General features: G+C 41.7%; 24 non-coding genes and 8 pseudogenes across 24 annotated transcripts; all 32 read right to left on the bottom strand.

The window, feature by feature from the left end:
- Positions 1–12,843: 12,843 nt before the first annotated feature.
- On the bottom strand, positions 12,844–13,058 carry LOC130120168 (small nucleolar RNA U3). The gene has a single exon (XR_008810891.1). It is a non-coding gene; the product is annotated as a small nucleolar RNA U3 (small nucleolar RNA).
- Positions 13,059–18,157: 5,099 nt separating this feature from the next.
- On the bottom strand, positions 18,158–18,334 carry LOC130120203 (small nucleolar RNA U3; annotated as a pseudogene).
- Positions 18,335–19,783: 1,449 nt separating this feature from the next.
- Positions 19,784–20,002, bottom strand: LOC130120185 (small nucleolar RNA U3). Its single transcript, XR_008810908.1, has one exon. It is a non-coding gene; the product is annotated as a small nucleolar RNA U3 (small nucleolar RNA).
- A 2,659-nt stretch (positions 20,003–22,661) lies between these two features.
- On the bottom strand, positions 22,662–22,879 carry LOC130120178 (small nucleolar RNA U3). Its single transcript, XR_008810900.1, has one exon. It is a non-coding gene; the product is annotated as a small nucleolar RNA U3 (small nucleolar RNA).
- Positions 22,880–26,868: 3,989 nt separating this feature from the next.
- LOC130120217 (small nucleolar RNA U3) lies at positions 26,869–27,080 on the bottom strand. Its single transcript, XR_008810932.1, has one exon. It is a non-coding gene; the product is annotated as a small nucleolar RNA U3 (small nucleolar RNA).
- Positions 27,081–29,424: 2,344 nt separating this feature from the next.
- Positions 29,425–29,600, bottom strand: LOC130120213 (small nucleolar RNA U3; annotated as a pseudogene).
- A 1,021-nt stretch (positions 29,601–30,621) lies between these two features.
- Positions 30,622–30,837, bottom strand: LOC130120216 (small nucleolar RNA U3). The gene has a single exon (XR_008810931.1). It is a non-coding gene; the product is annotated as a small nucleolar RNA U3 (small nucleolar RNA).
- Positions 30,838–33,529: 2,692 nt separating this feature from the next.
- On the bottom strand, positions 33,530–33,747 carry LOC130120177 (small nucleolar RNA U3). Its single transcript, XR_008810899.1, has one exon. It is a non-coding gene; the product is annotated as a small nucleolar RNA U3 (small nucleolar RNA).
- Positions 33,748–36,404: 2,657 nt separating this feature from the next.
- On the bottom strand, positions 36,405–36,622 carry LOC130120180 (small nucleolar RNA U3). Its single transcript, XR_008810902.1, has one exon. It is a non-coding gene; the product is annotated as a small nucleolar RNA U3 (small nucleolar RNA).
- Positions 36,623–40,611: 3,989 nt separating this feature from the next.
- Positions 40,612–40,823, bottom strand: LOC130120206 (small nucleolar RNA U3). Its single transcript, XR_008810926.1, has one exon. It is a non-coding gene; the product is annotated as a small nucleolar RNA U3 (small nucleolar RNA).
- A 2,344-nt stretch (positions 40,824–43,167) lies between these two features.
- On the bottom strand, positions 43,168–43,343 carry LOC130120212 (small nucleolar RNA U3; annotated as a pseudogene).
- Positions 43,344–44,364: 1,021 nt separating this feature from the next.
- Positions 44,365–44,580, bottom strand: LOC130120215 (small nucleolar RNA U3). The gene has a single exon (XR_008810930.1). It is a non-coding gene; the product is annotated as a small nucleolar RNA U3 (small nucleolar RNA).
- Positions 44,581–47,272: 2,692 nt separating this feature from the next.
- On the bottom strand, positions 47,273–47,490 carry LOC130120176 (small nucleolar RNA U3). The gene has a single exon (XR_008810898.1). It is a non-coding gene; the product is annotated as a small nucleolar RNA U3 (small nucleolar RNA).
- A 2,657-nt stretch (positions 47,491–50,147) lies between these two features.
- On the bottom strand, positions 50,148–50,365 carry LOC130120179 (small nucleolar RNA U3). Its single transcript, XR_008810901.1, has one exon. It is a non-coding gene; the product is annotated as a small nucleolar RNA U3 (small nucleolar RNA).
- Positions 50,366–54,354: 3,989 nt separating this feature from the next.
- On the bottom strand, positions 54,355–54,566 carry LOC130120202 (small nucleolar RNA U3). Its single transcript, XR_008810924.1, has one exon. It is a non-coding gene; the product is annotated as a small nucleolar RNA U3 (small nucleolar RNA).
- A 2,344-nt stretch (positions 54,567–56,910) lies between these two features.
- Positions 56,911–57,086, bottom strand: LOC130120210 (small nucleolar RNA U3; annotated as a pseudogene).
- Positions 57,087–58,108: 1,022 nt separating this feature from the next.
- Positions 58,109–58,324, bottom strand: LOC130120214 (small nucleolar RNA U3). Its single transcript, XR_008810929.1, has one exon. It is a non-coding gene; the product is annotated as a small nucleolar RNA U3 (small nucleolar RNA).
- A 2,692-nt stretch (positions 58,325–61,016) lies between these two features.
- LOC130120175 (small nucleolar RNA U3) lies at positions 61,017–61,234 on the bottom strand. The gene has a single exon (XR_008810897.1). It is a non-coding gene; the product is annotated as a small nucleolar RNA U3 (small nucleolar RNA).
- Positions 61,235–63,747: 2,513 nt separating this feature from the next.
- Positions 63,748–63,965, bottom strand: LOC130120174 (small nucleolar RNA U3). Its single transcript, XR_008810896.1, has one exon. It is a non-coding gene; the product is annotated as a small nucleolar RNA U3 (small nucleolar RNA).
- A 5,723-nt stretch (positions 63,966–69,688) lies between these two features.
- On the bottom strand, positions 69,689–69,864 carry LOC130120209 (small nucleolar RNA U3; annotated as a pseudogene).
- A 1,022-nt stretch (positions 69,865–70,886) lies between these two features.
- Positions 70,887–71,102, bottom strand: LOC130120200 (small nucleolar RNA U3). The gene has a single exon (XR_008810922.1). It is a non-coding gene; the product is annotated as a small nucleolar RNA U3 (small nucleolar RNA).
- A 4,175-nt stretch (positions 71,103–75,277) lies between these two features.
- On the bottom strand, positions 75,278–75,453 carry LOC130120196 (small nucleolar RNA U3; annotated as a pseudogene).
- Positions 75,454–76,390: 937 nt separating this feature from the next.
- Positions 76,391–76,609, bottom strand: LOC130120187 (small nucleolar RNA U3). The gene has a single exon (XR_008810910.1). It is a non-coding gene; the product is annotated as a small nucleolar RNA U3 (small nucleolar RNA).
- A 1,976-nt stretch (positions 76,610–78,585) lies between these two features.
- On the bottom strand, positions 78,586–78,803 carry LOC130120173 (small nucleolar RNA U3). Its single transcript, XR_008810895.1, has one exon. It is a non-coding gene; the product is annotated as a small nucleolar RNA U3 (small nucleolar RNA).
- A 1,450-nt stretch (positions 78,804–80,253) lies between these two features.
- On the bottom strand, positions 80,254–80,464 carry LOC130120207 (small nucleolar RNA U3). Its single transcript, XR_008810927.1, has one exon. It is a non-coding gene; the product is annotated as a small nucleolar RNA U3 (small nucleolar RNA).
- Positions 80,465–86,650: 6,186 nt separating this feature from the next.
- Positions 86,651–86,862, bottom strand: LOC130120184 (small nucleolar RNA U3). The gene has a single exon (XR_008810907.1). It is a non-coding gene; the product is annotated as a small nucleolar RNA U3 (small nucleolar RNA).
- Positions 86,863–89,673: 2,811 nt separating this feature from the next.
- Positions 89,674–89,799, bottom strand: LOC130120226 (small nucleolar RNA U3; annotated as a pseudogene).
- A 1,000-nt stretch (positions 89,800–90,799) lies between these two features.
- LOC130120194 (small nucleolar RNA U3) lies at positions 90,800–91,015 on the bottom strand. The gene has a single exon (XR_008810918.1). It is a non-coding gene; the product is annotated as a small nucleolar RNA U3 (small nucleolar RNA).
- A 2,526-nt stretch (positions 91,016–93,541) lies between these two features.
- On the bottom strand, positions 93,542–93,715 carry LOC130120222 (small nucleolar RNA U3; annotated as a pseudogene).
- Positions 93,716–94,738: 1,023 nt separating this feature from the next.
- Positions 94,739–94,961, bottom strand: LOC130120192 (small nucleolar RNA U3). Its single transcript, XR_008810916.1, has one exon. It is a non-coding gene; the product is annotated as a small nucleolar RNA U3 (small nucleolar RNA).
- A 3,066-nt stretch (positions 94,962–98,027) lies between these two features.
- LOC130120198 (small nucleolar RNA U3) lies at positions 98,028–98,236 on the bottom strand. Its single transcript, XR_008810920.1, has one exon. It is a non-coding gene; the product is annotated as a small nucleolar RNA U3 (small nucleolar RNA).
- A 4,108-nt stretch (positions 98,237–102,344) lies between these two features.
- Positions 102,345–102,556, bottom strand: LOC130120183 (small nucleolar RNA U3). Its single transcript, XR_008810905.1, has one exon. It is a non-coding gene; the product is annotated as a small nucleolar RNA U3 (small nucleolar RNA).
- Positions 102,557–124,713: the final 22,157 nt, after the last annotated feature.

Below are 124,713 nucleotides of genomic sequence, written 5' to 3'. Positions count from 1 at the left end.
TTCAAGATCTTCCCACACAGCGCTTGTTGGTGAATTATGCAATGATAAAGAATCACTTTGCTTGCACAATTCCACGAACCCATTAGTACAGCCTAACATAGCAGGTGCGCCATCAGTTGCAAGGGAGAGGAGTTTAAAAAAGGGGAAGTATAGTCTGGTTAACGAATTCCATGAATGCTTGAAAAATATATTCGCCTCTAGTCTGCCCTTTAAGCGGCAAAATGGGGAGTAGATCTTTTGCGCTCATGTCTTCAAAGAACATTCTAGTGAAAATGCATAACTGTGCCACAACTACCATATCGGTTAACTCGTCAAACTATTAGGAAAAACACTCGCATGCATCCATGTCATACAATTGCTCGTTAGCATTCTCGGCCATTTCCTCACAGCGCCGTGTAACAGTATTCCGGGATAGTTGAAGGTCTTTCATGGCAGTCAGTGTCCGTTTTATTCTTGAAATCACCTTAGAGTGCATCAGCAGCCACAACAAACGTCTTTTACAATTTCACCATCTTGAACGATTGTATGCTTAACAAGAACGTGGCTGATTGCGATACGATATCATCATTGCAACCTTACGCTTGGAGTTGTCTCATAAAAATTACTTGCGCTAATTGAGACTTCAATTCCTGCTATTTTCTGGTTCTTAGAGCCGTTTTCACTGGGAAATCTGTATCATTACTTTTGTGCACCATCTTAAAATGCCGCTCCAAATTACTCTTCGTCGGCACTAGTATTGCAGATCAGACATATGGATTTTGCGTTGGAATAAAAAATAAAAATCTTCCTCCCATTCATTGTGAATGATGTTTTTGATCTTTTGGCTTCTGCCGTTTTTGTTGTCGGTCATCTCCCAACACTCAGAAAATTAAAGACAAGCCAATCTTATTAACATTAGGCACAGCTCTCGTCTCCTCTTCTCCACTTACTCACCGACAGTGAATGTAAGGTTACGCCTTCATTCGTCAGAGCTTGCGAGGGAGATAATTCGCCAATAATATATTGACATTGAATCTGACTAATACAGAACTGATGCAGACCTTGCCACTTAATGGTTAGTCAAACCCATTCTTTCACAAATGTTTGTAAATGCAGGCTGCATGGCTAGCTGCTTAATTTTATACACCTATGGCAATGAATCTGAATGAAACACCTGAATTCAATGATTAGGTGGTGTGTCCCAGTACTTTTGTACATAGCGTATATTCGTTCCAAGGAATCTTCACTGGGATCGAAAAGACAACACTAATTTATCCCAGGAAGAAATTGAAGCTCTTAAGCAACTTCAAAACAACACACACATTGTTATTGAACCCGCAGATAAAAGGTAGTGGGGACGTTATTTTGGATAGGGAATAATGTGTCGCAGACAGAATTCAGTAACACCAGACATTACACCAAACTTAGTAGCCCCATTTTCCCATACCAGTAGTACACAAAATATTGGAGGTTTGATTAATACTAAAAACAACATATATACACACACATCTATATATATATATATACATATACATATATATATATATACACACACACACATATATTATATATACATACACACATATATATATATATACATACATACATATATATTTGAAGGGTAGTGACAATCCCCCCCCCCCCTAAAAGATTTTATTTATTACCAAGATCCAAAATCCTGGAGTACACCCTATGAAATTCCTCCCGGTTACACAATTGTTTGACTGCAACAGTGATACTTAACAGCAGAATTTACTGAATGTTATCTTAATCCCATGTCTAAAACATCCTAGCTACATCCAAGATACATAAGATTTCTTGGACAAAATGAAAAATCTTTCAATCCCGACATGCCAACCTGCTTTTCAAAGCCTTGAGGGACTATAAAAATAGATTAACAGAAGATAGGAGAGGAACGTTACATCAATGACGGATTTTTTTCCCCACGTAGCTACTTCAATTTGTTTTTACCATAAAACGTCATATAGGCCGGCCTGAATGTCTCAAAAACCGAAACGTCGCAACATTCAGCCTGTCTAAGCAGAAAACAAGCCGATAGACGGCGCTCTGGTTTCTGGGCAAAATACCCCCCCTCTCTTATTTAGAAAAAGTTAAAAAAATGTTTTGGTTTTTTTTTTTTAAGACAGAGCAACATCTCAATGGCCTGTCTAAACAGAAACCAAGCCAATTGACAACGCTTTGGTTTCTGGACAAAATACTTAAAAACCCCGAATTTATTTATTTTTTACCTTTTATCCGGACGAGTCAATCCACAGCATTATGGCGACCTAGGACAGAAGAAAAAAAAACACTAAGTGGATAAACATCAACTATCGACACGGGCGTCGACAGCAGCAACGACTACGGCTCGCCAGACCAAGACTTCGACGGCCGCGTTGGAAGGGAGTACCAACCACGCAACTACCAACACCGCCTTCACCAATTTAGCTACTTAAATCAGTGACGGAACACGTTTTCCTCAACGACAAACCAACACGGGACCCCCTTACAGACGAGACGCGACTAACCGAAATGAAGGAGCCACCTACACGTATGACAGACCACGTCTTTTCCACCACCGGCAAACCTACACGGAAGCCACCGAGTGGACGACAGTCAACTACCGGCACGGGCGCCCACACCAGCGCAACGGCTATGGCTCACCAGACCGAGACTCCGACGGACTTGTGCTTCGGGGACCAGAGACGGACGCGTTGGAAAGCAAGACCAACCACAAAGCTACCAACACCGCTCCCGCCAACGGAGCCACTTACGCCAACAACGGAACACGTTTTCTTTGTCGACGGACCAACGCAGGACCCAGGAGCAGACGGGATAGAGCTAGCATAAAGAAGGTGTAGGTGAGAGTATGTGGTCCAGGTGCGACAGCCGTCACCAATGTGTGTTGATCAAACAGAGGAGACAGAACTTCCCTTTACCCGTTTATTGGCAGGTATCAGAGTGGGTCGTCTACAGGAAACAAACGCATGCAAGCGCCATGGAGAATCAGGTTACATGTTAGAAGCATGAAATGTCACCCAAATAACAGTACTAACTTCACATTACCTGCATTCAATGACATACTCTTAACACCAAAGTATTCACTCATTTGATCCACGCAAACATGTAATCCAAGAGGAATTAACTGCCAATTTAACTAGTAAACTTAGCTTCACTTCCCGAGTTTTTCTTCACAAATTAGTTATGGTGCTATATGGTACTACCTACGAGACAAAGGCACATTGCAAATTTGGCAAAAGCGGCATTAGGGCTCATTTAAAAGACTTAAGATCACGGTGCAACCAGCAAACACAAGGTTCGTTGCCTGTCTAGTGTGAAACCCTTTACTGTGCCCATGACGAGCAACCAGAACATCAAAGACGACCAGAAACGCCACGAGCTCAGCATAGCAACGTCTATCGCTCGCCACACTTCTATTAACGCTGTGAACGACTTATCAGATATACTGCAAGATGAGACCGGAGAATTTAAAACGCACAGAACCAAGTGTACGACTGTAATCAAATCAGTACTGGCACCGCATTTCAGACAAGAGTTTAGAGAGGACATCGGTGAGTCCCCTTACTTTATCTGAATGAAACCACCAACATTTCTGTAAACAAACTGCTTTGCATTTACGTGAAATGTCGCTCCAAGAAACAACTTTGTCAGCAATTACCTCGGCCTGGCTGAACTTTCACGTTCAGATGCCAAAAGGGATTGTGGAAGCTATCATTAGGTTTTTGGAAGATAGCAGTCTAAAAATTAACAACATGGTGGGAATTGCTCCTGACGGAGCCAGGGTCATAGTTGATAAACAACAGTTTACACTACTCATAAAACAAGAACCCGGTTTACAGCTAATTAGCTGTGTGTGCGCCATTTCCTTGACATCGTTGCTCAAGGCGATGCAGCATCTCCCTAACAATCTGGATTACATACGAGTCCTACAACTGGTTCGCTCATTCAGCCAAGCACCAGTCGAGCTATCTACAAGACCATTAACAATGGGGAATGTCCGCTGAAAATGTTTTCACCAAGTGCTACCCGTTGGTTAGTGACAGCTGACTGCATCGATAGAATACTTGAGCAAGAAAATAAGCTCAAGTTACACTTCACTCAGGCAACAAATGATGAGCACTGCTATGCTGTGCAACTCCTGAGTGAGATGTATAATGACTCGACAAAGTCTTTTCATGCATTTTCTACATCCAATTCTTCAGGAGATCAAAGTTGTGATCAAGTACTTTCAGCTGGAAACAGGAGACAGCTTAGGCGTTTTCAGGGACCTTAACAGGCTGTTCATGTCAACACAGACGAATAATCAAGCAGATCATACGTCGCATGAACACTGATCAACAGATCAGGTAACTGGACCTACAACACCCAAACATTCATTTCACCTCTTTGGAAATGCTGTGGAAACTGGAGCTACTGTGCCCGGCTTTTTTTCCATGCTCACTTGAGACCCAGTGGAGAAATATGGCATCAACAAATTTCTCCCATGATCAGCCCATCGATGCCTTTCGGCTGAAGGTGGAAGCCTTTAAAGATGTCGGAGGAAACCAGTGCTTCCAGGATTTAGCACTAGGTGCAATAACATTTCTGACCCTGCCCATCTCAACTGCGCATGTGGAAAGAACATTTCCCAAGTAACACAAGGACGATACCAGAAATTGCATGGAATTACTGCTCCTTTCTGCTCTGATGGATGTGCGCACAGGTCTAACACAGATGTACCTCAGCCATGTTCCAACCTCCCCCACAGCTGTTGGGGAAGTTTGACTCATCCATGTACTACACAACTGTGTCAAACTGTACATAGTTCTACAAAGTTAACATGTGTTTTTCACCAGTGTGTTCAAGTTGCAACCGACAGCCTTTTCTGCATCTAAAGGCCAGATATCACTCACTCTCACACACACACACACACACACACACACACACACACACACACACACACACACACACACACACACACACACACACACACACACGTCTGGAGTAAAAGCTAATATTGATTACTGTGTATGTTCACAGATAAACTCTTTATTTAAATCTACCCTGTAAAAGTGCAATGCCTGTGTGCGCTTGAGCACACTGACCGCGCTCTGTGCCTCTTTGTGCTTTTGCAAAGAGGGACATAGATTTGATCGCAACATATTGTTGCTGCATTGACATGAAAACGATAATTGTTTGGTTCAGCTCTGTCTGGCTTCCCGAGGAGTAGAGAGATGCGCAGCACCATGGCGAACCCATTTGATGACTCTCATACAGTATTTATATGTTGTCCAGAGGGTGGCAGTAGCACCCAAGATCGATATGCTGTGGTTTGCGGTGCTGTAATTTCTCATTATAAGAGTTGGGCTATTTTGTGCGTGCTTCGGCTGTTAGTGTACATTGTTTTTATGCTGGATAGTATGGCAATTAAATAACATTACTGAACTATATATTGATTTTACATTTTGGGCAGTTTTATGTGCATCCTGGCGGTTTTTGGACAGCTTTTGGGCTGGAAGCTATCAGCTGTATCTGGCAACCACACATTCTCCACCGCCAAACCTAAGCACAGCCCGGCTACAAACGAGATAAGAATACATGTGCTGAACAGAGAAATGTTAAAAGACAATACAAAAATCAAAGTAAACCAATTTTACCTTCAGTTGCCCTTTCCACTTTTCAGTTTCAGCGTTGTGAAGATTTCTCCCAAGTGGCTGAATCAACTGGGTCGCAAAAAAACGTATCATCCAAAGCACTGTCTGGTTGTGTGGTCAGTTCGTTCTCACTATCGGGCTGTCTTTTTTAGTAATGACTGGGGGGCTTTGGCGCTAACTATGGGCAATGCTGGTGTGGATCTGCAGCATTTAACAGAATGATTGAGTTTGCCACAATTATTGCATTGTTTATTGAATGCATAACATTTACTACGGTCAGGAGCGTGTGTTGTCCATTGCAGTTGCCACAGCGAGTTTTCTGAATAGCGTACATATCCGCTTCTTTCTTTAACTCCTTGAAGCTCTTTTCTGACTGTACATGAAGCACACAGGTGCTTATCGCCAATTCCAGGGTGACATTCTTTTCACGGAGTAGCTGCTTACAGACAAAGTCCCTTTCTATGCCACTGTGGTGATACACATTTGAGGGTAGATTCACCAGGGGCTGCTGCTCCTTTAAGGCCCTCTACAACAACAAATAGAGCTAAATGAAATTAAAGACAACGGTCTGATGACAGACTTCGGCTTAAAGACGGCGAATTTTCATAAACCGCTCACAGCAAACCATCACTCGAAAACTGCATCGGCCTCACAGCAGCCCCCAACCAACCAGTTAGTCTGGCCAACAATTTGACTACCACCATTAAACCAGCAGTCCTGAACGAAGACACGGAGAAAGATTGAGGACATTGCAAAAAAACTGGGCTGCCACAACTATGAGAATAGTACAGCAACACTACAAAAACTTGATAAAAGGAGAAATGGATAAATTCACCAACCTATCCACACGGGACTAGGATGGCCCGTTCCAGGTAGCCTCATCCTCAGCAAGGAAAGGCCTGGGCTGCCACTTGCAGGAGGAGACGATTGACGACAGACAATATTCATCTCCAAATTGACAGACTTCGAGGCTGAGGACAGCCAATCGAAGCCACCAAACGCCCAAGTCAGTCACCAATGGCGGGGCCATCTGGTACAACGAAGCTTGTGGTCACCCAAGTCCATGTGCCGCCGAATCGCATCACGGGGGCAGAAAACAGCAAACAACCTCCCCCACGCAAACAATGAGTGATCGCCCACAGCCGTCTACGGCCCCACAGCTGCAACTGAGGACCAGCGAGGCCGCGGAGATCAGGGGAGACTGGTCAGCTGAAAAGCAGGACTATACTCCCCCACACCACCACTGCAGGCACCATCCCCAAAAGAACAGAGACAGGGAAGGAACCACACTGGAATACCCACCCAACAGACTGATCCATATGGGAATCCAGACCAAATAAACACTCCTACAGGACGAGGCGGGACCGTCCCAACAACAACAACAACAACAACTCACCAAGCCTGACTGGTCTGACCCTCACACCAAATCACACAACAGCTAAACAGAGCTGTCTGGAAGTGGACGCCGGACGAAAAATAAACCTGACCACTATACCCCAGACTATCTGGCAAACAAACAAAACAAATGCCAAGACTAGAGGTTTAACATAAGCACAAGCAAAACTATACTGATAATGGGAGACTCAAATGCTGCCAAATTCCCACCTTTCGACTTGACTAACCTACAAATTGACAGTTATCCGGGAGCCACATTCAGACATGCGGAGAGCACAACCAACAAAGCCACCCACTCCAACACAATAAAAGAGGTGATTGTGTCCTTTAGGCGAAGTAATAGATCACAAAAACTGAAAAAGACCACCATCAAGCAGCTTCAGGGGGCATCAGAGCAGCAAAAAGCAAATTCCTACGGGCCAATGTGCAGATACCCATGATTAACTACTCCATAAGCCTCCTGCTGGGGGAACAAACAAACCTACAAAAACTGAATGAATACATCAAAGGCAACTCCAACCATGCCACCACTAAATAGGACTCTCTTCGAGACTTATAGAAGGACAACGTGCACTGGACTCCACAGACGGCAATATAATTACTGACAATACTGGTCGAAGTATTTAAAAGTCCCCACAAGCCTGCCGATACAGGACGGGAATGAAAATGTAGTACTAGCGAAAAACTTTCTCCTAACTTCCCCACAATTAACCCTACTGAACAGAGGAATAAAATTCATTCCAACTAAGTAACAAAAAGCATCATGGAACAGATCAGAAGGGACATTCAACAATGCCACAGAAGACTGAAACTAGCAGTGTATTACAAGGACAGCACAGATGCGGAGCCCCTGCCATTCACTCCCAAGTCGGAATAGACTCCTAACAGCACGCTGCTGGCGGAACTCGCGACCCTCAGTGGCCAATTTGAATTATTTCGACAAATTCTTCCGCATACAGCATGTAGTAAAACCTAATAGTACAAAAGACAGAGCCTTATCAGAACTCCTCGATAACAGACGGATCATTAAACCGGCCGACAAGGAGTGCAATTGTCATGGCCAGAGAACAGTATCTGTGGAAAGCATAAAGACGACAATTACTACCTAAAACTGAGGAAACCCCATCTATCTGGACACAGTCCCATTAGTTTGAAGCAAGCAAAATTTTATTTACATCATTTGATTTATATCACTGTTAAACACCGTTACAAAGTGCTTTACATTACATACACAAAATGCGAACAAATACATAAAGTGAATGAAATCTTTTTTAATATATATATATATATATATATATATATATATATATATATATATATATATAGAACCGGTAGTAACAGACCAAGCTAAAAAAAACAAAACAGAAGTCAAACGTGGGAATCCATTAAAAAGTCATATTTTGTTTTGCAGTTGGAATAAGCAATAGATAAAAGACTGATGCCATCATGTTTAAATAATTTGTAATATTCGTCTACCTTTTCCAAGACCAATGTTGTGATTGAGAGTTCATTTGAACTGCATGTTATGTATATATCATTTCATTTATTACAAGTAATAGTACTATAATTTTGAAGTCTCAGCTTAAGGTTATGTACACATACGTATACATCAGGAAGACTTAAGCAGTACCGGCAAGCAATTATTGTATTACATGCAACTATGATTTGTATTGAGACTTATTTCGACAGCCGATTTTAATGTTGAGGGGCAAATCCTGTTGGGTTTCTTTCACATAAGTTAGATGAAGGGAAGATCTCCGCAAGCAAGCAACTAACAAGACTTCATGTGTAATGAAAGTTTGTCGTATATAGCGAACTTTGAGAAGTTAATATTTACAAACAAGATTTGACGACTTCCCTGTCGTAGCATGCAGCCAACGAGGTGTAACCCCCCTGATTTTAGCTGCCCTAGAAAGAGTTAATGCATGTCCATGCAGTCCCCTGTGGAGGGCGCTAGCAGCCTGTCCAAATGGAAAATTACCAGGCCTTGTCAGATCAGAACGAAAGTAAAAGATTGACTGCAGACCTTTCTTGAGCTGCAGACGAATGAACCAAAGTCCAACTCGCAGAAGCTGGAACAGAGATATAAAATGTATGCCTTTGTTACCCTTACTCATTTAAGTTTACCAGTTTAAATTAATTAATCCCGTTTGGATTGCAGAGGAATGCTTGCTTGGAAACCGGTTCTTTATTTGCCCGGATTCTTCAGTGAGTTTCTACACTAGCTAACCATGTGCTAGTTTAGCCATGTTTGTCTTTTTTCTATCCATGCACTGTAGTAGCATAGTAGTGGTCTTATAATGTGTAGGCCTGTTAGGCCTAGAACTGAAGAGAACCTAGAACATTTCATTACAAGAACCAATCAGAGGATTTTCAGATAGCCCATATCCTATAGCTTAATATGAATGTGAAATTTATACAATTCCGCTGTGATTTGTACTTGTTAGCTGCAAGGACCTTCACTACCTTCGTTTTGTTTCCTAATTCCATTATTTGGGAATGTGAAAGATTGATTCAAATATTCTAGAACTGGTGCTTTAGAGAGCAGACACTTATTTTCTACCCTGCGGTATGCAGGTTGGTTTTTTTGTGTACTGGATTCCTTCCCCAAGAGAAGGGAGCAGCAAGCCCTGTGACCCACGAGGCGTAGACAGCACGTGGAAGAGTGGCGTCTTGCTTCTCCATTGAGGACGACCAGGAGAGACAGACAAGACCGTTTTGGAGATCTCCATTTTTGTGAATGAACACTACACACACTACCCAGGTAGCTTCAGACTTTTATCTTTTCATATTTTCTCTTTTTGACCAGAGCTCTGAGTCTACACACTGAAAAGACATTACAGACAAACCAAAAGGGGTTTGACCCTTATTCTTTTCCTTATTGACCATTCAAAGTGCACTTATGTTGTTATTAATATGTTTAATAAATGCCGGCCGTTTCTCTTTTATAATATTGTTGGTCTGAATAATATTCTTTTCCAATGCCTCCTTAGCCAAACCTATTTTAGATTTAGCCCAGTTTGCCTTCTAACCCATTTTCTGGGTCATAGGCATTTTCTTTGTCTGTATGTTACTTCAATATATGTTACGCAACATGGAGCGTATACCATTTTTTCCATGTGAAGCTATTATGGTCTTCATGGGTCATTAATACTGTCAGTTTTCATGGTGGATTTGGAGGCGAATACAACTTTCAAATAAACCAGTAGCGAGAAAGCCACTTGTGTCTGTGCTTTGAGGGAAATATAACTGAGGTTTGAGGATCAGAGTGGTCTGAAAGTGAAATGAGAAGATCGCAAATATAACTGGGGGCAAGATCATGCAGTGCTTTAAATGTAATCAATAAACTCAAGATTATTCTGAACTTCACAGGAGGCCAATAAAGAGATGCAAGAATAGGGGTAATATGGGACCTACAACTAGTTCTAGTTAGTTTAGCAACTGCATTTTGAACCAACTGTAGATGATTTAAAGTAGCATAGTTGAGGCCAGAGTAGAGAAAGTTACATTAATCTAGAAGGGAGAAAGTGTGAATTAATTTTTCGATGTCTTTAAAAGGGATTTTTGCAATATTTTGTAGCTGAAGGAAACAGGATTGGACAACCTTAGTAACATGGTGATCAAAAGACACTGGTCAAAGATGACACCAAATTTTAGCGGTAGGTTTCATGTTTGAATGAAGTGGACCAATAAACTGACTTATATATGTCTGTATAACATTTTGATTGTAAAATTTCAATAAATAACATTTGTGAAAAAAGTACCGGATCAAACATCTACTGCTCGTCATTTTACTCAGCCATTACCCGAGTCCATCATAACATCTTCTATTACAGTATTACCGTATGGTACAGCAGCACAGACAGTCAAACACGAAAAAACTGCAGCGGATTATCAACAAGGCATCCAAAATCATAGGCAACCCATTCCCCTCAGTTGAATCTCTACATACTAACTGGACTGTAAAGCGAGCAAAGATCACCTGCGACCCCTCACATCCTGCTCATCACTTCTTCCAGCTCCTTCTCTCAGGGAAGTGCTACAGGTCACTGTCAACTAAGACTACACGCTTTGCAAACAGTTTTTTTCTCCCTATCCATCAAGACTCTGAATTCCTCCCTATAGTCCCATCCTCACACACCATTGGCATAAATACCACCATTCACCTGTTATACCGGATACGTTTATTTCTGCTATTGTGTAACTGTATTGTTCATGATTTGTGGAGTGTCTGTTGTTGTACATGTATATATTGTGCTGCAGAATCAAACAGTAGCAAAAAATAATTCCACCGGTTTTGCTCGTGTGGCTAATAAAATTATTTACCAAAAAGCATATCATCAAATCAACTTCTCTCTGCCATGTTCTCTGCTCTATACTATTATATCCATCGATTATATCTAACTATACTATGTCCTATACTCTATGTTCTCTGCTCTATACTATCTAACGATTATATTACATCTATACTATGTTCTATACTCTATGTTCTCTGCTCTATACTCTATTTATTATATCTATCAAATACCATGTTGCGCGCGCACACACACACACACACACACACACACACACACACACACACACACACACACACACACACACACACACACACACACACACACCCCCAATACAAGTTCCTCTCACAGCTGGGGAACACAGTTATTAAATAAAGAAGGGGGCACATCTTTGTTAGGACCTTGGTTTGGTATGGACCCAAGTACAGAAAAAAAATAAATCAGACAGAAACCAGGCTTCAAACAATAATCCAGTCTTTCACTTGACAAACTCACCAGGAACAAACAATAAACCAGTATTTATGACTTGACAAACTAAATCAGGGGAAAAAAATAATCCAGCCTTTATGACTTGACAAAACTAAATCAGGAGCAAATAACCCAGTCTTCATGACTTGAGACCCTAACTCAGGAACATGTGCTTGCACATTGTTTTTAATGACAATAAAACTGAAAATAATCCAGTCTTTATGACCTGACAAACTAAACCAAGTACAAACAATAATCCAGTCTTTATGACTTGAGAAACTAAATCAGGAACAAATAATAATCCAGTCTTTATGACTTGACAAACTAAACCAGGAACAAACAAACCAGTCTTTATGACGAGACAAACTAAATCAGGGACAAAATGTCCCCCCAAAGTATTTTTGTTAAAATTTGTTTGGGCACTATTTGGGTATGTGTAGTGAGGGGAGCTTGTTGCTGGTGGGTATACTGTAAAATATCACAACAACAAAGACGAACTCTTAAGCTAACCATGGCAATGACATTTCTGATGGGAAGTACCAAGCTTCTCGGAGTGACAGTTTTGGATAAAGTGTACAGATGGCTCTTTCTATATGTTGCGGTTGAGGTATGTTTTGGGTTATAGTGGAGCGGATAAAAGCCAAACTCGAGTGGAATTGTGCAAATTATGATACAAGCGTGAAATTTGGTGAATTTCTTCTCCACAGGCTTCCAATCAAATCTGTCCGATTGGCCACTTGAAAATCCAAGATGGCCATTTTTCAAGATGGCTGTCAAATTAGCCTCCAAAAATGGCTTTTTTTTTAATATATATATTTTGTGTCGTTTTTTGGCTTGATTGATCTTGGTGTCAATTCCTATGTTTTCAAGCCTGTTGGGTTGGATTTTGGGATTTTTATATAGCAACACATTTTATATACAAAATTAATGAGTGGGTGTGTTTTTTTTTGTTTTTTTTAATTGTACTTTTCTGCAATTTAATGTTTTTAGGGTTAGGACTAAGGTTTAGATTTGGATAAAATTGACGAATTCTTGCATTTTTTTCCCTTTTTACCACTCAGAACATGCTCCTTCCCTTGATGCTCCCATAAAAGGAACACTGAACGGTCACCAAAAGCACAGAGCTTGTGATTAAACCACTTCTCTGTACCTGCTTCGCACTCAGGAAGAAGCACCCCAGCTCATCATCGTGGGTGGCGGGACTCACACTTTAGAAAAACATTTCTCAATATGAAAACTAAAGAAATTATCCCCGAAATTAGGATGAGGTGTAGATAAACGTAACGGGTGGCTCTATATCTTTCAGTTAGCGTTGGGATAAGGGTTCTATCTGCTCTGGCAGACAATCCTACAGAGCCACAGCAATACAGACTAACTCGTCGCGATAGCCAAGCTATCCATGGCAATGGCATTTCTAAAGCAAAGAACCGAGCTTTTCAGAGTAAAAGTTTTGCATAAAATTAACAGACAGCGCTTTCTACATGTTTCACTTGAGGTAGGTTTGAGTTAGGAATTATCTGCTCAGTCAGACAATCCCACAAAAAAAATACAACAGAGAATAACTCTTGACAGTAGCCAAGCTATCCATGACAAAGTCATTTCTGAGGGAAAGTACTGACCTTTTCTGAGTGAAACGTTTGGATAAAATTAAAAGATGGCTCACAGTCATGTTTTTTCTTCCTTTGTTTGTTTTTTCCTCTTTTTTTTTTTCTTCTTTCATTATTTCAGGATGTCTCTCCTATCTTTTATTTATTTTCGGTCTGGTTGTGCTTGTTTCGTTCGTATTCTGATTTAATGTCCATGTTATTTCAAACTGAAATACTTGTTTATATGTTTTATTATTGTGAAAAAAAAACTCTTAATCATAAAAAAGAAAAAAAAGATGGCTCTTTCTACATCTTTCGGTTAGGGATGAGTTAGGCTAAGAGTTTTATCTGCTCAGGCAGACAATACCTCAGCAACATCGACTAACTCTTCACAGTTGCCAAACTAACCATGGCAAAGACATTTCTGATGGAAAGTACAGAGCTTCATGGAGTGATAGTTTTGGATAAAATTAACAGATGGCTCTTTCTACACGTTTCGGTTGGGTTAGGGTAAGTGTTTTATCGGTTCAGGCAGACCATCCCACAGAGAATACCACAGCAACAGAGATCAACTCTTTGCGAAAGCCAAACCAACCACAACAATGGCATTTCTGACAGAAAGTACTGAGCTTCACGGAGTGAAAAGAGAATAAAATTAACGGATGGCTCTTTCGACATGTTTTGCTTAGGGTAGGGGTTTATCAGCTCAGGCAGACAATCGCACAGAACACCACAGAGACCAACTAAGCAGTAGCCAGGCTATGCACAGCAATGTCATTTCTGATGAAAAGTGCCAAGCTTCTAGGAGTGATAGTTTCTGATAACAATAACGTATGCTCTCTCTACGCATTTCAGTTTGGTTAGGGTGAGGGTTTTACTTACTCAGGCAGAAAATCCCACAGAGAATACCACAGCAAAAGAGACTAACTCTTCATAGTAGCAAAGCTAACCACGGCAATGGCATTTCTGACGGAAGGTACCGAGCTTCTCAGAGCGATAGTTTCGGATAAAATTAACATATGCTCTTTGTACATGTTTGGGTTGGGGTAGGGTACGGGTTTTACCTGTTCAGGCAGAAAATCCTACAGAGAATACCAATGCAAGAGAGAATACCTTCGCATACATAAGCCAACCATGGCAGTGGCATTTCAGAGGAAAAGTACAGCGCTTCTCAGAGTAAAACTTTTGGATAAAATTAAGGGTTGGCTCTTTCTACATCTTTTGGTTAGGTTTGGGATAGGGTTAAGGTAAGGGTTTTATCAGCTCAGGCAAATCGATCCCACAGAAAATACCACAGCAACAGACACCAACTCTTCGTGGTAGCCAAGCTAACCACGGCAATGGCATTTCTGATGAAAAGTACCAAGCTTCTCGGAGTGATAGTTTCAGTTAAAATTAACGGACAACTCTTTCTACAGGTTTCACTTAAGAGTAATGGGATTTATCTGCTCAGGCCAAAAATCCTACAGAGAATACCACCGCAACAGAGAATAACTTCGCTAGACAAGCTAACCACGTAAATGGCATTTCAGATGGAAAGTACCGAGCTTCTCGGAGGAACAGTTTCAGATAAAATTAACGGACGGCTTTTTCTACATGTTTGTCTTAGTTGTAAGGGTTTTATCTGCTCTAGCAGACGATCCTACAAAGAACAATACAGCAATAGAGACAAACTCTTCGCAGTAGCCAAGCTAACCACGGCAATTGCATTTCTGAAGGAAAGAACCAGCTTTTCAAAGTAAAAGGTTTGCATAAAATTAACGAACAGCGCTTTCTACATGTTTTGCTTGAGGTAGGGTTTGGGCTCATCTACTCAGTCACACCATCTCACAACAAATACCACAACAACAGAAAACAACTCTTAGCAGTAGCCAGGCTATCTATGGCAAAGTCATTTCTGAAAGAAAGAACCAAGCTTCTTAGAGTGAAAGTTTTGGATAAAATTAATGGAGGACTCTTTCTACATCTTTCGGTTAGGGATGAGTTAGGCTAAGATTTTTGTCTGCTCGGGCAAACAATCCAACACACAATACCACAGCAACAGAGAATAATTCTTCGCAGTAGCATTTCTGAACATGGAACGATAGTTTCAGATAAAACTAATGGATTGCTCTTTCTACATGTTTCGGTTGGGATAGGGTAAGGGTTTTACCTGCTCAGGCAGACAATCTCACAGCTACAGAGGCTAACTCTTCGCAGTAGCAAAGCTCACCATGGCCATGACATTTCTGATGGAAAGTACCAAGCTTCTCGGAGTGACAGTTTTTCTTTCTTATTAATGTATGCACTTTCTACAATGTTTCGGTTTGGTTGACGCAAGGGATTTACCTGCTCAGGCAAACAATCCCACAGCAACAGAGAATTACTTCATCGTAGACAAGCTAACCACAGCAATGGCACTGCTCTTCTCAAGTACCAAGCTTCTGAGTGATACTTTCGGGGCAAAAAATTGACAGAGGCCGTTTCTACATGTTTCACTTAGGGTAAGGGTTTTATCAGCTCAGGCACACAATCGCACAGAGACTACCACAGCAACAGAGACTAACTCTTCGCAGTAGCCAAGCTCATTACGGCAATGGCATTTCTGATGAAAAGTACCAAGCTTCTCGGAGTGAAAGTTTTGGATAACATTAATGGACGGCACTGTCTACATGTTTCACTTATGGTAAGGGTTTCATCTGTTCAGTCGGACAATCCCGCAAAAATACAACAGCAACAGAGAGACTCTTCATGGTAGCCAAGCTAACTACGGCAATGGCATTCCTGATGGAATGTACCAAGCTTCTCGGAGTTAAAGTTTTGGAAAAAATTGCTGGACAGCTCTTTCTACATATTTCGCTTAGTGTAAGGGTTTTATCAGGCAGACAATCGCACAGAAAATACCACAGCAACAGAGACCAACTATTCATAGTAGCCAAGCTAACTACAGCAATGGCATTCCTGATGGGAAGTATCAAGTTTCTTGCAGTGAAAGTTTTGGATAAAATTAATGGACAGCTATTCTACATATTTCACTTATAGTAAGGGTTTTATCTGTTCAGTCAGACAATCCCGCAGAAATACAATAGCAACAGAGACTAACTCTTCGTGGTAGCCAAGCAAACCAGGGCAATGTCATTACTGAGGGTAAGTACCAAGATTCTCGGAGTGAAAGTTTTGGATAAAATTAATGGACGGCTCTTTCTACATGTTTCGCTTAGATCTAAGGGTTTTATCGGCTCAGACAGACAATCGCACAGAGAATACCACAGCAACAGAGACGAACTCTTCGCAGTAGCCAAGCTAACTACGGCAACGGCATTTCTAATGGAAAGTACCAAGCTTCTCGGAGTGCAAGTTTTGGATAAAATTACTGGACAGCCATTTCTACATATTTCGCTTAGTGTAACGATTTTATCAGCTCAGGCAGACAATCACACAGAACATCACAGCAACAGAGTCTAACTCTTCGTAGTAGCCAAGCTAACTACGGCAATGGTATTACTGATTGAAAGTACGAAGCTTCTCAAAGTGAAAGTTTTGGATAAAATTAATGGACGGCTCTTTGTACATGTTTCACTTAGCGTTTTATCAGCTCAGGCAGTCAATCGCACAGAGAACACCACAGCAACAAAGACTAACTCTTCATTGTAGCCAAGCCAACTACGAAAATGGAATTTCTGATGGAAAGTACCAAGCTACTCGTAAAAGTTTTGGATAAAATCACTGGACGGCTTTTGCTATATATTTAGCTTAGTTGTAAGGGCATTATCTGCTCATGCAGACAAATCGCACAGAGAATACCACAGCAACAGAGACTAACTCTTCGCAGTAGCGAAGCTAACAACGGCAATGGCATTTCTGAAGGAAAGAACTGAGCTTCTCGGACTGAAAATGTTGGATGAAATTAACGGAGTGCTTTCTAAATGTTTCACTTAGAGTAAGGGGTTTATCTGTTTAGGCGGACAATCTCTCAGAAATACAACAGCGACAGAGACTAACTCTTCGTGGTAGCCAAGGTAACCACGGCAATGGCATTTTTGAAGGAAAAACCGAGCATCTTGAAGTGAAAGTTTTGGACAAAATTAACAGATGGCTCTTCTTACATGTTTTGGTATGGTTAGGGTAAGTGTGTTACCTGTTTAAGCAGATAATCGCACAGAGAATACCATAGCAACAGAGACTAACTTCATTGTAGCCAAACTAACCACGCTAATGGCATTTATGATGGAAAGTAGAGGTACTCGTAGTAAACATTTTGAATAAAATTACCGAACGGCTCTTTCAACATATTTCACTTAGTATAAGGGTTTTATCAGCTCAGGCAGTCAATCGCACAGAGAATATCACAGCAACAGAGACTAAGTCTTCGCAGTAGCCAAGCTAACCACGCCAATTGCATTCCTGAAGGAAAGAACCAAGCTTCTCGTAGTAAACGTTTTAGATAAAAATCAACGGATGGTCCTTGCTACATGTTTTGGTTGACGTAGTGTTTGAGTTTAGGGTCAAGTTTTTCTGCTCAGGCGGACAGTGCCCAACCGCTGGCTTAGCGATACCCCAATATGAGAGTTATGGAGAGCTTGATGGGTTCAATTTGGATGTTTTTTTCTTCTTTACAACTGATCTGCCACTGTCCTGTATCTTGATTAGTTTATCCCGTGTTAAACTTGCAAAATTGCTGGTGAGGTTTGGAGCATTATAAGTGATTTTTTTTTTTAGTTGAAGTTCACTGCTATTGGTTTGTTTTTAGGGTTAGGTTTAAAATAAAAGTAATTGATGGCTTTCTCAATTTTTTTCTTTTACCACTCAGAGCACGCTCTCTGCCTCAAAAAGGACAGAGCTTGTAATCAAATCACTTCTCTGTACCTGCTTCATGCTCAGGAAGAAGCACCGTAGCTCATCATCGTGGGTGGTGGACTCACACTTAAACATTTTTCAAACCAAGAACGACAGAAATGACCGCTGAAAGTGTAGTCTTCTGAATCTTTTGGATAAAATTAATGGCCGTCTCTTCCTACATCTTTTGGCCAGGGTTGGCGTAGGGTTACAATGAGGGTTTTTCCTACTCAAAAGTAGTTCCACAGAGAATACCACAGCAGCAGACACTGTCTGCCTGAGCAGATAAAACTCTTATACTAAACCTATCCCAACCCTTACAGAAAGATGTAGAAAGAGCCATCCGTTAATTATATCCAAACCTTAAGCTCCGTGACATTATTTTCCATCAAATACCATTGTCGTGGTTAGCTTGACTTCTGCTAAGAATTAATCCCACAAAGAATACCATAGCAACAGAGACTGTCTTGGCAGTTGCCAAGCTAACCATTGCAATGGCATTTCTGATGGAAAGTACAGAGCTTCTCGGTGTGAAAGGTTTGGATAAAAATCAACATACGGCTCTTTCAACACGTAAGGGTAGGGTTTGTGTTAAGGTAAAGGTTTTACCTGCTCGGGCAGAAAATCCCACAGCAACAGATTTTAACTCTTCATGTTAGCCACGCCAACCATGGCAATGGCATTTTTGATGGGAGATACTAGGCTTCTCCGAGTGAAAGGTAAGGGTTAGAATTGAATGCCAGAGCCAACACATGTCAACCAGGCGCCTCAACAATGCCCAAATACTGGCTTACAGATACCCCCAGGTTTAGGGTTACGAATTTGGAGAGAGTTTGATGGATTGGGTATAGGATCTATTTGGAGGTTGTTTATTCTTTACACTTGATCCCCCATTGTCTTCCCTCTTGATTAGTTTATCCCGTTTTAAACTTGAAAAGTTGTTGGTGGGGTTTGCAGTAGTACAAGTGGGTTTCTTTTATTGGATTGCACTTCTACAATCGTCATGTTTTTAGGGTTTGGACTAAGTTTTAGGGGTAGGTTTAAATAAAATTGATGAATTTCTACATTTTTACCCCTCCTTTTTACCACACCGAACAGGCTCCTTCCTCTTGATAACTCCATAAAAGCAACACTGAACGGTCACCAAAAGCACAGAGTGAGTGATTAAACCACTTCTCTGTACCTGCATTTCACACTGAACATACTAGGTTAACTTTATGGTTAGGGTTGAATGCCAGAGCCAACACATGTCAACTGAGCACCTCCGCCAATGCCCAAGTGCTGGATTAGAAATACCCCCAGGATTCGGGTTAGGGATATGGATAGAGTTTGATTGGTTAAGTCTGGGGGCAATTTGGGTGTTTATTCATTACAACTGACCTCCCAGTCTTATATCTTGATTTCTTTATCCCGTTTTAAACTTGAAAAGTTGTTGGTGGGGTTTGGAACAATACAAGTGTTTGTCGTTTGTTTGTTTTGTTTCTTTTTCCAAATTGAACTTTTCTGCAATTACAATTTAATGTTTTAAGAGTTAAGAGTAAGGTTTAGGGTTAGATCAAATTGATGAATTTCTGCACTTTTTTTCCTTTTTACCACTCAGAACATGCCCCTTCTCTTGATGCTCCCATAAAAGGAACATTGAATGTCATCTAAAGCACAGAGCTTGTGATTAAACAACTTCTCTGTACCCGCTTAGCGCTCAGGAAGAAGCACCCCAGCTCATCATGGTGGGTGGCGGGACTCGCACTTTAGAAAAACATTTCTCAAGATAAAAACTAAAGAAATTATCTCTGAAATTAGTATTAGGCTTTGATAAACGCAATGGATGGCTCTATATCTTTCGGTTACGGTTGGGGTAAGAGTTTTATCTGCTCTGGCAGACAATACCACAGCAATAGAGACCAACTCGTCGCAGTAGCCAAGCTAACCACGGCAATGGTATTTCTGATGGAAAGTAGAGAGCTTCTCAGAGTAAAAGCTTTGCATAAAATTAACGGACAGCACTTTCTATATATTTCGCTTGAGGTAGGATTTGGGTTAGGGTAAGGGTTTTATCTGCTTAGCCACACAATCCCAAAGAAAACACTACAGTAACAGAGACAAACTGTTCATAGTAGCCAAACTAACCACAGCAAAGTCATTTCTGATGTTAAGTACCGAGCTTCTCGGAGTGATAGTTCCGGATGAAATTAACAAACGACTCTTTCTACATGTTTCACGTAAGAGTAAGGGTTTTATCTGCTCAGCCAGATAACCCCAAAAAATACCACAGCAACAGACAGTCTTGGTGGTAGCCAATGGCATTTCTGATGGAGAGTAGCAAGCTTCTCACAGCGATAGCTTTGGCTAAAATAAACGGATGGCTCTTTCTACATGTTTCAGTTGGTTTAGTGTAAGTGCTTTACCTGCTCAGGCAGACAATCCCACACAAAATAGCACAGCAACAGAGACTAACACTTCACGGTAGCCAAGCTAAACACAGCAAGGAAAATTCAGAAATTAAGTACCGACTTATTCGTACTCGAAATTTTAGATCAAACTAACTGACTTTCTTCATGTTTTGGTTGAGGGTTTTATCAGCTCAGGAAAACTCACAGCAACAGAGACTAACCCTTCGTAGTAGCAAAGCTCGCCACGGCAATGGCATTTCTGATGGAAAGTACCCAGCTTCTCGGAGTGACAGTTTTGGATCTTACTGACGTAAGCTCTTTCTACAACGTTTCGTTTTAGTTAGCATAAGTGTTTTACCCGCTCAGGCAGACAATCCCACAGCAACAGAGACTAACTTCATCGTAACCAAGCTAAATACAGCAATGGCACTGCTCTTCTCAAGTACCGACTTTCTGAGTGACAGTTTCGGAAAAAAAATGTCACGGAGGCTGTTTCTACATGTTTCACTTAGCGTAAGGGTTTTATCAGCTCAGGCAAACAATCGCACAGAGAATACCACAGCAACAGAGACTAACTCTTCGTAGTAGCCAAGCTAACTACAGCAAATGGCATTACTGATGGAAATTACCAAGCTTCTCGGAGTGAAAGTTTTGGATAACATTAATGGACGGCTCTTTCTAAATGTTTCATTTATAGTAAGGATTTTATCTGTTCAGGCGGACAATCCCGCAGATATTACAACAGCAACAGAGACCAACTCTTCGTGGTAGCCAAGCTAACCACGGCAATGGCATTTCTGATGGAAAGTACCAAACCTCTCAGAGTATACGTTTTAGATAAAATTAATGGACGGCTCTTTCTACATTTTTCGCTTAGTTGTAAGGGTTTTATCAGCCAAACAATCACACAGAGAATACCAGAGCAACAAAGTCAAACTCTTCGCAGTAGCCATGGAGTAATAGTTTTGGATGAAATTAATGGACGACTCCGTCTACATATTTCGCTTAATTGTAAGGGTTTTATCAGCTCAGGCAGTCAATTGCACAGAACATACCACAGCAACAGAGAAAAACTCTTTGTAGTAGCCAAGCTAACTACGGCAATGGCATTCCTGATGGAAAGTACCAAGCTTCTCGGAGTGAAAGTTTTGGTTAACATTAATGGACGCGTCTTTCTACATGTTTCACTTATGGTAAGGGTTTTATCTGTTCAGGCGGACAATCCCGCAGAAATACAACAGCAACAGAGTGTCTGCCTAAGCAGATAAAACCCTTATACTAAACCTATCCCAACCCTTACAAAAACATGTAGAAAGAGCCAGCCGCCAATTATATCCGAACCACAAGCTCCGAAACACTCCGTATCTTCCACCAGAAATACCATTGCCGTGGTTAGCTTGGCTCCTGCTAAGAATTAATCCCACAAATAATACCATAGCAACAGAGACCGTCTTGGCGGTTGCCAAACTAATCACTGCAGTGGCATTTCTGATGCGAAGTACAGAGCTTCTCGGTATGCAAAATTTGGATACAATTAACAGACGGCTCTTTCAACACGTTTGGGTTGGGGTTTGTATTAGGGTAGAGGTTCTACCTGCTCAGGCAGCAAATCCCACAGAAAACCCCACAGCAAGAGACCAACTCTTCGCGGTAGCCAAGCTAACCACGGCTCCGGCATTTCACACTGAACATACTAGGTTAACTTTATGGTTAGGATTGAATGCCAGAGCCAACACATGTCAACTGAGCACCTCCGCCAATGCCCAAGTGCTGGATTAGAAATACCCCCAGGATTCGGGTTAGGGATATGGATAGAGTTTGATTGGTTAAGTCTGGGGGCAATTTGGGTGTTTATTCATTACAACTGATCTCCCAGTCTTATATCTTGATTACTTTATCCCGTTTTAAACTTGAAAGGTTGTTGGTGGGGTTTGGAACAATACAAGTGTTTGTCGTTTGTTTGTTTTGTTTTTTTTTCAAATTGAACTTTTCTGCAATTACAATTTAATGTTTTAAGAGTTAAGAGTAAGGTTTAGGGTTAGATCAAATTGATGAATTTCTGCACTTTTTTTCCTTTTTACCACTCAGAACATGCCCCTTCTCTTGATGCTCCCATAAAAGGAACATTGAACGTCATCTAAAGCACAGAGCTTGTGATTAAACAACTTCTCTGTACCCGCTTAGCGCTCAGGAAGAAGCACCCCAGCTCATCATGGTGGGTGGCGGGACTCGCACTTTAGAAAAACATTTCTCAAGATAAAAACTAAAGAAATTATCCCCGAACTTAGTATTAGATTTTGATAAACTCAATGGATGGCTCCATATCTTTCGGTTACGGTTGGGGTAAGAGTTTTATCTGCTCTGGCAGACAATACCACAGCAATAGAGACCAACTCGTCGCAGTAGCCAAGCCAACCACAGCAATGGTATTTCTGATGGAAAGTAGAGAGCTTCTCAGAGTAAAAGCTTTGCATAAAATTAACGGACAGTGCTTTCTACATGTTTCGCTTGAGGTAGGATTTGGGTTAGGTTAAGGGTTTTATCTGCTCAGCCACACAATCCCAAAGAAAATACCACACCAACAGAGACAAACTCTTCATAGTAGCCAAACTAACCACAGCAAAGTCATGTCTGATGGAAAGTACCGAGCTTCTCGGAGTGATAGTTCCGGATGAAATTAACAGACGACTCTTTCTACATGTTTCACGTAAGAGTAAGGGTTTTATCTGCTCAGCCAGATAATCCCAAAGAAATACCACAGCAACAGACAGTCTTGCTGGTAGCCAAGTCAACCATGGCAATGGCATTTCTGATGGAGAGTAGCAAGCTTCTCGCAGCAATAGTTTTGGGTAAAATAAACGGATGGCTCTTTCTACATGTTTCGCTTAGCGTTTTATCAGCTCAGGCAGTCAATCACACAGAGAACACCACAGCAACAGAGACTAACTCTTCGTAGTAGCCAAGCTAACTACGGCAATGGCATTCCTGATGGAACGTACCAAGTTTCTTGCAGTGAAAGTTTTGGATACAATTAATGAAAGGCTATTCTACATATTTCACTTATAGTAAGGGTTTTATCTATTCAGTCGGACAATCCCGCAGAAACACAATAGAAACAGAGACTAACTCTTCATGGTAGCGAAGCAAACCAAGGCAATGTCATTACTGAGGGAAGGTACCAAGATTCTCGGAGTGAAAGTTTTGGATAAAATTACTGGACAGTTCTTTCCACATATTTCGCTTAGTGTAAGGGTTATATCAGCTTAGGCAGACAATTACACAGAGAACACCACAGCAACAGAGACTAACTCTTCGTAGTTGCCAAGCTCAACACAGCAATGGCATTACTGATGGAAAGTACCAAGCTTCTCAGAGTCTAAGTTTTGGATAAAATTAATGAACGCCTCTTTCTACATGTTTCGCTTAGCGTAAGGGTTTCATCAGCTCAGGCAGTCAATCGCACAGAGAATACCATAGCAACAGACACCAACTCTTCGCAGTAGCCAAGCTAACCATAGGAATGGCATTTCGGATGGAAAGTACCAAGCTTCTCGGAGTGAAAGTTTTGGATAACGTCAATGGACAGCTCTTTGTACATGTTTCGCTTAGCATTCGTGTTTTATCAGCTCAGGCAGTCAATCGCACAGAGAACACCACAGCAACAGAGACTAAATCTTCGTAGTAGCCAGGCTTACTACGGAAATGGCATTCCTGATGGGAAGTACCAAGCTTCTCGAAGTGAAAGTTTTGGATAACATTATTGGACGGCTCTTTCTTCATGTTTCACTTATGGTAAGGGTTTTATCTGTTCAGTCGGACAATCGCGCAGAAATACAACAGCAACAGAGACTAACTCTTTGTGGTAGCCAAGCAATCCAGGACAATGGCATTACTGAAGAAAAGTACCAAGATTCTCGGAGTGAAAGCTTTGGATAAAATTACTGGACAGCTCTTTCTACATGTGTCGCATAGTATAAGGGTTTTTATCAGCTCAGGCAGACAATCGCACAGAGAACACCACAGCAACAGAGACTAACTCTTCGTAGTAGCCAAGCTAACTACAGCAATGGCATTCCTGATGGAAAGTACCAAGCTTCTCGGAGTGAAAGTTTTGTATAACATTAATGGACGGCTCTTTCTACATGTTTCACTTACGGTAAGGGTTTTATCTGTTCAGGCGGACAAACCCACAGAAATACAACAACAACAACAGAGACTAACTCTCTTCGTGGTAGCCAAGCTAACCACAGCAATGGCATTTCTGATGGAAAGTACCAAGCTTTTTGGAGGGAAAGATTTGGGTAAAATTAATGCCCGGCGTTTTTACATATTTCGCTTAGTGTAAGCGTTTTATCCATTTAGGCGGACAATCCCTCAGAAATACAACAGCAACAGAGACCAACTCTTCGTGGTAGCCAAGCTAACCACGGCAATGGAATTTCTGAAGCAAAGAACCGAGCTTCTTGGGCTGAATGTTTTGCATAAAATTAACGGACGGCTCTTCCTACATGTTTTGGTTGGGTTAGGTCAAGTATGTTACCTGTGTAAGCAGACAATCGCAGAAATACAACAGCAACAGAGACTAACTCTTCATTGTAGCCAAGCTAACTACGAAAATGGAATTTCTGATGGAAAGTACCAAGCTACTCGTAGTAAAAGTTTTGGATAAAATTACTGGACGGCTTTTTCTATATATTTCGCTTAGTTGTAAGGGCATTATCTGCTCAGGCAGACAATCGCACAGAGAATACCACAGCAACAGAGACCAACTCTTTGCAGTAGCGAAGCTAACCACCGCAATGGCATTTCTTAAGGAAAGAACCGACCTTCGACTGAAAATTTTGGATGAAATAAACGGAGTGCTTTCTATATGTTTCGCTTAGAGTAATGGGTTTATCTGTTTAGGCGGACAATCCCTCAGAAATAGAACAGCGACAGAGACTTAACTCTTCGTGGTAGCCAAGGTAACCATGGCAATGGCATTTTTGAAGGAAAAACCGAGCATCTTGGAGTGAGAGTTTTGGACAAAATTAACGGATGGCTCTTAGATGTTTTGGTTGGGTTAGGGCAAGTGTGTTACCTGTTTAAGCAGATAATCGCACAGAGAATACCATAGCAACAGAGACTAACTCTTCATTGTAGCCAAGCTAACCACAGCAATGGCATTTATGATGGAAATTAGAGGTACTCGTAGTAAAAATTTTGAATAAAATTACTGAACGGCTCTCTCAACATATTTCAGTTAGTATAAGGGTTTTATCAGCTCAGGCAGTCAATCACACAGAGAACACCACAGCAACAGAGACTAACTCTTTGTCGTACCCAAGCTAACTACGGCAATGGCATTCCTGATGGAAAGTACCAAGCTTCTCGGAGTGACAGTTTTGGATAACATTAATGGACGGCTCTTTCTAAATGTTTCACTTATGGTAAGGGTTTTATCTGTTCAGGCAGACAATCCCGCAGAAATACAACAGCAATAGAGACTGTCTGCCTAAGCAGATAAAACCCTTATACTAAACCTATCCCAACCCTTACAAAAACATGTAGAAAGAGCCAGCCGCTAATTATATCTGAACCAAACGCTCCGAAACACTCAGAATATTCCACCAGAAATACCATTGCCGTGGTTAGCTTGGCTCCTGCTAAGAATTAATCCCACAAATAATACCATAGCAACAGAGACTGTCTTGGAGGTTGCCAAGCCAACAATAGCATTTCTGATGGAAAGTACAGAGCTTCTCGGTATGCAAGATTTGGATAAAACTAACAGACGGCTCTTTCAACACGTTTGAGTTGGGTTTGTATTAGGGTAAAGGTTTTATCTGCTCAGGCAGCAAATCCCACAGAAAACCCCTCAGCAACAGAGACCAACTCTTGGCAGTAGCCAAGCTAACCACAGCAACAGCATTTCAGATTGAAAATACTAGGTTAACTTTATGGTTAGGATTGAATGCCAGAGCCAACACATGTCAACTGAGCACCTCTGCCAATGCCCAAGTGCTGGATTAGAAATACACCCAGGATTAGGGATATGGATAGATTGGTTAAGTCTAGGAGCAAATTGGGTGTTTATTCGTTATAACTGATCTCCCTTTGTCTTATATCTTGATTACTTTATCCCGTTTTAAACTTGAAAAGTTGTTGGTGGGGTTTGAAACAATGCAAGTGTTTTTTGTTTGTTTTTTTTTTTAATTGAACTTTTCTGCAATTGCAATTTAATGTTTTAAGAGTTAAGACTAAGGTTTAGATCAAATTGATGATTTTCTGCACTTTTTTCCGTTTTACCATTCAGAACATGCCCCTTCTCTTGATGCTCCCATGAAAGGAACATTGAACATCATCTAAAGCATAGAGCTTGTGACTAAACCACGTCTCTGTACCCGCTTAGCGCTCAGGAAGAAGTACCCCAGCTCATCGTCGTGGGTGGCAGGACTCACTTTAGAAAAACATTTCTCACGATAAAACTAAAGAACCTATCCCTGATAATAGGATTAGGTTTGGCTAAACGTAACGCATGGCTCTATATCTTTGGGTTAGGGTAAGGGTTTCATCTGCTCTGGCACACAATCCTACAGAGAATACCACAGGAAGACACCAACTCGTCGCAGTAGCCAAGCTAACCATGGCAATGGCATTTCTGATGGAAAGTACTGAGCTTTTCAGAGTAAAAGATTTGCATAAAATGAACAAAGAGAGCTTTCTACATGTTTCACTTGAGATAAGGTTTGGGTTAGGGCTTATCTGCTCAGTCAGACAATCCCACAAAAAAATACGACAACAGAGAATAACTCTTAGCAGTAGCCAAGCTATCCATGACAGTCATTTCTGATGGAAATACTGAGATTTTCCAACTGAAAGGTTTGGATAAAATTAACAGATTGCCCTTTCTACATCTTTCGTTTAGGGATGAGTTAGGCTAAGAGTATTGTCTGCTCAGGCAAACAATACAACAGACAATACCACATCAACAGCGACTACCTCTTCGCAGTAACATTTCTGAACATGGAGTGATAGTTTCAGATAAAATTAATGGATTGCTCTTTCTAGATGTTTCGGTTGGGATAGGGTTAGGGTTTCACCTGCTAAAGCAGAAAATCTTACAGAGAATACCACTGCAACAGAGAATAACTTCGATAGACAAGCTAACCACGGTAATGGTATTTCAGATGGAATGTACCAAGCTGCTCAGAATAAAATCTTGTAATAAAATTAATGGACGGCTCCTTCTACATGTTTCGCTTAGGGTAAGTGTTTTATCAGCTCAGGTAGACAATCAAACAGAGAACACCACAGCAACAGAGTCTAACTCTTCATAGTAGCCAAACTAACCACAACAATGTCATTTCTGATGTAAAGTACCGAGCTTCTCGGAGTGATAGTTCCGGATGAAATTAACAGATGACTCTTTCTACATGTTTCACTTAAGAGAAAGGGTTTTATCTGCTCAGCCGGATAATCCCATAGAAGTACCACAGTACCAGACAGTGTTCGTGGTAGCCAAGCCAACCACGGCAATGGCATTTCTGACGGAGAGCAGTGAGCTTGTCGCTGCGATAGTTTTGGGTAAAATAAACGGATGGTTCTTTCTACATACATGTTTGGGTTGGGTTAGGGTCAGTGTTTTACCTGCTCAGGCAGACAATCCCACAGCGACAGAGACTACCACTTCGCGGTAGCCAAGCTAAACACAGAAATGACAATTTTGAAATAAAGTACCGAATTCTCGTAGTCAATTTTGGATCAAATTAACTGATGACTTTCTTCATGTTTTGGTTGACGTAGGGTTTGGGATTGGTTAAGGGTTTTATCTACTCAGGCAAACAATCTCAGAGCAACAGAGACTAACTCTTCGCAGTAGCCAGGCTAACCACGGCAATCGGATTTCTGATGGAAAGTACCAAGCTTCTCGGAGTGAAAGTCTTGGATAAAATTAACGGACGGCTCCTTCCATGTTTCGCTTAGTTTAAGGGTTTTATCAGCTCAGGCAGACAATCGCACAGAGAATACCACAGCAACAGAGACCAAATCTTCGCAGTAGCCAAACTAACCACAGCAATGGCATTTCTGATGGAAAGTACCAAGCTTCTCGGAGTGAAAGTTTTGGATAAAATTAATGGAAGGCTCTTTCTACATGTTTCACTTATGGTAAGAGTTTTATCAGCTCAGGCAGACAATCGCACAGAGAATACCACAGCAATAGAGACCAACTCGTCGCAGTAGCCAAGCTAACCACGCCAATTGCATTCCTGAAGGAAAGAACCAAGCTTCTCGTAGTAAAAGTTTTGGAAATAAATCAACGGATGGTCCTTGCTACATGTTTCGGTTGACATAGTGTTTGAGTTTAGTGTCAAGTGTTTCTGCTCAGGCGGACAGTGCCCAAGCACTGGCTCAGCGATACCCCAATATGAGAGTTATGGAGAGATTGATGGGTTCAATTTGGATATTTTTTTCTTCTTTACAACTGATCTGCCACTGTCCTGTATTTTGATTAGTTTATCCCGTGTTAAACTTGAAAAATTGCTGGTGAGGTTTGGAGCATTATAAACCTTTTTTTTTTAAAATTGAAGTTCTCTGCTATGGCAGTTTGTTATTAGAGTTATGTTTCAATAAAATAGATAGATTTCTCCATTTTACCAATCAGAGGATGCATCTTGCCTCAAAAGCACACAGCTTGAGATTATCCACCGTTTATCCTGATTTAAACTTGAAAAGTTCTTGATGGGGTTTGGAGCATAAGTGATTTTTTTTTTAATTGAAATTCACTGCTATTGCAGGTTAATGTTTTTAGAGTTAGGTTTAAAATAAAAGTAATTGATGGCTTTCTCAATTTTTTTCTTTTACCACTCAGAGCACACTCTGCCTCAAAAGCACAGAGCTTGTAATCAAATCACTTCGCTGTACCTGCTTCATGCTCAGGAAGAAGCACCGCAGCGCATCATCGTGGGTGGCGGACTCACACTTAGAAACATTTTTCAAGCCAAGAACGACAGAAATGACCGCTGAAAGTGTAGTCTTCTGAATCTTTTGGTTAGGATTAGGTTTGCATAATTTGATGGAAATTGCATTTCTGATGGAAAGTACCGAGCTTCTCGAAATGAAAGTTTTGGATAAAATTAATGGAGGTCTCTTTCTACATCTTTTGGCCAGGGTTGGCGTAGGGTTACAATGAGGGTTTTTCCTACTCAAAAGTAGTTCCACAGAGAATACCACAGCAGCAGACACTGTCTGCCTGAGCAGATAAAACTCTTACACTAAACCTATCCCAACCCTTACAGAAAGATGTAGAAAGAGCCATCCATTAATTATATCCAAACCTTAAGCTCCGTGACATTATTTTCCATCAAATACCATTGCCGTGGTTAGCTTGACTTCTGCTAAGAATTAATCCCACAAAGAATACCATAGCAACAGAGACTGTCTTGGCGGTGCCAAGCTAACCATTGCAATGGCATTTCTGATGGAAAGTACAGAGCTTCTCGGTGTGAAAGGTTTGGATAAAAATCAACATACGGCTCTTTCAACACGTAAGGGTAGGGTTTGTGTTAAGGTAAAGGTTTTACCTGCTCAGGCAGAAAATCCCACAGCAACAGAGATTAACTCTTCATGTTAGCCACGCCAACCATGGCAATGGCATTTTTGATGGGAAATACTAGGCTTCTCCGAGTGAAAGGTAAGGGTTAGAGAATTGAATGCCAGAGCCAACACATGTCAACCAGGCGCCTCAACAATGCCCAAATACTGGCTTACAGATACCCCCAGGTTTAGGGTTACGAATTTGGAGAGAGTTTGATCGATTGAGTATAGGATCTATTTGGAGGTCGTTTATTCTTTACACTTGATCCCCCATTGTCTTCCCTCTTGATTAGTTTATCCCGTTTTAAACTTGAAAAGTTGTTGGTGGGGTTTGCAGCAATACAAGTGGATTTCTTTTATTGAATTGCACTTCTACAATTGTCATGTTTTTAGGGTTAGGACTAAGTTTTAGGGGTAGGTTTAGATAAAATTGATGAATTTCTACATTTTGCCCCTCCTTTTTACCACACCGAACAGGCTCCTTCCTCTTGATAACTCCTTAAAAGCAACACTGAACGGTCACCAAAAGCCCAGAGTGAGTGATTAAACCACTGCTCTGTACCTGCTTCGCGGTCAGGGAGAAGAACCCCAGGCTCATCATGGTGAGTGGCGAGACTCGCACTTTAGAAAAACATTTCTCAAGATAAAAACTAAAGAAATTATCCCCGAAATTACTGTTGGGTTTTGATAAACTCAATGGATGGCTCTATACCTTTCGGTTACGGTTGGGGTAAGAGTTTTATATGCTCTGGCAGACAATCCTACAGACAATACCACAGCAATAGAGACCAACTCGTCGCAGTAGCCAAGCTAACCACGACAATGGTATTTCTGATGGAAAGTAGAGAGCTTCTCAGAGTAAAAGTTTCGCATAAAATTAACGGACAGCGCTTTCTACATGTTTGCTTGAGGTAGGATTTGGGTTAGGTTAAGGGTTTTATCTGCTCAGCCACAAAAACCCAAAGAAAATACCACACCAACAGAGACTAACTCTTCAGAGTAGCCTAACTAACCACAGCAAAGTCATTTCTGATGGAAAGTACCGAGCTTCTCGGAGTGATAGTTCCGGATGAAATTAACAGACGACTCTTTCTACATGTTTCACGTAAGAGTAAGGATTTTATCTGCTCAGCGAGATAATCCCAAAGAAATACCACAGCAACAGACAGTCTTGGTGGTAGCCAAGCCAACCATGGCAATGGCATTTCTGATGGAGAGTAGCAAGCTTCTCGCAGCGATAGTTTTGGGTAAAATAAACGGATGGCTCTTTCTACGTTTCGGTTGGTTTAGGGTAATTGTTTTACCTGCTCAGGCAGACAATCCCACACAGAATATCAAAGCAACAGAGACTAACACTTCACGGTAGCCAAGCTAAACACAGCAAGGAAAATTCAGAAATTAAGTACCGACTTATTCGTACTCGAAATTTTAGATCAAACTAACTGACTTTCTTCATGTTTTGGTTGAGGGTTTTATCAGCTCATGAAAACTATCTCACAGCAACAGAGACTAACCCTTCGCAGTAGCAAAGCTCGCCACGGCAATGGCATTTCTGATGGAAAGTACCCAGCTTCTCGGAGTGACAGTTTTGGATCTTACTGACGCAAGCTCTTTCTACAACGTTTCGTTTTAGTTAGCATAAGTGTTTTACCTGCTCAGGCAGACAATCCCACAGCAACAGAGACTAACTTCATCGTAACCAAGCTAAATACAGCAATGGCACTGCTCTTCTCAAGTACCGACTTTCTGATTGACAGTTTCGGAAAAAAATGTCACGGAGGCTGTTTCTACATGTTTCACTTAGCGTAAGGGTTTTATCAACTCAGGCAGACAATCGCACAGAGAATACCACAGCAACAGAGACTAACTCTTCGTAGTAGCCAAGCTAACTACAGCAAATGGCATTACTGATGGAAATTACCAAGCTTCTCGGAGTGAAAGTTTTGGATAACATTAATGGACGGCTCTTTCTAAATGTTTCATTTATAGTAAGGATTTTATCTGTTCAGGCGGACAATCCCGCAGATATTACAATAGCAACAGAGACCAACTCTTCGTGGTAGCCAAGCTAACCACGGCAATGGCATTTCTGATGGAAAGTACCAAACCTCTCAGAGTATACGTTTTAGATAAAATTAATGGACGGCTCTTTCTACATTTTTCGCTTAGTTGTAAGGGTTTTATCAGCCAAACAATCACACAGAGAATACCAGAGCAACAAAGTCAAACTCTTCGCAGTAGCCATGGAGTAATAGTTTTGGATGAAATTAATGGACGACTCCGTCTACATATTTCGCTTAATTGTAAGGGTTTTATCAGCTCAGGCAGTCAATTGCACAGAACATACCACAGCAACAGAGAAAAACTCTTTGTAGTAGCCAAGCTAACTACGGCAATGGCATTCCTGATGGAAAGTACCAAGCTTCTCGGAGTGAAAGTTTTGGTTAACATTAATGGACGCGTCTTTCTACATGTTTCACTTATGGTAAGGGTTTTATCTGTTCAGGCGGACAATCCCGCAGAAATACAACAGCAACAGAGTGTCTGCCTAAGCAGATAAAACCCTTATACTAAACCTATCCCAACCCTTACAAAAACATGTAGAAAGAGCCAGCCGCCAATTATATCCGAACCACAAGCTCCGAAACACTCCGTATCTTCCACCAGAAATACCATTGCCGTGGTTAGCTTGGCTCCTGCTAAGAATTAATCCCACAAATAATACCATAGCAACAGAGACCGTCTTGGCGGTTGCCAAACTAATCACTGCAGTGGCATTTCTGATGCGAAGTACAGAGCTTCTCGGTATGCAAAATTTGGATACAATTAACAGACGGCTCTTTCAACACGTTTGGGTTGGGGTTTGTATTAGGGTAGAGGTTCTACCTGCTCAGGCAGCAAATCCCACAGAAAACCCCACAGCAAGAGACCAACTCTTCGCGGTAGCCAAGCTAACCACGGCTCCGGCATTTCACACTGAACATACTAGGTTAACTTTATGGTTAGGATTGAATGCCAGAGCCAACACATGTCAACTGAGCACCTCCGCCAATGCCCAAGTGCTGGATTAGAAATACCCCCAGGATTCGGGTTAGGGATATGGATAGAGTTTGATTGGTTAAGTCTGGGGGCAATTTGGGTGTTTATTCATTACAACTGATCTCCCAGTCTTATATCTTGATTACTTTATCCCGTTTTAAACTTGAAAGGTTGTTGGTGGGGTTTGGAACAATACAAGTGTTTGTCGTTTGTTTGTTTTGTTTTTTTTTCAAATTGAACTTTTCTGCAATTACAATTTAATGTTTTAAGAGTTAAGAGTAAGGTTTAGGGTTAGATCAAATTGATGAATTTCTGCACTTTTTTTCCTTTTTACCACTCAGAACATGCCCCTTCTCTTGATGCTCCCATAAAAGGAACATTGAACGTCATCTAAAGCACAGAGCTTGTGATTAAACAACTTCTCTGTACCCGCTTAGCGCTCAGGAAGAAGCACCCCAGCTCATCATGGTGGGTGGCGGGACTCGCACTTTAGAAAAACATTTCTCAAGATAAAAACTAAAGAAATTATCCCCGAACTTAGTATTAGATTTTGATAAACTCAATGGATGGCTCCATATCTTTCGGTTACCGTTGGGGTAAGAGTTTTATCTGCTCTGGCAGACAATACCACAGCAATAGAGACCAACTCGTCGCAGTAGCCAAGCCAACCACAGCAATGGTATTTCTGATGGAAAGTAGAGAGCTTCTCAGAGTAAAAGCTTTGCATAAAATTAACGGACAGTGCTTTCTACATATTTCGCTTGAGGTAGGATTTGGGTTAGGTTAAGGGTTTTATCTGCTCAGCCACACAATCCCAAAGAAAATACCACACCAACAGAGACAAACTCTTCATAGTAGCCAAACCACAGCAAAGTCATGTCTGATGGAAAGTACCGAGCTTCTCGGAGTGATAGTTCCGGATGAAATTAACAGACGACTCTTTCTACATGTTTCACGTAAGAGTAAGGGTTTTATCTGCTCAGCCAGATAACCCCAAAAAATACCACAGCAACAGACAGTCTTGGTGGTAGCCAATGGCGTTTCTGATGGAGAGTAGCAAGCTTCTCACAGCGATAGCTTTGGTTAAAATAAACGGATGGCTCTTTCTACATGTTTCAGTTGGTTTAGTGTAAGTGCTTTACCTGCTCAGGCAGACAATCCCACACAAAATAGCACAGAAACAGAGACTAACACTTCACGGTAGCCAAGCTAAACACAGCAAGGAAAATTCAGAAATTAAGTACCGACTTATTCGTACTCGAAATTTTAGATCAAACTAACTGACTTTCTTCATGTTTTGGTTGAGGGTTTTATCAGCTCAGGAAAACTCACAGCAACAGAGACTAACCCTTCGTAGTAGCAAAGCTCGCCACGGCAATGGCATTTCTGATGGAAAGTACCCAGCTTCTCGGAGTGACAGTTTTGGATCTTACTGACGTAAGCTCTTTCTACAACGTTTCGTTTTAGTTAGCATAAGTGTTTTACCCGCTCAGGCAGACAATCCCACAGCAACAGAGACTAACTTCATCGTAACCAAGCTAAATACAGCAATGGCACTGCTCTTCTCAAGTACCGACTTTTTGAGTGACAGTTTCGGAAAAAAAATGTCACGGAGGCTGTTTCTACATGTTTCACTTAGCGTAAGGGTTTTATCAGCTCAGGCAAACAATCGCACAGAGAATACCACAGCAACAGAGACTAACTCTTCGTAGTAGCCAAGCTAACTACAGCAAATGGCATTACTGATGGAAATTACCAAGCTTCTCGGAGTGAAAGTTTTGGATAACATTAATGGACGGCTCTTTCTAAATGTTTCATTTATAGTAAGGATTTTATCTGTTCAGGCGGACAATCCCGCAGATATTACAACAGCAACAGAGACCAACTCTTCGTGGTAGCCAAGCTAACCACGGCAATGGCATTTCTGATGGAAAGTACCAAACCTCTCAGAGTATACGTTTTAGATAAAATTAATGGACGGCTCTTTCTACATTTTTCGCTTAGTTGTAAGGGTTTTATCAGCCAAACAATCACACAGAGAATACCAGAGCAACAAAGTCAAACTCTTCGCAGTAGCCATGGAGTAATAGTTTTGGATGAAATTAATGGACGACTCCGTCTACATATTTCGCTTAATTGTAAGGGTTTTATCAGCTCAGGCAGTCAATTGCACAGAACATACCACAGCAACAGAGAAAAACTCTTTGTAGTAGCCAAGCTAACTACGGCAATGGCATTCCTGATGGAAAGTACCAAGCTTCTCGGAGTGAAAGTTTTGGTTAACATTAATGGACGCGATTTCTACATGTTTCACTTATGGTAAGGGTTTTATCTGTTCAGGCGGACAATCCCGCAGAAATACAACAGCAACAGAGACTGTCTGCCTAAGCAGATAAAACCCTTATACTAAACCTATCCCAACCCTTACAAAAACATGTAGAAAGAGCCAGCCGCCAATTATATCCGAACCACAAGCTCCGAAACACTCCGTATCTTCCACCAGAAATACCATTGCCGTGGTTAGCTTGGCTCCTGCTAAGAATTAATCCCACAAATAATACCATAGCAACAGAGACTGTCTTGGCGGTTGCCAAACTAATCACTGCAGTGGCATTTCTGATGCGAAGTACAGAGCTTCTCGGAATGCAAAATTTGGATAAAATTAACAGACGGCTCTTTCAACACGTTTGGGTTGGGGTTTGTATTAGGGTAGAGGTTCTACCTGCTCAGGCAGCAAATCCCACAGAAAACCCCACAGCAAGAGACCAACTCTTCGCGGTAGCCAAACTAACCACGGCTCCGGCATTTCACACTGAACATACTAGGTTAACTTTATGGTTAGGGTTGAATGCCAGAGCCAACACATGTCAACTGAGCACCTCCGCCAATGCCCAAGTGCTGGATTAGAAATACCCCCAGGATTCGGGTTAGGGATATGGATAGAGTTTGATTGGTTAAGTCTGGGGGCAATTTGGGTGTTTATTCATTACAACTGATCTCCCAGTCTTATATCTTGATTACTTTATCCCGTTTTAAACTTGAAAGGTTGTTGGTGGGGTTTGGAACAATACAAGTGTTTGTCGTTTGTTTGTTTTGTTTTTTTTTCAAATTGAACTTTTCTGCAATTACAATTTAATGTTTTAAGAGTTAAGAGTAAGGTTTAGGGTTAGATCAAATTGATGAATTTCTGCACTTTTTTTCCTTTTTACCACTCAGAACATGCCCCTTCTCTTGATGCTCCCATAAAAGGAACATTGAACGTCATCTAAAGCACAGAGCTTGTGATTAAACAACTTCTCTGTACCCGCTTAGCGCTCAGGAAGAAGCACCCCAGCTCATCATGGTGGGTGGCGGGACTCGCACTTTAGAAAAACATTTCTCAAGATGAAAACTAAAGAAATTATCCCCGAACTTAGTATTAGATTTTGATAAACTCAATGGATGGCTCCATATCTTTCGGTTACGGTTGGGGTAAGAGTTTTATCTGCTCTGGCAGACAATACCACAGCAATAGAGACCAACTCGTCGCAGTAGCCAAGCCAACCACAGCAATGGTATTTCTGATGGAAAGTAGAGAGCTTCTCAGAGTAAAAGCTTTGCATAAAATTAACGGACAGTGCTTTCTACATGTTTCGCTTGAGGTAGGATTTGGGTTAGGTTAAGGGTTTTATCTGCTCAGCCACACAATCCCAAAGAAAATACCACACCAACAGAGACAAACTCTTCATAGTAGCCAAACTAACCACAGCAAAGTCATGTCTGATGGAAAGTACCGAGCTTCTCGGAGTGATAGTTCCGGATGAAATTAACAGACGACTCTTTCTACATGTTTCACGTAAGAGTAAGGGTTTTATCTGCTCAGCCAGATAATCCCAAAGAAATACCACAGCAACAGACAGTCTTGCTGGTAGCCAAGTCAACCATGGCAATGGCATTTCTGATGGAGAGTAGCAAGCTTCTCGCAGCAATAGTTTTGGGTAAAATAAACGGATGGCTCTTTCTACATGTTTCGCTTAGCGTTTTATCAGCTCAGGCAGTCAATCACACAGAGAACACCACAGCAACAGAGACTAACTCTTCGTAGTAGCCAAGCTAACTACGGCAATGGCATTCCTGATGGAACGTACCAAGTTTCTTGCAGTGAAAGTTTTGGATACAATTAATGAAAGGCTATTCTACATATTTCACTTATAGTAAGGGTTTTATCTATTCAGTCGGACAATCCCGCAGAAACACAATAGAAACAGAGACTAACTCTTCATGGTAGCGAAGCAAACCAAGGCAATGTCATTACTGAGGGAAGGTACCAAGATTCTCGGAGTGAAAGTTTTGGATAAAATTACTGGACAGTTCTTTCCACATATTTCGCTTAGTGTAAGGGTTATATCAGCTTAGGCAGACAATTACACAGAGAACACCACAGCAACAGAGACTAACTCTTCGTAGTTGCCAAGCTCAACACAGCAATGGCATTACTGATGGAAAGTACCAAGCTTCTCAGAGTCTAAGTTTTGGATAAAATTAATGAACGCCTCTTTCTACATGTTTCGCTTAGCGTAAGGGTTTCATCAGCTCAGGCAGTCAATCGCACAGAGAATACCATAGCAACAGACACCAACTCTTCGCAGTAGCCAAGCTAACCATAGGAATGGCATTTCGGATGGAAAGTACCAAGCTTCTCGGAGTGAAAGTTTTGGATAACGTCAATGGACAGCTCTTTGTACATGTTTCGCTTAGCATTCGTGTTTTATCAGCTCAGGCAGTCAATCGCACAGAGAACACCACAGCAACAGAGACTAAATCTTCGTAGTAGCCAGGCTTACTACGGAAATGGCATTCCTGATGGGAAGTACCAAGCTTCTCGAAGTGAAAGTTTTGGATAACATTATTGGACGGCTCTTTCTTCATGTTTCACTTATGGTAAGGGTTTTATCTGTTCAGTCGGACAATCGCGCAGAAATACAACAGCAACAGAGACTAACTCTTTGTGGTAGCCAAGCAATCCAGGACAATGGCATTACTGAAGAAAAGTACCAAGATTCTCGGAGTGAAAGCTTTGGATAAAATTACTGGACAGCTCTTTCTACATGTGTCGCATAGTATAAGGGTTTTTATCAGCTCAGGCAGACAATCGCACAGAGAACACCACAGCAACAGAGACTAACTCTTCGTAGTAGCCAAGCTAACTACAGCAATGGCATTCCTGATGGAAAGTACCAAGCTTCTCGGAGTGAAAGTTTTGTATAACATTAATGGACGGCTCTTTCTACATGTTTCACTTACGGTAAGGGTTTTATCTGTTCAGGCGGACAAACCCACAGAAATACAACAACAACAACAGAGACTAACTCTCTTCGTGGTAGCCAAGCTAACCACAGCAATGGCATTTCTGATGGAAAGTACCAAGCTTTTTGGAGGGAAAGATTTGGGTAAAATTAATGCCCGGCGTTTTTACATATTTCGCTTAGTGTAAGCGTTTTATCCATTTAGGCGGACAATCCCTCAGAAATACAACAGCAACAGAGACCAACTCTTCGTGGTAGCCAAGCTAACCACGGCAATGGAATTTCTGAAGCAAAGAACCGAGCTTCTTGGGCTGAATGTTTTGCATAAAATTAACGGACGGCTCTTCCTACATGTTTTGGTTGGGTTAGGTCAAGTATGTTACCTGTGTAAGCAGACAATCGCAGAAATACAACAGCAACAGAGACTAACTCTTCATTGTAGCCAAGCTAACTACGAAAATGGAATTTCTGATGGAAAGTACCAAGCTACTCGTAGTAAAAGTTTTGGATAAAATTACTGGACGGCTTTTTCTATATATTTCGCTTAGTTGTAAGGGCATTATCTGCTCAGGCAGACAATCGCACAGAGAATACCACAGCAACAGAGACCAACTCTTTGCAGTAGCGAAGCTAACCACCGCAATGGCATTTCTTAAGGAAAGAACCGACCTTCGACTGAAAATTTTGGATGAAATAAACGGAGTGCTTTCTATATGTTTCGCTTAGAGTAATGGGTTTATCTGTTTAGGCGGACAATCCCTCAGAAATAGAACAGCGACAGAGACTTAACTCTTCGTGGTAGCCAAGGTAACCATGGCAATGGCATTTTTGAAGGAAAAACCGAGCATCTTGGAGTGAGAGTTTTGGACAAAATTAACGGATGGCTCTTAGATGTTTTGGTTGGGTTAGGGCAAGTGTGTTACCTGTTTAAGCAGATAATCGCACAGAGAATACCATAGCAACAGAGACTAACTCTTCATTGTAGCCAAGCTAACCACAGCAATGGCATTTATGATGGAAATTAGAGGTACTCGTAGTAAAAATTTTGAATAAAATTACTGAACGGCTCTCTCAACATATTTCAGTTAGTATAAGGGTTTTATCAGCTCAGGCAGTCAATCACACAGAGAACACCACAGCAACAGAGACTAACTCTTTGTCGTACCCAAGCTAACTACGGCAATGGCATTCCTGATGGAAAGTACCAAGCTTCTCGGAGTGACAGTTTTGGATAACATTAATGGACGGCTCTTTCTAAATGTTTCACTTATGGTAAGGGTTTTATCTGTTCAGGCAGACAATCCCGCAGAAATACAACAGCAATAGAGACTGTCTGCCTAAGCAGATAAAACCCTTATACTAAACCTATCCCAACCCTTACAAAAACATGTAGAAAGAGCCAGCCGCTAATTATATCTGAACCAAACGCTCCGAAACACTCAGAATATTCCACCAGAAATACCATTGCCGTGGTTAGCTTGGCTCCTGCTAAGAATTAATCCCACAAATAATACCATAGCAACAGAGACTGTCTTGGAGGTTGCCAAGCCAACAATAGCATTTCTGATGGAAAGTACAGAGCTTCTCGGTATGCAAGATTTGGATAAAACTAACAGACGGCTCTTTCAACACGTTTGAGTTGGGTTTGTATTAGGGTAAAGGTTTTATCTGCTCAGGCAGCAAATCCCACAGAAAACCCCTCAGCAACAGAGACCAACTCTTGGCAGTAGCCAAGCTAACCACAGCAACAGCATTTCAGATTGAAAATACTAGGTTAACTTTATGGTTAGGATTGAATGCCAGAGCCAACACATGTCAACTGAGCACCTCTGCCAATGCCCAAGTGCTGGATTAGAAATACACCCAGGATTAGGGATATGGATAGATTGGTTAAGTCTAGGAGCAAATTGGGTGTTTATTCGTTATAACTGATCTCCCTTTGTCTTATATCTTGATTACTTTATCCCGTTTTAAACTTGAAAAGTTGTTGGTGGGGTTTGAAACAATGCAAGTGTTTTTTGTTTGTTTTTTTTTTTAATTGAACTTTTCTGCAATTGCAATTTAATGTTTTAAGAGTTAAGACTAAGGTTTAGATCAAATTGATGATTTTCTGCACTTTTTTCCGTTTTACCATTCAGAACATGCCCCTTCTCTTGATGCTCCCATGAAAGGAACATTGAACATCATCTAAAGCATAGAGCTTGTGACTAAACCACGTCTCTGTACCCGCTTAGCGCTCAGGAAGAAGTACCCCAGCTCATCGTCGTGGGTGGCAGGACTCACTTTAGAAAAACATTTCTCACGATAAAACTAAAGAACCTATCCCTGAAAATAGGATTAGGTTTGGCTAAACGTAACGCATGGCTCTATATCTTTGGGTTAGGGTAAGGGTTTCATCTGCTCTGGCACACAATCCTACAGAGAATACCACAGGAAGACACCAACTCGTCGCAGTAGCCAAGCTAACCATGGCAATGGCATTTCTGATGGAAAGTACTGAGCTTTTCAGAGTAAAAGATTTGCATAAAATGAACAAAGAGAGCTTTCTACATGTTTCACTTGAGATAAGGTTTGGGTTAGGGCTTATCTGCTCAGTCAGACAATCCCACAAAAAAATACGACAACAGAGAATAACTCTTAGCAGTAGCCAAGCTATCCATGACAGTCATTTCTGATGGAAATACTGAGATTTTCCAACTGAAAGGTTTGGATAAAATTAACAGATTGCCCTTTCTACATCTTTCGTTTAGGGATGAGTTAGGCTAAGAGTATTGTCTGCTCAGGCAAACAATACAACAGACAATACCACATCAACAGCGACTACCTCTTCGCAGTAACATTTCTGAACATGGAGTGATAGTTTCAGATAAAATTAATGGATTGCTCTTTCTAGATGTTTCGGTTGGGATAGGGTTAGGGTTTCACCTGCTAAAGCAGAAAATCTTACAGAGAATACCACTGCAACAGAGAATAACTTCGATAGACAAGCTAACCACGGTAATGGTATTTCAGATGGAATGTACCAAGCTGCTCAGAATAAAATCTTGTAATAAAATTAATGGACGGCTCCTTCTACATGTTTCGCTTAGGGTAAGTGTTTTATCAGCTCAGGTAGACAATCAAACAGAGAACACCACAGCAACAGAGTCTAACTCTTCATAGTAGCCAAACTAACCACAACAATGTCATTTCTGATGTAAAGTACCGAGCTTCTCGGAGTGATAGTTCCGGATGAAATTAACAGATGACTCTTTCTACATGTTTCACTTAAGAGAAAGGGTTTTATCTGCTCAGCCGGATAATCCCATAGAAGTACCACAGTACCAGACAGTGTTCGTGGTAGCCAAGCCAACCACGGCAATGGCATTTCTGACGGAGAGCAGTGAGCTTGTCGCTGCGATAGTTTTGGGTAAAATAAACGGATGGTTCTTTCTACATACATGTTTGGGTTGGGTTAGGGTCAGTGTTTTACCTGCTCAGGCAGACAATCCCACAGCGACAGAGACTACCACTTCGCGGTAGCCAAGCTAAACACAGAAATGACAATTTTGAAATAAAGTACCGAATTCTCGTAGTCAATTTTGGATCAAATTAACTGATGACTTTCTTCATGTTTTGGTTGACGTAGGGTTTGGGATTGGTTAAGGGTTTTATCTACTCAGGCAAACAATCTCAGAGCAACAGAGACTAACTCTTCGCAGTAGCCAGGCTAACCACGGCAATCGGATTTCTGATGGAAAGTACCAAGCTTCTCGGAGTGAAAGTCTTGGATAAAATTAACGGACGGCTCCTTCCATGTTTCGCTTAGTTTAAGGGTTTTATCAGCTCAGGCAGACAATCGCACAGAGAATACCACAGCAACAGAGACCAAATCTTCGCAGTAGCCAAACTAACCACAGCAATGGCATTTCTGATGGAAAGTACCAAGCTTCTCGGAGTGAAAGTTTTGGATAAAATTAATGGAAGGCTCTTTCTACATGTTTCACTTATGGTAAGAGTTTTATCAGCTCAGGCAGACAATCGCACAGAGAATACCACAGCAATAGAGACCAACTCGTCGCAGTAGCCAAGCTAACCACGCCAATTGCATTCCTGAAGGAAAGAACCAAGCTTCTCGTAGTAAAAGTTTTGGAAATAAATCAACGGATGGTCCTTGCTACATGTTTCGGTTGACATAGTGTTTGAGTTTAGTGTCAAGTGTTTCTGCTCAGGCGGACAGTGCCCAAGCACTGGCTCAGCGATACCCCAATATGAGAGTTATGGAGAGATTGATGGGTTCAATTTGGATATTTTTTTCTTCTTTACAACTGATCTGCCACTGTCCTGTATTTTGATTAGTTTATCCCGTGTTAAACTTGAAAAATTGCTGGTGAGGTTTGGAGCATTATAAACCTTTTTTTTTTAAAATTGAAGTTCTCTGCTATGGCAGTTTGTTATTAGAGTTATGTTTCAATAAAATAGATAGATTTCTCCATTTTACCAATCAGAGGATGCATCTTGCCTCAAAAGCACACAGCTTGAGATTATCCACCGTTTATCCTGATTTAAACTTGAAAAGTTCTTGATGGGGTTTGGAGCATAAGTGATTTTTTTTTTAATTGAAATTCACTGCTATTGCAGGTTAATGTTTTTAGAGTTAGGTTTAAAATAAAAGTAATTGATGGCTTTCTCAATTTTTTTCTTTTACCACTCAGAGCACACTCTGCCTCAAAAGCACAGAGCTTGTAATCAAATCACTTCGCTGTACCTGCTTCATGCTCAGGAAGAAGCACCGCAGCGCATCATCGTGGGTGGCGGACTCACACTTAGAAACATTTTTCAAGCCAAGAACGACAGAAATGACCGCTGAAAGTGTAGTCTTCTGAATCTTTTGGTTAGGATTAGGTTTGCATAATTTGATGGAAATTGCATTTCTGATGGAAAGTACCGAGCTTCTCGAAATGAAAGTTTTGGATAAAATTAATGGAGGTCTCTTTCTACATCTTTTGGCCAGGGTTGGCGTAGGGTTACAATGAGGGTTTTTCCTACTCAAAAGTAGTTCCACAGAGAATACCACAGCAGCAGACACTGTCTGCCTGAGCAGATAAAACTCTTACACTAAACCTATCCCAACCCTTACAGAAAGATGTAGAAAGAGCCATCCATTAATTATATCCAAACCTTAAGCTCCGTGACATTATTTTCCATCAAATACCATTGCCGTGGTTAGCTTGACTTCTGCTAAGAATTAATCCCACAAAGAATACCATAGCAACAGAGACTGTCTTGGCGGTGCCAAGCTAACCATTGCAATGGCATTTCTGATGGAAAGTACAGAGCTTCTCGGTGTGAAAGGTTTGGATAAAAATCAACATACGGCTCTTTCAACACGTAAGGGTAGGGTTTGTGTTAAGGTAAAGGTTTTACCTGCTCAGGCAGAAAATCCCACAGCAACAGAGATTAACTCTTCATGTTAGCCACGCCAACCATGGCAATGGCATTTTTGATGGGAAATACTAGGCTTCTCCGAGTGAAAGGTAAGGGTTAGAGAATTGAATGCCAGAGCCAACACATGTCAACCAGGCGCCTCAACAATGCCCAAATACTGGCTTACAGATACCCCCAGGTTTAGGGTTACGAATTTGGAGAGAGTTTGATCGATTGAGTATAGGATCTATTTGGAGGTCGTTTATTCTTTACACTTGATCCCCCATTGTCTTCCCTCTTGATTAGTTTATCCCGTTTTAAACTTGAAAAGTTGTTGGTGGGGTTTGCAGCAATACAAGTGGATTTCTTTTATTGAATTGCACTTCTACAATTGTCATGTTTTTAGGGTTAGGACTAAGTTTTAGGGGTAGGTTTAGATAAAATTGATGAATTTCTACATTTTGCCCCTCCTTTTTACCACACCGAACAGGCTCCTTCCTCTTGATAACTCCTTAAAAGCAACACTGAACGGTCACCAAAAGCCCAGAGTGAGTGATTAAACCACTGCTCTGTACCTGCTTCGCGGTCAGGGAGAAGAACCCCAGGCTCATCATGGTGAGTGGCGAGACTCGCACTTTAGAAAAACATTTCTCAAGATAAAAACTAAAGAAATTATCCCCGAAATTACTGTTGGGTTTTGATAAACTCAATGGATGGCTCTATACCTTTCGGTTACGGTTGGGGTAAGAGTTTTATATGCTCTGGCAGACAATCCTACAGACAATACCACAGCAATAGAGACCAACTCGTCGCAGTAGCCAAGCTAACCACGACAATGGTATTTCTGATGGAAAGTAGAGAGCTTCTCAGAGTAAAAGTTTCGCATAAAATTAACGGACAGCGCTTTCTACATGTTTGCTTGAGGTAGGATTTGGGTTAGGTTAAGGGTTTTATCTGCTCAGCCACAAAAACCCAAAGAAAATACCACACCAACAGAGACTAACTCTTCAGAGTAGCCTAACTAACCACAGCAAAGTCATTTCTGATGGAAAGTACCGAGCTTCTCGGAGTGATAGTTCCGGATGAAATTAACAGACGACTCTTTCTACATGTTTCACGTAAGAGTAAGGATTTTATCTGCTCAGCGAGATAATCCCAAAGAAATACCACAGCAACAGACAGTCTTGGTGGTAGCCAAGCCAACCATGGCAATGGCATTTCTGATGGAGAGTAGCAAGCTTCTCGCAGCGATAGTTTTGGGTAAAATAAACGGATGGCTCTTTCTACGTTTCGGTTGGTTTAGGGTAATTGTTTTACCTGCTCAGGCAGACAATCCCACACAGAATATCAAAGCAACAGAGACTAACACTTCACGGTAGCCAAGCTAAACACAGCAAGGAAAATTCAGAAATTAAGTACCGACTTATTCGTACTCGAAATTTTAGATCAAACTAACTGACATTCTTCATGTTTTGGTTGAGGGTTTTATCAGCTCATGAAAACTATCTCACAGCAACAGAGACTAACCCTTCGCAGTAGCAAAGCTCGCCACGGCAATGGCATTTCTGATGGAAAGTACCCAGCTTCTCGGAGTGACAGTTTTGGATCTTACTGACGCAAGCTCTTTCTACAACGTTTCGTTTTAGTTAGCATAAGTGTTTTACCTGCTCAGGCAGACAATCCCACAGCAACAGAGACTAACTTCATCGTAACCAAGCTAAATACAGCAATGGCACTGCTCTTCTCAAGTACCGACTTTCTGATTGACAGTTTCGGAAAAAAATGTCACGGAGGCTGTTTCTACATGTTTCACTTAGCGTAAGGGTTTTATCAACTCAGGCAGACAATCGCACAGAGAATACCACAGCAACAGAGACTAACTCTTCGTAGTAGCCAAGCTAACTACAGCAAATGGCATTACTGATGGAAATTACCAAGCTTCTCGGAGTGAAAGTTTTGGATAACATTAATGGACGGCTCTTTCTAAATGTTTCATTTATAGTAAGGATTTTATCTGTTCAGGCGGACAATCCCGCAGATATTACAATAGCAACAGAGACCAACTCTTCGTGGTAGCCAAGCTAACCACGGCAATGGCATTTCTGATGGAAAGTACCAAACCTCTCAGAGTATACGTTTTAGATAAAATTAATGGACGGCTCTTTCTACATTTTTCGCTTAGTTGTAAGGGTTTTATCAGCCAAACAATCACACAGAGAATACCAGAGCAACAAAGTCAAACTCTTCGCAGTAGCCATGGAGTAATAGTTTTGGATGAAATTAATGGACGACTCCGTCTACATATTTCGCTTAATTGTAAGGGTTTTATCAGCTCAGGCAGTCAATTGCACAGAACATACCACAGCAACAGAGAAAAACTCTTTGTAGTAGCCAAGCTAACTACGGCAATGGCATTCCTGATGGAAAGTACCAAGCTTCTCGGAGTGAAAGTTTTGGTTAACATTAATGGACGCGTCTTTCTACATGTTTCACTTATGGTAAGGGTTTTATCTGTTCAGGCGGACAATCCCGCAGAAATACAACAGCAACAGAGTGTCTGCCTAAGCAGATAAAACCCTTATACTAAACCTATCCCAACCCTTACAAAAACATGTAGAAAGAGCCAGCCGCCAATTATATCCGAACCACAAGCTCCGAAACACTCCGTATCTTCCACCAGAAATACCATTGCCGTGGTTAGCTTGGCTCCTGCTAAGAATTAATCCCACAAATAATACCATAGCAACAGAGACCGTCTTGGCGGTTGCCAAACTAATCACTGCAGTGGCATTTCTGATGCGAAGTACAGAGCTTCTCGGTATGCAAAATTTGGATACAATTAACAGACGGCTCTTTCAACACGTTTGGGTTGGGGTTTGTATTAGGGTAGAGGTTCTACCTGCTCAGGCAGCAAATCCCACAGAAAACCCCACAGCAAGAGACCAACTCTTCGCGGTAGCCAAGCTAACCACGGCTCCGGCATTTCACACTGAACATACTAGGTTAACTTTATGGTTAGGATTGAATGCCAGAGCCAACACATGTCAACTGAGCACCTCCGCCAATGCCCAAGTGCTGGATTAGAAATACCCCCAGGATTCGGGTTAGGGATATGGATAGAGTTTGATTGGTTAAGTCTGGGGGCAATTTGGGTGTTTATTCATTACAACTGATCTCCCAGTCTTATATCTTGATTACTTTATCCCGTTTTAAACTTGAAAGGTTGTTGGTGGGGTTTGGAACAATACAAGTGTTTGTCGTTTGTTTGTTTTGTTTTTTTTTCAAATTGAACTTTTCTGCAATTACAATTTAATGTTTTAAGAGTTAAGAGTAAGGTTTAGGGTTAGATCAAATTGATGAATTTCTGCACTTTTTTTCCTTTTTACCACTCAGAACATGCCCCTTCTCTTGATGCTCCCATAAAAGGAACATTGAACGTCATCTAAAGCACAGAGCTTGTGATTAAACAACTTCTCTGTACCCGCTTAGCGCTCAGGAAGAAGCACCCCAGCTCATCATGGTGGGTGGCGGGACTCGCACTTTAGAAAAACATTTCTCAAGATAAAAACTAAAGAAATTATCCCCGAACTTAGTATTAGATTTTGATAAACTCAATGGATGGCTCCATATCTTTCGGTTACCGTTGGGGTAAGAGTTTTATCTGCTCTGGCAGACAATACCACAGCAATAGAGACCAACTCGTCGCAGTAGCCAAGCCAACCACAGCAATGGTATTTCTGATGGAAAGTAGAGAGCTTCTCAGAGTAAAAGCTTTGCATAAAATTAACGGACAGTGCTTTCTACATATTTCGCTTGAGGTAGGATTTGGGTTAGGTTAAGGGTTTTATCTGCTCAGCCACACAATCCCAAAGAAAATACCACACCAACAGAGACAAACTCTTCATAGTAGCCAAACCACAGCAAAGTCATGTCTGATGGAAAGTACCGAGCTTCTCGGAGTGATAGTTCCGGATGAAATTAACAGACGACTCTTTCTACATGTTTCACGTAAGAGTAAGGGTTTTATCTGCTCAGCCAGATAACCCCAAAAAATACCACAGCAACAGACAGTCTTGGTGGTAGCCAATGGCGTTTCTGATGGAGAGTAGCAAGCTTCTCACAGCGATAGCTTTGGTTAAAATAAACGGATGGCTCTTTCTACATGTTTCAGTTGGTTTAGTGTAAGTGCTTTACCTGCTCAGGCAGACAATCCCACACAAAATAGCACAGCAACAGAGACTAACACTTCACGGTAGCCAAGCTAAACACAGCAAGGAAAATTCAGAAATTAAGTACCGACTTATTCGTACTCGAAATTTTAGATCAAACTAACTGACTTTCTTCATGTTTTGGTTGAGGGTTTTATCAGCTCAGGAAAACTCACAGCAACAGAGACTAACCCTTCGTAGTAGCAAAGCTCGCCACGGCAATGGCATTTCTGATGGAAAGTACCCAGCTTCTCGGAGTGACAGTTTTGGATCTTACTGACGTAAGCTCTTTCTACAACGTTTCGTTTTAGTTAGCATAAGTGTTTTACCCGCTCAGGCAGACAATCCCACAGCAACAGAGACTAACTTCATCGTAACCAAGCTAAATACAGCAATGGCACTGCTCTTCTCAAGTACCGACTTTTTGAGTGACAGTTTCGGAAAAAAAATGTCACGGAGGCTGTTTCTACATGTTTCACTTAGCGTAAGGGTTTTATCAGCTCAGGCAAACAATCGCACAGAGAATACCACAGCAACAGAGACTAACTCTTCGTAGTAGCCAAGCTAACTACAGCAAATGGCATTACTGATGGAAATTACCAAGCTTCTCGGAGTGAAAGTTTTGGATAACATTAATGGACGGCTCTTTCTAAATGTTTCATTTATAGTAAGGATTTTATCTGTTCAGGCGGACAATCCCGCAGATATTACAACAGCAACAGAGACCAACTCTTCGTGGTAGCCAAGCTAACCACGGCAATGGCATTTCTGATGGAAAGTACCAAACCTCTCAGAGTATACGTTTTAGATAAAATTAATGGACGGCTCTTTCTACATTTTTCGCTTAGTTGTAAGGGTTTTATCAGCCAAACAATCACACAGAGAATACCAGAGCAACAAAGTCAAACTCTTCGCAGTAGCCATGGAGTAATAGTTTTGGATGAAATTAATGGACGACTCCGTCTACATATTTCGCTTAATTGTAAGGGTTTTATCAGCTCAGGCAGTCAATTGCACAGAACATACCACAGCAACAGAGAAAAACTCTTTGTAGTAGCCAAGCTAACTACGGCAATGGCATTCCTGATGGAAAGTACCAAGCTTCTCGGAGTGAAAGTTTTGGTTAACATTAATGGACGCGATTTCTACATGTTTCACTTATGGTAAGGGTTTTATCTGTTCAGGCGGACAATCCCGCAGAAATACAACAGCAACAGAGACTGTCTGCCTAAGCAGATAAAACCCTTATACTAAACCTATCCCAACCCTTACAAAAACATGTAGAAAGAGCCAACCGCCAATTATATCCGAACCACAAGCTCCGAAACACTCCGTATCTTCCACCAGAAATACCATTGCCGTGGTTAGCTTGGCTCCTGCTAAGAATTAATCCCACAAATAATACCATAGCAACAGAGACTGTCTTGGCGGTTGCCAAACTAATCACTGCAGTGGCATTTCTGATGCGAAGTACAGAGCTTCTCGGAATGCAAAATTTGGATAAAATTAACAGACGGCTCTTTCAACACGTTTGGGTTGGGGTTTGTATTAGGGTAGAGGTTCTACCTGCTCAGGCAGCAAATCCCACAGAAAACCCCACAGCAAGAGACCAACTCTTCGCGGTAGCCAAACTAACCACGGCTCCGGCATTTCACACTGAACATACTAGGTTAACTTTATGGTTAGGGTTGAATGCCAGAGCCAACACATGTCAACTGAGCACCTCCGCCAATGCCCAAGTGCTGGATTAGAAATACCCCCAGGATTCGGGTTAGGGATATGGATAGAGTTTGATTGGTTAAGTCTGGGGGCAATTTGGGTGTTTATTCATTACAACTGATCTCCCAGTCTTATATCTTGATTACTTTATCCCGTTTTAAACTTGAAAGGTTGTTGGTGGGGTTTGGAACAATACAAGTGTTTGTCGTTTGTTTGTTTTGTTTTTTTTTCAAATTGAACTTTTCTGCAATTACAATTTAATGTTTTAAGAGTTAAGAGTAAGGTTTAGGGTTAGATCAAATTGATGAATTTCTGCACTTTTTTTCCTTTTTACCACTCAGAACATGCCCCTTCTCTTGATGCTCCCATAAAAGGAACATTGAACGTCATCTAAAGCACAGAGCTTGTGATTAAACAACTTCTCTGTACCCGCTTAGCGCTCAGGAAGAAGCACCCCAGCTCATCATGGTGGGTGGCGGGACTCGCACTTTAGAAAAACATTTCTCAAGATGAAAACTAAAGAAATTATCCCCGAACTTAGTATTAGATTTTGATAAACTCAATGGATGGCTCCATATCTTTCGGTTACGGTTGGGGTAAGAGTTTTATCTGCTCTGGCAGACAATACCACAGCAATAGAGACCAACTCGTCGCAGTAGCCAAGCCAACCACAGCAATGGTATTTCTGATGGAAAGTAGAGAGCTTCTCAGAGTAAAAGCTTTGCATAAAATTAACGGACAGTGCTTTCTACATGTTTCGCTTGAGGTAGGATTTGGGTTAGGTTAAGGGTTTTATCTGCTCAGCCACACAATCCCAAAGAAAATACCACACCAACAGAGACAAACTCTTCATAGTAGCCAAACTAACCACAGCAAAGTCATGTCTGATGGAAAGTACCGAGCTTCTCGGAGTGATAGTTCCGGATGAAATTAACAGACGACTCTTTCTACATGTTTCACGTAAGAGTAAGGGTTTTATCTGCTCAGCCAGATAATCCCAAAGAAATACCACAGCAACAGACAGTCTTGCTGGTAGCCAAGTCAACCATGGCAATGGCATTTCTGATGGAGAGTAGCAAGCTTCTCGCAGCAATAGTTTTGGGTAAAATAAACGGATGGCTCTTTCTACATGTTTCGCTTAGCGTTTTATCAGCTCAGGCAGTCAATCACACAGAGAACACCACAGCAACAGAGACTAACTCTTCGTAGTAGCCAAGCTAACTACGGCAATGGCATTCCTGATGGAACGTACCAAGTTTCTTGCAGTGAAAGTTTTGGATACAATTAATGAAAGGCTATTCTACATATTTCACTTATAGTAAGGGTTTTATCTATTCAGTCGGACAATCCCGCAGAAACACAATAGAAACAGAGACTAACTCTTCATGGTAGCGAAGCAAACCAAGGCAATGTCATTACTGAGGGAAGGTACCAAGATTCTCGGAGTGAAAGTTTTGGATAAAATTACTGGACAGTTCTTTCCACATATTTCGCTTAGTGTAAGGGTTATATCAGCTTAGGCAGACAATTACACAGAGAACACCACAGCAACAGAGACTAACTCTTCGTAGTTGCCAAGCTCAACACAGCAATGGCATTACTGATGGAAAGTACCAAGCTTCTCAGAGTCTAAGTTTTGGATAAAATTAATGAACGCCTCTTTCTACATGTTTCGCTTAGCGTAAGGGTTTCATCAGCTCAGGCAGTCAATCGCACAGAGAATACCATAGCAACAGACACCAACTCTTCGCAGTAGCCAAGCTAACCATAGGAATGGCATTTCGGATGGAAAGTACCAAGCTTCTCGGAGTGAAAGTTTTGGATAACGTCAATGGACAGCTCTTTGTACATGTTTCGCTTAGCATTCGTGTTTTATCAGCTCAGGCAGTCAATCGCACAGAGAACACCACAGCAACAGAGACTAAATCTTCGTAGTAGCCAGGCTTACTACGGAAATGGCATTCCTGATGGGAAGTACCAAGCTTCTCGAAGTGAAAGTTTTGGATAACATTATTGGACGGCTCTTTCTTCATGTTTCACTTATGGTAAGGGTTTTATCTGTTCAGTCGGACAATCGCGCAGAAATACAACAGCAACAGAGACTAACTCTTTGTGGTAGCCAAGCAATCCAGGACAATGGCATTACTGAAGAAAAGTACCAAGATTCTCGGAGTGAAAGCTTTGGATAAAATTACTGGACAGCTCTTTCTACATGTGTCGCATAGTATAAGGGTTTTTATCAGCTCAGGCAGACAATCGCACAGAGAACACCACAGCAACAGAGACTAACTCTTCGTAGTAGCCAAGCTAACTACAGCAATGGCATTCCTGATGGAAAGTACCAAGCTTCTCGGAGTGAAAGTTTTGTATAACATTAATGGACGGCTCTTTCTACATGTTTCACTTACGGTAAGGGTTTTATCTGTTCAGGCGGACAAACCCACAGAAATACAACAACAACAACAGAGACTAACTCTCTTCGTGGTAGCCAAGCTAACCACAGCAATGGCATTTCTGATGGAAAGTACCAAGCTTTTTGGAGGGAAAGATTTGGGTAAAATTAATGCCCGGCGTTTTTACATATTTCGCTTAGTGTAAGCGTTTTATCCATTTAGGCGGACAATCCCTCAGAAATACAACAGCAACAGAGACCAACTCTTCGTGGTAGCCAAGCTAACCACGGCAATGGAATTTCTGAAGCAAAGAACCGAGCTTCTTGGGCTGAATGTTTTGCATAAAATTAACGGACGGCTCTTCCTACATGTTTTGGTTGGGTTAGGTCAAGTATGTTACCTGTGTAAGCAGACAATCGCAGAAATACAACAGCAACAGAGACTAACTCTTCATTGTAGCCAAGCTAACTACGAAAATGGAATTTCTGATGGAAAGTACCAAGCTACTCGTAGTAAAAGTTTTGGATAAAATTACTGGACGGCTTTTTCTATATATTTCGCTTAGTTGTAAGGGCATTATCTGCTCAGGCAGACAATCGCACAGAGAATACCACAGCAACAGAGACCAACTCTTTGCAGTAGCGAAGCTAACCACCGCAATGGCATTTCTTAAGGAAAGAACCGACCTTCGACTGAAAATTTTGGATGAAATAAACGGAGTGCTTTCTATATGTTTCGCTTAGAGTAATGGGTTTATCTGTTTAGGCGGACAATCCCTCAGAAATAGAACAGCGACAGAGACTTAACTCTTCGTGGTAGCCAAGGTAACCATGGCAATGGCATTTTTGAAGGAAAAACCGAGCATCTTGGAGTGAGAGTTTTGGACAAAATTAACGGATGGCTCTTAGATGTTTTGGTTGGGTTAGGGCAAGTGTGTTACCTGTTTAAGCAGATAATCGCACAGAGAATACCATAGCAACAGAGACTAACTCTTCATTGTAGCCAAGCTAACCACAGCAATGGCATTTATGATGGAAATTAGAGGTACTCGTAGTAAAAATTTTGAATAAAATTACTGAACGGCTCTCTCAACATATTTCAGTTAGTATAAGGGTTTTATCAGCTCAGGCAGTCAATCACACAGAGAACACCACAGCAACAGAGACTAACTCTTTGTCGTACCCAAGCTAACTACGGCAATGGCATTCCTGATGGAAAGTACCAAGCTTCTCGGAGTGACAGTTTTGGATAACATTAATGGACGGCTCTTTCTAAATGTTTCACTTATGGTAAGGGTTTTATCTGTTCAGGCAGACAATCCCGCAGAAATACAACAGCAATAGAGACTGTCTGCCTAAGCAGATAAAACCCTTATACTAAACCTATCCCAACCCTTACAAAAACATGTAGAAAGAGCCAGCCGCTAATTATATCTGAACCAAACGCTCCGAAACACTCAGAATATTCCACCAGAAATACCATTGCCGTGGTTAGCTTGGCTCCTGCTAAGAATTAATCCCACAAATAATACCATAGCAACAGAGACTGTCTTGGAGGTTGCCAAGCCAACAATAGCATTTCTGATGGAAAGTACAGAGCTTCTCGGTATGCAAGATTTGGATAAAACTAACAGACGGCTCTTTCAACACGTTTGAGTTGGGTTTGTATTAGGGTAAAGGTTTTATCTGCACAGGCAGCAAATCCCACAGAAAACCCCTCAGCAACAGAGACCAACTCTTGGCAGTAGCCAAGCTAACCACAGCAACAGCATTTCAGATTGAAAATACTAGGTTAACTTTATGGTTAGGATTGAATGCCAGAGCCAACACATGTCAACTGAGCACCTCTGCCAATGCCCAAGTGCTGGATTAGAAATACACCCAGGATTAGGGATATGGATAGATTGGTTAAGTCTAGGAGCAAATTGGGTGTTTATTCGTTATAACTGATCTCCCTTTGTCTTATATCTTGATTACTTTATCCCGTTTTAAACTTGAAAAGTTGTTGGTGGGGTTTGAAACAATGCAAGTGTTTTTTGTTTGTTTTTTTTTTTAATTGAACTTTTCTGCAATTGCAATTTAATGTTTTAAGAGTTAAGACTAAGGTTTAGATCAAATTGATGATTTTCTGCACTTTTTTCCGTTTTACCATTCAGAACATGCCCCTTCTCTTGATGCTCCCATGAAAGGAACATTGAACATCATCTAAAGCATAGAGCTTGTGACTAAACCACGTCTCTGTACCCGCTTAGCGCTCAGGAAGAAGTACCCCAGCTCATCGTCGTGGGTGGCAGGACTCACTTTAGAAAAACATTTCTCACGATAAAACTAAAGAACCTATCCCTGAAAATAGGATTAAGTTTGGCTAAACGTAACGCATGGCTCTATATCTTTGGGTTAGGGTAAGGGTTTCATCTGCTCTGGCACACAATCCTACAGAGAATACCACAGGAAGACACCAACTCGTCGCAGTAGCCAAGCTAACCATGGCAATGGCATTTCTGATGGAAAGTACTGAGCTTTTCAGAGTAAAAGATTTGCATAAAATGAACAAAGAGAGCTTTCTACATGTTTCACTTGAGATAAGGTTTGGGTTAGGGCTTATCTGCTCAGTCAGACAATCCCACAAAAAAATACGACAACAGAGAATAACTCTTAGCAGTAGCCAAGCTATCCATGACAGTCATTTCTGATGGAAATACTGAGATTTTCCAACTGAAAGGTTTGGATAAAATTAACAGATTGCCCTTTCTACATCTTTCGTTTAGGGATGAGTTAGGCTAAGAGTATTGTCTGCTCAGGCAAACAATACAACAGACAATACCACATCAACAGCGACTACCTCTTCGCAGTAACATTTCTGAACATGGAGTGATAGTTTCAGATAAAATTAATGGATTGCTCTTTCTAGATGTTTCGGTTGGGATAGGGTTAGGGTTTCACCTGCTAAAGCAGAAAATCTTACAGAGAATACCACTGCAACAGAGAATAACTTCGATAGACAAGCTAACCACGGTAATGGTATTTCAGATGGAATGTACCAAGCTGCTCAGAATAAAATCTTGTAATAAAATTAATGGACGGCTCCTTCTACATGTTTCGCTTAGGGTAAGTGTTTTATCAGCTCAGGTAGACAATCAAACAGAGAACACCACAGCAACAGAGTCTAACTCTTCATAGTAGCCAAACTAACCACAACAATGTCATTTCTGATGTAAAGTACCGAGCTTCTCGGAGTGATAGTTCCGGATGAAATTAACAGATGACTCTTTCTACATGTTTCACTTAAGAGAAAGGGTTTTATCTGCTCAGCCGGATAATCCCATAGAAGTACCACAGTACCAGACAGTGTTCGTGGTAGCCAAGCCAACCACGGCAATGGCATTTCTGACGGAGAGCAGTGAGCTTGTCGCTGCGATAGTTTTGGGTAAAATAAACGGATGGTTCTTTCTACATACATGTTTGGGTTGGGTTAGGGTCAGTGTTTTACCTGCTCAGGCAGACAATCCCACAGCGACAGAGACTACCACTTCGCGGTAGCCAAGCTAAACACAGAAATGACAATTTTGAAATAAAGTACCGAATTCTCGTAGTCAATTTTGGATCAAATTAACTGATGACTTTCTTCATGTTTTGGTTGACGTAGGGTTTGGGATTGGTTAAGGGTTTTATCTACTCAGGCAAACAATCTCAGAGCAACAGAGACTAACTCTTCGCAGTAGCCAGGCTAACCACGGCAATCGGATTTCTGATGGAAAGTACCAAGCTTCTCGGAGTGAAAGTCTTGGATAAAATTAACGGACGGCTCCTTCCATGTTTCGCTTAGTTTAAGGGTTTTATCAGCTCAGGCAGACAATCGCACAGAGAATACCACAGCAACAGAGACCAAATCTTCGCAGTAGCCAAACTAACCACAGCAATGGCATTTCTGATGGAAAGTACCAAGCTTCTCGGAGTGAAAGTTTTGGATAAAATTAATGGAAGGCTCTTTCTACATGTTTCACTTATGGTAAGAGTTTTATCAGCTCAGGCAGACAATCGCACAGAGAATACCACAGCAATAGAGACCAACTCGTCGCAGTAGCCAAGCTAACCACGCCAATTGCATTCCTGAAGGAAAGAACCAAGCTTCTCGTAGTAAAAGTTTTGGAAATAAATCAACGGATGGTCCTTGCTACATGTTTCGGTTGACATAGTGTTTGAGTTTAGTGTCAAGTGTTTCTGCTCAGGCGGACAGTGCCCAAGCACTGGCTCAGCGATACCCCAATATGAGAGTTATGGAGAGATTGATGGGTTCAATTTGGATATTTTTTTCTTCTTTACAACTGATCTGCCACTGTCCTGTATTTTGATTAGTTTATCCCGTGTTAAACTTGAAAAATTGCTGGTGAGGTTTGGAGCATTATAAACCTTTTTTTTTTAAAATTGAAGTTCTCTGCTATGGCAGTTTGTTATTAGAGTTATGTTTCAATAAAATAGATAGATTTCTCCATTTTACCAATCAGAGGATGCATCTTGCCTCAAAAGCACACAGCTTGAGATTATCCACCGTTTATCCTGATTTAAACTTGAAAAGTTCTTGATGGGGTTTGGAGCATAAGTGATTTTTTTTTTAATTGAAATTCACTGCTATTGCAGGTTAATGTTTTTAGAGTTAGGTTTAAAATAAAAGTAATTGATGGCTTTCTCAATTTTTTTCTTTTACCACTCAGAGCACACTCTGCCTCAAAAGCACAGAGCTTGTAATCAAATCACTTCGCTGTACCTGCTTCATGCTCAGGAAGAAGCACCGCAGCGCATCATCGTGGGTGGCGGACTCACACTTAGAAACATTTTTCAAGCCAAGAACGACAGAAATGACCGCTGAAAGTGTAGTCTTCTGAATCTTTTGGTTAGGATTAGGTTTGCATAATTTGATGGAAATTGCATTTCTGATGGAAAGTACCGAGCTTCTCGAAATGAAAGTTTTGGATAAAATTAATGGAGGTCTCTTTCTACATCTTTTGGCCAGGGTTGGCGTAGGGTTACAATGAGGGTTTTTCCTACTCAAAAGTAGTTCCACAGAGAATACCACAGCAGCAGACACTGTCTGCCTGAGCAGATAAAACTCTTACACTAAACCTATCCCAACCCTTACAGAAAGATGTAGAAAGAGCCATCCATTAATTATATCCAAACCTTAAGCTCCGTGACATTATTTTCCATCAAATACCATTGCCGTGGTTAGCTTGACTTCTGCTAAGAATTAATCCCACAAAGAATACCATAGCAACAGAGACTGTCTTGGCGGTTGCCAAGCTAACCATTGCAATGGCATTTCTGATGGAAAGTACAGAGCTTCTCGGTGTGAAAGGTTTGGATAAAAATCAACATACGGCTCTTTCAACACGTAAGGGTAGGGTTTGTGTTAAGGTAAAGGTTTTACCTGCTCAGCCAGAAAATCCCACAGCAACAGAGATTAACTCTTCATGTTAGCCACGCCAACCATGGCAATGGCATTTTTGATGGGAAATACTAGGCTTCTCCGAGTGAAAGGTAAGGGTTAGAGAATTGAATGCCAGAGCCAACACATGTCAACCAGGCGCCTCAACAATGCCCAAATACTGGCTTACAGATACCCCCAGGTTTAGGGTTACGAATTTGGAGAGAGTTTGATCGATTGAGTATAGGATCTATTTGGAGGTCGTTTATTCTTTACACTTGATCCCCCATTGTCTTCCCTCTTGATTAGTTTATCCCGTTTTAAACTTGAAAAGTTGTTGGTGGGGTTTGCAGCAATACAAGTGGATTTCTTTTATTGAATTGCACTTCTACAATTGTCATGTTTTTAGGGTTAGGACTAAGTTTTAGGGGTAGGTTTAGATAAAATTGATGAATTTCTACATTTTGCCCCTCCTTTTTACCACACCGAACAGGCTCCTTCCTCTTGATAACTCCTTAAAAGCAACACTGAACGGTCACCAAAAGCCCAGAGTGAGTGATTAAACCACTGCTCTGTACCTGCTTCGCGGTCAGGGAGAAGAACCCCAGGCTCATCATGGTGAGTGGCGAGACTCGCACTTTAGAAAAACATTTCTCAAGATAAAAACTAAAGAAATTATCCCCGAAATTACTGTTGGGTTTTGATAAACTCAATGGATGGCTCTATACCTTTCGGTTACGGTTGGGGTAAGAGTTTTATATGCTCTGGCAGACAATCCTACAGACAATACCACAGCAATAGAGACCAACTCGTCGCAGGAGCCAAGCTAACCACGACAATGGTATTTCTGATGGAAAGTAGAGAGCTTCTCAGAGTAAAAGTTTCGCATAAAATTAACGGACAGCGCTTTCTACATGTTTGCTTGAGGTAGGATTTGGGTTAGGTTAAGGGTTTTATCTGCTCAGCCACACAAACCCAAAGAAAATACCACACCAACAGAGACTAACTCTTCAGAGTAGCCTAACTAACCACAGCAAAGTCATTTCTGATGGAAAGTACCGAGCTTCTCGGAGTGATAGTTCCGGATGAAATTAACAGACGACTCTTTCTACATGTTTCACGTAAGAGTAAGGATTTTATCTGCTCAGCGAGATAATCCCAAAGAAATACCACAGCAACAGACAGTCTTGGTGGTAGCCAAGCCAACCATGGCAATGGCATTTCTGATGGAGAGTAGCAAGCTTCTCGCAGCGATAGTTTTGGGTAAAATAAACGGATGGCTCTTTCTACGTTTCGGTTGGTTTAGGGTAATTGTTTTACCTGCTCAGGCAGACAATCCCACACAGAATATCAAAGCAACAAAGACTAACACTTCACGGTAGCCAAGCTAAACACAGCAAGGAAAATTCAGAAATTAAGTACCGACTTATTCGTACTCGAAATTTTAGATCAAACTAACTGACTTTCTTCATGTTTTGGTTGAGGGTTTTATCAGCTCATGAAAACTATCTCACAGCAACAGAGACTAACCCTTCGCAGTAGCAAAGCTCGCCACGGCAATGGCATTTCTGATGGAAAGTACCCAGCTTCTCGGAGTGACAGTTTTGGATCTTACTGACGCAAGCTCTTTCTACAACGTTTCGTTTTAGTTAGCATAAGTGTTTTACCTGCTCAGGCAGACAATCCCACAGCAACAGAGACTAACTTCATCGTAACCAAGCTAAATACAGCAATGGCACTGCTCTTCTCAAGTACCGACTTTCTGATTGACAGTTTCGGAAAAAAATGTCACGGAGGCTGTTTCTACATGTTTCACTTAGCGTAAGGGTTTTATCAACTCAGGCAGACAATCGCACAGAGAATACCACAGCAACAGAGACTAACTCTTCGTAGTAGCCAAGCTAACTACAGCAAATGGCATTACTGATGGAAATTACCAAGCTTCTCGGAGTGAAAGTTTTGGATAACATTAATGGACGGCTCTTTCTAAATGTTTCATTTATAGTAAGGATTTTATCTGTTCAGGCGGACAATCCCGCAGATATTACAATAGCAACAGAGACCAACTCTTCGTGGTAGCCAAGCTAACCACGGCAATGGCATTTCTGATGGAAAGTACCAAACCTCTCAGAGTATACGTTTTAGATAAAATTAATGGACGGCTCTTTCTACATTTTTCGCTTAGTTGTAAGGGTTTTATCAGCCAAACAATCACACAGAGAATACCAGAGCAACAAAGTCAAACTCTTCGCAGTAGCCATGGAGTAATAGTTTTGGATGAAATTAATGGACGACTCCGTCTACATATTTCGCTTAATTGTAAGGGTTTTATCAGCTCAGGCAGTCAATTGCACAGAACATACCACAGCAACAGAGAAAAACTCTTTGTAGTAGCCAAGCTAACTACGGCAATGGCATTCCTGATGGAAAGTACCAAGCTTCTCGGAGTGAAAGTTTTGGTTAACATTAATGGACGCGTCTTTCTACATGTTTCACTTATGGTAAGGGTTTTATCTGTTCAGGCGGACAATCCCGCAGAAATACAACAGCAACAGAGTGTCTGCCTAAGCAGATAAAACCCTTATACTAAACCTATCCCAACCCTTACAAAAACATGTAGAAAGAGCCAGCCGCCAATTATATCCGAACCACAAGCTCCGAAACACTCCGTATCTTCCACCAGAAATACCATTGCCGTGGTTAGCTTGGCTCCTGCTAAGAATTAATCCCACAAATAATACCATAGCAACAGAGACCGTCTTGGCGGTTGCCAAACTAATCACTGCAGTGGCATTTCTGATGCGAAGTACAGAGCTTCTCGGTATGCAAAATTTGGATACAATTAACAGACGGCTCTTTCAACACGTTTGGGTTGGGGTTTGTATTAGGGTAGAGGTTCTACCTGCTCAGGCAGCAAATCCCACAGAAAACCCCACAGCAAGAGACCAACTCTTCGCGGTAGCCAAGCTAACCACGGCTCCGGCATTTCACACTGAACATACTAGGTTAACTTTATGGTTAGGATTGAATGCCAGAGCCAACACATGTCAACTGAGCACCTCCGCCAATGCCCAAGTGCTGGATTAGAAATACCCCCAGGATTCGGGTTAGGGATATGGATAGAGTTTGATTGGTTAAGTCTGGGGGCAATTTGGGTGTTTATTCATTACAACTGATCTCCCAGTCTTATATCTTGATTACTTTATCCCGTTTTAAACTTGAAAGGTTGTTGGTGGGGTTTGGAACAATACAAGTGTTTGTCGTTTGTTTGTTTTGTTTTTTTTTCAAATTGAACTTTTCTGCAATTACAATTTAATGTTTTAAGAGTTAAGAGTAAGGTTTAGGGTTAGATCAAATTGATGAATTTCTGCACTTTTTTTCCTTTTTACCACTCAGAACATGCCCCTTCTCTTGATGCTCCCATAAAAGGAACATTGAACGTCATCTAAAGCACAGAGCTTGTGATTAAACAACTTCTCTGTACCCGCTTAGCGCTCAGGAAGAAGCACCCCAGCTCATCATGGTGGGTGGCGGGACTCGCACTTTAGAAAAACATTTCTCAAGATAAAAACTAAAGAAATTATCCCCGAACTTAGTATTAGATTTTGATAAACTCAATGGATGGCTCCATATCTTTCGGTTACGGTTGGGGTAAGAGTTTTATCTGCTCTGGCAGACAATACCACAGCAATAGAGACCAACTCGTCGCAGTAGCCAAGCCAACCACAGCAATGGTATTTCTGATGGAAAGTAGAGAGCTTCTCAGAGTAAAAGCTTTGCATAAAATTAACGGACAGTGCTTTCTACATATTTCGCTTGAGGTAGGATTTGGGTTAGGTTAAGGGTTTTATCTGCTCAGCCACACAATCCCAAAGAAAATACCACACCAACAGAGACAAACTCTTCATAGTAGCCAAACCACAGCAAAGTCATGTCTGATGGAAAGTACCGAGCTTCTCGGAGTGATAGTTCCGGATGAAATTAACAGACGACTCTTTCTACATGTTTCACGTAAGAGTAAGGGTTTTATCTGCTCAGCCAGATAATCCCAAAGAAATACCACAGCAACAGACAGTCTTGCTGGTAGCCAAGTCAACCATGGCAATGGCATTTCTGATGGAGAGTAGCAAGCTTCTCGCAGCAATAGTTTTGGGTAAAATAAACGGATGGCTCTTTCTACATGTTTCGCTTAGCGTTTTATCAGCTCAGGCAGTCAATCACACAGAGAACACCACAGCAACAGAGACCAACTCTTCGTAGTAGCCAAGCTAACTACGGCAATGGCATTCCTGATGGAACGTACCAAGTTTCTTGCAGTGAAAGTTTTGGATACAATTAATGAAAGGCTATTCTACATATTTCACTTATAGTAAGGGTTTTATCTATTCAGTCGGACAATCCCGCAGAAACACAATAGAAACAGAGACTAACTCTTCATGGTAGCGAAGCAAACCAAGGCAATGTCATTACTGAGGGAAGGTACCAAGATTCTCGGAGTGAAAGTTTTGGATAAAATTACTGGACAGTTCTTTCCACATATTTCGCTTAGTGTAAGGGTTATATCAGCTCAGGCAGACAATTACACAGAGAACACCACAGCAACAGAGACTAACTCTTCGTAGTTGCCAAGCTCAACACAGCAATGGCATTACTGATGGAAAGTACCAAGCTTCTCAGAGTCTAAGTTTTGGATAAAATTAATGGACGGCTCTTTCTACATGTTTCACTTACGGTAAGGGTTTTATCTGTTCAGGCGGACAAACCCACAGAAATACAACAACAACAGAGACTAACTCTCTTCGTGGTAGCCAAGCTAACCACGGCAATGGCATTTCTGATGGAAAGTACCAAACCTCTCAGAGTATACGTTTTAGATAAAATTAATGGACGGCTCTTTCTACATTTTTCGCTTAGTTGTAAGGGTTTTATCAGCCAAACAATCACACAGAGAATACCAGAGCAACAAAGTCAAACTCTTCGCAGTAGCCATGGAGTAATAGTTTTGGATGAAATTAATGGACGACTCCGTCTACATATTTCGCTTAATTGTAAGGGTTTTATCAGCTCAGGCAGTCAATTGCACAGAACATACCACAGCAACAGAGAAAAACTCTTTGTAGTAGCCAAGCTAACTACGGCAATGGCATTCCTGATGGAAAGTACCAAGCTTCTCGGAGTGAAAGTTTTGGTTAACATTAATGGACGCGTCTTTCTACATGTTTCACTTATGGTAAGGGTTTTATCTGTTCAGGCGGACAATCCCGCAGAAATACAACAGCAACAGAGACTGTCTGCCTAAGCAGATAAAACCCTTATACTAAACCTATCCCAACCCTTACAAAAACATGTAGAAAGAGCCAGCCGCCAATTATATCCGAACCACAAGCTCCGAAACACTCCGTATCTTCCACCAGAAATACCATTGCCGTGGTTAGCTTGGCTCCTGCTAAGAATTAATCCCACAAATAATACCATAGCAACAGAGACCGTCTTGGCGGTTGCCAAACTAATCACTGCAGTGGCATTTCTGATGCGAAGTACAGAGCTTCTCGGTATGCAAAATTTGGATACAATTAACAGACGGCTCTTTCAACACGTTTGGGTTGGGGTTTGTATTAGGGTAGAGGTTCTACCTGCTCAGGCAGCAAATCCCACAGAAAACCCCACAGCAAGAGACCAACTCTTCGCGGTAGCCAAGCTAACCACGGCTCCGGCATTTCACACTGAACATACTAGGTTAACTTTATGGTTAGGATTGAATGCCAGAGCCAACACATGTCAACTGAGCACCTCCGCCAATGCCCAAGTGCTGGATTAGAAATACCCCCAGGATTCGGGTTAGGGATATGGATAGAGTTTGATTGGTTAAGTCTGGGGGCAATTTGGGTGTTTATTCATTACAACTGATCTCCCAGTCTTATATCTTGATTACTTTATCCCGTTTTAAACTTGAAAGGTTGTTGGTGGGGTTTGGAACAATACAAGTGTTTGTCGTTTGTTTGTTTTGTTTTTTTTTCAAATTGAACTTTTCTGCAATTACAATTTAATGTTTTAAGAGTTAAGAGTAAGGTTTAGGGTTAGATCAAATTGATGAATTTCTGCACTTTTTTTCCTTTTTACCACTCAGAACATGCCCCTTCTCTTGATGCTCCCATAAAAGGAACATTGAACGTCATCTAAAGCACAGAGCTTGTGATTAAACAACTTCTCTGTACCCGCTTAGCGCTCAGGAAGAAGCACCCCAGCTCATCATGGTGGGTGGCGGGACTCGCACTTTAGAAAAACATTTCTCAAGATAAAAACTAAAGAAATTATCCCCGAACTTAGTATTAGATTTTGATAAACTCAATGGATGGCTCCATATCTTTCGGTTACCGTTGGGGTAAGAGTTTTATCTGCTCTGGCAGACAATACCACAGCAATAGAGACCAACTCGTCGCAGTAGCCAAGCCAACCACAGCAATGGTATTTCTGATGGAAAGTAGAGAGCTTCTCAGAGTAAAAGCTTTGCATAAAATTAACGGACAGTGCTTTCTACATATTTCGCTTGAGGTAGGATTTGGGTTAGGTTAAGGGTTTTATCTGCTCAGCCACACAATCCCAAAGAAAATACCACACCAACAGAGACAAACTCTTCATAGTAGCCAAACCACAGCAAAGTCATGTCTGATGGAAAGTACCGAGCTTCTCGGAGTGATAGTTCCGGATGAAATTAACAGACGACTCTTTCTACATGTTTCACGTAAGAGTAAGGGTTTTATCTGCTCAGCCAGATAATCCCAAAGAAATACCACAGCAACAGACAGTCTTGCTGGTAGCCAAGTCAACCATGGCAATGGCATTTCTGATGGAGAGTAGCAAGCTTCTCGCAGCAATAGTTTTGGGTAAAATAAACGGATGGCTCTTTCTCCATGTTTCGCTTAGCGTTTTATCAGCTCAGGCAGTCAATCACACAGAGAACACCACAGCAACAGAGACCAACTCTTCGTAGTAGCCAAGCTAACTACAGCAATGGCATTCCTGATGGAACGTACCAAGTTTCTTGCAGTGAAAGTTTTGGATACAATTAATGAAAGGCTATTCTACATATTTCACTTATAGTAAGGGTTTTATCTATTCAGTCGGACAATCCCGCAGAAACACAATAGAAACAGAGACTAACTCTTCATGGTAGCGAAGCAAACCAAGGCAATGTCATTACTGAGGGAAGGTACCAAGATTCTCGGAGTGAAAGTTTTGGATAAAATTACTGGACAGTTCTTTCCACATATTTCGCTTAGTGTAAGGGTTATATCAGCTCAGGCAGACAATTACACAGAGAACACCACAGCAACAGAGACTAACTCTTCGTAGTTGCCAAGCTCAACACAGCAATGGCATTACTGATGGAAAGTACCAAGCTTCTCAGAGTCTAAGTTTTGGATAAAATTAATGGACGGCTCTTTCTACATGTTTCACTTACGGTAAGGGTTTTATCTGTTCAGGCGGACAAACCCACAGAAATACAACAACAACAGAGACTAACTCTCTTCGTGGTAGCCAAGCTAACCACAGCAATGGCATTTCTGATGGAAAGTACCAAGCTTTTTGGAGGGAAAGATTTGGGTAAAATTAATGCCCGGCGTTTTTACATATTTCGCTTAGTGTAAGCGTTTTATCCATTTAGGCGGACAATCCCTCAGAAATACAACAGCAACAGAGACCAACTCTTCGTGGTAGCCAAGCTAACCACGGCAATGGAATTTCTGAAGCAAAGAACCGAGCTTCTTGGACTGAATGTTTTGCATAAAATTAACGGACGGCTCTTCCTACATGTTTTGGTTGGGTTAGGGCAAGTATGTTACCTGTGTAAGCAGACAATCGCAGAAATACAACAGCAACAGAGACTAACTCTTCATTGTAGCCATTTTAACTACGAAAATGGAATTTCTGATGGAAAGTACCAAGCTACTCGTAGCAAAAGTTTTGGATAAAATTACCGGACGGCTTTTTCTATACATTTCGCTTAGTTGTAAGGGCATTATCTGCTCAGGCAGACAATCGCACAGAGAATACCACAGCAACAGAGACCAACTCTTCGCAGTAGCGAAGCTAACCACCGCAATGGCATTTCTGAAGGAAAGAACCGACCTTCGACTAAAAATTTTGGATGAAATAAACGGAGTGCTTTCTATATGTTTCGCTTAGAGTAATGGGTTTATCTGTTTAGGCGGACAATCCCTCAGAAATAGAACAGCGACAGAGACTTAACTCTTCGTGGTAGCCAAGGTAACCATGGCAATGGCATTTTTGAAGGAAAAACCGAGCATCTTGGAGTGAAAGTTTTGGACAAAATTAACGGATGGCTCTTAGATGTTTTGGTTGGGTTAGGGTAAGTGTGTTACCTGTTTAAGCAGATAATCGCACAGAGAATACCATAGCAACAGAGACTAACTCTTCATTGTAGCCAAGCTAACCACAGCAATGGCATTTAGGATGGAAATTAGAGGTACTCGTAGTAAAAATTTTGAATAAAATTACTGAACGGCTCTCTCAACATATTTCAGTTAGTAAAGGGTTTTATCAGCTCAGGCAGTCAATCACACAGAGAACACCACAGCAACAGAGACTAACTCTTTGTCATACCCAAGCTTACTACGGCAATGGCATTCCTGATGGAAAGTACCAAGCTTCTCGGAGTGACAGTTTTGGATAACATTAATGGACGGCTCTTTCTAAATGTTTCACTTATGGTAAGGGTTTTATCTGTTCAGGCAGACAATCCCGCAGAAATACAACAGCAATAGAGACTGTCTGCCTAAGCAGATAAAACCCTTATACTAAACCTATCCCAACCCTTACAAAAACATGTAGAAAGAGCCAGCCGCTAATTATATCTGAACCAAACGCTCCGAAACACTCAGAATATTCCACCAGAAATACCATTGCCGTGGTTAGCTTGGCTCCTGCTAAGAATTAATCCCACAAATAATACCATAGCAACAGAGACTGTCTTGGAGGTTGCCAAGCCAACAATAGCATTTCTGATGGAAAGTACAGAGCTTCTCGGTATGCAAGATTTGGATAAAACTAACAGACGGCTCTTTCAACACGTTTGGGTTGGGTTTGTATTAGGGTAAAGGTTTTATCTGCTCAGGCAGCAAATCCCACAGAAAACCCCTCAGCAACAGAGACCAACTCTTGGCAGTAGCCAAGCTAACCACAGCAACAGCATTTCAGATTGAAAATACTAGGTTAACTTTATGGTTAGGATTGAATGCCAGAGCCAACACATGTCAACTGAGCACCTCTGCCAATGCCCAAGTGCTGGATTAAAAATACACCCAGGATTAGGGATATGGATAGATTGGTTAAGTCTAGGAGCAAATTGGGTGTTTATTCGTTATAACTGATCTCCCTTTGTCTTATATCTTGATTACTTTATCCCGTTTTAAACTTGAAAAGTTGTTGGTGGGGTTTGAAACAATGCAAGTGTTTTTTTTTTTAATTGAACTTTTCTGCAATTGCAATTTAATGTTTTAAGAGTTAAGACTAAGGTTTAGATCAAATTGATGATTTTCTGCACTTTTTTCCTTTTTACCATTCAGACCACGTCTCTGTACCCGCTTAGCGCTCAGGAAGAAGTACCCCAGCTCATCGTCGTGGGTGGCGGGACTCACTTTAGAAAAACATTTCTCACGATAAAACTAAAGAACCTATCCCTGAAAATAGGATTAGGTTTGGCTAAACGTAACGGATGGCTCTATATCTTTGGGTTAGGGTAAGGGTTTCATCTGCTCTGGCACACAATCCTACAGAGAATACCACAGGAAGACACCAACTCGTCGCAGTAGCCAAGCTAACCATGGCAATGGCATTTCTGATGGAAAGTACTGAGCTTTTCAGAGTAAAAGATTTGCATAAAATGAACAAAGAGAGCTTTCTACATGTTTCACTTGAGATAAGGTTTGGGTTAGGGCTTATCTGCTCAGTCAGACAATCCCACAAAAAAATACGACAACAGAGAATAACTCTTAGCAGTAGCCAAGCTATCCATGACAGTCATTTCTGATGGAAATACTGAGATTTTCCAACTGAAAGGTTTGGATAAAATTAACAGATTGCCCTTTCTACATCTTTCGTTTAGGGATGAGTTAGGCTAAGAGTATTGTCTGCTCAGGCAAACAATACAACAGACAATACCACATCAACAGCGACTACCTCTTCGCAGTAACATTTCTGAACATGGAGTGATAGTTTCAGATAAAATTAATGGATTGCTCTTTCTAGATGTTTCGGTTGGGATAGAGTTAGGGTTTCACCTGCTAAAGCAGAAAATCTTAGAGAATACCACTGCAACAGAGAATAACTTCGATAGACAAGTTAACCACGGTAATGGTATTTCAGATGGAATGTACCAAGCTGCTCAGAATAAAATCTTGTGATAAAATTAATGGACGGCTCCTTCTACATGTTTCGCTTAGGGTAAGTGTTTTATCAGCTCAGGTAGACAATCAAACAGAGAACACCGCAGCAACAGAGTCTAACTCTTCATAGTAGCCAAACTAACCACAACAAAGTCATTTCTGATGTAAAGTACCGAGCTTCTCGGAGTGATAGTTCCGGATGAAATTAACAGATGACTCTTTCTACATGTTTCACTTAAGAGAAAGGGTTTTATCTGCTCAGCCGGATAATCCCATAGAAGTACCACAGTACCAGACAGTGTTGGTGGTAGCCAAGCCAACCACGGCAATGGCATTTCTGACGGAGAGCAGCGAGCTTGTCGCAGCGATAGTTTTGGGTAAAATAAACGGATGGTTCTTTCTACATACATGTTTGGGTTGGGTTAGGGTCAGTGTTTTACCTGCTCAGGCAGACAATCCCACAGCGACAGAGACTACCACTTCGCGGTAGCCAAGCTAAACACAGAAATGACAATTTTGAAATAAAGTACCGAATTCTCGTAGTCAATTTTGGATCAAATTAACTGATGACTTTCTTCATGTTTTGGTTGACGTAGGGTTTGGGATTGGTTAAGGGTTTTATCTACTCAGGCAAACAATCTCAGAGCAACAGAGACTAACTCTTCGCAGTAGCCAGGCTAACCACGGCAATCGGATTTCTGATGGAAAGTACCAAGCTTCTCGGAGTGAAAGTCTTGGATAAAATTAACGGACGGCTCCTTCCATGTTTCGCTTAGTTTAAGGGTTTTATCAGCTCAGGCAGACAATCGCACAGAGAATACCACAGCAACCGAGACTAACTCTTCGCAGTAGCCAAGGTAACCACGGCAATGGCATTTCTGACAGAAAGTACCAAGCTTCTCGCAGTGAAAGTCTTGGATAAAATTAACTGAAAGCTCTTTCTATATCTTTCGCTTAGTGTAAGGGTTTTATCAGCTCAGGCAGACAATCGCACAGAGAATACCACAGCAATAGAGACTAACTCTTCGCAGTAGCCAAGCTAACCACGCCAATTGCATTCCTGAAGGAAAGAACCAAGCTTCTCGTAGTAAAAGTTTTGGAAATAAATCAACGGATGGTCCTTGCTACATGTTTCGGTTGACAGTGTTTGAGTTTAGTGTCAAGTGTTTCTGCTCAGGCGGACAGTGCCCAAGCACTGGCTCAGCGATACCCCAATATGAGAGTTATGGAGAGATTGATGGGTTCAATTTGGATATTTTTTCTTCTTTACAACTGATCTGCCACTGTCCTGTATTTTGATTAGTTTATCCCGTGTTAAACTTGAAAAATTGCTGGTGAGGTTTGGAGCATTATAAACCTTTTTTTTTTTTAAATTGAAGTTCTCTGCTATGGCAGTTTGTTGTTAGAGTTATGTTTCAATAAAATAGATAGATTTCTCCATTTTACCAATCAGAGGATGCATCTTGCCTCAAAAGCACACAGCTTGAGATTATCCACCGTTTATCCTGATTTAAACTTGAAAAGTTGTTGATGGTGTTTGGAGCATAAGTGATTTTTTTTTTTTAATTGAAATTCACTGCTATTGCAGGTTAATGTTTTTAGAGTTAGGTTTAAAATAAAAGTAATTGATGGCTTTCTCAATTTTTTTCTTTTACCACTCAGAGCACACTCTGCCTCAAAAGCACAGAGCTTGTAATCAAATCACTTCGCTGTACCTGCTTCATGCTCCGGAAGAAGCACCGCAGCTCATCATCGTGGGTGGCGGACTCACACTTAGAAACATTTTTCAAGCCAAGAACGACAGAAATGACCGCTGAAAGTGTAGTCTTCTGAATCTTTTGGTTAGGATTAGGTTTGCATAATTTGATGGAAATTGCATTTCTGATGGAAAGTACCGAGCTTCTCGAAATGAAAGTTTTGGATAAAATTAATGGAGGTCTCTTTCTACATCTTTTGGCCAGGGTTGGCGTAGGGTTACAATGAGGGTTTTTCCTACTCAAAAGTAGTTCCACAAAGAATACCACAGCAGCAGACACTGTCTGCCTGAGCAGATAAAACTCTTATACTAAACCTATCCCAACCCTTACAGAAAGATGTAGAAAGAGCCATCCATTAATTATATCCAAACCTTAAGCTCCGTGACATTATTTTCCATCAAATACCATTGCCGTGGTTAGCTTGACTTCTGCTAAGAATTAATCCCACAAAGAATACCATAGCAACAGAGACTGTCTTGGCGGTTGCCAAGCTAACCATTGCAATGGCATTTCTGATGGAAAGTACAGAGCTTCTCGGTGTGAAAGGTTTGGATAAAAATCAACATACGGCTCTTTCAACACGTAAGGGTAGGGTTTGTGTTAAGGTAAAGGTTTTACCTGCTCAGGCAGAAAATCCCACAGCAACAGAGATTAACTCTTCATGTTAGCCACGCCAACCATGGCAATGGCATTTTTGATGGGAAATACTAGGCTTCTCCGAGTGAAAGGTAAGGGTTAGAGAATTGAATGCCAGAGCCAACACATGTCAACCAGGCGCCTCAACAATGCCCAAATACTGGCTTACAGATACCCCCAGGTTTAGGGTTACGAATTTGGAGAGAGTTTAATCGATTGAGTATAGGATCTATTTGGAGGTTGTTTATTCTTTACACTTGATCCCCCATTGTCTTCCCTCTTGATTAGTTTATCCCGTTTTAAACTTGAAAAGTTGTTGGTGGGGTTTGCAGCAATACAAGTGGATTTCTTTTATTGAATTGCACTTCTACAATTGTCATGTTTTTAGGGTTAGGACTAAGTTTTAGGGGTAGGTTTAGATAAAATTGATTAATTTCTACATTTTGCCCCTCCTTTTTACCACACCGAACAGGCTCCTTCCTCTTGATAACTCCTTAAAAGCAACACTGAACGGTCACCAAAAGCCCAGAGTGAGTGATTAAACCACTTCTCTGTACCTGCTTCGCGGTCAGGGAGAAGCACCCCAGGCTCATCATGGTGAGTGGCGAGACTCGCACTTTAGAAAAACATTTCTCAAGATAAAAACTAAAGAAATTATCCCCGAAATTACTGTTGGGTTTTGATAAACTCAATGGATGGCTCTATACCTTTCGGTTACGGTTGGGGTAAGAGTTTTATATGCTCTGGCAGACAATCCTACAGACAATACCACAGCAATAGAGACCAACTCGACGCGGTAGCCAAGCTAACCACGACAATGGTATTTCTGATGGAAAGTAGAGAGCTTCTCAGAGTAAAAGTTTCGCATAAAATTAACGGACAGCGCTTTCTACATGTTTGCTTGAGGTAGGATTTGGGTTAGGATAAGGGTTTTATCTGCTCAGCCACACAAACCCAAAGAAAATACCACACCAACAGAGACTAACTCTTCAGAGTAGCCTAACTAACCACAGCAAAGTCATTTCTGATGGAAAGTACCGAGCTTCTCGGAGTGATAGTTCCGGATGAAATTAACAGACGACTCTTTCTACATGTTTCACGTAAGAGTTTTATCTGCTCAGCGAGATAATCCCAAAGAAATACCACAGCAACAAACAGTCTTGGTGGTAGCCAAGCCAACCATGGCAATGGCATTTCCGATGTCGAGTAGCAAGCTTCTCGCAGCGATAGTTTTGGGTAAAATAAACGGATGGCTCTTTCTACACGTTTCCGTTGGTTTAGGGTAATTGTTTTACCTGCTCAGGCAGACAATCCCACACAGAATATCAAAGCAACAGAGACTAACACTTCACGGTAGCCAAGCTAAACACAGCAATGAAAATTCTGAAATTAAGTACCGACTTTCTCGTACTCAAAATTTTGGATCAAACTAACTGACTTCATGTTTTGGTTGAGGTAGGGTTTGGGATTGGTTAAGGGTTTTATGTGCTCAGGCAAACAATCTCACAGCAAGAGAGACTAACCCTTCGCAGGAGCAAGCTCACCACGGCAATGGCATTTCGGATGGAAAGTACCCAGCTTCTCGGAGTGACAGTTTTGGATCTTATTGACGTATGCTCTTGCTACAATGTTCCGATTAGGTTAGCGCAAGTGTTTTACCTGCTCAGACAGACAATCCCACAGCAACAGAGACTAACTTCGTTGTAGCCAAGCTAACCACAGCAATGGCACTGCTCTTTTCAAGTACCGGGTTTGGAAAAAGCTTCGGAAAAAAAATTTCACGGAGGCCGTTTCTACATGTTTCACTTAGGGTAAGGGTTTTATCAGCTCAGGCAGACAATCGCACAGAGAACACCACAGCAACAGAGACTAACTCTTCGTAGTAGCCAAGCTAACTACGGCAACAGCATTCCTGATGGAAAGTACCAAGCTTGTTGGAGTGAAAGTTTTGGATAATATTAATGGACGGCTCTTTCTAAATGTTTCATTTATAGTAAGGGTTTTATCTGTTCAGACGGACAATCCCGCAAAAATACAACAGCAACAGAGACTAACTCTTTGTGGTAGCCAAGCAAACCAGGGCAATGGCATTACTGAAGGAAAGTACCAAGATTCTCGGAGTGAAAGTTAGATAAAATTACTGGACAGCTCTTTCTACATGTTTCGCTTAGGGTAAGGGTTTTATCAGCTCAGGCAGACAATCGCACAGAGAATACCACAGCAACAGAGACTAACTCCTCACAGTAGCCAAGCTAACCACAGCAATGGCATTCCTGATGGAAAGTACCAAGCTTCTCGGAGTGAAAATTTTGGGTAAAATTAATAGACGGCTCTATCTACATGTTTCGCTTAGCGTTTTATCAGCTCAAGCAGTCAGTCACACAGAAAACACCACAGCAACAAAAACTAACTCTTCGTAGTAGCCAAGCTAACTACGGCAATGGCATTCCTGATGGAAAGTATCAAGTTTCTTGCAATGAAAGTTTTGGATAACATTAATGAAAGGCTATTCTACATATTTCACTTATAGTAAGGGTTTTATCTGTTCAGTCGGACAATCCCGCAGAAACACAATAGCAACAGAGACTAACTCTTCATGGTAGCCAAGCAAACCCGGGCAATTGCATTACTGAAGTAAAGTACCAAGATTCTCGGAGTGAAAGTTTTGGATAAAATTACTGGACAGCTCTTTCTACATGTTTCGCTTAGTGTAAGGGTTTTATCAGCTCAGGCAGACAATCGCACAGAGAATACCACAGCAACAGAGACTAACTCTTCGCAGTAGCCAAGCTAACCATGGCAATGGCATTTCTGATGGAAAGTACCAAGCTTCTCCGAGTGAAAGTTTTGCATAAAATTAACGGACGGCTCTTTCTACATGTTTCGCTTAGTGTAAGGGTTTTATCAACTCAGGCAGACAATCACACAGACAACACCACAGCAACAAAGACTAACTCTTCGTAGTTGCCAAGCTTAACACAGCAATGGCAATACTGATGGAAACTACCAAGCGTCTCAGAGTGAAAGTTTTGGATAAAATTAATGGACGGCTCTTTCTACATGTTTCGCTTAGCGTAAGGGTTTCATCAGCTCAGGCAGTCAATCGCACAGAGAATACCACAGCAACAGACACCAACTCTTCGCAGTAGCCAAGCTAACCATGGCAATGGCATTTCAGATGTTAAGTACCAAGCTTCTCGGAGTGAAAGTTTTGCATAAAATTACTGGACGGCTCTTTCTACATGTTTCACTTAGTGTAAGGGTTTTATCTGTCCAGTCGGACAATCCCGCAGAAACACAATAGAAACAGAGACCAACTCTTCATGGTAGCGAAACAAACCAAGGCAATGTCATTACTGAGGGAAAGTAGCAAGCTTCTCGAAGTGAAAGTTTTGGATAACATTATTGGACGGCTCTTTCTACATGTTTCACTTATGGTAAGGGTTTTATCTGTTCAGTCGGACAATCGCGCAAAATACAACAGCAACAGAGACTAACTCTTTGTGCTAGCCAAGCTAACCACGGCAATGGAATTTCTGAAGCAAAGAACCGAGCTTCTTGGACTGAATGTTTTGCATAAAATTAACGGACGGCTCTTCCTACATGTTTTGGTTGGGTTAGGGCAAGTGTGTTACCTGTTTAAGCAGACAATCGCAGAAATACAACAGCAACAGAGACCAACTCTTAATTGTAACCAAGCTAACTACGAAAATGGAATTTCTGATGGAAAGTGCCAAGCTACTCGTAGTAAAAGTTTTGGATAAAATTACTGGACGGCTTTTTCTATATATTTCGCTTAGTTGTAAGGGCATTATCTGCTCAGGCAGACAATCGCACAGAGAATACCACAGCAACAGAGACTAACTCTTCGCAGTAGCGAAGCTAACCACAGCAATGGCATTTCTGAAGGAAAGAACCGAGCTTGTTCGACTGAAAATTTTGGATGAAATAAACGGAGTGCTTTCTAAATGTTTCGCTTAGAGTAAGGGGTTTATCTGTTTAGGCGGACAATCCCTCAGAAATACAACAGCGACAGAGACTAACTCTTCGTGGTAGCCAAGGTAACCACGGCAATGGCATTTTTGAAGGACAAACCGAGCATCTTGGAGTGAAAGTTTTGGACAAAATTAACGGATGACTCTTCTTACATGTTTTGGTTGGGTTAAGGTAAGTGTGTTACCTGTTTAAGCAGATAATCGCACAGAGAATACCATAGCAACAGAGATCAACTTCATTGTAGCCAAACTACCCATGGCAATGGCATTTATGATGGAAAGTAGAGGTACTCGTAGTAAACATTTTGAATAAAATTACCGAACGGCTCTTTCAACATATTTCAGTTAGTATAAGGGTTTTATCAGCTCAGGCAGTCAATCGCACAGAGAATATCACAGCAATAGAGACTAACTCTTCGCAGTAGCCAAGCTAACCACGCCAATTGCATTCCTGAAGGAAAGAACCAAGCTTCTCGTAGTAAACGTTTTGGATAAAAATCAACGGATGGTCCTTGCTACATGTTTTGGTTGACGTAGTGTTTGAGTTTAGGGTCAAGTTTTTCTGCTCAGGCGGACAGTGCCCAACCGCTGGCTTAGCGATACCCCAATATGAGAGATATGGAGAGATTGATGGGTTCAATTTGGATGTTTTTTTCCTTCTTTACAACTGATCTGCCACTGTCCTGTATCTTGATTAGTTTATCCCGTGTTAAACCTGAAAATCTGCTGGTGAGGTTTGGAGCATTATAAATCTTTTTTTTTTTTAGTTGAAGTTCACTGCTATTGCAGTTTAATGTTTTTAGGGTTAGGTTTAAAATAAAAGCAATTGATGGCTTTCTCAATTTTTTTCTTTTACCACTCAGAGCACGCTCTTTGCCTCAAAAGGACAGAGCTTGTAATCAAATCACTTCTCTGTACCTGCTTCATGCTCAGGAAAAAGCACCGTAGCTCATCATCGTGGGTGGTGGACTCACACTTAAACATTTTTCAAACCAAGAACGACAGAAATGACCGCTGAAAGTGTAGTCTTCTGAATCTTTTGGATAAAATTAATGGCCGTCTCTTTCTACATCTTTTGGCCAGGGTTGGCGTAGGGTTACAGAGGGTTTTTCCTACTCAAAAGTAGTTCCACAAACAATACCACAGCAACAGACAGTCTGCCTGAGCAGATAAAACTCTTATACTAAACCTATCCCAACCCTTACAGAAAGATGTAGAAAGAGCCATCCGTTAATTATATCCAAACCTTAAGCTCCGTGACAGTATTTTCCGTCAAATACCATTGCCGTGGTTAGCTTGACTTCTGCTAAGAATTAATCCCACAAAGAATACCATAGCAACAGAGACTGTCTTGGCAGTTGCCAAGCTAACCATTGCAATGGCATTTCTGATGGAAAGTACAGAGCTTCTCGGTGTGAAAGGTTTGGATAAAAATCAACATACGGCTCTTTCAACACCTGAGGGTAGGGTTTGTGTTAAGGTAAAGGTTTTACCTGCTCGGGCAGAAAATCCCACAGCAACAGAGATTAACTCTTCATGTTAGCCACGCCAACCACGGCAATGGCATTTTTGATGGGAGATACTAGGCTTCTCCGAGTGAAAGGTAAGGGTTAGAATTGAATGCCAGAGCCAACACATGTCAACCAGGCGCCTCAACAATGCCCAAATACTGGCTTACAGATACCCCCAGGTTTAGGGTTACGAATTTGGAGAGCGTTTGATGGATTGGGTATAGAATCTATTTGGAGGTTGTTTATTCTTTACACTTGATCCCCCTTTGCCTCCCTCTTGATTAGTTTATCCCGTTTTAAACTTGAAAAGTTGTTGGTGGGGTTTGCAGCAATACAAGTGGTTTTTTTTTATTGAATTGCACTTCTACATTCGTCATGTTTTTAGGGTTTGGACTAAGTTTTAGGGGTAGGTTTAAATAAAATTGATGAATTTCTACAGTTTTGCCCCTCCTTTTTACCACACCGAACATGCTCCTTCCTCTTGATAACTCCATAAAAGCAACACTGAACGGTCACCAAAAGCACAGAGAGTGATTAAACCACTTCTCTGTACCTGCTTCGCGGTCAGGGAGAAGCACCCCAGGCTCATCATGGTGAGTGGCGGGACTCGCACTTTAGAAAAACATTTCTCAAGATAAAAACTAAAGAAATTATCTCTGAAATTAGTATTAGGTTTTGATAAACTCAATGGATGGCTCTATATCTTTCGGTTACGGTTGGGGTAAGAGTTTTATCTGCTCTGGCAGACAATCCTACAGACAATACCACAGCAATAGAGACCAACTCGTCGCAGTAGCCAAGCTAACCACGGCAATGGTATTTCTGATGGAAAGTAGAGAGCTTCTCAGAGTAAAAGCTTTGCATAAAATTAACGGACAGCGCTTTCTACATATTTCGCTTGAGGTAGGATTTGGGTTAGGGTTTTATCTGCTCAGCCACACAATCCCAAAGAAAACACTACAGTAACAGAGACCAAATCTTCATAGTAGCCAAAGTAACCACAGCAAAGTCATTTCTGATGTTAAGTACCGAGCTTCTCGGAGTGATAGTTCCGGATGAAATTAACAGACGACTCTTTCTACATGTTTCACGTAAGAGTTTATCTGCTCAGCCAGATAATCCCAAAAAATACCACAGCAACAGACAGTCTTGGTGGTAGCCAATGGCATTTCTGATGGAGTGTAGCAAGCTTCTCACAGCGATAGCTTTGGCTAAAATAAACGGATGGCTCTTTCTACATGTTTCGCTTAGAGTTTTATCAGCTCAGGCAGTCAATCACACAGAGAACACCACAGCAACAAAGACTAACTCTTCGTAGTAGCCAAGCTAACTACGGCAATGGCATTCCTGATGGAAAGTACCAAGTTTCTTGCAGTGAAAGTTTTGGATAAAATTAATGAAAGGCTATTCTACATATTTCACTTATAGTAAGGGTTTTATCTATTCAGTCGGACAATCCCGCAGAAACACAATAGAAACAGAGACTAACTCTTCATGGTAGCGAAGCAAACCACAGCAATGGCATTTCTGATGGAAAGTACCAAGCTTCTTGGAGTAATAGTTTTGGATGAAATTAATGGACGACTCCGTCTACATATTTCGCTTAATTGTAAGGGTTTTATCAGCTCAGGCAGTCAATCGCACAGAAAATACCACAGCAACAGAGAAAAACTCTTTGTAGTAGCCAAGCTAACTACGGCAATGGCATTCCTGATGGAAAGTACCAAGCTTCTCGGAGTGAAAGTTTTGGTTAACATTAATGGACGCGTCTTTCTACATGTTTCACTTATGGTAAGGGTTTTATCTGTTCAGGCGGACAATCCCGCAGAAATACAACAGCGACTGTCTGCCTAAGCAGATAAAACCCTTATACTAAACCTATCCCAACCCTTACAAAAAGAGCCAGCCGCTAATTATATCCGAACCACAAGCTCCGAAACACTCCGTATCTTCCACCAGAAATACCATTGCCGTGGTTAGCTTGGCTCCTGCTAAGAATTAATCCCACAAATAATACCATAGCAACAGAGACTGTCTTGGCGGTTGCCAAACTAATCACTGCAGTGGCATTTCTGATGCGAAGTACAGAGCTTCTCGGTATGCAAAATTTGGATAAAATTAACAGACGGCTCTTTCAACACGTTTGGGTTGGGGTTTGTATTAGGGTAGAGGTTCTACCTGCTCAGGCAGCAAATCCCACAGAAAACCCCACAGCAAGAGACCAACTCTTCGCGGTAGCCAAGCTAACCACGGCTCCGGCATTTCACACTGAACATACTAGGTTAACTTTATGGTTAGGGTTGAATGCCAGAGCCAACACATGTCAACTGAGCACCTCCGCCAATGCCCAAGTGCTGGATTAGAAATACCCCCAGGATTCGGGTTAGGGATATGGATAGAGTTTGATTGGTTAAGTCTGGGGGCAATTTGGGTGTTTATTCATTACAACTGATCTCCCAGTCTTATATCTTGATTACGTTATCCCATTTTAAACTTGAAAAGTTGTTGGTGCGGTTTGGAACAATACAAGTGTTTGTTTTGTTTTTTTTTCAAATTGAACTTTTCTGCAATAGCAATTTAATGTTTTAAGAGTTAAGAGTAAGGTTTAGAGTTAGATCAAATTGATGAATTTCTGCACTTTTTTCCTTTTGACCACTCAGAACATGCCCCTTCTCTTGATGCTCCCATAAAAGGAACATTGAACGTCATCTAAAGCACAGAGCTTGTGATTAAACAACTTCTCTGTACCCGCTTAGCGCTCAGGAAGAAGCACCCCAGCTCATCATGGTGGGTGGCGGGACTCGCACTTTAGAAAAACATTTCTCAAGATAAAAACTAAAGAAATTATCCCCGAACTTAGTATTAGATTTTGATAAACTCAATGGATGGCTCCATATCTTTCGGTTACGGTTGGGGTAAGAGTTTTATCTGCTCTAGCAGACAATACCACAGCAATAGAGACCAACTCGTCGCAGTAGCCAAGCTAACCACAGCAATGGTATTTCTGATGGAAAGTAGAGAGCTTCTCAGAGTAAAAGCTTTGCATAAAATTAACGGACAGTGCTTTCTACATGTTTCGCTTGAGGTAGGATTTGGGTTAGGTTAAGGGTTTTATATGCTCAGCCACACAATCGCAAAGAAAATACCACACCTACAGAGACTAACTCTTCATAGTAGCCAAACTAACCACAGCAAAGTCATTTCTGATGTTAAGTACCGAGCTTCTCGGAGTGATAGTTCCGGATGAAATTAACAGACGACTCTTTCTACATGTTTCACGTAAGAGTAAGGGTTTTATCTGCTCAGCCAGATAATCCCACAGAAATACCGCAGCAACAGACAGTCTTGGTGGTAGCCAAGCAAACCATGGCAATGGCATTTCTGATGGAGAGTAGCAAGCTTCTCGCAGCGATAGTTTCGGGTAAAATAAGCGGATGGCTCTTTCTACATGTTTCGGTTGGTTTAGGGTAAGTGTTTTACCTGCTCAGGCAGACAATCCCACACAGAATAGCAAAGCAACAGAGACTAACACTTCACGGTAGCCAAGCTAAACACAGCAATGAAAATTCTGAAATAAAGTATCGACATTCTCGTACTCAAAATTTTGGATCAAACTAACTGACCTTCTTCATGTTTTGGTTGAGGTAGGATTTGGTTAAGGGTTTTATGTGCCCAGGCAAACAATCTCACAGCAACTGAGACTAACCCTTTGCAGTAGCAAAGCTCACCACGGCAATGGCATTTCTGATGGAAAGTACCCAGCTTCTCGGAGTGAGAGTTTTGGATCTTATTGACATATGCTCTTGCTACAATGTTCCGATTAGGTTAGCGCAAGTGTTTTTCCTGCTCAGACAGACAATCCCACAGCAACAGAGATTAACTCTTCATGTTAGCCACGCCAACCATGGCAATGGCATTTTTGATGGGAAATACTAGCCTTCTCCGAGTGAAAGGTAAGGGTTAGAGAATTGAATGCCAGAGCCAACACATGTCGACCAGGCGCCTCAACAATGCCCAAATACTGGCTTACAGATACCCCCAGGTTTAGGGTTACGAATTTGGAGAGAGTTTGATCGATTGAGTATAGGATCTATTTGGAGGTTGTTTATTCTTTACACTTGATCCCCCATTGTCTTCCCTCTTGATTAGTTTATCCCGTTTTAAACTTGAAAAGTTGTTGGTGGGGTTTGCAGCAATACAAGTGGATTTCTTTTATTGAATTACACTTCTACAATTGTCATGTTTTTAGGGTTAGGACTAAGTTTTAGGGGTAGGTTTAGATAAAATTGATTAATTTCTACATTTTGCCCCTCCTTTTTACCACACCGAACAGGCTCCTTCCTCTTGATAACTCCTTAAAAGCAACACAGAACGGTCACCAAAAGCCCAGAGTGAGTGATTAAACCACTTCTCTGTACCTGCTTCGCGGTCAGGGAGAAGCACCCCAGGCTCATCATGGTGAGTGGCGGGACTCGCACTTTAGAAAAACATTTCAAGATAAAAACTAAAGAAATTATCCCAGAATATCAAAGCAACAGAGACTAACACTTCACGGTAGCCAAGCTAAACACAGCAATGAAAATTCTGAAATAAAAGTACCGACTTTCTCGTACTCAAAATTTTGGATCAAACTAACTGACTTTCTTCATGTTTTGGTTGAGGTAGGGTTTGGGATTGGTTAAGGGTTTTATGTGCTCAGGCAAACAATCACAGCAACAGAGACTAACCCTTCGCAGGAGCAAGCTCACCACGCCAATGGCATTTCGGATGGAAAGTACCCAGCTTCTCGGAGTGACAGTTTTGGATCTTATTGACGTATGCTCTTGCTACAATGTTCCGATTAGGTTAGCGCAAGTGTTTTACCTGCTCAGACAGACAATCCCCCAGCAACAGAGACTAACTTCGTCGTAGCCAAGCTAACCACAGCAATGGCACTGCTCTTTTCAAGTACCGGGTTTGAGCGACAGCTTCGGAAAAAAATTTTCACGGAGGCCGTTTCTACATGTTTCACTTAGGGTAAGGGTTTTATCAGCTCAGGCAGACAATCGCACAGAGAATACCACAGCAACAGAGACTAACTCTTCGTAGTAGCCAAGCTAACTACGGCAACAGCATTCCTGATGGAAAGTACCAAGCTTGTTGGAGTGAAAGTTTTGGATAATATTAATGGACGGCTCTTTCTAAATGTTTCATTTATAGTAAGGGTTTTATCTGTTCAGACGGACAATCCCGCAGAAATACAACAGCAACAGAGACTAAGTCTTTGTGGTAGCCAAGCAAACCAGGGCAATGGCATTACTGAAGGAAAGTACCAAGATTCTCGGAGTGAAAGTTATAGATAAAATTACTGGTCAGCTCTTTCTACATGTTTCGCTTAGGGTAAGGGTTTTATAAGCTCAGGCAGACAATCGCACAGAGAATACCACAGCAACAGAGACTAACTCTACGTAGTAGCCAAGCCAACTACGGCAACAGCATTCCTGATGGAAAGTACCAAGCTTGTTGGAGTGAAAGTTTTGGATAATATTAATGGACGGCTCTTTCTAAATGTTTCATTTATAGTAAGGGTTTTATCTGTTCAGACGGACAATCCCGCAGAAATACAACAGCAACAGAGACCAACTCTTCCTAGTAGCCAAGCTAACTACGGCAATGGCAGTACTGATGGAAAGTACCAAGCTTCTCGGAGTGAAGATTTTGGGTAAAATTAATAGACGGCTCTATCTACATGTTTTGCTTAGCGTTTTATATGCTCAAGCAGTCAGTAACACAGAAAACACCACAGCAACAGAGACTAACTCTTCGTAGTACCCAAGCTAACTACGGCAATGGCATTCCTGATGGAAAGTACCAAGCTTCTCGGAGTGAAAGTCTTGGATAAAATTAATGGACGGCTCTATGTTTCGCTTAGTGTAAGGGTTTTATCAGCTCAGGCAGACAATCGCACAGACAATACCACAGCAACAGAGACTAACTCCTCACAGTAGCCAGGTTAACCACAGCAATGGCATTCCTGATGGAAAGTACCAAGCTTCTCGGTGTTTAAGTTTTGGATAACATTAATGGACGCCTCTTTCTAAATGTTTCACTTATAGTAAAGGTTTTATCTGCTCAGTCGGACAATCCCGCAGAAACACAATAGCAACAGAGACTAACTCTTCATGGTAGCCAAGCAAACCAGGGCAATTGCATTATTGAAGTACCAGGATTCTCGGAGTGAAAGTTTTGGATAAAATTACTGGACAGCTCTTTCCCATATTTTGCTTAGTGTAAGGGTTATATCAGCTTAGGCAGACAATCACACAGAGAACACCACAACAACAAAGACTAACTCTTTGTAGTTGCCAAGTTTAACACAGCAATGGCATTACTGATGGGAAGTACCAAGCTTCTCGAAGTGAAAGTTTTGGATAACATTATTGGACGGCTCTTTCTACATGTTTCACTTATGGTAAGGGTTTTATCTGTTCAGTGGGACAATCGCGCAGAAATACAACAGAGACCAACTCTTTGTGCTAGCCAAGCAAACCAGGGCAATGGCATTACTTAAGAAAAGTACCAATATTCTCGGAGTGAAAGTTTTGGATAAAATTACTGAAGAGCTCTTTCTACATCTTTCGCTTAGTGTAAGGGTTTTATCAGCTCAGGCAGACAATCACACAGAGAATACCACAGCAACAGAGACTAACTCTTGGCAGTAGCCAAGCTAACTACGGCAATGGCATTCCTGATGGAAAGTACCAAGCTTCTCGGAGTGAAAGTTTTGTATAACATTAATGGACGGCTCTTTCTACATGTTTCGCTTAGTGTAAGGGTTTTATCAGCTCAGGCAGACAATCGCAAAGAAAACACCACAGCAACAGAGTCCAACTCTTCATAGTAGCCAAGCTAACTATGGCAATGGCAGTACTGATGGAAAGTACCAAGCTTCTCGAAGTGAAAGCTTTGGATAAAATTGGACGGCTCTTTCTACATGTTTCACTTATAGTAAGAGTTTTATCTGTTCAGACGGACAATCCCGCAGAAATACAACAGCAACAGAGACTAAGTCTTTGTGGTAGCCAAGCAAACCAGGGCAATGGCATTACTGAAGGAAAGTACCAAGATTCTCGGAGTGAAAGTTTTGGATAAAATTACTGAACAGCTCATTCTACATGTTTCGCTTAGTGTAAGGGTTTTATCAGCTCAGGCAGACAATCACACAGAGAATACCACAGCAACAGAGACTAACTCTTGGCAGTAGCCAAGCTAACGACAGCAATGGCATTTCTGATGGAAAGTATCAAGCTTCTCGGAGTGACAGTTTTGCATAAAATTAACGGACAGCTCTTTCTACATGTTTCGCTTAGTGTAAGGGTTTTATCAGCTCAGGCAGACAATCACACAGAGAATACCACAGCAACAGAGTCTAATTCTTCGTAGTAGGCAAGCTAACTACGGCAATGGCAGTACTGATGGAAAGTACCAAGCTTCTCGGAGTGAAAATTTTGGGTAAGATTAATGGACGGCTCTTTCTACATGTTTCACTTAGCGTTTATCAGCTCAGGCAATCAATCACACAGAGAACACCACAGCAACAGAGACTAACTCTTCGTAGTAGCAAAGCTAACTACGGCAATGGCATTCCTGATGGAAAGTACCAAGCTTCTCGGTGTTTAAGTTTTGGATAACATTAATGGACGCCTCTTTCTAAATGTTTCACTTATAGTAAAGGTTTTATCTGCTCAGTCGGACAATCCCGCAGAAACACAATAGCAACAGAGACTAACTCTTCATGGTAGCCAAGCAAACCAGGGCAATTGCATTATTGAAGTAAAGTACCAAGATTCTCGGAGTGAAAGTTTTGGATACAATTACTGGACAGCTCTTTCCCATATTTTGCTTAGTGTAAGGGTTATATCAGCTTAGGCAGACAATCACACAGAGAACACCACAACAACAAAGACTAACTCTTTGTAGTTGCCAAGTTTAACACAGCAATGGCATTACTGATGGGAAGTACCAAGCTTCTCGAAGTGAAAGTTTTGGATAACATTATTGGACGGCTCTTTCTACATGTTTCACTTATGGTAAGGGTTTTATCTGTTCAGTGGGACAATCGCGCAAAAATACAACAGAGACCAACTCTTTGTGCTAGCCAAGCAAACCAGGGCAATGGCATTACTTAAGAAAAGTACCAATATTCTCGGAGTGAAAGTTTTGGATAAAATTACTGAAGAGCTCTTTCTACATCTTTCGCTTAGTGTAAGGGTTTTATCAGCTCAGGCAGACAATCACACAGAGAATACCACAGCAACAGAGACTAACTCTTGGCAGTAGCCAAGCTAACTACGGCAATGGCATTCCTGATGGAAAGTACCAAGCTTCTCGGAGTGAAAGTTTTGTATAACATTAATGGACGGCTCTTTCTACATGTTTCGCTTAGTGTAAGGGTTTTATCAGCTCAGGCAGACAATCGCACAGAAAACACCACAGCAACAGAGTCCAACTCTTCATAGTAGCCAAGCTAACTATGGCAATGGCAGTACTGATGGAAAGTACCAAGCTTCTCGAAGTGAAAGCTTTGGATAAAATTGGACGGCTCTTTCTACATGTTTCACTTATAGTAAGGGTTTTATCTGTTCAGACGGACAATCCCGCAGAAATACAACAGCAACAGAGACTAAGTCTTTGTGGTAGCCAAGCAAACCAGGGCAATGGCATTACTGAAGGAAAGTACCAAGATTCTCGGAGTGAAAGTTTTGGATAAAATTACTGAACAGCTCATTCTACATGTTTCGCTTAGTGTAAGGGTTTTATCAGCTCAGGCAGACAATCACACAGAGAATACCACAGCAACAGAGACTAACTCTTGGCAGTAGCCAAGCTAACGACAGCAATGGCATTTCTGATGGAAAGTACCAAGCTTCTCGGAGTGACAGTTTTGCATAAAATTAACGGACGGCTCTTTCTACATGTTTCGCTTAGTGTAAGGGTTTTATCAGCTCAGGCAGACAATCACACAGAGAATACCACAGCAACAGAGTCTAATTCTTCGTAGTAGGCAAGCTAACTACGGCAATGGCAGTACTGATGGAAAGTACCAAGCTTCTCGGAGTGAAAATTTTGGGTAAGATTAATGGACGGCTCTTTCTACATGTTTCACTTAGCGTTTATCAGCTCAGGCAATCAATCACACAGAGAACACCACAGCAACAGAGACTAACTCTTCGTAGTAGCAAAGCTAACTACGGCAATGGCATTCCTGATGGAAAGTACCAAGCTTCTCGGTGTGAAATTTTTGTATAACATTAATGGACGCCTCTTTCTAAATGTTTCACTTACGGTAAGGGTTTTATCTGTTCAGTCGGACAATCCCGCAGAAACAATAGAAACAGAGACTAACTCTTCACTGTAGCGAAGCAAACCAAGGCAATGTCATTACTGAGGGAAGGTACAGCGATTCTCGGAGTGAAAGTTTTGGATAACATTATTGGATGGCTCTTTCTTCATGTTTCACTTATGGTAAGGGTTTTATCTGTTCAGTCGGACAATCGCGCAGAAATACAACAGCAACAGAGAGTAACTCTTTGTGGTAGCCAAGCATACCAGGACAATGGCATTACTGAAGAAAAGTACCAATATTCTCGGAGTGAAAGTTTTGGATAAAATTACTAGACAGCTCTTTCTACATGTTTCGCTTAGTATAAGGGTTTTATCAGCTCAGGCAGACAATCGCACAAAGAATATCACAGCAACAGAGACTAACTCTTCGTAGTACCCAAGCTAACTACAGCAATGGTATTCCTGATGGAAAGTACCAAACTTCTCGGAGTGACAGTTTTGGATAACATTAATGGACGGCTCTTTCTAAATGTTTCACTTATGGTAAGGGTTTTATCTGTTCAGGCAGACAATCCCGCAGAAATACAACAGCAATAGAGACTGTCTGCCTAAGCAGATAAAACCCTTTTACTAAACCTATCCCAACCCTTACAAAAAGAGCCAGCCGCTAATTATATCTGAACCAAAAGCTCCGAAACACTCAGTATATTCCACCAGAAATACCATTGCCGTGGTTAGCTTGGCTCCTGCTAAGAATTAATCCCACAAATAATACCATAGCAACAGAGACTGGTTTGGAGGTTGCCAAGCCAACAATAGCATTTCTGATGGAAAGTACAGAGCTTCTCGGTATGCAAGATTTGGATAAAACTAACAGACGGCTCTTTCAACACGTTTGGGTTTGTATTAGGGTAAAGGTTTTATCTGCTCAGGCAGCAAATCCCACAAAAATCCCACAGCAACAGAGACCAACTCTTCGCGGTAGCCAAGCTAACCACGGCAACAGCATTTCAGATTGAAAATACTAGGTTAACTTTATGGTTATGGCTGAATGCCAGAGCCAACACATGTCAACTGAGCACCTCTGCCAATGCCCAAGTGCTGGATTAGAAATACACCCAGGATTAGGGATATGGATAGCGCTTGATTGGTTAAGTCTAGGGGCAATTTGGGTGTTTATTCATTACAACTGATCTCCCATTGTCTTATATCTTGATTACTTTATCCCGTTTTAAACTTGAAAAGTTGTTGGTGGGGTTTGAAACAATACAAGTGTTTTTGTTTTTTTTTTTTAATTGAACTTTTCTGCAATTGCAATTTAATGTTTTAAGAGTTAAGACTAAGGTTTAGGTTTAGATCAAATTGATGATTTTGTGCACGTTTTTCCTTTTTACCATTCAGAACATGCCCCTTCTCTTGATGCTCCCATGAAAGGAACATTGAACATCATCTAAAGCACAGAGCTTGTGACTAAACCACGTCTCTGTACCTGCTTAGCGCTCAGGAAGAAGCACCCCAGCTCATCATCGTGGGTGGCGGGACTCACTTTAGAAAAACATTTCTCACGATAAAACTAAAGAACTTATCCCCGAAAGTAGGATTAGGTTTGGCCAAACGTAACGGATGTCTCTATATCTTTGGGTTAGGGTTTCATCTGCTCTGGCACACAATCCTACAGAGAATACCACAGGAAGACCCCAACTCGTCGCAGTAGCCAAGCTAACCACAGCAATGGCATTTCTGATGGAAAGTACTGAGCTTTTCAGAGTAAAAGATTTGCATAAAATGAACGAAGAGAGCTTTCTACATGTTTCACTTAAGATAAGGTTTGGGTTAGGGCTTATCTGCTCAGTCAGACAATCCCACAAAAAAAATACTACAACAGAGAATAACTCTTAGCAGTAGCCAAGCTATCCATGACAAAGTCATTTCTGATGGAAATACTGAGATTTTCCAACTGAAAGGTTTGGAGAAAATTAACAGATTGCTCTTTCTACATCTTTCGTTTAGGGATGAGTTAGGCTAAGAGTATTGTCTGCTCAGGCAAACAATACAACAGACAATACCACATCAACAGTGACTACCTCTTCGCAGTAGCATTTCTGAACATGGAGTGATAGTTTCAGATAAAATTAACGGTTTGCTCTTTCTAGATGTTTCGGTCGGGATAGGGTTTCACCTGCTAAGGCAGAAAATCTTAGAGAACACCACTGCAACAGAGAATAACTTCGATAGACAAGCTAACCACGGTAATGGTATTTCTGATGGAATGTACCGAGTGCTCGGAATAAAATCTTTGGAGAAAATTAATGGACGGCTCCTTCTACATGTTTCGCTGAGGGCAAGTGTTTTATCAGCTCAGGTAGACAATTAAACAGACAATACCACATCAACAGTGACTACCTCTTCGCAGTAGCATTTCTGAACATGGAGTGATAGTTTCAGATAAAATTAACGGTTTGCTCTTTCTAGATGTTTCGGTCGGGATAGGGTTTCACCTGCTAAGGCAGAAAATCTTAGAGAACACCACTGCAACAGAGAATAACTTCGATAGACAAGCTAACCACGGTAATGGTATTTCTGATGGAATGTACCGAGTGCTCGGAATAAAATCTTTGGAGAAAATTAATGGACGGCTCCTTCTACATGTTTCGCTGAGGGCAAGTGTTTTATCAGCTCAGGTAGACAATTAAACAGACAATACCACATCAACAGTGACTACCTCTTCGCAGTAGCATTTCTGAACATGGAGTGATAGTTTCAGATAAAATTAACGGTTTGCTCTTTCTAGATGTTTCGGTCGGGATAGGGTTTCACCTGCTAAGGCAGAAAATCTTAGAGAACACCACTGCAACAGAGAATAACTTCGATAGACAAGCTAACCACGGTAATGGTATTTCTGATGGAATGTACCGAGTGCTCGGAATAAAATCTTTGGAGAAAATTAATGGACGGCTCCTTCTACATGTTTCGCTGAGGGCAAGTGTTTTATCAGCTCAGGTAGACAATTAAACAGAGAATACCACAGCAACAGAGTCTAACTCTTCATAGTAGCCAAACTAACCACAGCAAAGTCATTTCTGATGTAAAGTACCGAGCTTCTCGGAGTGATAGTTCCGGATGAAATTAACAGATGACTCTTTCTACATGTTTCACTTAAGAGAACGGGTTTTATCTGCTCAGCCGGATAATCCCATAGAAATACCATATTACCAGAGTGTTGGTGGTAGCCAAGCCAACCACGGCAATGGCATTTATGATGGAGCGCAGCGAGCTTGTCGCGACAGTTTTGGGTAAAATAAATGGATGGTTCTTTCTACATGTTTCAGTTGGGTTAGGGTAAGTGTTTTACCTGCTCAGGCAGACAATCCCACAGCGACAGAGACTACCACTTCGCGGTAGCCAAGCTAAACACAGAAATGACAATTTTGAAATAAAGTACCGACTTTCTCGTAGTCAATTTTGGATCAAATTAACTGATGACTTTCTTCAGGTTTTGGTTGAGGTAGGGTTTGGGATTGGGTAAGGGTTTTATCTACTCAGGCAAACAATCTCACAGCAACAGAGACTAAATCTTCGCAGTAGCCAAACTAACCACAGCAATGGCATTTCTGATGGAAAGTACCAAGCTTCTCGGAGTGAAAGTTTTGGATAAAATTAATGGAAGGCTCTTTCTACATGTTTCACTTATGGTAAGAGTTTTATCAGCTCAGGCAGACAATCGCACAGAGAATACCACAGCAATAGAGACCAACTCGTCGCAGTAGCCAAGCTAACCATGCCAATTGCATTCCTGAAGGAAAGAACCAAGCTTCTCGTAGTAAAAGTTTTGGATAAAAACCAACGGATGGTCCTTGCTACATGTTTCGGTTGACGTAGTGTTTGAGTTTAGTGTCAAGTTTTTCTGCTCAGACGGACAGTGCCCAAGCGCTGGCTTAGCGATACCCCAATATGAGAGTTATGGAGAGATTGATGGGTTCAATTTGGATGTTTTTTGTTCTTTACAACTGATCTGCCACTGTCCTGTATTTTGATTAGTTTATCCCGTGTTAAACTTGAAAAATTGCTGGTGAGGTTTGGAGCATTATAAATGATTTTTTTTTTTAAATTGAAGTTCTCTGCTATGGCAATTTGTTTTTAAAGTTATGTTTCAATAAAATTGATAGATTTCTCCATTTTACCAATCAGAGGATGCATCTTGCCTCAAATGCACACAGCTTGAGATTATCCACCGTTTATCCGGTTTTAAACTTGAAAAGTTATTGGTGGGGTTTGGAGCATTATAAGTGATTTTTTTTTTTAATTGAAGTTCACCGCTATTGCAGTTTAATGTTTTTAGGGTTAGGTTTAAAATAAAAGTAATTGATGGCTTTCTCAATTTTTTTCTTTTACCGTTCAGAGCTTGTAATCAAATCACTTCTCTGTACCTGCTTCATGCTCAGGAAGAAGCACCGCAGCTCATCATCGTGGGTGGCGGACTCACACTTAGAAACATTTTTCAAGCCAAGAACGACAGAATTGACCGCTGAAAGTGTAGTCTTCTGAATCTTTTGGTTAGGATTAGGTTTGCATAATTTGATGGAAATTGCATTTCTGATGGAAAGTACCGAGCTTCTCGAAATAAAAGTTTTGGATAAAATTAATGGCCGTCTCTTTCTACATCTTTTGGCCAGGGTTGGCGTAGGGTTACAGTGAGGGTTTTTCCTACTCAAAAGTACTTCCACAGAGAATACCACAGCAACAGACACTGTCTGCCTGAGCAGATAAAACTCTTACACTAAACCTATCCCAACCCTTACAGAAAGATGTAGAATGAGCCATCCGTTAATTATATCCAAACCTTAAGCTCCGTGACAGTATTTTCCGTCAAATACCATTGCCGTGGTTAGCTTGACTTCTGCCAAGAATTAATCCCACAAAGAATACCATAGCAACAGAGACTGTCTTGGCGGTTGCCAAGCTAACCATTGCAATGGCATTTCTGATGGAAAGTACAGAGCTTCGGATAAAAATCAACATAAGGCTCTTTCAACACGTAAGGGTAGCGTTTGTGTTAAAGGTTGTACCTGCTCAGGCAGAAAATCCCACAGCAACAGAGATTAACTCTTAGTTAGCCACACCAACCATGACAATGACATTTTTGATGTAAAATACTAGGCTTCTCCGAGTGAAAGGTAACGGTTAGAGAATTGATGCCAGAGCCAACATATGTCAACCAGGCGCCTCAACAATGCCCAAATACTGGCTTACAGATACCCCCAGGTTTAGGGTTACGAATTTGGAGAGACTTTGATCGATTGACTATAGGATCTATTTGGAGGTCGTTTATTTTTTACACTTGATCCCCCATTGTCTTCCCTCTTGATTAGTTTATCCCGTTTTAAACTTGAAAAGTTGTTGGTGGGGTTTGCAGCAATACAAGTCGGTTTCTTTTATTGAATTGCACTTCTACAATTGTCATGTTTTTAGGGTTAGGACTAAGTTTTAGGGGTAGGTTTAGATAAAGTTGATGAATTTCTACATCTTTGCCCCTCCTTTTTAACCACACCGAACATGCTCCTTCCTCTTGATAACTCCATAAAAGCAACACTGATCGGTCACCAAAAGCACAGAGTGAGTGATTAAACCACTTCTCTGTACCTGCTTCGCGGTCAGGGAGAAGCACCCCAGGCTCTTCATGGTGAGTGACGGGACTCGCACTTTAGAAAAACATTTCTCAAGATAAAAACTAAAGAAATTATTCCCGAAATTACTGTTGGGTTTTGATAAACTGTGCATGGCTCTATCTTTCGGTTACGGTAAGAGTTTTATCTGCTCTGGCAGACAATCCTACAGACAATACCACAGCAATAGAGACCAACTCGTCGCAGTAGCCAAGCTAACCACGGCAAGGGTATTTCTGATGGAAAGTAGAGAGCTTCTCAGAGTAAAAGCTTTGCATAAAATTAACGGACAGCGCTTTCTACATGTTTCGCTTGAGGTAGGATTTGGGTTAGGTTAAGGGTTTTATCTGCTCAGCCACACAATCCCAAAGAAAATACCACAGCAACAGAGACTAACTCTTCATAGTAGCCAAACTAACCACAGCAAAGTCATTTCTGATGGAAAGTACCAAGCTTCTCGGGGTGATAGTTCCGGATGAAATTAACAGATGACTCTTTCTACATGTTTCACGTACGAGTAAGGGTTTTATCTGCTCAGCCAGATAATCCCAAAGAAATACCACAGCAACAGACAGTCTTGGTGGTAGCCAAGCCAACCAAGGCAATGGCATTTCTGATGGAGAGTAGCAAGCTTCTCGAAGCGATAGTTTTGGGTAAAGTAAACGGATGGCTCTTTCTACATGTTTCGGTTGGTTTAGGGTAAGTGTTTTACCTGCTCAGGCAGACAATCCCACACAGAATAACAAAGCAACAGAGACTAACAGTTCACGGTAGCCAAGCTAAACACAGCAATGAAAATTCTGAAGTACCGACTTTCTCGTACTCAAAATTTTGGATCAAACTAACTGACTTTCTTCATGTTTTGGTTGAGGTAGGGTTTGGGATTGGTTAAGGGTTTTATGTGCTCAGGCAAACAATCTCACAGCAACAGAGACTAACCCTTCGCAGTAGCAAAGCTCACCATGGCAATGGCATTTCGGATGGAAAGTACCCAGCTTCTCGGAGTGACAGTTTTGGATCTTATTGACGTATGCTCTTGCTACAATGTTCTGATTAGGTTAGCGCAAGTGTTTTACCTACTCAGACAGACAATCCCACAGCAACAGAGACTAACTTTGTCGTAGCTAAGCTAACCACAGCAATGGCACTGCTCTTTTCAAGTACCGGGTTTGAGTGACAGCTTCGGAAAAAAAATTTCATGGAGGCTGTTTCTACATGTTTCACTTAGGGTAAGGGTTTTATCAGCTCAGGCAGACAATCGCACAGAGAATACCACAGCAACAGAGACTAACTCTTCGTAGTACCCAAGCTAACTACGGCAACCCTGATGGAAAGTACCAAGCTTCTTGGAGTGAAAGTTTTGGATAATATTAATGGACGGCTCTTTCTAAATGTTTCATTTATAGTAAGGGTTTTATCTGTTCAGACGGACAATCCCGCAGAAATACAACAACAAGAGAGACTAACTCTTTGTGGTAGCCAAGCAAACCAGGGCAATGGGATTACTGAAGTACCAAGATTCTCGGAGTGAAAGTTTTGGATTAAATTACTGGACAGCTCTTTATACATGTTTCGCGTAGTGTAAGGGTTTTATCAGCTCAGGCAGACAATCACCCAGAGAACACCACAGCAACAGAGTAACTCTTCGTAGTAGCCAAGCCAACTACGGCAATGGCAGTACTGATGGAAAGTACCAAGCTTCTCGGAGTGAAAATTTTGGGTAAAATTAATGGACGGCTCTTTCTACATGTTTCGCCTAGCGTTTTATCAGCTCAGGCAGTCAATCGCACAGAGAACACCACAGCAACAGAGACTAACTCTTCATAGTAGCCAAGCTAACTACAGCAATGGCATTTCTGATGGAAAGTACCAAGCTTCTTAGAGTGAAAGTCTTGGATAAAATGGGCGGCTCTATGTTTCGCTTAGTGTAAGGGTTTTATCAGCTCAGACAGACAATCGCACAGAGAATACCACAGCAATAGAGACTAACTCCTCACAGTAGCCAAGCCAACCACGCCAATTGCATTCCTGAAGTAAAGAACCAAGCTTCTCGTAGTAAAAGTTTTGGATAAAATCAATGGATGGTCCTTGCTACATGTTTCGGTTGACGTAGTGTTTGAGTTTAGGGTCAAGTTTTTCTGCTCAGGCGGACAGTGCCCAACCGCTGGCTTAGCGATACCCCAATATGAGAGTTATGGAGAGATTGATGGGTTCAATTTGGATGTTTTTTGTTCTTTACAACTGATCTGCCACTGTCCTGTATTTTGATTAGTTTATCCCGTGTTAAACTTGAAAAATTGCTGGTGAGGTTTGGAGCATTATAAATGATTTTTTTTTAAATTGAAGTTCTTTGCTATGGCAGTTTGTTTTTAGAGTTATGTTTCAATAAAATTGATAGATTTCTCCATTTTACCAATCAGAGGATGCATCTTGCCTCAAAAGCACACAGCTTGATATTATCCGCCGTTTATCCTGTTTTAAACTTGAAAAGTTGTTGGTGGGGTTTGGAGCATTTTAAATGATATTTTTTTAATTGAAGTCCACTGCTATTGCAGTTTAATGTTTTTAGGGTTAGGTTTAAAATAAAAGTAATTGATGGCTTTCTCAATTTTTTTCTTTTACCACTCAGAGCACACTCTGCCTCAAAAGCACAGAGCTTGTAATCAAATCACTTCGCTGTACCTGCTTCATGCTCAGGAAGAAGCACCGCAGCTCATCATCATGGGTGGCGGACTCACACTTAAACATTTTTTAAGCTAAGAACGACAGAAATGACCGCTGAAAATGTAGTCTTCTGAATCTTTTGGTTAGGATTAGGTTTGCATAATTTGATGGAAATGGCATTTCTGATGGAAAGTACCGAGCTTCTCGAAATAAAAGTTTTGGATAAAATTAATGGATGTCTTTTTCTACATCTTTTGGCCAGGGTTGGCGTAGGGTTACAGTGAGGGTTTTTCCTACTCAAAAGTACTTCCACAGAGAATACCACAGCAACAGACACTGTCTGCCTGAGCAGATAAAACTCTTACACTAAACCTATCCCAACCCTTACAGAAAGATGTAGAATGAGCCATCCGTTAATTATATCCAAACCTCAAGCTCCGTGACAGTATTTTCCGTCAAATACCATTGCCGTGGTTAGCTTGACTTCTGCCAAGAATTAATCCCACAAAGAATACCATAGCAACAGAGACTGTCTTGGCGGTTGCCAAGCTAACCATTGCAATGGCATTTCTGATGGAAAGTACAGAGCTTCTCGGTGTGAAAGGTTTGGATAAAAATCAACATACGGCTCTTTCAACACGCAAGGGTAGGGTTTGTGTTAAGGTAAAGGTTTTACCTGCTCAGGCAGAAAATCCCACAGCAACAGAGATTAACTCTTCATGTTAGCCACGCCAACCATGGCAATGGCATTTTTGATGGGAAATACTAGGCTTCTCTGAGTGAAAGGTAAGGGTTAGAGAATTGAATGCCAGAGCCAACATATGTCAACCAGGCGCCTCAACAATGCCCAAATACTGGCTTACAGATACCCCCAGGTTTAGGGTTACGAATTTGGAGAGAGTTTGATGGATTGGGTATAGGATCTATTTGGAGGTTGTTTATTCTTTACACTTGATCCCCCATTGTCTTCCCTCTTGATTAGTTTATCCCGTTTTAAACTTGAAAAGTTGTTGGTGGGGTTTGCAGCAATACAAGTGGGTTTCTTTTATTGAATTGCACTTCCACAACTGTCATGTTTTTAGGGTTAGGACTAAGTTTTAGGGGTAGGTTTAGATAAAATTGATGAATTTCTACATTTTTGCCCCTCCTTTTTACCACACCAAACATGCTCCTTCCTCTTGATAACTCCATAAAAAGCAACACTGAACGGTCACCAAAAGCACATAGCGAGTGATTAAACCACTTCTCTGTATCTGCTTCGCGGTCAGGGAGAAGCACCCCAGGCTCATCATGGTGGGTGGCGGGACTCGCACTTTAGAAAAACATTTCTCAAGATAAAAACTAAAGAAATTATCCCCGAAATTAGTATTAGGCTTTGATAAACTCAATGGATGGCTCTATATCTTTCGGTTACGGTTGGGGTAAGAGTTTTATCTGCTCTGGCAGACAATCCTACAGACAATACCACAGCAATAGAGACCAACTCATCGCGGTAGCCAAGCCAACCACGGCAATGGTATTTCTGATGGAAAGTAGAGAGCTTATCAGAATAAAAGCTTCGCATAAAATTAACAGACAGCGCTTTCTACATGTTTCGCTTGAGGTAGGATTTGAGTTAAGGTAAGGGTTTTATCTGCTCAGCCACACAATCGCAAAGAAAATACCACAGCAACAGAGACTAACTCTTCATAGTGGCCAAACTAACCACAGCGAAGTCATTTCTGATGTTAAGTACCGAGCTTCTCGGAGTGATAGTTCCGGATGAAATTAACAGACGACTCTTTCTACGTGTTTCACGTAAGAGTAAGGGTTTTATCTGCTCAGCCAGATAATCCCAAAGAAATACCGCAGCAACAGACAGTCTTGGTGGTAGCCAAGCCAACCATGGCAATGGCATTTCTGATGGAGAGTAGCAAGCTTCTCGCAGCGATAGTTTTGGGTAAAATAAACGGATGGCTCTTTCTACATGTTTCGGTTGGTTTAGGGTAAGTGTTTTACCTGCTCAGGCAGACAATCCCACACAGAATAGCAAAGCAACAGAGACTAACACTTGACGGTAGCCAAGCTAAACACAGCAATGAAAATTCTGAAATAAAGTACCGACTTTCTCGTACTCAAAATTTTGGATCAAACTAACCGACCTTCTTCATGTTTTGGTTGAGGTAGGATTTGGTTAAGGGTTTTATGTGCCCAGGCAAACAATCTCACAGCAACTGAGACTAACCCTTTGCAGTAGCAAAGCTCACCACGGCAATGGCATTTCTGATGGAAAGTACCCAGCTTCTCGGAGTGACAGTTTTGGATCTTATTGACGTATGCTCTTGCTACAATGTTCCGATTAGGTTAGCGCAAGTGTTTTACCTGCTCAGACAGACAATCCCAGAGCTACAGAGACTAACTTCGTCGTAGCCAAGCTAACCACAGCAATGGCACTGCTCTTTTCAAGTACCGGGTTTGAGTGACAGCTTCGGAAAAAAAATTTCACGGAGGCTGTTTCTACATGTTTCACTTAGGGTAAGGGTTTTATCAGCTCAGGCAGACAATCGCACAGAGAATGCCACAGCAACAGAGACTAACTCTTCGTAGTAGCCAACTACGGCAATAGCATTCCTGATGGAAAGTACCAAGCTTCTTGGAGTGAAAGTTTTGGATAATATTAATGGACGGCTCTTTCTAAATGTTTCATTTATAGTAAGGGTTTTATCTGTTCAGACAGACAATCCCGCAGAAATACAACAGCAAGAGAGACTAACTCTTTGTGGTAGCCAAGCAAACCAGGGCAATGGCATTACTGAAGGTAAGTACCAAGCTTCTCGGAGTGAAAGTTTTGGATAAAATTACTGGACAGCTCTTTCTACATGTTTCGCTTAGTGTAAGGGTTTTATCAGCTCAGGCAGACAGTCACACAGAGAACACCACAACAACAGAGTCTAACTCTTCGTAGTAGCCAAACTAACTACTTAAATGGCAGTACTGATGGAAAGTACCAAGCTTCTCGGAGTGAAAATTTTGGGTAAAATTAATGGACGCCTCTTTCTAAATGTTTCATTTATGGTAAGGGTTTTATCTGTTCAGTCGGACAATCCCGCAGAAATACAATAGCAACAGAGACTAACTCTTCGTGGTAGCAAAGCTAACTACGGCAATGGCATTCCTGATGAAAAGTATCAAGTTTCTTGCAGTGAAACTTGTGGATAAAGTTAATGAACGGCTATTCCACATATTTCACTTATAGTAAGGGTTTTATCTGTTCAGTCGGAAAATCCCGCAGAAACACAATAGCAACAGAGACTGTCTGCCTAAGCAGATAAAACCCTTATGCTAAACCTATCCCAACCCTTACAAAAAGATGTAGAAAGAGCCAGCCGCTAATTATATCTGAACCAAAAGCTCCGAAACACCAGATATACCATTGCCGTGGTTAGCTTAGCTCCTGCTAAGAATTAATCCCACAAATAATACCATAGCAACAGACACTGTCTTGGAGGTTGCCAAGCTAACAATAACATTTCTGATGGAAAGTACAGAGCTTCTCGGTATGCAAGATTTGGATAAAACTAACAGACGGCTCTTTCAACACGTTTGGGTTGGGGTTTGTATTAGGGTAAAGGTTTTATCTGCTCAGGCAGCAAATCCAACAGAAAACCCCACATTAACAGAGACCAACTCTTCGCGGTAGCCAAGCTAACCACGGCAACAGCATTTCTGATGGAAAGTATCAAGCTTCTCGGAGTGAAAGTCTTGGATAAAATTAATGGACGGCCCTTTCTATATGTTTCTCTTAGTGTAAGAGTTTTATCAGCTCAGGCAGACAATCGCACAGAGAATACCACAGCCACAGAGACTAACTCTTCGCAGTAGCCAAGCTAACCACGGCAATGGCATTTCTGATGGAAAATACCAAGTTTCTCGGAGTGAAAGTCTTGGATAAAATTAATGGACGGCTCTTTCTATAAGTTTCGCTCAGTGTAAGGGTTTTATCAGCTCAGGCAGACAATCGCACAGAGAATACCACAGCAACAGAGACCAACTCTTCGCAGTAGCCAAGCTAACCACGGCAAGGGCATTTCAGATTGAAAATACTAGGTTAATTTTATGGTTAGGGTTGAATGCCAGAGCCAACACATGTCAACTGAGCACCTCCGCCAATGCCCAAGTGCTGGATTAGAAATACCCCAAGGATTAGGGTTAGGGATAGAGTTTGATTGGTTAAGTCTAGGGGCAATTTGGGTGTTTAGTCGTTACAACTGATCTCCCATTGTCTTATATATTGATTACTTTGTCCCGTTTTAAACTTGAAAAGTGTTGGTGGGGTTTGAAACAATACAAGTGTTTTTTGTTTGTTTTTTTAAATTGAACTTTTCTGCAATTGCAATTTAATGTTTTAAGAGTTAAGACTAAGGTTTAGGTTTAGATCAAATTGATGAATTTCTGCACTTTTTACCACTCAGAACATGCCCCTTCTCTTGATGCTCCCATGAAAGAAACATTGAACATCATCTAAAGCACAGAGCTTGTGATTAAACCACTGCTCTGTACCCGCTTACTGCTCAGGAAGCAGCACCCCAGCTCATCGTCGTGGGAGGCGGGACTCACTTTAGAAAAACATTTCTCACGATAAAACTAAACTTAACCCCCAAAGTAGGATTAGGTTTGGCTAAACGTAACGGATGACTATGTTTTTCGATTAGGGTTGGGCCAAGGTTTCATCTGCTCTGGCACACAATCCTACAGAGAATACCATAGCAAGACACCAACTCGTCGCAGTAGCCAAGCTAACCACGGCAATGGTATTTCTGATGGAAAGTACTGAGCTTTTCAGAGTAAAAGATTTGCATAAAATGAACAAAGAGCTTTCTACATGTTTCACTGGAGATAAGGTTTGGGCTTATCTGCTCAGTCAGACAATCCCACAAAAAAAATACAACAGACAATAACTCTTAGCAGTAGCCAAGCTATCCATGACAAAATCAGTTCTGATGGAAAATACTGAGCTTTTCCAACTGAAAGGTTTGGATAAAATTAACAGATTGCTCTTTCTATATCTTTCGTTTAGGGATGAGTTAGGCTAAGAGTTTTGTCTGCTCAGGCAAACAATACAACAGACAATACCACATCAACTACCTCTTCGCAGTAGCATTTCTGAACATGGAGTGATAGTTTCAGATAAAATTAACGGATTGCTCTGTCTAGATGTTTCGGTTGGGATAGGGTTTTAGCTGCTAAGGCAGAAAATCTTAGAGAATACCAATGCAACAGAGAATAACTTCGATAGACAAGCTAACCACAGTAATGGCATTTCAGATGGAATGTACCGAGCTGCTCGGAATAAAATCTTTGGATAAAATCAAGGGTTGGGTCGTTCCACATCTTTTGGTTAGAGTAGAGTTACGGTTATGGTTTTATCTGCTCAGGCAGACAATCCCACAGAAAATACCACGGCAACAGAGACTAACTCTTTATAGTAGCCAAACTAACCACAGCAAAGTCATTTCTGATGGAAAGTACCGAGCTTCTCGGAGTGATAGTTCCGGATGAAATTAACAGATGACTCTTTCTACATGTTTCACTTAAGAGTAAGGGTTTTATCTGCTCAGCCAGATAATCCCATAGAAATACCACAGCAATAGACAGTCTTGGTGGTAGCCAAGCCAACCATAGCAATGGCATTTCTGATGGACAGCAGCGAGCTTGTCGCAGCAATAGTTTTGGGCAAAATAAACGGATGGTTCTTTCTACACGTTTCATTTGGGTTGGGGTAAGAGTTTTACCTGCTCAGGCGGACAATCCCTCAGCGACAGAGACTAACTCTTCATAGTAGCCAACCTAACCACAGCAAAGTCATTTCTGATGGAAAGTACCGAGCTTCTCGGAGTGATAGTTCCGGATGAAAGTAACAGATGACTCTTTCTACATGTTTCACTTAAGAGTAAGGGTTTTATCTGCTCAGCCAGATAATCCCATAGAAATACCACAGCAATAGACTGTCTTGGTGGTAGCCAAGCCAACCATAGCAATGGCACTTCTGATGGACAGCAGCGAGCTTGTCGCAGCAATAGTTTTGGGTAAAATAAACGGATGGTTCTTTCTACATGTTTCAGTTGGGTTGGGGTAAGAGTTTTACCTGCTCAGGCGGACAAACCCTCAGCGACAGAGACTAACTCTTCATAGTAGCCAAGCTAACTACAGCAATGGCATTTCTGATGGAAAGTACCAAGCTTCTCGGAGTGAAAGTCTTGGATAAAATTAATGGACGTTTCTTTCTATATGTTTCGTTTAGTGCAAGGGTTTTATCAGCTCAGGCAGACAATTGCACAAAGAATACCACAGCAACAGAGACCAACTCTTCGTAGTAGCCAAGCTAGCCACGGCAATGGCATTTCTGATGGAAAGTACCAAGCTTCTCGGAGTGAAAGTTTTGGATAAAATTAATGGACAGCTCTTTCTACATGTTTCGCTTAGCGTTGTATCAGCTCAGGCAGTCAATCGCACAGAGAACACCACAGCAACAGAGACTAACTCTTCGTAGTAGCCAAGCCAACTACGGCAATGGCATTCCTGATGGAAAGTACCAAGCTTCTCGGTGTGAAAGTTTTGGATAACATTACTGGACGCCTCTTGCTACAAATTTCGCTTAAGATCAGGGTTTTATCTGTTCAGGCGGACAATCCCACAAAAATACAACACCAACAGAGAATAACTCTTCGTGGTAGCCAAGCTAATCACGTCAATGGCATTTTTGATGGAAAGTACCGAGCTTCTTGGAGGGAAAGATTTGGGTAAAATTAATGCACGGCTTTTCTACATATTTCGCTTTGTCTAAGAGTTTTATCCATTGAGGCAGACAATCCCTCAGAAATACAACAGAAACAGAGACCAACTCTTTGTGGTAGCCAAGCTAACCACGGCAATGGAATTTCTGAAGCAAAGAACCGAGCTTCTTGGAATGAATGTTTTGGATAAAATTAACGGACGGCTCTTCCTACATGTTTTGGTTGGGTTAGGGTAAGTGTGTTACCCGTTTAAGCAAACAATCGCAGACATACAACACCAACAGAGACTAACTCTTCGTGGTAGCCAAGCTAACCATGGCAATGGCATTTCTGATGCAAAGTACCAAGCTTCTTGGAGGGAAAGATTAGGGTAAAATTAATGCACGGCTTTTCTACATATTTCGCTTAGTGTAAGGGTTTTATCCGTTTAGGCGGACAATCCCTCAGAAATACAACAGAAACAGACACCAACTCTTCGTGGTAGCCAAGCTAACCACGGCAATGGAATTTCTGAAGCAAAGAACCGAGCTTCTTGGAGTGAATGTTTTTGGATAAAATTAACGGACAGCTCTTCCTACATGCTTTGGTTGGGTTAGGGTAAGTGCGTTACCTGTTTAAGCAGACAATCGCAGAAATACAACAGCAACAGAAACTAACCCTTCATTGTAGCCAAGCTAACTACGAAAATGGAATTTCTGATGGAAAGTACCAAGCTACTCATAGCAAAAGTTTTGGATAAAATTACTGGACGGCTTTTTCTATATATTTCGCTTAGTTGTAAGGGCACTATCTGCTCAGGCAGACAATCGAACAGAGAATACCACAGCAACAGAGACTAACTCTTCACAGTAGCGAAGCTACCCATGGCAATGGCATTTCTGAAGGAAAGAACCGGGCTTCTCGGACTGAAAATTTTGGATGAAATTAACAGAGTGCTTTCTAAATGTTTAGCTTAGAGTAAGGGTTTTATCTGTTTAGGCGGACAATCCCTCAAACAATAGCGACAGAGACTAACTCTTCGTGGTAGCAAAGGTAACCACGGCAATGACATTTTTGAAGAAAAAACCGAGCATCTTGGAGTGAAAGTTTTGGACAAAATTAACGGATGGCTCTTCCTACATGTTTTGGTTGGGTTAGGTTAAGTGTGTTACCTGTTTTAGCAGATAATCGCACAGAGAATACCATAGCAACAGAGACCAACTCTTACTTGTAGCCAAGCTAACCACGGCAATGGCATTTATGATGGAAAATAGAGGTACTCGTAAAAATTTTGAATAAAAATACTGAACGGCTCTTTCAACATATTTCAGTTAGTATAAGGATTTTAGCAGCTCAGGCAGACAATCGCACAGAGAATACCACAGCAACAGAGACCAACTCTTCGCAGTAGCCAAGCTAACCACGGCAATGGCATTTCTGATGGAAAGTACCAAGCTTCTCGGAGTGAAAGTTTTGGATAAAATTAATGGACGGCTCTTTCTACATGTTTCGCTTACCGTTACAGTTTTATCAGCTCAGGCAGTCAATCGCACAGAGAATACCACAGCAACAGAGACCAACTCTTCGCAGTAGCCAAGCTAACCACGGCAAGGGCATTTCAGATTGAAAATACTAGGTTAACTTTATGGTTAGGGTTGAATGCCAGAGCCAACACATGTCAACTGAGCACCTCCGCCAATGCCCAAGTGCTGGATTAGAAATACCCCAAGGATTAGGGTTAGGGATAGAGTTTGATTGGTTAAGTCTAGGGGAAATTTGGGTGTTTAGTCGTTACAACTGATCTCCCATTGTCTTACATCTTGATTACTTTATCCCGTTTTAAACTTGAAAAGTTGTTGGTGGGGTTTGAACCAATACAAGTGTTTTTTGTTTGTTTTGTTTTTTTTAAATTGAACTTTTCTGCAATTGCAATTTAATGTTTTAAGAGTTAAAACTAAGGTTTAGGGTTAGATCAAATTGATGAATTTCTGCACTTTTGTCCTTTTTACCACTCAGAACATGCTCCTTCTCTTGATGCTCCCATGAAAGGAACATTGAACATCATCTAAAGCACAGAGCTTGTGATTAAACCACTTCTCTGTACCCGCTTAGCGCTCAGGAAGAAGCACCCCAGCTCATCATCGTGGGTGGCGGAACTCACTTTAGAAAAACATTTCTCACGATAAAACTAAAGAACTTATCCCCGAAAATAGGATTAGGTTTGGCGGAACGTAACGGATGGCTCGATATCTTTCGATTAGGGTTGGGGCAAGGGTTTCATCTGCTTTGGCACACAATCCTACAGAGAATACCACAGCAAGACATCAACTCGTCGCAGTAGCCAAGCTAACCACGGCAATGGTATTTCTGATGGAAAGTACTGAGCTTTTCAGAATAAAAGTTTTGCATAAAATGAACATAGAGCTTTCTACATGTTTCACTTGAGATAAGGTTTGGGTTAGGGCTTATCTGCTCAGGCAGACAATCCCACAAAAAAAATATCACAACAGCTTCTGCTACCAAGCTTCTCGGAGTGAAAGTTTTAGATAAAATTACTGGACAGCTCTTTCTATGTTTCGCTTAGGGTAAGGGTTTTATCAGCTCAGGCAGACAATCGCACAGCAACAGAGACGAACTCTTCGCAGTAGCCAAGCTAACCACGGCAATAGCATTTCTGATGGAAAGTAACAAGCTTCTCAGAGTGAAAGTCTTGGATAAAATTAAGGGACGGCCCGTTCTATGTTTCGCTTAGTGTAAGGGTTTTATCAGCTCAGGCAGACAATCGCACAGCAACAGAGACTAACTCTTCGCAGTAGCCAAGCTAACCACGGCAATGGCATTTCTGATGGAAAGTAACAAGCTTCTCGGAGTGAAAGTCTTGGATAACATTAATGGAAGAATCATTCTATATGTTTCGCTTAGTGTAAGGGTTTTATCAGCTCAGGCAGACAATCGCACAGAGAATACCACAGCAACAGAGACGAACTCTTCGCAGTAGCCAAGCTAACCACGGCAATGGCATTTCTGATGGAAAGTTCCAAGCTTCTCAGAGTGAAAGTCTTGGATAAAATTAAGGGACGGCTTTCTATGTTTCACTTAGTGTAAGGGTTTTATCAGCTCAGGCAGACAATCGCACAGAGAATACCACAGCAACAGAGACTAACTCTCCGCAGTAGCCAAGCTAACCACGGCAATGGCATTTCTGATGGAAAGTACCAAGCTTCTCGGAGTGAAAGTCCTGGATAGAATTAATGGACGGCTCTTTCTATATGTTTCGCTTAGTGTAAGGGTTTTATCAGCTCAGGCAGACAATCACAAGGAGAATACCACAGCAACAGAGACGAACTCTTTGCAGTAGCCAAGCTAACCACGGCAATGGCAATTCTGATGGAAAGTACCAAGCTTCTCGGAGTGAAAGTCTTGGATAAAATTAATGGACGGCTCTTTTTATATGTTTCGCTTAGTGTAAGGGTTTTATCAGCTCAGGCAGACAATCGCACAGCAACAGAGACTAACTCTTCGCAGTAGCCAAGCTAACCACGGCAATGTTATTTCTGATGGAAAGTACCACGCTCCTCAGAGTGAAAGTCTTGGATAAAATTAAGGGACGGCACTTTCTATGTTTCGCTTAGTGTAAGGGTTTTATCAGCTCAGGCAGACAATCGCACAGAGAATAACTCTTTGCAGTAGCCAAGCTAACGACGGCAATGGCATTTCTGATGGAAAGTACCAAGCTTCTCGGAGTGAAAGTCTTGGATAAAATTAAAGGCCGGCTCTTTCTATGTTTCGCTTAGTGTAAGGGTTTTATCAGCTCAGGCAGGCAATTGCACAGAGAATACCACAGCAACAGAGACTAACTCTTTGCAGTAGCCAAGCTCACCACGGCAATGGCATTTCTGATGGAAAGTACCAAGCTTCTCGGAGTGAAAGTCTTGGATAAAATTAATGGATGTTTCTTTCTATATGTTTCGCTTAGTGTAAGGGTTTTATCAGCTCAGGCAGACAATCACACAGAGAATACCACAGCAACAGAGACTAAGTCTTCGCAGTAGCCAAGCTAACCACAGCAATGGGATTTCTGATGGAAGGACCAAGCTTCTCGAAGCGAAAGTTTTAGATAAAATTACTGGACGGCTCTTTGTTTCGCTTAGTGTAAGGGTTTTATCAGCTCAGGCAGACAATCGCACAGAGAATACCACAGCAACAGAGACGAAGTCTTCGCAGTAGCCAATCTAACCACAGCAATGGCATTTCTGATGGAAAGTACCAAGCTTCTCGGAGTGAAAGTCATGGATAAAATTAAGGGACGGCCCTTTCTATGTTTCGCTTAGTGTAAGGGTTTTATCAGCTCAGGCAGACAATCGCACAGAGAATACCACAGCAAAAGAGACGAACTCTTCGCAGTAGCCAAGCTAACCACGGCAATTCCGATGGAAAGTACCAAGCTTCTCGGAGTGAAAGTCTTGGATAAAATTAATGGACGGCTCTTTCTATATGTTTCGCTTAGTGTAAGGGTTTTATCAGCTCAGGCAGACAATCGCACAGCAACAGAGACTAACTCTTCGCAGTAGCCAAGCTAACCACGGCAATGGCATTTCTGATGGAAAGTAACAAGCTTCTCAGAGTGAAAGTCTTGGATAAAATTAAAGGACGGCCCGTTCTATGTTTCGCTTAGTGTAAGGGTTTTATCAGCTCAGGCAGACAATCGCACAGCAACAGAGACTAACTCTTCGCAGTAGCCAAGCTAACCACGGCAATGGCATTTCTGATGGAAAGTAACAAGCTTCTCGGAGTGAAAGTCTTGGATAACATTAATGGAAGAATCTTTCTATATGTTTCGCTTAGTGTAAGGGTTTTATCAGCTCAGGCAGACAATCGCACAGAGAATACCACAGCAACAGAGACTAACTCTCTGCAGTAGCCAAGCTAACCACTCCAATAGTATTTCTGATGGAAAGTACCAAGCTTCTCGGAGTGAAAGTCTTGGATAGAATTAATGGACGGCTCTTTTTATATGTTTCGCTTAGTGTAAGGGTTTTATCAGCTCAGGCAGACAATCGCACAGAGAATACCACAGAAACAGAGACGAACTCTTCGCAGTAGCCAAGCTAACCACGGCAATTCCGATGGAAAGTACCAAGATTCTCGGAGTGAAAGTCTTGGATAAAATTAATGGACGGCTCTTTCTATATGTTTCGCTTAGTGTAAGGGTTTTATCAGCTCAGGCAGACAATCGCACAGCAACAGAGACTAACTCTTCGCAGTAGCCAAGCTAACCACGGCAATGGCATTTCTGATGGAAAGTAACAAGCTTCTCAGAGTGAAAGTCTTGGATAAAATTAAGGGACGGCCCGTTCTACGTTTCGCTTAGTGTAAGGGTTTTATCAGCTCAGGCAGACAATCGCACAGCAACAGAGACTAACTCTTCGCAGTAGCCAAGCTAACCACGGCAATGGCATTTCTGATGGAAAGTTCCAAGCTTCTCAGAGTGAAAGTCTTGGATAAAATTAAGGGACGGCTTTCTATGTTTCACTTAGTGTAAGGGTTTTATCAGCTCAGGCAGACAATCGCACAGAGAATACCACAGCAACAGAGACTAACTCTCCGCAGTAGCCAAGCTAACCACGGCAATGGCATTTCTGATGGAAAGTACCAAGCTTCTCGGAGTGAAAGTCCTGGATAGAATTAATGGACGGCTCTTTCTATATGTTTCGCTTAGTGTAAGGGTTTTATCAGCTCAGGCAGACAATCACAAGGAGAATACCACAGCAACAGAGACGAACTCTTTGCAGTAGCCAAGCTAACCACGGCAATGGCAATTCTGATGGAAAGTACCAAGCTTCTCGGAGTGAAAGTCTTGGATAAAATTAATGGACGGCTCTTTTTATATGTTTCGCTTAGTGTAAGGGTTTTATCAGCTCAGGCAGACAATCGCACAGCAACAGAGACTAACTCTTCGCAGTAGCCAAGCTAACCACGGCAATGTTATTTCTGATGGAAAGTACCACGCTCCTCAGAGTGAAAGTCTTGGATAAAATTAAGGGACGGCACTTTCTATGTTTCGCTTAGTGTAAGGGTTTTATCAGCTCAGGCAGACAATCGCACAGAGAATAACTCTTTGCAGTAGCCAAGCTAACGACGGCAATGGCATTTCTGATGGAAAGTACCAAGCTTCTCGGAGTGAAAGTCTTGGATAAAATTAAAGGCCGGCTCTTTCTATGTTTCGCTTAGTGTAAGGGTTTTATCAGCTCAGGCAGGCAATTGCACAGAGAATACCACAGCAACAGAGACTAACTCTTTGCAGTAGCCAAGCTCACCACGGCAATGGCATTTCTGATGGAAAGTACCAAGCTTCTCGGAGTGAAAGTCTTGGATAAAATTAATGGATGTTTCTTTCTATATGTTTCGCTTAGTGTAAGGGTTTTATCAGCTCAGGCAGACAATCACACAGAGAATACCACAGCAACAGAGACTAAGTCTTCGCAGTAGCCAAGCTAACCACAGCAATGGGATTTCTGATGGAAGGACCAAGCTTCTCGAAGCGAAAGTTTTAGATAAAATTACTGGACGGCTCTTTGTTTCGCTTAGTGTAAGGGTTTTATCAGCTCAGGCAGACAATCGCACAGAGAATACCACAGCAACAGAGACGAAGTCTTCGCAGTAGCCAATCTAACCACAGCAATGGCATTTCTGATGGAAAGTACCAAGCTTCTCGGAGTGAAAGTCATGGATAAAATTAAGGGACGGCCCTTTCTATGTTTCGCTTAGTGTAAGGGTTTTATCAGCTTAGGCAGACAATCGCACAGAGAATACCACAGCAAAAGAGACCAACTCTTCGCAGTAGCCAAGGTAACCACGGCAATGGCATTTCTGATGGAAAGTACCAAGCTTCTCAGAGTGAACGTCTTGGATAGAATTAATGGACGGCTCTTTCTATATGTTTCGCTTAGTGTAAGGGTTTTATCAGCTCAGGCAGCCAATCGCACAGAGAATACCACAGCAACAGAGACTAACTCTTCGCAGTAGCCAAGCTAACCACAGCAATGGCATTTCTGATGGAAGGACCAAGTTTCTCAAAGCGAAAGTTTTAGATAAAATTACTGGATGGATCTTTCTATGTTTCGCTTAGGGTAAGGGTTTTATCAGCTGAGGCAGACAATCGCACAGAGAATACCACAGCAACAGAGACTAACTCTCTGCAGTAGCCAAGCTAACCACTCCAATAGTATTTCTGATGGAAAGTACCAAGCTTCTCGGAGTGAAAGTCTTGGATAGAATTAATGGACGGCTCTTTTTATATGTTTCGCTTAGTGTAAGGGTTTTATCAGCTCAGGCAGACAATCACAAGGAGAATACCACAGCAACAGAGACGAACTCTTTGCTGTAGCCAAGCTAACCACGGCAATGGCAATTCTGATGGAAAATACCAAGCTTCTCGGAGTGAAAGTCTTGGATAAAATTAATGGACGGCTCTTTTTATATGTTTCGCTTAGTGTAAGGGTTTTATCAGCTCAGGCAGACAATCGCACAGCAACAGAGACTAACTCTTCGCAGTAGCCAAGCTAACCACGGCAATGTCATTTCTGATGGAAAGTACCACGCTTCTCAGAGTGAAAGTCTTGGATAAAATTAAGGGACGGCTCTTTCTATGTTTCGCTTAGTGTAAGGGTTTTATCAGCTCAGGCAGACAATCGCACAGAGAATAACTCTTTGCAGTAGCCAAGCTAACGACGGCAATGGCATTTCTGATGGAAAGTACCAAGCTTCTCGGAGTGAAAGTCTTGGATAAAATTAAAGGCCGGCTCTTTCTATGTTTCGCTTAGTGTAAGGGTTTTATCAGCTCAGGCAGGCAATCGCACAGAGAATACCACAGCAACAGAGACTAACTCTTTGCAGTAGCCAAGCTCACCACGGCAATGGCATTTCTGATGGAAAGTACCAAGCTTCTCGGAGTGAAAGTCTTGGATAAAATTAATGGATGTTTCTTTCTATATGTTTCGCTTAGTGTAAGGGTTTTATCAGCTCAGGCAGACAATCACACAGAGAATACCACAGCAACAGAGACTAAGTCTTCGCAGTAGCCAAGCTAACCACAGCAATGGCATTTCTGATGGAAGGACCAAGCTTCTCGAAGCGAAAGTTTTAGATAAAATTACTGGACGGCTCTTTGTTTCGCTTAGTGTAAGGGTTTTATCAGCTCAGGCAGACAATCGCACAGAGAACACCACAGCAACAGAGACGAACTCTTCGCAGTAGCCAATCTAACCACAGCAATGGCATTTCTGATGGAAAGTACCAAGCTTCTCGGAGTGAAAGTCTTGGATAAAATTAAGGGACGGCCCTTTATGTTTCGCTTAGTGTAAGGGTTTTATCAGCTCAGGCAGACAATCGCACAGAGAATACCACAGCAACAGAGACGAACTCTTCGCAGTAGCCAAGTTAACCACGGCAATGGCATTTCTGATGGAAAGTACCAAGGTTCTCGGAGTGAAAGTCTTGGATAAAATTAATGGACGGCTCTTTCCATGTTTCGCTTAGTGTAAGGGTTTTATCAGCTCAGGCAGACAATCGCACAGAGAATACCACAGCAACAGAGACGAACTCTTCGCAGTAGCCAAGCTAACCACGGCAATGGCATTTCTGATGGATAATATTGAGCTTCTCGGAGTGAAGGTTGAATGCCCGGGCCAGCGCGTGTCACCAGAATGCCTCCGCCAGTGCTGGTTTAGAGATATCCCCAGAATTAGGGATGTGGATAGAGTTTGATGGATTAAGGATACGGTAAATTTGGATGTTTCTTCTTTACAATTCACCTCCCATCTTGATTAGTTTACCCTGCTTTAAGCTTGAAAAGTTATTGGTGGGGTTTAGAGTAATATAAGCTTCTTCTCTTTTTTTTGAAGTAGTCTGCTATTGCAATTTAATGTTTTTAGGGTAAGGGTTAGGACTAAGGTTTAGGTCTGGTTAAAACTGGTGGATTTCTGAATGTTCCCCCTTTTTAACCCCTCAGAATGCGCTCCTTCCTCGAAGCTCCCATAAAGGATCAAAAAAAAAAAAAACCAACAAATGTAGAATGAGCCATCTGTTAATTTTATCCAAACCTTTCACACCGAGAAGCTCTGTACTTTCCATCAGAAACGCCACTACAGTGGTTAGCTTGGCAACCGCCAAGACAGTCTCTGTTATTATCGTATTCTTTGTGGGATTAATTCTTAGCAGGAGTCAAGCTAACCACGATAATGGCATTTCTGATGGGAAATACTGAGTGTCTTGGAGCTTTAGGTTTGTATACAATTAACAGATGGCTCTTTCTACATTTTAAAGGGTTGGGATAGGTTTAGTATAAGGGTTTTATCTGCACAAGCAGACTGTCTCTGTTGCTGACCAATAACCCTACACAAACCCTGACTGAAAAATGTAGAACAAGATGGCTCTTTCTACATGTTTCGCTTAGGGTATGGGTTTTATCAGCTCAGGCAGACAATCGCACAGAGAATACCAGAGCAACAGAGACTAACTCTTCACAGTAGCCAAGCTAACAACGGCAATTCTGATGGAAAGTACCAAGCTCCTCGGAGTGAAAGTCTTGGATAAAATTAATGGACGTTTCTTTTTATATGTTTCGCTTAGGGTAAGGGTTTTATCAGCTCAGGCAGACAATCGCAGAGCAACAGAGAGGAATTCTTCGCAGTAGCCAAGCTAACCACGGCAATGGCATTTCTGATGGAAAGTACCAAGCTTCTCAGAGTGAAAGTCTTGGATAAAATTAAGGGACGGCCCTTTCTATGTTTCGCTTAGTGCAAGGGTTTTATCAGCTCAGGCAGACAATCGCACAGCAACAGAGACGAATTCTTCGCAGTAGCCAAGCTAACCACGGCAATGGCATTTCTGATGGAAAGTACCAAGCTTCTCAGAGTGAAAGTCTTGGATAAAATTAAGGGACGGCCCTTTCTATGTTTCGCTTAGTGCAAGGGTTTTATCAGCTCAGGCAGACAATCGCAAAGAGAATACCACAGCAACAGAGAGCAAGTCTTCGCAGTAACCAAGCTAATCACGGCAATGGCATTTCTGATGGAAAGCACCAAGCTTCTCGGAGTGAAAGTCTTGGATAAAATTAATGGACGTTTCTTTCTATATGTTTCGCGTAGTGTAAGGGTTTTATCAGCTCAGGCAGACAATCGCACAGCAACAGAGACGAATTCTTCGCAGTAGCCAAGCTAACCACGGCAATGGCATTTCTGATGGAAAGTACCAAGCTTCTCGGAGTGAAAGTCTTGGATAAAATTAATGGACGTTTCTTTCTATATGTTTCGCTTAGTGCAAAGGTTTTATCAGCTAAGGCAGACAATCGCACGGAGAATACCACAGCAACAGAAACTAACTCTTCGCAGTAGCCAAGCTAACCACAGCAATGGCATTTCTGATGGAAGGACCAAGCTTCTCAAAGCGAAAGTTTTAGATAAAATTACTGGACGGCTCTTTCCATGTTTCGCTTAGGGTAAGGGTTTTATCAGCTCAGGCAGACAATCGCACAAAGAATACCACAGCAACAGAGACAAACTCTTCGCAGTAGCCAAGCTAAGCACGGCAATAGTATTTCTGATGGAAGGACCAAGCTTCTCGAAGCGATAGTTTTAGATAAAATTACTGGACGGCTCTTTCTATAGGTTTCGCTTAGTGTAAGGGTTTTACCAGCTCAGGCAGACAATTGCACAGAGAATACCACAGCAACAGAGACGAACTCTTCGCAGTAGCCAAGCTAACCACAGCAACGGCATTTCTGATGGAAGGACCAAGCTTCTCGAAGCGAAAGTTTTAGATAAAATTACTGGACGGCTCTTTCTATGTTTCGCTTTGGGTAAGGGTTTCATCAGCTCAGGCAGACAATCGCACAGCAACAGAGATTAACTCTTCGCAGTAGCCAAGCTAACCACGGCAATGGCATTTCTGATGGAAAGTACCAAGCTTCTCAGAGTGAAAGTCTTGGATAAAATTAATGGACGTTTCTTTCTATATGTTTCGCTTAGTGTAAGGGTTTTATCAGCTCAGGCAGACAATCGCACAGCAACAGAGATTAACTCTTCGCAGTAGCCAAGCTAACCACGGCAATGGCATTTCTGATGGAAAGTACCAAGCTTCTCAGAGTGAAAGTCTTGGATAAAATTAAGGGACGGCCCTTTCTATGTTTCAATTAGTGCAAGGGTTTTATCAGCTCAGGCAGACAATCGCAAAGAGAATACCACAGCAACAAAAACTAACTCTTCGCAGTAGCCAAGCTAACCACAGCAATGGCATTTCTGATGGAAGGACCAAGCTTCTCGAAGCGAAAGTTTTAGATAAAATTACTGGACGGCTCTTTCTATGTTTCGCTTTGGGTAAGGGTATTATCAGCTCAGGCAGACAATCGCACAAAGAATACCACAGCAACAGAGACGAACTCTTCGCAGTAGCCAAGCTAACCACGGCAATAGTATTTCTGATGGAAAGTACTAAGCTTCTCGGAGTGAAAGTCTTGGATAAAATTAATGGACGTTTCTTTCTATATGTTTCGCTTAGTGTAAGGGTTTTATCAGCTCAGGCAGACAATCGCAAAGAGAATACCTCAGCAACAGAGAACAACTCTTCGCAGTAGCCAAGCAAATCACGGCAATGGCATTTCTGATGGAAAGCACCAAGCTTCTCGGAGTGAAAGTCTTGGATAAAATTAATGGACGTTTCTTTCTATATGTTTCGCTTAGTATAAGGGTTTTATCAGCTCAGGCAGACAATCGCACAGCAACAGAGACGAATTCTTCGCAGTAGCCAAGCTAACCACGGCAATGGCATTTCTGATGGAAAGTACCAAGCTTCTCAGAGTGAAAGTCTTGGATAAAATTCAGGAACGGCCCTTTCTATGTTTCGCTTAGTGCAAGGGTTTTATCAGCTCCGGCAGACAATCGCACAGAGAATACCACAGCAACAGAGACGAACTCTTCGCAGTAGCCAAGCTAACCACGGCAATAGTATTTCTGATGGAAAGTACTAAGCTTCTCGGAGTGAAAGTCTTGGATAAAATTAATGGACGTTTCTTTCTATAGGTTTCGCTTAGTGTAAGGGTTTTATCAGCTCAGGCAGACAATCGCACAGAGAATACCACAGCAACAGAGACGAACTCTTCGCAGTAGCCAAGCTAACCACAGCAATGGCATTTCTGATGGAAGGACCAAGCTTCTCGAAGCGAAAGTTTTAGATAAAATTACTGGACGGCTCTTTCTATGTTTCGCTTAGGGTAAGGGTTTTATCAGCTGAGGCAGACAATCGCACAGAGAATACCACAGCAACAGAGACGAACTCTTCGCAGTAGCCAAGCTAACCACGGCAATTCTGATGGAAAGTACCAAGCTTCTCGGAATGAAAGTCTTGGATAAAATTAATGGACGTTTCTTTCTATATGTTTCGCTTAGTGTAAGGGTTTTATCAGCTCGGGCAGACAATTGCACAGCAACAGAGACTAACTCTTCGCAGAAGCCAAGCTAACCACGGCAATGGCATGTCTGATGGAAATTACCGAGCTTCTCAGAGTGAAAGTCTTGGATAAAATTAAGGGACGGCCCTTTCTATGTTTCGCTTAGTGTAAGGGTTTTATCAGCTCAGGCAGACAATCGCACAGAGAATACCACAGCAACAGAAACTAACTCTTCGCAGTAGCCAAGCTAACCACGGCAATGGCATTTCTGATGGAAAGTACCAAGCTTCTCGGAGTGAAAGTCTTGGATAAAATTAATGGACGGTTCTTTCGATATGTTTCGCTTAGTGTAAGGGTTTTATCAGCTCAGGCAGACAATCGCACAGAGAATACCACAGTAATAAAGTCAAACTCTTCACAGCAGCCAAGCTAACCCAGGCAATGGCATTTCTGATGGATAATATTGAGCTTCTCGGAGTGAAAGTTAAGGGTTGAATGCCCTGGCCAGCGCGTGTCACCAGAGTGCCTCCGCCAGTGCTGGCTTAGATATATCCCCAGAATTAGGGTTATGGATGTGGATAGAGTTTGATGGATTAAGGATACGGTAAATTTGGATGTTTCTTCTTTACAATTCACCTCCCATCTTGATTAGTTTACCCTGCTTTAAGCTTGGAAAGTTATTGGTGGGGTTTACAGTAATATAAGCTTTTTTTGAAGTAGTCTGCTATTGCAATTTAATGTTTTTAGGGTAAGGGTTAGGACTAAGGTTTAGGTCTGGATAAAACTGGTGGATTTCTCAAATGTTCCCCCTTTTTAACCCCTCAGAATGCGCTCCTTCCTCGAAGCTCCCATAAAGAAGCAAAAAAAAAAAAACAAAAAAAAATGTAGAATGAGCTATCCGTTAAATTTATCCAAACCTTTCACACCGAGAAGCTCTGTACTTTCCATCAGAAATGCCTGCAGTGGTTAGCTTGGCAACCGCCAAAACAGTCTCTGTTACTATGGTATTCTTTGTGGGATTAATTCTTAGCAGGAGTCAAGCTAACCACGAAAATGGCATTTCTGATGGGAAATACTGAGTGTCTTGGAGCTTTCGGTTTGTACACAATTATCAGATGGCTCTTTCTACATTTTAAAGGGTTGGGATAGATTTAGTATAACGGTTTTATCTGCACAGGCAGACAGTCTCTGTTGCTGACCATAACCCTACACCAACCCTGACTGAAAAATATAGAACAAGATGGCTCTTTCTACATGTTTCGCTTAGGGTATGGGTTTTATCAGCTGAGGCAGACAATCGCACAGAGAATACCAGAGCAACAGAAACTAACTCTTCGCAGTAGCCAAGCTAACCACGGCAATGGCATTTCTGATGGAAAGTACCAAGCTTCTCGGAGTGAAAGTCTTGGATAGAATTAATGGACGGCTCTTTCTATGTTTCGCTTAGTGTAAGGGTTTTATCAGCTCAGGCAGACAATCGCACAGAGAATACCACAGCAACAGAGACGAACTCTTCGCAGTAGCCAAGCTAACCACAGCAATGGCATTTCTGATGGAAGGACCAAGCTTCTCGAAGCGAAAGTTTTAGATAAAATTACTGGACGGCTCTTTCTATGTTTCGCTTAGGGTAAGGGTTTTATCAGCTCAGGCAGACAATCGCACAGAGAATACCACAGCAACAGAGACGAACTCTTCGCAGTAGCCAAGCTAACCACGCCAATAGTATTTGATGTTAAGTACCAAGCTTCTCGGGGTGAAAGTCTTGGATAAAATTAATGGAAGTTTCTTTCTATATGTTTTGCTTAGTGTAAAGGTTTTATCAGCTCAGGCAGACCATCGCACAGAGAATACCAGAGCAACAGAGACCAACTCTTCGCAGTAGCCAAGCTAACCACGGCAATGGCATTTCTGATGGAAAGTACCAAGCTTCTCGGAGTTAGTCTTGGATAGAATTAATGGACGGCTCTTTCTATAGGTTTCGCTGAGTGTAAGGGTTTTATCTGCACAGGCAGACAGTCTCTGTTGCTGACCATAACCGTACACCAAATCTGACTGAAAAATGTAGAACAAGATGGCTCTTTCTACATGTTTCGCTTAGTGAAAGGGTTTTATCAGCTCAGGCAGACAATCGCACAGAGAATACCAGAGCAACAGAGACTAACTCTTCGCAGTAGCCAAGCTAACAACGGCAATGGCATTTCTGAGAGAAAGTGCCAAGCTTCTCGGAGTGAAAGTCTTGGATAAAATTAATGGACGTTTCTTTTTATATGTTTCGCTTAGTGTAAGGGTTTTATCAGCTCAGGCAGACAATCGCAAAGAGAATACCACAGCAACAGAGACCAAGTCTTCGCAATAGCCAAGCTAACCATGACAATGGCATTTGTGATGGAAAGTACCATGCTTCTCGGAGTGAAAGTCTTGGATAAAATTAATGGACGTTTCTTTCTATAGGTTTCGCTTAGTGTAAGGGTTTTATCAGCTCAGGCAAACAATCGCACAGCAACAGAGACTAACTCTTCGCAGTAGCCAAGCTAACCACAGCAATGGCATTTCTGATGGAAGGACCAAGCTTCTCGAAGCGAAAGTTTTAGATAAAATTAATGGACGGCTCTTTATGTTTCGCTTAGGGTAAGGGTTTTATCAGCTGAGGCAGACAATCGCACAGAGAATACCACAGCAACAGAGACTAACTCTCTGCGGTAGCCAAGCTAACCACGCCAATAGTATTTCTGATGGAAAGTACCAAGCTTCTCGGAGTGAAAGTCTTGGATAGAATTAATGGACGGCTCTTTTTATATGTTTCGCTTAGTGTAAGGGTTTCATCAGCTCAGGCAGACAATCGCACAGAAAATACCACAGCAACAGAGACTAACTCTTCGCAGTAGCCAAGCTAACCACGGCAATTCTGATGGAAAGTACCAAGCTTCTCGGAGTGAAAGTCTTGGATAAAATTAATGGACGTTTCTTTCTATATGTTTCGCTTAGTGTAAGGGTTTTATCAGCTCAGGCAGACAATCGCACAGCAACAGAGACCAACTCTTCGCAGAAGCCAAGCTAACCACGGCAATGGCATTTCTGATGGAAAGTACCAAGCTTCTCGGAGTGAAAGTCTTGGATAAAATTAATGGAAGGCTCTTTCGATATGTTTCGCTTAGTGTAAGGGTTTTATCAGCTCAGGCAGACAATCGCACAGAGAATACCACAGCAACAGAGACTAACTCTTCGTAGTAGCCAACTACGGCAATAGCATTCCTGATGGAAAGTACCAAGCTTCTTGGAGTGAAAGTTTTGGATAATATTAATGGACGGCTCTTTCTAAATGTTTAATTTATAGTAAGGGTTTTATCTGTTCAGACAGACAATCCCGCAGAAATACAACAGCAAGAGAGACTAACTCTTTGTGGTAGCCAAGCAAACCAGGGCAATGGCATTACTGAAGGAAAGTACCAAGCTTCTCGGAGTGAAAGTTTTGGATAAAATTAGTGGACAGCTCTTTCTACATGTTTCGCTTAGTGTAAGGGTTTTATCAGCTCAGGCAGACAGTAACACAGAGAACACCACAACAACAGAGTCTAACTCTTCGTAGTAGCCAAACTAACTACTTAAATGGCAGTACTGATGGAAAGTACCAAGCTTCTCGGAGTGAAAATTTTGGGTAAAATTAATGGACGCCTCTTTCTAAATGTTTCATTTATGGTAAGGGTTTTATCTGTGCAGTCGGACAATCCCGCAGAAATACCATAGCAACAGAGACTAACTCTTCGTGGTAACAAAGCTAACTACGGCACTGGCATTCCTGATTTAAAGTATCAAGTTTCTTGCAGTGAAACTTGTGGATAAAGTTAATGAACGGCTATTCTACATATTTCACTTATAGTAAGGGTTTTATCTGTTCAGTCGGAAAATCCCGCAGAAACACAATAGCAACAGACACTGTCTGCCTAAGCAGATAAAACCCTTATGCTAAACCTATCCCAACCCTTACAAAAAGATGTAGAAAGAGCCAGCCGCTAATTATATCTGAACCAAAAGCTCCGAAACACCAGATATACCATTGCCGTGGTTAGCTTGGCTCCTGCTAAGAATTAATCCCACAAATAATACCATAGCAACAGACACTGTCTTGGAGGTTGCCAAGCTAACAATAACATTTCTGATGGAAAGTACAGAGCTTCTCGGTATGCAAGATTTGGATAAAACTAACAGACGGCTCTTTCAACACGTTTGGGTTGGGGTTTGTATTAGGGTAAAGGTTTTATCTGCTCAGGCAGCAAATCCAACAGAAAACCCCACATTAACAGAGACCAACTCTTCGCGGTAGCCAAGCTAACCACGGCAACAGCATTTCTGATGGAAAGTACCAAGTTTCTCGGAGTGAAAGTCTTGGATAAAATTAATGGACGGCTCTTTCTATAAGTTTCGCTTAGTGTAAGGGTTTTATCAGCTCAGGCAGACAATCGCACAGAGAATACCACAGCAACAGAGACCAACTCTTCGCAGTAGCCAAGCTAACCACGGCAATTCTGATGGAAAGTACCAAGCTTCTCGGAGTGAAAGTCTTGGATAAAATTAATGGACGTTTCTTTCTATATGTTTCGCTTAGTGTAAGGGTTTTATCAGCTCAGGCAGACAATCGCACAGCAACAGAGACCAACTCTTCGCAGAAGCCAAGCTAACCACGGCAATGGCATTTCTGATGGAAAGTACCAAGCTTCTCGGAGTGAAAGTCTTGGATAAAATTAATGGAAGGCTCTTTCGATATGTTTCGCTTAGTGTAAGGGTTTTATCAGCTCAGGCAGACAATCGCACAGAGAATACCACAGCAACAGAGACTAACTCTTCGTAGTAGCCAACTACGGCAATAGCATTCCTGATGGAAAGTACCAAGCTTCTTGGAGTGAAAGTTTTGGATAATATTAATGGACGGCTCTTTCTAAATGTTTAATTTATAGTAAGGGTTTTATCTGTTCAGACAGACAATCCCGCAGAAATACAACAGCAAGAGAGAATAACTCTTTGCAGTAGCCAAGCTAACGACGGCAATGGCATTTCTGATGGAAAGTACCAAGCTTCTCGGAGTGAAAGTCTTGGATAAAATTAAAGGCCGGCTCTTTCTATGTTTCGCTTAGTGTAAGGGTTTTATCAGCTCAGGCAGGCAATCGCACAGAGAATACCACAGCAACAGAGACTAACTCTTTGCAGTAGCCAAGCTCACCACGGCAATGGCATTTCTGATGGAAAGTACCAAGCTTCTCGGAGTGAAAGTCTTGGATAAAATTAATGGATGTTTCTTTCTATATGTTTCGCTTAGTGTAAGGGTTTTATCAGCTCAGGCAGACAATCACACAGAGAATACCACAGCAACAGAGACTAAGTCTTCGCAGTAGCCAAGCTAACCACAGCAATGGCATTTCTGATGGAAGGACCAAGCTTCTCGAAGCGAAAGTTTTAGATAAAATTACTGGACGGCTCTTTGTTTCGCTTAGTGTAAGGGTTTTATCAGCTCAGGCAGACAATCGCACAGAGAATACCACAGCAACAGAGACGAACTCTTCGCAGTAGCCAATCTAACCACAGCAATGGCATTTCTGATGGAAAGTACCAAGCTTCTCGGAGTGAAAGTCTTGGATAAAATTAAGGGACGGCCCTTTCTATGTTTCGCTTAGTGTAAGGGTTTTATCAGCTCAGGCAGACAATCGCACAGAGAATACCACAGCAACAGAGACGAACTCTTCGCAGTAGCCAAGTTAACCACGGCAATGGCATTTCTGATGGAAAGTACCAAGGTTCTCGGAGTGAAAGTCTTGGATAAAATTAATGGACGGCTCTTTCCATGTTTCGCTTAGTGTAAGGGTTTTATCAGCTCAGGCAGACAATCGCACAGAGAATACCACAGCAACAGAGACGAACTCTTCGCAGTAGCCAAGCTAACCACGGCAATGGCATTTCTGATGGATAATATTGAGCTTCTCGGAGTGAAGGTTGAATGCCCGGGCCAGCGCGTGTCACCAGAATGCCTCCGCCAGTGCTGGTTTAGAGATATCCCCAGAATTAGGGATGTGGATAGAGTTTGATGGATTAAGGATACGGTAAATTTGGATGTTTCTTCTTTACAATTCACCTCCCATCTTGATTAGTTTACCCTGCTTTAAGCTTGAAAAGTTATTGGTGGGGTTTAGAGTAATATAAGCTTCTTCTCTTTTTTTTGAAGTAGTCTGCTATTGCAATTTAATGTTTTTAGGGTAAGGGTTAGGACTAAGGTTTAGGTCTGGTTAAAACTGGTGGATTTCTGAATGTTCCCCCTTTTTAACCCCTCAGAATGCGCTCCTTCCTCGAAGCTCCCATAAAGGATAAAAAAAAAAAAACAACAAATGTAGAATGAGCTATCTGTTAATTTTATCCAAACCTTTCACACCGAGAAGCTCTGTACTTTCCATCAGAAACGCCACTACAGTGGTTAGCTTGGCAACCGCCAAGACAGTCTCTTTTACTATCGTATTCTTTGTGGGATTAATTCTTAGCAGGAGTCAAGCTAACCACGATAATGGCATTTCTGATGGGAAATACTGAGTGTCTTGGAGCTTTAGGTTTGTATACAATTAACAGATGGCTCTTTCTACATTTTAAAGGGTTGGGATAGGTTTAGTATAAGGGTTTTATCTGCACAAGCAAACAGTCTCTGTTGCTGACCAATAACCCTACACAAACCCTGACTGAAAAATGTAGAACAAGATGGCTCTTTCTACATGTTTCGCTTAAGGTATGGGTTTTATCACCTCAGGCAGACAATCGCACAGAGAATACCAGAGCAACAGAGACTAACTCTTCGCAGTAGCCAAGCTAACAACGGCAATGGCATTTCTGATGGAAAGTACCAAGCTCCTCGGAGTGAAAGTCTTGGATAAAATTAATGGACGTATCTTTTTATATGTTTCGCTTAGTGTAAGGGTTTTATCGGCTCAGGCAGACAATCGCAAAGAGAATACCACAGCAACAGAGAACAAGTCTTCGCAGTAGCCAGGCTAATCACGGCAATGGCATTTCTGATGGAAAGCACCAAGCTTCTCGGAGTGAAAGTCTTGGATAAAATTAATGGACGTTTCTTTCTATATGTTTCGCTTAGTGTAAGGGTTTTATCAGCTCAGGAAGACAATCGCACAGCAACAGAGACGAATTCTTCGCAGTACCCAAGCTAACCACGGCAATGGCATTTCTGATGGAAAGTACCAAGCTTCTCAGAGTGAAAGTCTTGGATAAAATTAAGGGACGGCCCTATGTTTCGCTTAGTGCAAGGGTTTTATCAGCTCAGGCAGACAATCGCACAGAGAATACCACAGCAACAGAAACTAACTCTTCGCAGTAGCCAAGCTAACCACAGCAATGACATTTCTGATGGAAGGACCAAGCTTCTCGAAGCGAAAGTTTTAGATAAAATTACTGGACGGCTCTTTCTATGTTTCGCTTAGGGTAAGGGTTTTATCAGCTCAGGCAGACAATCGCACAAAGAATACCACAGCAACAGAGACGAACTCTTCGCAGTACCCAAGCTAAGCACGGCAATAGTATTTCTGATGGAAAGTACTAAGCTTCTCGGAGTGAAAGTCTTGGATAAAATTAATGGACGTTTCTTTCTATATGTTTCGCTTAGTGTAAGGGTTTTATCAGCTCAGGAAGACAATCGCACAGCAACAGAGACGAATTCTTCGCAGTACCCAAGCTAACCACGGCAATGGCATTTCTGATGGAAAGTACCAAGCTTCTCAGAGTGAAAGTCTTGGATAATATTAAGGGACGGCCCTATGTTTCGCTTAGTGCAAGGGTTTTATCAGCTCAGGCAGACAATCGCACAGAGAATACCACAGCAACAGAAACTAACTCTTCGCAGTAGCCAAGCTAACCACAGCAATGACATTTCTGATGGAAGGACCAAGCTTCTCGAAGCGAAAGTTTTAGATAAAATTACTGGACGGCTCTTTCTATGTTTCGCTTAGGGTAAGGGTTTTATCAGCTCAGGCAGACAATCGCACAAAGAATACCACAGCAACAGAGACGAACTCTTCGCAGTACCCAAGCTGAGCACGGCAATAGTATTTCTGATGGAAAGTACTAAGCTTCTCGGAGTGAAAGTCTTGGATAAAATTAATGGACGTTTCTTTCTATAGGTTTCGCTTAGTGTAAGGGTTTTATCAGCTCAGGCAGACAAATCGCACAGAGAATACCACAGCAACAGAGACGAACTCTTCGCAGTAGCCAAGCTAACCACAGCAATGGCATTTCTGATGGAAGGACCAAGCTTCTCGAAGCGAAAGTTTTAGATAAAATTACTGGACGGCTCTTTCTATAGGTTTCGCTTAGTGTAAGGGTTTTATCAGCTCAGGCTAACAATCGCACAGAGAATACCACAGCAACAGAGACGAACTCTTCGCAGTAGCCAAGCTAACCACAGCAATGGCATTTCTGATGGAAGGACCAAGCTTCTCGAAGCGAAAGTTTTAGATAAAATTACTGGACGGCTCTTTCCATGTTTCGCTTAGGGTAAGGGTTTTATCAGCTGAGGCAGACAATCGCACAGAGAATACCACAGCAACAGAGACTAACTCTGCAGTAGCCAAGCTAACCACGCCAATAGTATTTCTGATGGAAAGTACCAAGCTTCTCGGAGTGAAAGTCTTGGATAGAATTAATGGACGGCTTTTTTTATATGTTTCGCTTAGTGTAAGGGTTTCATCAGCTCAGGCAGACAATCGCACAGCAACAGAGATTAAGTGTTCGCAGTAGCCAATGCTAACCACGGCAATAGAATTTCTGATGGAAAGTACCAAGCTTCTCAGAGTGAAAGTCTTGGATAAAATTAAGGGACGGCCCTTTCTATGTTTCGATTAGTGCAAGGGTTTTATCAGCTCAGGCAGACAATCGCACAGAGAATACCACAGCAACAGAAACTAACTCTTCGCAGTAGCCAAGCTAACCACCGCAATGGCATTTCTGATGGAAGGACCAAGCTTCTCGAAGCGAAAGCTTTAGATAAAATTACTGGACGGCTCTTTCTATGTTTCGCTTTGGGTAAGGGTATTATCAGCTCAGGCAGACAATCGCACAAAGAATACCACAGCAACAGAGACGAACTCTTCGCAGTAGCCAAGCTAACCACGGCAATAGTATTTCTGATGGAAAGTACTAATCTTCTCGGAGTGAAAGTCTTGGATAAAATTAATGGACGTTTCTTTCTATATGTTTCGCTTAGTGTAAGGGTTTTGTCAGCTCAGGCAGACAATCGCACAGAGAGTACCACAGCAACAGAGACGAACTCTTCGCAGTAGCCAAGCTAACCACGGCAATGGCATTTCTGATGGATAATATTGAGCTTCTCGGAGTGAAGGTTGAATGCCCGGGCCAGCGCGTGTCACCAGAATGCCTCCGCCAGTGCTGGTTTAGAGATATCCCCAGAATTAGGGATGTGGATAGAGTTTGATGGATTAAGGATACGGTAAATTTGGATGTTTCTTCTTTACAATTCACCTCCCATCTTGATTAGTTTACCCTGCTTTAAGCTTGAAAAGTTATTGGTGGGGTTTAGAGTAATAAGCTTCCTCTCTTTTTTTGAAGTAGTCTGCTATTGCAATTTAATGTTTTTAGGGTAAGGGTTAGGACTAAGGTTTAGGTCTGGTTAAAACTGGTGGATTTCTGTAATGTTCCCCCTTTTTAACCCCTCAGAATGCGCTCCTTCCTCGAAGCTCCCATAAAGGATCAAAAAAAAAAAAAACCAACAAATGCAGAATGAGCCATCTGTTAATTTTATCCAAACCTTTCACACCGAGAAGCTCTGTACTTTCCATCAGAAACGCCACTACAGTGGTTAGCTTGGCAACCGCCAAGACAGTCTCTGTTATTATCGTATTCTTTGTGGGATTAATTCTTAGCAGGAGTCAAGCTAACCACGGCAATGGGATTTCTGATGGGAAATAGAGTGTCCTGGAGCTTTAGGTTTGTATACAATTAACAGATGGCTCTTTCTACATTTTAAAGGGTTGGGATAGGTTTAGTATAAGGGTTTTATCTGCACAAGCAGACAGTCTCTGTTGCTGACCAATAACCCTACACAAACCCTGACTGAAAAATGTAGAACAAGATGGCTCTTTCTACATGTTTCGCTTAGGGTATGGGTTTTATCAGCTCAGGCAGACAATCGCACAGAGAATACCAGAGCAACAGAGACTAACTCTTCACAGTAGCCAAGCTAACAACGGCAATTCTGATGGAAAGTACCAAGCTCCTCGGAGTGAAAGTCTTGGATAAAATTAATGGACGTTTCTTTTTATATGTTTCGCTTAGGGTAAGGGTTTTATCAGCTCAGGCAGACAATCGCAGAGCAACAGAGAGGAATTCTTCGCAGTAGCCAAGCTAACCACGGCAATGGCATTTCTGATGGAAAGTACCAAGCTTCTCAGAGTGAAAGTCTTGGATAAAATTAAGGGACGGCCCTTTCTATGTTTCGCTTAGTGCAAGGGTTTTATCAGCTCAGGCAGACAATCGCACAGCAACAGAGACGAATTCTTCGCAGTAGCCAAGCTAACCACGGCAATGGCATTTCTGATGGAAAGTACCAAGCTTCTCAGAGTGAAAGTCTTGGATAAAATTAAGGGACGGCCCTTTCTATGTTTCGCTTAGTGCAAGGGTTTTATCAGCTCAGGCAGACAATCGCACAAAGAATACCACAGCAACAGAGACGAACTCTTCGCAGTAGCCAAGCTAACCACGGCAATAGTATTTCTGATGGAAAGTACTAATCTTCTCGGAGTGAAAGTCTTGGATAAAATTAATGGACGTTTCTTTCTATATGTTTCGCTTAGTGTAAGGGTTTTATCAGCTCAGGCAGACAATCGCACAGAGAATACCACAGCAACAGAAACTAACTCTTCGCAGTAGCCAAGCTAACCACCGCAATGGCATTTCTGATGGAAGGACCAAGCTTCTCGAAGCGAAAGCTTTACATAAAATTACTGGACGGCTCTTTCTATGTTTCGCTTTGGGTAAGGGTATTATCAGCTCAGGCAGACAATCGCACAAAGAATACCACAGCAACAGAGACGAACTCTTCGCAGTAGCCAAGCTAACCACGGCAATAGTATTTCTGATGGAAAGTACTAATCTTCTCGGAGTGAAAGTCTTGGATAAAATTAATGGACGTTTCTTTCTATATGTTTCGCTTAGTGTAAGGGTTTTATCAGCTCAGGCAGACAATCGCACAGAGAATACCACAGCAACAGAGACGAACTCTTCGCAGTAGCCAAGCTAACCACGGCAATGGCATTTCTGATGGATAATATTGAGCTTCTCGGAGTGAAGGTTGAATGCCCGGGCCAGCGCGTGTCACCAGAATGCCTCCGCCAGTGCTGGTTTAGAGATATCCCCAGAATTAGGGATGTGGATAGAGTTTGATGGATTAAGGATACGGTAAATTTGGATGTTTCTTCTTTACAATTCACCTCCCATCTTGATTAGTTTACCCTGCTTTAAGCTTGAAAAGTTATTGGTGGGGTTTAGAGTAATAAGCTTCCTCTCTTTTTTTTGAAGTAGTCTGCTATTGCAATTTAATGTTTTTAGGGTAAGGGTTAGGACTAAGGTTTAGGTCTGGTTAAAACTGGTGGATTTCTGTAATGTTCCCCCTTTTTAACCCCTCAGAATGCGCTCCTTCCTCGAAGCTCCCATAAAGGATAAAAAAAAAAACAACAAATGTAGAATGAGCCATCTGTTAATTTTATCCAAACCTTTCACACCGAGAAACTCTGTACTTTCCATCAGAAACGCCACTACAGTGGTTAGCTTGGCAACCGCCAAGACAGTCTCTGTTATTATCGTATTCTTTGTGGGATTAATTCTTAGCAGGAGTCAAGCTAACCACGGCAATGGCATTTCTGATGGGAAATAGAG

The sequence above is a fragment of the Lampris incognitus genome, chromosome 10 (assembly GCF_029633865.1).
Source record: "Lampris incognitus isolate fLamInc1 chromosome 10, fLamInc1.hap2, whole genome shotgun sequence".
Classification (NCBI taxonomy): domain Eukaryota; kingdom Metazoa; phylum Chordata; class Actinopteri; order Lampriformes; family Lampridae; genus Lampris; species Lampris incognitus.
The sequence above is the reverse complement of the archived record's forward strand: the minus strand, read 5'-3'. Positions and strand labels throughout refer to the sequence as shown.